The 122,500-nt window shown below is 47.3% G+C and overlaps 1 long non-coding RNA gene across 1 annotated transcript; it reads left to right on the top strand.

Moving 5' to 3' along the window:
- Positions 1–15,659: 15,659 nt before the first annotated feature.
- Positions 15,660–96,561, top strand: LOC142490558 (uncharacterized). Its single transcript, XR_012800104.1, has 5 exons — positions 15,660–15,804; positions 16,046–16,103; positions 92,823–92,949; positions 93,195–93,293; positions 95,455–96,561. It is a non-coding gene; the product is annotated as an uncharacterized LOC142490558 (long non-coding RNA).
- The last annotated feature ends 25,939 nt before the right edge of the window (positions 96,562–122,500 follow it).

Genomic DNA, 122,500 nt, shown 5'->3' with positions numbered 1-122,500 from the left:
TGACCCTGCCCTGCATCGCTACAGACCTAGTGACCCTGACCCTGCTCAGCACCTCTACATGACCCAGTGACCCTTCCAAGCGCCTCTACATGACCCAGTGACCCTGCTCAGCACTGTATTATTATGCCTGGTTTGAATAAAAAAATGCTTTTTTTTGATACCATAAAAATACGTCACTTTTTGGGGCGCTAATACCACATTTTTTGGTTACGCAGCTTCACTTATCCAGGCCTTTAGAGTGTGAGCTCTTTGGGGCAGGGTGTCCTTTAGTGTTACATTTTCATTTACCTGTTGCCCTAATTCCCATTGTTTGTCATTTATTAACTTCTGTGCCGGGGCCTTTCCCTGTCTAACAGGCTTCCAACATAAAGCCTGGCCTTAGCTGGGGAGTCCAGCAGGGAACTGGTTAATTTCAGCAGGAGTTAATTGACCAATTTCATCAAGAATGTTTCTAAGCCGACTGCACAGCCAGCAGGGGATCTCTAGCACAGGGAGGGTCTGTGCAGAGAGATCCCGGGGGAGAGAGGCTCTCTGTTCCAGGCAGCATCGGTCCCTGGGACCCGCCAGAGGGAGCACCCCATAGGCACCACCACAGACCCTGGACTGACGTGGAGAGCACCCTGCATACATGGACCCCTGTTTGGGCTTGTGTCAAAGGTTAGTAAGAGGCCTAGCCTTCCAGCCCTCAGCTAGGGACTGCTGAATGTCAGCCTGTCCCCTACACGGGGTTAGGCCTGCTGTTATTTTCTGCTCTAGCTTTGTTTGCTGATATGAAGCTGTTCTCTGGTTAATGCTGCTGGCTAATAAAGCCCCCAATGGGGGAAGCAGGACCCTTTGCCCAGTGGGCGCTTGAGGCAGAGACCCCAGGGAGGGGAGGAGGAGGAAGGGTGTCACGGGAGACCAGGGATTTACACCTTTATACCGGGATCATATCACTGAGCAAAACCAAGAAGTAATGCAAATTGCGATTTATTCATTAGAAACAGACGTACACGCACACACACACACACACACACACACACAGAGACACACACACACACACACACACACACACACACTGACACAGACACACACACACACACAGGATTAAAATATACAGAGTGTCACGTGGACCAGAACTTATCAATACTTTTTATATTTTTGGCATTCTCGATTGAACACAACAAGGAGGCAAAAAAAGATTGTCATTTATTTCCTTGCTAGACAAATACGCGACAGCTTCAGAATACACTAAAAACAACACTTACTGGGATGGGGAAACAAAATAAAATGTCCTTTGCGAGAAAGCTGATCGATCTAATCATTTTGCCAACTCAAAGTATTTCGTTGAAGTTTGTAGGAATTCGTCAGGGAGTCACCAGGGCTAACGAATTCCGGAGTTTGGGGTAAATTCTTGGTTGCGATGTTATTAACCCCTTGCGTCTTGGAACCGCTACCGCTGTACTTGAACGAAATCCTGCGGAAAGCGTTGTCACCTTATGAATCGTAACTGGATCACACTGGGGATAATCCGGCGGCACGGTTATAGGGTTCACCAGTCTATCCCTAACATGTACACCCAATCCCAGCCGTGGGAATATTTAACCCACCAATCTCCATTTTGCCCGCAGTTTGCAAAACCGGGCAAAAAGGCTTTCCGGTTTGCAAAGCACATGTGTCAGCTTGACACCCATGCAACTTAGCATACCTGGGATACACCCTCTTTCTGGCGCCCCTTAGTCTTGCCCCCAGGGTGTCAATGGCACGGTATCTGGCACTCATCATGATTCCAGCCATGTTTACACTTTGGTGCTCTGAGGTTTTTCATCCCTGTCACTTCGCTACACTGAGGGTCTCCGGCTTAGTAGGACCTCTTTGAAGTGCAGGAAAGAAAATACCCTCAGCTCATTCACCCTTAGCATATTTACATGCCAAAGGATTTTTTCCCGGGCTTAGAGAAAACAGTTCCTGCCTGTACATTTTAAATTCACAGTATTACATACTTTATTAAAACATCATGTTCTGGGCGACAACAACTGTATTTTTTATATGTATGCACGTGTTTTATTTATTTATATGTACACCAAAAATCAGGGTGCTGGGTGCCTCCGTTCGCGAGTTAGCCTGCTTCATTGAACAGGCTTTCTTGTGGGGAGTCAAGTTCACTCGGTTCCCACATCAATTGACCTACTTCTCATGGCCATTGGCTTTCTGCCTTTCAGGTTCTGCAGGCTAACAAGGTACGGATACATTGTAATCAGTAAAACATTTAAAATCTAACCGCAAGCCAATTATTCAATTGACTTATGGTTACGAGGTCGAATGGATAGCAATGGATACCCATACTTCAAACAGACCTCTAAACCGCAGACACGCTTCTTCAATCAGCGCTGGCTTTGGTGCTCACAACGCCATCTTCTGCCTAAAAAGATTATAGCACACATTGCATTTACTTCTATATCAGCAGGCAGGTAATGGCCTGCAAATTGGGGTTAAGAAGGCTGGGACAGGGCAAATACAGCAGTGCAGTGCAAATACTTTTAAACCCTTCATTCTCAATGCAAGTTGAGGTTAATCAGCCGGGTATAATACCTTTATTAAGGCCTGATTAACCCTCTCCTCGCCACACAGAGGAAACACTTACTGGGCTACAAAACTAACCTTTCCTAGTGAAATAGCACAGAAAACACAGTCTTTACAAAGTCCTTTAGATGACCGGACAAAGCCCGAAAAGTCCTGGAACTGATCTCGGCATGCAGTTCCTGATGCCACCACTCTTTCCCCTCTGGAGGTGTTGAAATCCCTTGACCGGGAGCAAGTACCAAACGTCCTAGTACACGTTTCGGCGTGTAGATCCAGTTCCTGCTTGTTGGCGCTTAGAATCTGACGACCTGATTGGCTGCTTGGTTTCTTATAGGATTTCTGTCCCATTCACAAAACGCTACAGCCAACCAGAGTGTGGTAATATTTCTACCAGCCTATCACAGATTTGCCGATACTCCGAAGCTGGGCGGGCACTGATTTCAATTCTGCTAAGTTGCATGCGCCAACCTGGCACCTCTGCCACTTAGCATATTGAACCCCCCATTGTGCCAGGCTCCTCAGAGTCTGGGGATGGGCAAATGGTTGCCGGATAGCCCTTATTCATGTCAGGATGTCGGTACTTGAGTGTAACCCCGGTACTCTTCCCACCCTAACACCTTGGCATCTCTGAGACTTTCAAGTCCGGGACCTGACCAGACGCAGTGGCACCAAGCCTGGTTTACATCTGGTCTCTCGGAACCAAGGTCTTGGAAATTCCCCGGTTCATATACAGGGCAGGCACATATATACCCTTATACACCATGGTAATAAAAATCTTACAAAGTCCCTTGTTCCCCTAGGATCTACTGAAAAGATGCACATTCATTTTCAGAGCGCCTAGAACTTCCTATAAGAAGTTTAATAAAAGTTGCTTCAAATAACGCTTAGGCCATGCATATAGTGCCCGCGACAGCAACGCAACGTTGCCCGAATACAAAAGCATTGCCGCGGTTGCGTGCTCTTATAGTGCGCACTGCGTGACAAAGAGACAGAGCGACGTCACCGTCGCGAAAACTGGTAGCAGCCAAAATTTGATTTTTCAAAGGCTGTCGCCTCATGTGGCGGCCTTTGAACCAATCAAATTGCCGGAATTACACAACGCCGACCACCCGGTGAAATAGAACTTTCACCGGTGGCGACGGTGACATCACCCATCATGTCGCCGTCGCCATCGACGGCACTATAGGCATGGCCTTAGGTTCATTTTCAGGGCGGCTTTAATTGTACCGAAGCTGGACTTAGAAATAATTTTACTCCCGCAGCCTTATACATGGTTGGAGACACCCTGAACTCCTATACCGGGTCTGGGGCTTTGGGCATATACCGTGGGGGGACTCCCCCTAAAAAGGGAACCCCTGACTATATCTGGGATACATACAGGACACCTACAAGCTCATTTTGAACCCCCAAAATAACCACAACATATATATACGCATATAAGTGTCACAGAGGAGTGCTACTGAGCATGGCAATAAATATTTAAAACCAGAGACAGAACATGAAACATACACGAAGAATGATTTCCTGGTAATGTACAGGTTAATAAGAGCTTCAATCAGACTTAGAATGATGCAACTAATTTTGACAGATTTATTATAAATCATTCTTCCTGGTTATATACAGGTTATTAAGAATTTATTGTAGAGGGAGAGGGGGGTTGGCCCGGTATTAAAGGGGTTGCACCCCATATGGCCACCCCCTGACCTCACCAGGGAGGCAAGGGGTTAAATGGACTGCGGTCCAGGAATGTGGCTTACACCTTGTCATGTCAGGAAAATGTATGTTCCCCTGTTCCCATGTTTCATTATAATCCTGTATTTTAATGTTTTAAAGTGCATTTCTGTATCTCCAGTTCCGGAGGTCGCAGAGAGTTGATATTTGGAAATGTGTGGAGTCACTGTAGGCATTAAGAACTGGCAAGTTTCGACCCACTGAGCCCACCAGAATGGAACTTATTAATATGTGTAGATATTAAAGTGTATATGTATGGTATTTTGGATCTGCTCTGAAAATGCAGACTCCATCTGCTATGCTAATAGGTCATGAAGGGCAGCCGGCTGATTGAGCCTAAGCACTGGGATCAAAAGTTAACTGCCCTGATTGTTTACACTAAGTACTAATCAACAGACTCTGCCACTCTAATTGTAACTTGAGGGCAGATAATCATCAAACTGGAGTGGTTTGTAAGTGTTATGTCTACACCTACAAACAATGCAGATCCTACCAGATACTTAATTTGGTAGACTGGTCGTCGCCCCTGATTTAATTATGGGGCTACAGAAATAAGACCCTCAAAGTCCCAGTACACATGGGCTAATTTGCTGTGGGGCATGGGTTAATCTGTGTCTCCACGTTAGGGATTGGATACAGATAATTGTTCACCAATAGTCTGTATTCAATGTTAAGAATAGGGTTACACAGGTATATAAACTGTGTCAACCCTACAGTTTTTAGTTGTTCTCCTGATTCCACCTGGAATGTCACCGGATTGCTGGAAAATTGCTAGCTGATACTTCTCCATTCCCCAGCCCTAAGTAAGTGTTACCTTCTTGCCTGTTAATTGTACTACAGAGGCGGCACATTTTATTTGAGTGCGGCTAGCTCCGCAAAGCCTGGGGATGCCCCGGCATGCTAGCCGCACTCCCTCGGCGTGCCGCGCGTCATTGACGCGCGGTCACGCGTCATCGGGTGCCTGCGCCCCCTGCACGCGCGTCCAGGGCTCCCCGAGGGAGCCCTGGTGTCCCGCGATGTGGGGGACGGCGGCAGGGGGTCCGGGGGACCCGGCGAACCCGGCAGCGGGAGGGAGAAAGCCCCAATCGGAGGGCGCTCCTCCGTGTCTTCGGCGTGCGCCCGGCACCCTCTGGCGCGCGCCAGGTTACTGCTGCGGTCGAGAACGGGCAAATGCTCGAATAAACTTGGCCGCAGCAGTATATTGCTGTGTTCACCTTTTTCAAGGAATAAATTATATTTTATTATATCTAAGCCTCGTTCAGTTCAACCCAGATATTTGGTGTTCATTATATCTTGTCATAAGCTACCGTGACATTTATATTAATGTTAGGTACCCTTGAGATGTGGTCTGCCATGTAGGGGGTCAAGGGCTTACACCACTTTGGCCAAACAGTTAAACTAAAAAGCCCATTTTATTCAAAAGATATCTATATCTATATATCTATATATATTTATATATATATATATAGATATATATATATATATCTATATATATATATATTTAGGCACTGTACCTTGAATAGGTGTCATTGGATGTGCACTGAGCTCTGTCTGTGTTTCATGTTCCGTGTAGGGGCTCAAGGGCTTCACCCCCCCACTCAACCTACAGCAGAATCGATTACTTTTTTATATCAAGCAGACTGATCCCGCAGATCTCCAATGCAGGGATCCATGATATTGCATGCTCAGATCACGCACCAATAGAGCTACAGTGCACCCAATTAAGCCTAGACCGACCTGGAGCACATTTGAAACTTAATGAATCTCTATTGAAAATCCCGTAGGTAGCTCAACTTATAAACAGCAAAATAGACCAATTTTTTAGGTTAAACAAAGGGACGGTAGACTCTCATTCGAAATGTTTGAGAAAGCGAATAGGCCAGATACCATGCTAGCAAATAAATTAAGGAACAAACTCTCAAATTATAATATTCAGGCCATTAGACTAAAATCAGGAGCCCTCCCAGTAAATCCAAAGTTGATAGGTTGGGGCACAAATGGCAAGGCTGGGGGAGACTAATTCCTCTAGCAGCCAGGGGAATAGTTCCTCCAGCACAGTGGGGACTCAGGATGCTCAGATACAAAGAAAGATTGTGGTGGTAGGGGACTCCATTATTAGGAAGGTAGATAGGGCATATGTTGCCAGGACCGCATGAACCGAACAGTTTGTTGTCTCCCGGGTGCTCGGGTTCGGCACATTGCGGATCGGGTAGACAGATTGTTGGGGGGGGGGGGGGGGGCTGTGATTGACCCGGCGGTCTTGGTACACGTTAGCACCAAAGACAAAGTTAGAGAAAGAGGGTCCTTAAAAATGATTACAGGGATTTAGGCCAAAAGCTTAAGGCAAGGACCTCCAAGGTAGTATTTTCTGAAATACTACCAGTGCCATGCGCTACCGCAGGGAGACAGTCAGAGATCAGGGAGGTTAATGCATGGCTAAGAAAGTGCTGCAGGAAGGAGGGGTTTGGGTTTTTAGAACACTGGGACTCCTTTTCTGAGAGGTGCCATCTATATTTTAGGGACGGATTGCACCTCAATGAAGAGGGATCTTCTGTGCTAGGGGGGAGAATGCTAAAAAGGTTGGAGGAGATTTTCAACTAGGATGGAGGGGGGAGGGGAATGAAACAGATAATAAACTAAATGGAATAGTGGAGGATAAAAGGTAGTATGGAGGTAGATTGGGGGCAAGTGCAAGTTTGACAAGCAGTGAGATACCCATCGTAAATACAGATAATACTAGAAAACTTCTAAAGACTAAACCAAGTGGGAGCAGAAAGGAAGGAGCAGATAAGATGATAGTACAGGCTGAAAAAAAAGTTAAACGCATTCTTGCTAATGCAAGAAGCCTGTCAGGTAAAATGGGGGAGCTTGAATTAATAGCTACAAGGGAGCAGTATGATATCATAGGCATTACTGAAACATGGTGGGATGAAACTCATGACTGGACAGTTAATTTAGAGGGTTATTCTCTTTTTCGTAAGGATCGAACAAATAGAAGTGGAGGTGGAGTATGTTTATATGTTAAACCGGATCTAAAACCTATTATAAGGGATGATGTCTATGAAGGCAATGATGAAAAAGTAGAGACATTGTGGATAGAAATTAGCAGTGGAGGTAAAAGTATAAAGAAAATGTTTGTGGGAATATGCTATAAACCCCCAAATATCTGTGAGATTGAGGAAGCTAAAATACTTTTGCAAATGGAGAAGGCATCAAAACTGGGCCATGTTTGATAATGGGGGATTTTAATTATCCAGACATAGACTGGTGCAATGAGATTAGCATTACAACAAAAGGAAACAGTTATAAAGACAATTATATGACCCAACTTATTGAGGAACCAACCAGGAGAGGGGCAGTTCTGGATTTGGTCATATCAAACAATGTAGAAGTAATAACAAATATTCAAGTCCTGGAACATTTGGGTAACAGTGATCATAACATGGTCTCATTTGAAATAAATTATCAAAAAACAGATTACTTGGGTTCAAAAAGACTTTAAACTTTAGAAAGGCAGTTTTTAATAAACTGAGGTCTAATCTAGTAGTAATACAATGGGTTGATGTTTTTGCAGGGAAAAATGTAGAAGATAAATGGGCAGTCATTAAAACATTGTTAGAAAAGCACACTTATCAGTGTATACCCTTGGGTAATAAGTATAAAAGAAATAAGTCAAAACCAATGTGGCTAAATAAACAGGTAGGAGAGGAAATGGACAAGAAGAGGAAGGCGTTTAGATTCTTTAAGTCAGAAGGGACAGAGACATCGTATCAGAATTATAAGGAATGTAACAAAAATTGCAAAAGGGCAATTAAATTAGCAAAAATGGATAATGAAAAAAGGATTGCAATAGAAAGTAAGGTCAACCCTAAAAAGTTCTTTAAGTACCTTAATAACAAAAAAATGAGAAAAGAAAATATAGGACCCTTTCAGTGTGAGATGGGCAGGCAGATTATTGGAGCTAAGGAAAAAGCTGAGGTATTAAACAAATTCTTTGCCTCTGTGTTTACCAGGGAAGAATCAAATTCAATAGTAGTGCCACAGGAGGAAGCCACAACCTCCATATTAATGAACAATTGGTTAACTGAGGAAGAAGTTCATAAGCGACTTGAAAATATTAAAGTAAATAAGGCACCTGGCCCCGATGGCATACATCCAAGAGTTCTCAAGGAGTTAAGCTCAGTAATAGCAAAACCATTATATTTAATATTCAAGGACTCAATTTCCACAGGCTCAGTACCACAAGATTGGCGTAAAGCAGATGTGGTGCCTATATTTAAAAAGGGAGCTAGATCACAACCGGGAAATTACAGACCTGTAAGTCTGACTTCAATAGTAGGGAAACTACTTGAAGGTTTAATACGGGATAATATTCAGGAATACCTAATGGAAAACAAAATTATTAGTAATAGTCAGCATGGATTTATGAAGGATAGATCTTGCCAAACTAACCTTACTGCACCGACACACTTTATTCGAGCAAATACCCAGTATGTACCTGGCAGATACCTGGAATGCGCCGCTCCTCACCTCTGACAAGCCCCGTTGCGTTTGCCTTCCCAGCCTGGGTTCATGCCTGGCTGATGGGCGGCTGATCTGGTAAATGATAATGATTAGGATTTAATAGGCTGCAATGCTTCGCGTGTCTACCAGATGGCATAAATTCATGAATTGTAATGCAGTATATATATATATACTGTGCAGTATTGCAGCCAGCGGGAATAAAATGCTTCAATCCCTGCCTGAAAAATAACCCCATGCACTCGGGCAGAAAACAGTCACAAACCTCAATACACCCGGGTATACCCGAATTCGTGGGACTAGCCGAGCTCGAATAAAGTGTGTCGCCAGTGTATTTGTTTCTTTGAGGAGGTAAGTAGGAATTTAGACCAGGGTAATGCAGTTGATGTGGTCTACTTAGATTTTGCAAAGGCTTTTGATACAGTTTCACACAAGAGGTTGGTGTACAAAATAAAGAAAATTGGACTCAGTAATAATATATGCACCTGGATTGAAAACTGGTTAAAGGGCAGACAACAGAGGGTTGTCATAAATGGAACTTTTTCAGGTTGGGCTAAAGTCGTGAGTGGAGTACCTCAGGGATCGGTACTGGGACGCCTTGTTTATTTATTTATTTTTTCAACTTTATATTTTATTGAATTTTCAAAAGATACAGACATTTTTGCACAAATTATAAAACACGCCATACGCTCTGTAACTTGTCCATATCTGTCTGAAATGACAAGACGCAAACACCATTCACACATCCAACATGCACAGGGGGGGAAAGACACACTGGGGAAGAGGGGTATGGGGGGGGGGGGGGGTCACTGTGGATCTTCAATCCAATGTCATGCTAGGCACATCTCTACACTTCTCCCTCTTTCTTTATGTTCTGATGCGGGAGAGCTCTGCAGCCTCTTATGCCTTTGCAGGCTTTGACGTATAGAAATTTTCCCTTAACTTCCTGACCCAATCGTCCTTTAGCTAGGCCCATCTCTATACACCCTCCCCCCCCCCGAGTGCCATCTGTCACAGGAGAACTCACTTATTCCTATCATAGCCAAATAGAAGCATTGCTCGCCCCTGGGATTTCTGTTTGTGCCAACCACGGCAACCAGACCTTTTGGAAATTTGAGCCAGTGTCGTTGACCAGACTCGTCAGCTTCTCCATCTGGCAGGCAAACCAAATTCTGTTCCGAATCTTTTCAATTGTTGGAATCGTGTTCTGTTTCCACAATGCTGCGGTCTCACACCTCATTGCCGTTGCAAAGTGAACGATCATTTTGTTTCCTGCCCTTGACAGACCCTCCAGTGGCTTATTTAGCAGAAACAGCCATGGATCCCGGGGAATTTCGAGGCCCAAGATCCTCTCTAGCCAATCCCGAATCTGTTCCCATATTGGGACCAAATGAGGGCAGGAACACAGCATGTGCAACAAGTCTCCTGGCTCTCCACATTGTCTAGGACACAAGGGGAGTAACCTGGTACAAATTTAGCTAATCTGACTGGGGTGAGATACCACCTCATCAATATCTTATATGAGTTCTCCTTTAACGTCGTGCAGATCGAACTCTTTGCTGCCGCCTCAAATATCTTTGTCCATTCCTCGTCCTCTAACGTCCTCCCTAAGTCTGTCTCCCACTGCGTCATGTAACCTAGTCTCAGTCCGTGGCTGTTACCAGGATCGATCACCTCTGTATATAGTCTAGATGTTAGTCCCCCTGTGTCGTGCCCTCGTGCACAGAGCGCCTCAAAATTTGTCACCTTAGGACGATTTATGTGTTTGGTATAAAATGCCCTGATCTGGAGGTATCTAAAAAATTCCGTGTTGGGAATGTCCTTATCTGACTGAAGTTGTGTAAATGTTTCGATTGTGTCCCTGCCCTCCAGATCCTTCAATCTCCTATACCCTCCCTGCCTCCATCATGTAAATCCCCCTTCTTCCATCCCTGGGGCAAAATCTGGGTTCCCCCACAATGGGGTCATCAGCGAGTTCCTCGTTGTCAGAGCACATCTAAATTTAGTGGCCTCCCAGATTGCAATCGAGTTGTTCATTGAGGCTAGCGGTTTCTTTATCTCTTTGAGCCTAGATTTTGGGTACCAAATTAAGTTAGTAATTTCTAGTGGGGCACATGATTCGCTCTCTATGCCCACCCATCTGCGCATATGCGGATCTAGATGCCATTAGATAATTTGACTTAATTGGGCCGCTCTATAATATGAGAACAAGCAAGGTACCGCCAGTCCGCCTGTGTTTTTGGGCCTCATCATTATTCTAGCCTTTATTCGTGCTTTTTTGTTTTTCCAAATAAAATTAAGAACCTTTGTCTGTATGTCCCTAATATCTGCATTATCTATGGGTATGGGAAGCGTCTGAAAGAGGTACAATAATCAGGGAAGAAGGTTCATTTTAACACTATAAATTCTTCCAATCCATGAGATGCCATACGATGCCCATTCTTTTAACTCTCTCCTCAAGGACTGCAAGAGTTTGGGATAATTTGCCTTATATAACAGGTTTACTTCCTTGGTCAAATTGACCCCTAGGTACTTAATTGCTTTGGGTTGCCAATTAAAATGAAAATTAATCTCTATTAGTTTTTCTGTATCTTTTGGGAGATTTTGACTCATGGCTTCAGATTTCGCCTGATTTATTTTGAATCCTGATATTCTGTTAAATTTTTCCAACAGGTCAAAAAGGTTGGGTAGAGAGACTAGGGGCCTGGACAGCGTCAGGATGACATCATCCGCATACAATGTTGTCTTGTGTTCCTGTGAATGAATTTGGATCCCTATAATATCCCTGTTACCTCTAATCCGGGCTGCTAGTGGCTCCATGCATAAGGCGAACAACAAGGGCGATAAGGGGCAGCCCTGTCTTGTGCCACTCTTGATTTTGAGATAACCTGATGGGAATCCCTGGTGAACTACCCATGCCATAGGATTCGTATATAATGCTTTAATTGCCCTCAAGACTCTGTCCCCCAATCCAAACGCCGCAAGCGTGGCATCCAGGTACAACCAGTCTATTCTATCGAATGCTTTCTCTGCGTCTAAGCTTAAAATAATTCCTGGGATCTTGTTGGTATTTATGTAATCTATAATATCAATACCCTTCTGGTATTATCGGCCGCTTGTCTACCCTTAATGAAACCAACTTGATCCGGGTGAATCAGCCTGGGTAGAATAGCACTTAATCTATTGGCCAGCAATTTTGAGTAGATTTTTACATCCGAATTAATCAGTGAGATCGGCCTGTAACTTGGGCAATTTGTGGGGTCTTTCCCCTTGCTTATGAATCACCGAGATGGACGCCTGCAGCATCTGGTCCGAGAACGACCCCCCATCCAGGACATTATTGTACATCTTTAGCAAATAAGGGGTCAGAATCCCAATATATTTTTTGTAATATAAATTGGAGAATCCATCTGGGCCCGGAGCTTTTGCGGGTTTCAGATTAGTAACTACCTCTAGCAGTTCTTCCGCTGTGAACTCCTTCTCCAGGAACTCCCGCTCCAACCCGTTAACCTGGGCAAATCCGAGTCTGCTAGGAAAGTCTCTAGTGCCTTACTCGTATTAGCGTTATGTTTCACCTTCTTCCCATCATACAACCCTTCATAATATGTTCTAAACTCCTCAACTATGTGTTTGGGATTTGAGGTTACCTTTCCTTCCCTAGTCTGAATTGCGTGAATTGTATAGTTGGATTGCCTGTTGCGGATTTTATTTGCCAGCATGGTATCTGGCTTGTTCGCCTTTTCAAAAAAATTCCTCTTTGTCCAACTCAATGTCTTTTCAGCCTGGGAGGTAAGGAGTAGATTAAGTTCTATTCTTACATCCTTCAACTCCTTCCGTGTCTCCTCTCTACCTGTCCTGTTATGTAGTATAGAGAGTTCATGGAGCTTTTCTCTCAGCTGATTAATTTTGGCTTCTCTCTTTTTTTTCCTCCCCGCCGCTATGTTTATCAAAATTCCTCTCAGAGGGGCCTTATGAGCCTCCCACAATGTTATGTGAGATTCCACACTTCCCTTGTTTGTCTTAAAGAATTGTGAGATCTCTTCTCGTATGGTTTGTGCGATCTCTGGGATCTTAATTAATGATTCATTGAGTTTCCAATTTGAGTTTCCAATTTGCGTTTCCAATTTGCCCCTGGGCTAGCCAGCCTAATTTGGGAGCACCGCAGCTCTATTGGTGCATGATCTGACCATGAAATATCATGGATTCCTGAATAGGAGATCTGCGGGAGCCGTCTATTCGACACAAAAAAGTAATTGATCCTGCTGTAACTGTCATGTGGGTGCGAGTAAAAAGTAAATCCTCTTTCTCCTGGGTGCTGTTCCCTCCAGATATCTACAAGTTGTCTGTCCCTAGTACCCTGACGTAGCGCCTCGACACCTCCCTTCTTGATTTTTCTTAGTTTGTTCCTGTCTAATATCGGGTCTAAATGTTTATTAAAATCTCCCGCCACTACTATGCTCCCCTCCGCCACCCTATCAAGCTGTGCAAAGAATGTCCTAAAAAATTGAGGATCATCTTCACATGGGGCGTATACCGATGCTAGTGTCAGACTGCTCCCATGCACCGTCCCTGTTAGGATAAGATATCTACCGTCTATGTCTCCTTTGATTTTCCCTACTTTAAACGGCAAATTATTGTGGAGCAGTATCGCCACCCCCTTCTTTTTCTCTGCCGCTGAGGCCAGATAGAACTGGCGGAAGTGCCCGTCTAAGAAACTCGGGTTATTTCTAGTGCTGAAATGAGTCTCTTGTAGAAATATCACATCAGCTTTTCAATTTCTATACTCCTTAAAGGCAATGCGGCGTTTCTGAGGGCTGTTAAAACCTCTAACATTATGTGACACACATGTTACTGCCATGTCAGTGCTTTAGTGGATCTGCTTACCCGCTGCAAACATACTTTCGGGTCCTGCCCAGAGATCCGCCACCTCCACTTCTCTTCTTCCCTTGCGACCTCTTCCAACGGTGACCAGCAACTTGGGGGACCGGGGGAGGGGAAACACACAGGGATAGGCAAGGAAAACAAAACAACACCCAACAACACCAACACAATAAACAACAACTGGAATGAGCTGTATTTGATCCTTCCGGACCTAAGCTCATCTGCCCAGGGGCACCAAGCCTCCCTCCTTCTTCCTCCTCCTGGGGGGCTAATGCTCCTACCCTCCTGAAGCCTCCCTTCCCTTGGGTCTTCACCTATGGGTTTAGCAGTCTCAGTCCCCATAGGTTGTCAGCGCAAGTCCACTGCCCGGATGGAGGAGCTTCTGCCCCCACCCCCCGGCGCATTCCTACATATTATCCCAATGTCTGGTATAACGTACTTTTTTCTTAATTGAGTTCCCTACCCACATGTCTTTCCATGGCTCCCTTTATAAGCTCTGCCAACTAGCTAAATCTCTTTTCAAGCTTCCCCTTTTCCCCTGGTGACTGCGGATCGCTCCTTCCGCTCTTAGCTGGACCAGTATCTATTCCACCTGCCCTCCCTACCTTTTCCTGTCTTCTGTCTCCTTTCTCCACCTTTTTAAATGTATTTTTTTTTTATTAATTCCCCCTCTCCCTTCTCCTATCTATCTTCCTGACACTGCCCCCCCCCTCTCCTTGTCTCTTCTGCTCTCCCAACTTGTCCTATGCAAGCCCCTAACCCTTTCTCCCTAGACCCTCTGTCCACATTTGCCCTTTTTCTCTAACCTCTTCCCCCTACCCTTCTCTCCCACTCCTCCCCTGTCCACACACCTCTCTCCCCGTCCTCTCCTGCTGTCTCTGCTGTGCCTACGCCCCCTTCCTCCTGTCATTCGCCCCCCTTCCTCTCCTGTCATTCGCCCCCTTTCCTCTTCTGTCATTCGCCCTCCTTCCTCCCCTGTCGTTCGCCCCCCTTCCTCCCTGTCGTTCGCCCCCCTTCCTCCCCTGCCGTTTGCCCCCTTTCCTCCCCTGCCGTTCGCCCCCTTTCCTCCCCTGCCGTTCGCCCCCTTTCCTCCCCTGCCGTTCGCCCCCGTTCCTCCCCTGTCGTTTGCCCCCCTTCCTCCCTGTCGTTCGCCCTCCTTCCTCCCCTGTCGTTTGCCCCCCTTCCTCCCCTGCCATTCGCCTCCCTTCCTCCCCTGCCGTTTGCCCCCTTTCCTCCCCTGCGAACGCGCCCCCTTTCCTCCCCTGCCGTTCGCCCCCTTTCCTCCCCTGCCGTTTGCCCCCCTTCCTCCCCTGCTGTTCGCCCCCCTTCCTCCCCTGCTGTTCGCCCCCCTTCCTCCCCTGCCGTTCGCCCCCTTTCCTCCCCTGCCGTTCGCCCCCGTTCCTCCCCTGTCGTTCGCCCCCCTTCCTCCCTGTCGTTCGCCCTCCTTCCTCCCCTGTCGTTTGCCCCCTTCCTCCCCTGCCATTCGCCTCCCTTCCTCCCCTGCCGTTCGCCCCCCTTCCTCCCCTGCCGTTCGCCCCCCTTCCTCCCCTGCTGTTCGCCCCCCTTCCTCCCCTGTCATTCGCCCCCCTTCCTCCCCTGTCGTTCGCCCCCCTTCCTCCCCTGTCGTTCGCCCCCCTTCCTTCCCTTGTCTTTCACCCCCCTTCCTTCCCTTATCTTTCGCCCCTCTTCCTTCCCTTGTCTTTCGCCCCCCTCCCCTCTCTTCTCTCCCTTCCTTCCGCCTGCGGAGCTCCCGGCAGCGGAGCTCGCGTGCCTCCGCCGAGAGCCCCTGCCAAGACTTACAGATGCTCCCCCTCCTTCCGGCTTCCTCTCCAGCCGACGTCATCTCCGCCCGCCACGTCGCCGTCCTATGACATCACTCGGCTCCGTCCTCTGATTGGTCCCGACTCTCTGCCTCGCCCCGCCTCTTCTATTGCAGCTCCGTCACTCTTCCCGCCCACCTCTGCTCCAGACGCCTCTGCAGAGCTTTCGCGCCTTTTCTCCCTCCTCCATCTTTGCGCGCACTTTTCTCCCGCTTCTTCATCATCCGCAGGTATCCGCTCCTGATATCTTCTATGGCCGCCATCTTTCCCCTTCACCTCCATCACCAGGGTAAGTCCAGCTGGGGCATTTTATAACGTTTTCCAGGTAAACGAACAACTTCTTAACCTTGCTATTTAAACATCTAAGTCCTTGCAAACTTTGTGAACTTAATTAACTTTATTTGAACACCAACTTTGCCAGTCTTGTACACCTCCGGCAGTGCCCCTTTAAGAGCCACATTCGTTTAGTAAAATGATGACCGACAGGTTCTTCTTCTTTCAGTCTTTGCCCTTCTCCTTTCTTCTTGCAGCCGTGCTGGACACTCTTTTCCAGACTGTCTCCATGGAGGGATGTTGCTCCCCAGCCTGGTAAGCCACCTTTTCCTTTATTCCGAATTTCAGCAGGAACTCCGTCCCTTCACTGATGTGCCTTAGTGTGTGGGCTCTTCCCTCCCTCACCACCAACAGTCCAAAAGGGAAGACCCACCTATATCTAATCCCTTTGTCCCTCAGTATCTTCGTTAATGGCTGGAGGGATCTCCGCTTATTTAATGTAGTGGGGGAAATGTCCTGATAAATGGACATTTGGATGCCCTCAAACTTGATGGTGGGGGATGTCCGTGTGATTTTACAGAGTGCCTCTTTCGTTTTGTAATGATGTAACCTCAGAATAACATCCCTCTGGGGATTATTACGCAGGGGCTTGGATCGCAGAGCCTGATGGCAGCGATCCATCAGGAGTTCTGCCTCTGTCTTATCCGGGAGCAGGGACCCCATCCATCTCCCCATCTCCCCAGCATCTCTTCCACGCCCAGTAAGTCCTCAGGGATTCCTCGGATTCTCAAATTGTTTCTCCTGTCCCGATTCTCCCCATCCTCCTGCTTATCCTCTAATTCAGTCAGCCATTTTTTTATCTGAGAGATTTCTTGCTGTGTGCTTGTGGCACTCCACTGCTGTATCCATACGTTTTTCCAGCTCATTAGTGCGCTCCCCAATGTGTTGTATGTCCTTTCTAAGCCCATCCATTTCTTTACGGAAGAAGTCTTTAAGATCTGAAAAGTATGTTGTGAGATCTTTCCGTATCACTGGCTGCATCTCTGCATCGTCCACCTCCCCTTGTCCGTGTGCCGAGTCTGCATCTGAGGTGCTGCCTGGGGACATTGCTGGATCCTCTCTCCCCCTCACCTGCTCCGAACTCCAAAAGTAAGATCTCAGGTCAATAGATCGCTTCTTTTTAGTTTGTACTCAGGTTGTTGTCATCTCTGAGTGTTCCCCTCTCCACAGCTGCGCTTTTTTCTCCAATTCTGTTTTTTTCAGCTAATTATTTGTACTTTTACGCCGGGTATGAGCAGAGCTGTATATTCAAGCCTCCATTCCTTAGCTCGTGTCTCCACCTCCTGGACGCCTTGTTTATTATTACATTTTAAATTTATTAAGCAACTTGAAAAAATTAAAGTAAATAAGGCACCGGGCCCCGATGGCATACATCCAAGAGTTCTCAAGGAGTTAAGCTCAGTAATAGCCAAACCATTATATTTCATATTCAAGGACTCCATTTCCACAGGCTCAGTACCACAAGATTGGCGTAAAGCAGATGTGGTGCCTATATTAAAAAAGGGAGCTAGATCACAACCGGGAAATTACAGACCTGTAAGCCTGACTTCAATAGTAGGGAAAACCTGTCACATGGTACGGTAGCCAATCAGAGTAGGGATAGAGTTCCCACGCTCTGATTGGCTCTAATACCATGTGTGCACGGCCATGTGTCTTTTAATGACGTCATCTTAAAGGCAATTGAAGCAAAGCCATTCTGATTGGCTGTGCTTTCATTGCCTTTAAGTGACGTCACCATTTTTTTTTTGCCAGCCAAAACACATGGTTTTCACGGCCCAATCAGGACCGTGGGAACCATGACGAAAAATATGACGTCATAGGCCTTTAAAAGCCTATGTCGTCTCATTTTGAAGCCAGACGCCGCGGAGGAAGGACCTCCAGAGAAGAAAGAAGACCAGGTCGTGGCCGCAGATGGGGAGAAGACCCCGCCCTTCCTGGAAGGAGATACAAGAAAGAAGAATACAGATGAAGATGGATTACAAATAGAAGACCCGTGGATTGATTTGGATTTTTATTTTAATGTTTATTTTTTTATGGTTTATTATTTTATGGGTTCCTGTGCCTGGTGGATTGTTTGGTGAGTAAGCTGCGCAACGGAATTGGTGGGGGCAAGTAATGGTAAGTGAACTAAAGAAATGTATTTAATGTAACTTGTTAATTTTTTCAAAAGGTTTTTTAACATGTGTATTTTTTTTTTTGTGGTACACTGGCGACACACTTTATTCGAGCTTGGCTAGTCCCACGAATTCGGGTATACCCGGGTGTATTGAGGTTTGTGACTGTTTTCTGCCCGAGTGCATTGAGTTATTTTCCAGGCAGGGATTGAAGCATTTTATTCCCGCTGGCTGCAATACTGCACAGTATATATATATATACTGCATTACAGTTCATGAATTTATGCCATCTGGTAGACACGCGAAGCATTGCAGCCTATTAAATCCTAATCATTATCATTTAACAGATCAGCCGCCCATCAGCCAGGCATGAACCCAGGCTGGGAAGGCAAATGCAACGGGGCTTGTCAGAGGTGAGGAGCGGCGCATTCCAGGTATCTGCCAGGTACATACCGGGTATTTGCTCGAATAAAGTGTGTCGGTGCAGTATATCATTTCTTGCCACTGTATGTATATATGTCTAGAGAGATATATACATACAGGGTAAGAAATGATGTTGTTTTAAAAGCTTGATTTGATGTGTTTTAAATTAATGTGTCTATGCTGCTATGCTTTATTGTGAGTTTAAAGTATTTTAAAATTAGATAGATGTATTCCTTGGTATTGTATTGTGTGTTTAACCAAGGTTACGGATAACCTTGGTTTTAAAGGTTGTATTTTGGTCGGTACTTATATTTTTTCACAGGCTAAATTGTTCTGCTCCAGGCGTGAATTAGTTAATTGTTTCATTGTTCGGGATGGAGTGTGAATTGTTTAGGGATGTATGGTTTTGATAACCCCTCTACATTTATTTGTATATTGGTTCATCATGTGTGTGTATATATATATATATATACAGTATATACACACACATGATGAACCAATATACAAATAAATGTAGAAGGGTTATCAAAACCATACTGTCCTACAACCAAACACTTCTCCATACAGACACACTACATTACAATGAATTTCCTTTAATAATCCTAACTGATCTTACAATCTAAATCATCACAAACCAATGAAAAGCCAATGAAACACCTCACATTCCAATATAAATGATGCATACAATCTATGCACCATATACAGTACATTATGCAAATGAATCAACCAATTAAACAAAAATCAATTAGCAATCATTATTTACATCCACAATCCAATTCACACTCCATCCCGAACAATGAAACAATTAACTAATTCATGCCTGGAGCAGAACAATCTCTCTCTCTCTCTCTCTCTCTCTCTCTCTCTCTCTCTCTCTCTCTCTCTCTCTCTCTCTCTCTCTCTCTCTCTCTCTCTCTCTCCTGTTATTATCTGATAAGGTGTTTAAGGGGTTAATTGATATCTGAATGTTATTGCAATGTATTGGTTTTGTATTTTCTATGTAAGTAGTGGGCAAGACAAGGATGTTGCTGGCGAAGGGGGCTTCTTATTGATGAGGTCAGTAGTACTTTATTTATTTGAATGTGCTAGTTAATGTTTTTAATAATGGGTAATTAATCTATTATCCATATCTGGCTAATAGTTATTTTGCACATTATTGTACTGTAGGTGTTGGGGTATCAGGCTGGTGGTTCCACGGGTGACACATGCGGGGATGAAGCGGTGGTCTCACATCTGTGGGGGCACCGCCGACCCGTAGTCTGCGGGGATGAAGATGCGTGGTCCCACTTCTGTTGGGGCACGGCCGACCCGTAGGTGCGGGGATGATGATGTGTGGTCCCACTTCTGTGGGGGCACCGCGGACCTGTCGTGAGCACTCGTGAGTTCCCCAGACACCCGTGGGAACCACCCGAGGCCCCGCAGACACCTGTTGGTCTGACCCGGGGCTCCCTGACATCCGCTGGGCCTACTGTGGGGACCCAATTGTTGCCCACGGTGACCCAAGGAGACCACCTGGGGGCCATGGTGCTGGCGGGACCCACCAGCAGGCCTCCAGAACCTGTGTAAAAAGGGCTGCTGGTAAACTGTAGGTCTGTCCAGGTGCCCCGCCAGCCCACCGGGGACTCGCGTGGGGCTGCGTTATGAACCCTGTATGTAAAAGTATAAATCTTGTATTTATGGGGGGGCACAGGGGGTGGGTAATGTATTTAATAAATAGAATGATGTTTATTGTGGGGCACTGTATTGTTTTTATTGTTGGTACTGGGGGTGGGGGGGGAGGGGTTTCCCCAAGGGTATGTGGGTAGGCCTCCCTTGTGGGTACTGGGTGGTTAGGCCTCACGGGGGGGGTTAGTGTGGGAGGGTATGTAGGCATCCTGAGTGGTGGGTGAGGGTGGGTTAACCCCTTAATGACTGTAGCGGTTAATAACCGCTATGGTGATTAAGGGGTTAGGGGACATTACTTTGTATGTTTTAATTTTTCTCTCTTTTTTGCAGCAGCGGAGGGGCCATGTGCAGGTGGGTAGTGGGTGTGGGTGTGGTTATTTACACGGGATCCCCCTCCCCACATTTACATACAGTACACTGCACTCACAGAAACACAGGCCAGGGAGATTTTACTGACACAATAGGGGGAGGGGGGCTTACACATATTAGTCAAAGCAGGGAAGTTTAGCAGACACAATAGGGGGAGGCGGTTTTACATAGATTTCAGTGAAGGCAGGGAAGCTTAACACACACAATAGGGGGAGGGTTTTTTACACAGATTACAGTGAAGGCAGGGAGGTTTAACACACACATTAAAAATATGTATGTAATGTATTTATTGTTTATTCTGCCTTAACCCTTCATTGCCTTAGCGGCTATACGTTATGGTAATGAAGCAGCATTTCTGTATTTTTAATAATATTGTGCAGGAGCAAGGGGTTCCCTGAGAATTAATTTCTGGCTCAGGGAACCCCCTGCTCACTGTACAATATTATTAAAAATACAGAAATGCTGCTTCATTACCATACCACATAGCCGCTAAGGTAAAGAACGATTCTTTATTGATGTGTGTGTTTTATTTATACTGTACATGTGCAGAGGGTCTCCGGAGCAGAACCGCTGTGGTTTTAGGTCCGGGGACCCCCTGCTACCCGAGATATAGCCCCCTTTAGGGGGTGCCGGTATCCCTCTGCTTGGTTTACAGGCCGCGGTCACGTGATCGGGACCTTGAAACGCAGAGGTATACCGGCACCTCATAAAGGGGGCTGTATCTCGGGGAGCAGGGGGTCCCCCGATCTGAAACCAACGCGGTTCAGCTCCGGAGACCCCCTGCACATCTACACTATAAATAAAAATGTATTTCAAATGTATTTATTTATATTGATTTATTTATTTATTTATTTAGATTTATTTATTTATTTTTTGGGCGGCTGCTGTGTGTGAGTTTTTTTTATTGTGGGTAGTGGTGGTGGGTGAAGGGGGTATTAGCCCCAACGGTGGTTGTTTAGGGCTTGCGGGGGCTAGCGGGAGGGCTTAACCCCTTCATGACCATAGTGGTATTAACTGCTACGGTCGTGAAGAGGTTAAGTGCACCCGCAACCCCCCCGCAAGTCCTAAACTCACACCAAGGGCCAAATACCCCCTTCACCCACCCCCGCTACCCACAATAAAGCGGGCACGGTGGGTTAACCCCTTCATTGACTTAGCGGCTATACGCTATGGTAATGAAGCAGCATTTCTGTATTTTTAATAATATTGTGCAGCATTAATTTCTGGCTCAGGGAACCCCCTGCTCACTGTACAATATTATTAAAATACAGAAATACTGCTTCGTTACCGTAGCACATAGCCGCTAAGGTAAGGAATGAGTGTTTATTTATATATGTTTTTTATTCATACTGTAGATGTGCAGAGGGTCTCCAGAGCAGAACCGCTGTGGTTTTAGGTCCAGGGACCCCCTGCTCCCCGAGACACAGGCCTCTTTTGGGGATGCCGGTATCCCTCTGCTTTGTTTACAGGTCGCGGTCTCGTGATCGGGACCTTTAAACGCAGAGGGATACCGGCACCTAATAAAGGGGGCTGTATCTCGGGAAGCACGGGGTCCCCCGACCTGAAACCAACGCGGTTCAGCTCCGGAGACCCCCTGCACATGTACACTATGAATAAAAATGTACAGTACTGTATGTTAGGGGTTATAGGGGACGGCTTCAAAGACAACAGCTCGCAAACGCCCCCATGTGTTTTTACACGGCATTGCAGTATTGCAGCCAGCGGGAATAAAATGCTTAAATCACAGCCGGGAAAATATTGCAATACACTACGGCCGAAAACGATACAAAACCGAACATCACCGGGATATACCCAAATTTGCGGAACTAGCCGAGTTAGAATAAAGTTGTTCACCTCTGTAGATCACAACTGGGAAATTACAGACCTGTAAGCCTGACTTCAATAGTAGGGAAACTACTTGAAGGTTTAATACGGGATAATATTCAGGAATACCTAATGGAAAACAAAATTATTAGTAATAGTCAGCATGGATTTATGAAGGATAGATCTTGCCAAACTAACCTTATTTGTTTCTTTGAGGAGGTAAGTAGGAATTTAGACCAGGGTAATGCAGTTGATGTGGTCTACTTAGATTTTGCAAAGGCTTTTGATACAGTTTCACACAAGAGGTTGGTGTACAAAATAAAGAAAATTGGACTCAGTAATAATATATGCACCTGGATTGAAAACTGGTTAAAGGACAGACAACAGAGGGTTGTCATAAATGGAACTTTTTCAGGTTGGGCTAAAGTCGTGAGTGGAGTATCTCAAGGATCGGTACTGGGACCCCTGCTTTTTAACTTGTTTATTAATGACCTTGAGGTTGGGATCGAGAGCAAAGTCTCCATCTTTGCTGATGATACTAAATTGTGTAAGGTAATAGAATCCGAGCAGGATGTAATTTCTCTTCAGAAGGACTTGGAGAGACTGGAAACGTGGGCAGGTAAATGGCAGATGAGGTTTAATACAGATAAATGTAAGGTTATGCATTTGGGATGCAAGAATAAAAAGGCGACTTACAAATTAAATGGAGATATATTGGGGGAATCCTTGATGGAGAAGGATTTAGGAGTGCTTGTAGACAGCAGGCTTAGCAATAGTGCCCAATATCATGTAGTAGCTGCAAAGGCAAACAAGATCTTATCTTGCATCAAACGGGCAATGGATGGAAGGGAAGTAAACATAATTATGCCCCTTTACAAAGCATGAGTAAGACCACACCTTGAATATGGATTACAAATTTGGGCACCAATCCTAAGAAAAGACATTATGGAACTAGAGAGAGTGCAGAGAAGAGCCACCAATTTAATAAAGGGGATGGACATTCTAATTTATGAGGAGAGGCTATCTAAATTAGATTTATTTACATTAGAAAAGAGGCAGTGAAAACAAAGAAAAACCTGGCGCCAAAAGTTCATTGGATAATCCTGTACTCCTCAGGGGATCAGCACACTTGCTTGACAGGCCATGTAGGGGAAAAAACACAAACAGACACAGATCATAGTGCAACACTGTAGGGTTAAAACAGGTCTACACTAATACACACACTGCACATATAACATAGAGACTCCTAGTGACTATAAAAAGTATTTATTAAATAAAAAGAACTATGCCATAAAATGGTTTGGACAAATGAGAACACCGCTGGTCATCCAGATGGGAAAAATCAGAGCCCTACTTACAAGCAGCAAGGCAAATACAGGCAATGCAACAAAGAGTCCTCCGGCTGCTGCTGATGTCTTTGCAGAGATGTAGTTCCTGCTGCACCGTGACTCTCGTGCTGACTCTCCCGAGAGTCACGGTGCAGCAGGAACTACATCTCTGCAAAGACATCAGCAGCAGCCGGAGGACTCTTTGTTGCATTGCCTGTATTTGCCTTGCTTCTTGTAAGTAGGGCTCTGATTTTTCCCATCTGGATGACCAGCGGTGTTCTCAATTGTCCAAACCATTTTATGGCATAGTTCTTTTTATTTAATAAATACTTTTTATAGTCACTAGGAGTCTCTATGTTATATGTGCAGTGTGTGTATTAGTGTAGACCTGTTTTAACCCTACAGTGTTGCACTATGATCTGTGTCTGTTTGTGTTTTTTCCCCTACATGGCCTGTCAAGCAAGTGTGCTGATCCCCTGAGGAGTACAGGATTATCCAATGAACTTTTGGCGCCAGGTTTTTCTTTGTTTTCACTTTCACTTTCTCTGTCAGTACTGACAGTATTACTAGGCAGCCTTTATATATATATATATATATATATATATATATATATATATATATATATTGCAATTGTCACACTGGTGTTTTAGTCTTTAGCGCTTGTTCACATTTTTTCTTTTTCACATTAGAAAAGAGGCGTCTAAGAGGGGATATGATAACTATATACAAATATATTCAGGGACAATACAAGGAGCTTTCAAAATAACTATTCATCCCACGGGCTGTACAAAGGACTCGGGCCATCCCTTAATGTTGGAGGAAAGGGAATTTAACCAGCAACAAAGGAAAGGGTTCTTTACAGTAAGAGGGGTTAAGGCTGCACTCCACAAAAAAGAAAAATGCATACAATTTACCGGTGCTGCTGGTTCAAGGAAGTACCTGCCATAAACTCCAAAGTACACTGAGGAAAAGAAGGGATCCAGCGCTCCACGGATTTCTGAATAAGAAATATTTATTGTGCCACACAACGTTTCGACCTTATGGTCTTTATCAAGTGACTAGGCATACATAAGTCACTAAAAGTTACCACCCCTGGGGTGCGTGTCTATGACGTCATCCAGGACAGTCGGGTAGAGGAAGAGCTCCTGAGACCCTCCTGAATAAACTTACTTTTTAAGGAGTTTCAACCCGACCAAAAACCTATAAAAAGCCCCTAAAAGGTTCCTAAACCCGGCAGGATGGCTAATAAAGGGAAAAATCCCCCGACTCATGGAGTTTCCAACTTCTTTACCCCTGCAAAGCGGCCTACAGAAGCGAGTGGAAAGAGGCAAGATGGCCCCCAGACTCCAGGCCCACGAGGCACACAAGGCCCCACGGAACCAGCACACCCTGCCGAGTCCCCCCCACCCGCAGAGGGGGAATCACGAAGGCATACTTGGAGGAACTACATGCCAAACTACAGTGCTAAATACAATAAAGTTGGAGCGCAGAGAGAAAAGGGTGGTGTTAGACAAAATCACTTTAATGGGTAAAATAACATTTAAAACTTACAATTAGTAAAGCTGCATCGCCCATGGGGTTCCCAAGCCTGTCCTCACAGTGAGGACAGGCTTGGGAACCCCATGGGCGATGCAGCTTTACTAATTGTAAGTTTTAAATGTTATTTACCCATTAAAGTGATTTTGTCTAACACCACCCTTTTCTCTCTGCGCTCCAACTTTATTGTATTTCTGACTGTTGTCCCGGGTGATCGCCGGAGGATTTGGGAGCTGCGGGGGAGAGGTGGATAAACAGAGATATCCAGGAGAGAACAGACGAGCGCAGTCTCCTTTTCTGCTGCAAACTACAGTGCTCACTCCAAACCAACATCAAGGAGGTGGTGGCCGAAATCCGGCAGGACATCAATGGCCTCCAGGAGCGCACCACCACGCTAGAAGCCAGACTCGACGAGGCCTTACATCATCAGTCAGAGGCTGACGACGAAATCATCCGCTTGGGCCACGAAATCAACACCCTACGGATGGCCTGGAAGACCAGGAAAACAGGGATCGACGCCAGAACCTGCGCATCCGCCGACATCCCTGAGGCGAATCCTGCCTGCGCACCTGAGGGCCCTACCTGGTGGATTTTTTTCCTTCTCCTTTGCCCGGACCTTGAGCCAAGAGACCTGGAGATTGACAGAGCGCATAGAGCTCTGGGCCCACGCTCCGAGGACCCTAATCGCCACGCGGGACGCGATCGTGCGACTGCACAGCTATTCAACCAAAGACAAGCTGATCGGCGCTAGCAGGGAGAGAAACACGATCGCGGTTCCGAGGCGAACAGCTACAGGTCTACAATGACCTTTCTAAACTTACCATAGATCGACGCAAGGCTCTTCGCCCCCCTCACATTGCTCCTGAGAGAAAAAGGGATAACATACAAATGGGGATTCCCCTTCAAATTGGTGGTCCCCCCACAAGGGCAAATACCTAACAATTAGGGCACCCCGAGGACACTGGCACCTTTTGCTAAAGCCCTGGGCCCTCCAGATGACCCCTTCCAACCTGCCCACTCAGCCGGTGACCCGGCCCCGGGAGAAGGACGACATACCTGTGAGGACCTCTGAGAGAATCGCGGGACAGAGGCAAATCCGGGAAAAATGAGGGACCTCACAGAACTGTCCCACAAATTCCAGCTGGCAGAATATACCACCGTCCATCCCACAAAACATAAAAAAACAGCCCTCAAAATGGCGCCCGGGCACATCCTTACCTTCCCTCGTGGCCTTCCCCTCGACCCAGGGCTCACCGGAGATCTTACCCCGCGTACAACCCTTGCAGCCAGCCCCTGAGACCTCAATGAGGACAATCCAGCCACAGGACGATGAGTAGCTGAATCCGGAGCCCCGCTGAGGATCACGATCCCCGCCTGCCTAAACACCGACATCAGCTCCGCAGTTCTCCCAAGATGGCGGCCGGAGCGCCCATACCCCTCCTCGTGGTACTTCTCCGATCCGCGGTTGCTCTGCTGCTTCGGTCACCAAAATGGTGCCCGAGGAGGCCTCACGCCAGCGAGTCGAGCCCCGCTGAGGTCAGAAGAGCGCCGACTGACGTCATCGCGCTGCACGATGGGCTCCCCGCGGCGACGGCTGCACTGCCTGAGCATGGCGGTGGGCTGTGCCGTCGGGGCGTGATGACACCATCCGACGCAGACCGCTTGACTTCCCCGGCGTCATCCTCCGGAAGATCCCCTTTTTCACCCCCCTTCTCCTTCTCCCGGCCGTGGTTTCCTCAACGCTCCCCCTCCTCGACCGGGGGGGTTGGGCCAAGGTGTATACCCCTGCTCAGGACGCCCGATCCCCCTTTCCCCCCCCCCACCGCGAGAACCCAAGCACCGCGATCCAGAAACCCAACGGACATACGCCGACAGACAGGGTTTATACCAGTGCTCCACACATGCCCCCCGTCCACCTCCCCCCATATGTCTCAAGGTCAGCAATGTCCCCCCCTCCCGTCCTCATTACCGCGCCTCCCCACAACAGCATGCCCAGCAAGAGGTTCCCCCCAAACCCCTGCTCTCCCCCACCCCGAACCCCTGAGACAAACCCTCCCAGTTGCCCCCTGAACCCCCCCCCCACCACCCCCACCCACTCCCCAAGAGAGGGGTCACGTATCCCAGACACAACCCAACCAGCTACATTTGCAGGTGAATAAGGACATGAAAATAACATTTTTCTGATATGACACAAAAGACTGCACTAACTTTGTATTACCGTAGTATCTGGTGCCTGCATCTTTGAATGTTCCATCTGCACAATGCTTTGGGCTCAACGATCAAGATGGTTCCCCTCGCCCCCCCACCTCCTCTCTCCACCCTCACCTCCGGGACCCCCCCCCTCCCCACCTACTCCCAACCCCTCCCACCCTCCCTTCCACCTCCACCAACCCCCCCAACACCCCCCCCGGTCTCTCGCCCACCCTCCCTCCCCCTGCTCCCCGACCCAGGAACAGCTACGTCCATCCCCCCCTCTCCCCCCCTTCCCTCATTATAAAACCCCCCTCCTCCCCTTTTCCCACCCCCTCCCCCCAACATCCTCTCCTCACCCACATTTGTCCCACTTCCCCCCCGGCCCTCCCCTCCCCCCCCCCCTTCTTCCCCCTCCAGCTGATCCCGTATGCCTCTGCCTTAACGCTGCTATATTTCTGCAGGAATATAGGTTTTGACTACAGGCTTCCCCGAAGTTTATCACGGGAGGACGTGCTGTCTCTATATTATCGTAAATATTGGTCATTCACCTAACTGTAAGAAAAATGTTCTCACTATTTATGACTCAGTGCCCAGTGTTACCCTCTCCCCCCACCCGCCCCCCCTCCCCTTCCCCCCACATCACCCCCTCCCTACCCCTGCCCCCCCCCCGTAACCCACCCCCCCGACCCCTTCGGACTGAACCACTCACCCCCCGCGTCTGTTCGGCCGGACACGCTCACGCAGATTGGCCTGACAGACGCGGTACCCAGTTTACCACACGAGGTCGCACAGCATCTGTGCTATGGCAAATGTCTGTTGTCTCAACTGCTAAATGTAAATTACGTACAATATTCAATGTTTAAATGTATAAGCCTGTACCCCCCCCTCCCTACCACCGTATCCCTTCCCCCCCCTAATTACCCCCCATCTGTCCGACGCTTTACCCAGGTTTACCACAAGAGGTCACACAACACCTGTATCAACGGCAAATGTTTGATGTCTATATTGTTAAATGTAAACTGTGTACCACTGCGCAAGGTTCAATGTTTAAGCCTGCACCCCCCCCTCCCCTTTCTCTCTCAACCCTCTTCCCCCCCCCCCCGGCCTTCCTCTCCCTTTTAACCACCCTCCTACACTTATCCCCCCCTTACCCCCTCCTTATACCCTTTCCTCCCACCCCCTTCTCAGCCCTCCCTCTCTCCACCCCCCCCCTCTGCCCATCCCCCCCTCTGCCCATCCCCCCCCTCTCTCTCTCCTCCCCACCCCTCCCTACCCCCCCCCCCCCTTTTTCTCTCTTGTTCCCTAAATCTCCCCCCCCTACCCCACAGTTGCTACTATCGGCCCCAACCCCTCACCCCCCGTTCCAGCTCCCCCCCCCTAGCCCAACCCCGTCCACATACTGAAAGATAGAGCAAAGGCCCAGCGGACCTGTCATCCATCTCACCCACTTGGCCACCCCGGTGTTGGAAACGTCGGGTGAAACCAAAGAACCTTCTGGGTCTCCTCCCGGCCCGCCTTCACTGGAGAGCGTTCTCGGACCCGCCCCCAAGGGTCTTACACCCCACTAACCGGTTCTTTACCTAAGACCGGTCAAACACCTTTAGACCCCACTAGGGTCAATTTTCCTCTCTTTTCCAGCCGCTGTTACTGTCCCAGTGGCCCCCCTCCCGACCCCCCCTCCTCTGCCCATTTTGGCTGTACCCCCCTAGCACTATCCTAGTGACAACACACGCGGTCTCAGCTGAGCGGTAACAATGTCTCTTCAAAAAGCACTAATAATTGTCTCCTTAAACGTGAAGGGTCTCCACAATAATAGAAAGTGTCGCCTGGCTCTCCAGGAGATAAAGAAAACAGGAGGAGATGTTGTTTTCCTCCAGGAGATGCACTTCACATCGCAAGAAATAAATAAAATATTTTAGCATGCGTTCCCAATGAGCTATTTCGCATCATTTAGCAGCAAGCGTAGAGGGGTTGCCATTCTGCTCTGTCAGGGCACTCCTTTTAATTTATCAAAAATCCAGGCAGATCCAGAGGGGAGATTTATTGTAGTCTATGGCTCGCTATCCAGCACGTCAATCGCCCTTATTAACCTATACGCCCCAAATGAGAACCAGACAGAATTTCTTAAAAAGGTTCTGGAAGAAATTGACCCAAAATACCTATCCTCAATACTCATTGCAGGGGATCTAAATATGGCTCTCAACCCAAAAGAAGACAAATCGAGCCAACCAGGACGGCAACACTCTACTCAGTCACAAAGACTGGGGAAAAAATTCAAGGACATTATCGGGGACTTTCCTCTGGTAGACATTTGGAGAACACAACATCAGGGGCAAAGGGATTACACTTTTTACTCGGCGCCTCACCAGTCTTACTCCCGTATTGACTACTTTCTTGCTTCCAAGAACGTCCTAGAGGCCACCACTGACACCGATATCGGCCCAATTACGTGGTCAGATCACGCTCCCATCACCATGACCCTATCCATCCCCTTCGGGAAAACTATCTCATACTGCTGGAAACTAAACGACTCCTTACTGAACCACTCCGGGACAGTGATGGACCTCAAAAAATCCCTTAAGGAATATTTCAGAATAAACAAAGGCTCAGTAGCCTCTCCAGCAAGCCTGTGGGAAGCCCATAAGGTGACAATCCGAGGAAATCTTATCTCGATTGCCTCCCACCGGAAGAAAACTAAACTCAAATTAACTAAAGAGCTCACAGCCAAAATAATCGACTTAGAGCAACAGCATAAAAATAACCCCTCCCGGAGAATTTATAAACAATTGATAACTGCTCGAAAAGATTTAAAAATCATCCAATTAGAGGATGTAGAAAAAGCTCTTAAATGGACGGGTCACAGGTATTATGATAAAGGGAACAAGGCCGATAGACTTCTTGCCAGCAAGTTACGAGGCATACAAAAAAGATCGCAAATCACGGCGATCAGGAATAATTCTGGTGAACTCCAATACAACGGAAAAAAAATAGCAGAGGAATTCACCAAATTTTACACTAAACTATATAACCTGAGAGCCCACTCTGCTAACTCTAGAGAGACGGATACGGCTTTAGCCGCCGGTTACCTAGCCGAATGCGACCTTCCTTCATTAACAGAGGAAGAAAACACTTATCTAAATGCGAAAATCACGCTAGACGAATTAGAAATGGCCGTTAGAGCCTCAAAAAATTCTAAGGCGCCGGGCCCCGATGGCTTCACGAATGCATACTACAAAAAATTCTTCCCCATTCTGTCCAAACATCTATTAAGTTTGTTCAACTCATTTCTAGAAGGGAGCCCTATCCCGTCCACAATGTCGTCCGCAAATTTGGCAATAATACTTAAAGACGGGAAGGACCCCACCCAATGTGGCAGTTATAGACCAATTTCACTGTTGAACAACGACCTTAAACTATATAGTAAAATTTTGTCGAACAGACTTAATCCTATCCTCCCGAGATTAATACACAAGGACCAGGTTGGGTTTGTCCTGGGCCGTCAGGCCTCAGACAATACACGTAAAATAATTAATTTAGTTGACCATGTCCACCGTTCAGGCTCGAAGGCAATGTTATTAAGCCTAGACGCAGAGAAGGCGTTTGACAGGATTGATTGGCTATTTCTAAACCAGACACTGATTAAATTTGGCTTTAGAGATTCATTCTTGAAGGGCGTTCAAGCACTTTATCAGAATCCCTCAGCCTCGGTACGCCTCTCGGGCGGAGGCTCTGAACGATTCAAAATCCAGAATGGCACCAGACAAGGATGCCCCTATCTCCCCTTCTCTTCGCCCTCACGATTGAACCACTGGCGTATAAAATAAGACGGAACCCGAACATTCAGGGAATCCCGATCGCTAAAGCACAATACAAAATTTCCCTATTCGCTGATGACATCATCCTTACTCTGACTAAACCTCTAACTTCCCTCCCCAACCTCCAGAGGGAACTGTCGGAGTTTGGTAGAGTATCAGGATACAAGATAAACAGCGACAAATCAGAGGCTCTAAATCTTAGTCTCCCAGATCCCGAAGTCAATCTTCTCAAGACCAATTTTAGCTACAGATGGTGCCCTTCACACATTAAATATCTGGGAGTTAATGTGTCAAGGCACTATCGGGATTTATACCGGGATAACTACCCGCGGTTATGGCACAGGATCAAAAAGGATCTAGATCAGTGGGAAGGTTACCAGATATCGTGGTTCGGTCGCATGATCTCCACTAAGATGAATATACTCCCAAGAATGTTATACCTTTTTCAAACACTCCCGACCCACGTTCCGGGCGCTGATCTCAAAAATATGCAAAACAGAATATTTCATTTTATTTGGCAGGGCAAAAGACCCCGAGTCGCCAGATCGATCTTGATGGCAGCAGGATCTAGGGGAGGCCTGGGGGTACCAGATCTACACAGATATTATCTAGCTGCACAGCTCAAGCAGGTGGTAATGTGGAATTCTGACCCGACCCGTTGTAGTTGGGTGGAGATAGAGACTCAATGTGCCAAAATGCCTTCTCTGCAAGCCTGCCTCTGCAGCCTGGACAGAGGAGAGGGTCATACACACAATCTGCAACTACAGGCCTCCCGTTTCACATGGGACGTTTGGTCACGTTGTAAATACAAATATGGCCTTACTACCAAAAGCTCCCAATTGACCCCCATCTTTAACAATCCGAAATTCCCCCCGGGATGTGGATCTAAACTGTTCAATCAATACACCACAAGGGGTATAGAGGCGATTGCGGACCTTCTGAGCCTGGGGAGGCTTCTGAGTTTCCAAGAGATAAGGACCAAATATAAAATCAGTGAATTGGACACATTCAAATATCTCCAAATTAGAAACTTTATTAGGACAACATGCCCTCTCCCAGAATACCCCACTCTCACACCGTTTGAACTTCTTTGCGAGACAAAGACCCATCAGAAAGGTCTAATCTCAGATATATACGGGGCTCTAGAGCGCTCCTCGGCCCCAAAAGAGCATGACTATATGCTCAAATGGGCAGCTGACCTGAACATGGATATAGACAGAGAGACTTGGGAAGAAATCTGGGAGACAGCCTCGGAGACCTCCCTATGTACTACAATAAAGGAAAACATTTATAAAATTATGTTTGGCTGGTATCTTACCCCAGCACGATTAAACCAAATCTACCCTCTGGCATCAGATCTATGTTGGAGAGGCTGTGGTCATAGAGGGGATATGGTCCACATCTGGTGGACCTGTCCAGAAATTGGGAAGTACTGGACCAAGGTCCAAATTTTGATAAAAGAGGTCACCGACCTGGAAGTGCCTATGGAACCACTGACCTACCTACTGGCCGCACCACTGAAGGACATTGTCCGGCCAGTTAGGAAATTGATCTCCTTCATTCTCACTGCGGCTAGATGCTGTATTGCGGCCTCCTGGAGGAAAACAACCACGCCGGCACTGGGAACGATCAGAAAAAGAATTGACGAGGTGATGGTCATGGAACGACTCACCGCCATCGTTAGACAAAAAATTCCGGCATACGAGGAAATCTGGGATCCATGGATCTCCAGCAATAGGTCCAGACAGCCAACTACAGCGCACCAGAGACCGATCACCCCTCCATAAGCGCGCCAACACTGCCCTACAGCTCACACCCCCAAACAGTCAGATGGGTCCCCCACCCCTTCCCCCTACCCCCTTCCTCCCCACCCTACCCCCCCCCTTGTACCTTCCCTGCCCCCCCCCCCCTCTGCCTTCCCTCTCTGAAGGCACCCCCCCTTTCTCTACGGACAACTGCGGTTGTCTTTCTGTTTCCCCCCCAAAAAAGTTGCGGAGTTGAAAATGTTAGGCTTTATCGCACAGTATCACTGTATGTATACCTGAATGCCTAATAAAATTGTTTGGAAAAAAAAAAAGTTACCACCCCTGATCACATACAATGATTTTTTCCATAAAAATAAGTACAGACATTTAACTGATACTCATGGAAATATGGACATTCGCAAGAAGACGCGAAGTTGTATTTTTGTATGACTTCTTTTCTCTTTATTATCCTGTATACAGTATGTGTCCTCATATTTATAATCTGTGTATGGCTAAATAGTCTCAGACTATACAGTATGAACTCGTAATACAGTGTGAACTCGTATCGTTAATCTCTGCTTCAAATATAAATCTTCACATTACAATTACTGTACCGTACACGCACACGCACACACGCACACACGCACACAGACACACACGCACACACACACACGCACACAAACTTGCAGAACTGTACGGCTGTACTGTGTAGTTTGAATTGCTATTAGACTTTTAAGACAACAGCTCGCGATCGACCACTTGAGTTTCTAGACGGTATTGCAGACAACGCTAAAATGCAATTTTCTGCACCCGATAGAAACCTGAGTCAATGGCGGTACGGTTGGAAGACATCACGTGCCATAACAGGGGTATTCCGAGCGGTACACTGGGAGAAGTTTTAGAATAACGGCCGCTGCAGCTGTATATTATTCTCAGTGTCTGATGTTTCCCATTCAGTGAATAATTCACTATGGTTTTCTGAAGTTATTTTTGTTGCATGGAAATGGTGCTTATAAATCTCGCCTTCCTTGTAATCTCTTATGTCTCGCTGAAACTTTTTAATATTACCTGTCTTGTGATCTGTTACACATCTATATATATAAAACTGAAAAATTCTTTGTCTGTGGGTTTGTGCGTTTGCTGATTGGTTGGCGATTGCTAATGCTCTGATTGGCCTGTGGGGTGGAGTGACGTCAGAAACATGGCTACACACGCCCTCACCCTCACAGCCTTCTCACACCGCGTGCCACTATGACTGAGAGCCACACGCAGTGCACCCACACGTCACACCCGCCGCCCGCACCACCGCCTCACAACCTCTACATGCCCCGCCGACTGACACCCTCCATTCTCCGCGCCTCACCTCCAGAGGCCCAAAAACCTCACACCCTCCACCCGCCCGCTGCCTCACACCCTGCACCCGCCACGCCTCACACCCTCCACTTGCCGCCTCACACCCTCCTCCCGCCACGCCTCATACCCTAAACCCGCCACGCCTCAACCCCTCCATCCGCTGCCTCACACCCTCCACCCGCCACGCCTCACACCCTCCACCAGCCACGCCTCACCTCCAGCGGCCCCACACCCTCCACCCACCCCACACCCTCCACCCGCCACATAGCCTCACACCCTCCACCCGCCGTGCATCACCTCCAGCCACCCCACCGCCTCACACCCTCCACCCGCCCTGCCGCTTCACACCCTCCACCCGCCGTGCCTCACACCCTCCATCCGCCGCGCATCACCTCCAGCCACCCCACCGCCTCATACCTTCCACCTGCCACGCCGCCTCACAACCTCTAGCCGCCCGCCACCTCACAACCTCCAGCCGCCCCGCCGCATCACACCCTCCACCCGCCGCACCTCACACCCTCCAGCCGCAGCATAGCCTCACACCGTCCACCCGCCCCCTCACACCCTCCACCCGCCGCCTCACACTATCCAGCCACAGCATAGCATCACACCCTTCACCCGCCCGCCGCCTCACACTATCCACCCGCAATGCCACCTCACGAAACACCTTAGCCGGAGACCCGCCGCCTCACACCCTCTACCTTGGTTGCCGCCTCACACCCTCCAACCGCCGCATAGCCTCAAATCCTCCACCCCCCAGCCGCCTCACACCCACCAACCACCGCCTCACGCGCAGGGGGTGGAGAGTGATGTGATGTGCAGAGGGGGGGGGGCAGTGATGCTAGCGGCAGGGGAGAGTGATGTGAGTGAGGTGCAGGGGGGGAGAGTGATGTTAGGTGCAGGTGGGGGGGAAGCGTGAGGTGCAGGGGGGGAAAGTGATATAAGGTGCGGGGGAGACTGATGTGAGGTGCATGGGGGAGACTGATGTGAGGTGCAGGGTGGGACAGTGATGTGAGGTGCAGGGGGGAGGGTGATGTGAGGTGCATGGGGGAGACTGATGTGAGGTGCAGGGTGGGACAGTGATGTGAGGTGCAGGGGGGAGGGTGATGTGAGGTGCAGAGGGGGAGAGTGATGTGAGGTGCAGGGGGAGGGTGATGTGAGGTGCAGAGGGGGAGAGTGATGTGAGGTGCAGGGGGGAGAGTGATGTGAGGTGCAGGGGGAGAGTGATGTGAGAGGCAAGGGTGAATGGGGGAGAAAGAGATAGGGGGCAGAGAGGGGAAGGGGGAGAGAGAGGTGAATGGGGAGAAAGAGAGGGGGAGTGGAGAGGGTGAGGGGTGCGTAGACAGTGGGGAAAATATTAAATTAAAATTAAATTATATCAGCTAGTGTGTCAATATTTTCTGGAGACTTAACTCATATGTTTCAAATAGTGATGCATCTTTCCATTTGGACGCCTCTGTTCTTAGACTTTCTAATTCAATATTTACCTGTTTTAATTGTTTTAATTAATTTTCCACTAGTAATTCCATCAGATCTAATGAATACTTTGAAATAAGTGCGTCCCATGACATTAGAAAAGAAGCTTCTGGTATATAATAGGAGGGGGATGCATTGACTCTCAGTCCTCTCTGTATTAAATTGGACTTATTGTATTTCTGGGGGCTACAAACCTCCCCCACAGCCCTGATTGTAACTTGTATTGTTTATCTAATCTTTGAAGGAATGTTTTTTTTTCAATTTCAAGTTTTCTTTATTGGGGTAACATATTCATACATTGTATCTCATCCCATTGTGTTACTTCCACCCAATAATATTTTTAAACATACATAAGGCAGCGTTAACTGCAACAGTACAAAACAAGGACAGACAAGACAAACCGGACGTCGGACAGGGGTGGGGAGGGGGGGAGGGATGGAGGAGGGAGGAAGACGGGGGGGCAACAGGGGGGGGGGCAACAAGGGGGGGGGGCGTTCTTCTCCGGGTATTCCTGATGACGTGTTTTCTCTTATAAGCTTGAAGGAATGTTTTAATATAATCTGTGACCGTAGGTTCCTGGGTGTTTGTCCCCAAAATTAGGTCAAACCTTGGGAGCAGTGAAAGTGTAATACTGCACCGACACACTTTATTCGAGCAAATACCCAGTAGGTACCTGGCAGATACCTGGAATGCGCCGCTCCTCACCTCTGACAAGCCCCGTTGCGTTTGCCTTCCCAGCCTGGGTTCATGCCTGGCTGACGGGCGGCTGATCTGTTAAATGATAATGATTAGGATTTAATAGGCTGCAATGCTTCGCGTGTCTACCAGATGGCATAAATTCATGAATTGTAATGCAGTATATATATATATACTGTGCAGTATTGCAGCCAGCGGGAACAAAATGCTTCAATCCCTGCCTGGAAAATACCTCAATGCACTCGGGCAGAAAACAGTCACAAACCTCAATACACCCGGGTATACCCGAATTCGTGGGACTAGCCGAGCTCGAATAAAGTGTGTCGCCAGTGTACAATGATAATGATGGGGGGCTGAGGCAGAGTATAGGTGGAAGAACCTACAGATATATATAGTGATATAATGTATAGAGGCCTCGCTCTAACCTACCTGCAGAGAATACTATGTGCTGCCGGGGAGAACATGCCGTGTAAGAGGTAAGTGCCGCCAGGCCGGGAGAGAACGCTCCCTCTGCGGCCCCAAAGAGAGCGCCGCCATGTGCAATGTCATTCATTCACACGTTATCTTTAATCAGAAACATCTCAGAAAAGGAGTGGCAACGAGAATACAACAAAACAATAAAATGTATGAAATAAATGCCAGATTTAGGTGTGGATACTGACGCTGTCATGCGCTTCTGTGTGTGAAGGCAGATGCACCCTCAGGGTGTCTCCAGGCAATGTAGCTATGTGGGAGGGAGCTATGCGTGGCCACTGAATTGACCTGTGCAGGGGGATGTCTTCTTACCTCTCCTGCACCGTTGGTCTGGGACCTGCTCTCCTCCCCAGCTACTGCGTGCCGCCGTCGGTGAAAGTCAGGAACGAAGAGGTGAAACGGCGCTACTGCGCATGCCTGAAGAAATGAAGCTCCCGGATGTTCTTCTGAAAAACTTTATTGACCACAACACAAGGGCTACACCGCAATCTCCCCCTCTACGCGTTTCACCCTTACAGATAGGGCTTCGTCTCGGAGTGGGGAGAAGCGGTGACTGCCAGATTATATACACTCAAAAAGCCCGCGAAAATCAATTAAAAATTTAACCTGTTCATTACCATTGCCCGTGTAGTTAATGCTTTCCTATGTCATGCTGATATATTAAACCTATGAATGTTGTATGTATCTTACATATGTGTGTGTGTATCATGCACTTATGTATGCACTTAGGATATAGCATCAGGCAATGTATTGACAGTAAATCAATATTATTAAAAAGCTCGTCTCATCACTGCAAAAATGTGATTGGTTCCTTATGTCTATGCCTAATAACACAGTTTCAATGCATAATGATATTTAAACTCTTATGCAGATACAATATCATATATTGAACAAACCTAATTGCTATTGAATGATACTGTGTGACAGTAGGACCACATCCTAGGAAGGGGGAAGAAGAAAGAAAGGGAGGGGGGGCGGGGGAGGGAAGGAGGAAGGGAGAGGGGGGGGGGGGGGGTGGAGGGGGGGACGGGAAAGGGGAGGGGGGGGAAAGGGGGGGGGGAAGAGGATGGAAAAGGTAGGAATAGAACAGAGCAAAGGTTATAACTTGATATAGTTATTAAAATAAAATACCTAAAACTTTATTTGGAGAACACAGTGCTATTGCAACTCAAAATCAACACATACCTTATATCTACAGAAAACATCGCAGATCCCATTCAATATTAAGTCCATTGGGCTGTAAAGTATTCAGTGTATGGATCCAATGGGCCTCTCGCTGGTGTAAGATCTTAACTCTATCCCCTCCCCGTGGGGGAAGAGCAACGTGTTCAATGGCACAGCATTTAAGATTCTTTATAGAGCCCAATGGACAAGTATTGAAATGTATTGGAACTGGATGTGTCATGTCATTATTTTTTATCAGTCTCAAGTGTTCCAAAATGCGGATTTTTAGGGCTCTACTGGTTAGCCCTACGTATTGTTTTTTACATCCGCATTGTAGTGTATATACAACGAAACTTGTCTGACATGACATAAACGTTCTAATACTAAATCTGCGTGTTTCTTCACGGTTTGAAAATTCCGCGGTTTTGATCATATTCGGGCAGATCTTGCAATGTCCACATTTGAACGAACCAATTAATTTTGGAAAAAAGGACCGTCTATTATTATTCTGATTGGTTGATTTTAACATGCTAGGAGATAAAAGATTACCAAGTGTAGCCGCTTTACGAAATACTACCTTAGGGCCTACACAGACCATTTTGCTCAGCAAGGGGTCTAAAGATAGTGTGGCCCAGTGTTTGTGTATAATTGCTTTTATACTATTAGCTTGTTCACTAAAATTAGTGACAAAGAATGGCGCTTCCGTGCCCTCGACTTGTTTGTCTTGCCGCATACGGTTATCTGTCATGCTGATAAGTCCTTGTCTATCAGTATGTAGTGCATTTTGGTATGCCAGATCCAAATTTAAACTGTCATATCCCCTCGACAGGAATCTTTCTCTCATCTCGCTCGCCCTCTGGACGAAGCACTCCAAGGTGGAGCAGCTCCTGCGCAAACGCAGGAACTGCCCCCTTGGAATGCCCCTGACCAGAGGACGAGCGTGACAACTTTTAGCATGAAGCAGTGAATTCCTGGCATTTTCTTTCCAGTAGATATCGGATTGAATATTATTTTCAATATCCACATACAAATTCAAATCTAGAAACTGTATTTGATTTTTGTTGTATGTATGGGTAAATCTCAGGTTTAGTGAGTTTACTGCCAGGTATTCAAAGAACTTCAAAAGCTCCTCCTCCCCCCCACTCCAGATCAAAATCAGATCATCAATGTAGCGCTTATAAAACGCCACATGATGTCTGAATGGATTGGAATCTCCAAACACGTGGGACATCTCCCACCAACCCATGAACAGGTTGGCGTAGGAGGGGGCAAACGAGGTCCCCATTGCTGTCCCACGTGTTTGGAGATAAAACTGGTGATCAAACAGAAAATAGTTGTGTGTGAGTGAAAATCTAATACTATCCAAAATAAATGCTATATGTGCAGGGGCAAGAATGGAGTGATTGTGCAAAAAGAATTCCGTGGCAGCTAGGCCGTGCTCGTGTTCAATAATATTGTATAAAGGAGCTACATCCAGGGTGACCCAGATGTAGCTTGTGTGCCAGGTGAAAGGTGTTAAAAGTGCTAATACATGCTTGGTGTCGATGATATGTGAAGGTAGAGAGTGAACAAGTGGTTGTAAAAAGTGATCTATATATTGAGAAAGGTGTTCACCCAGGGAACCAATACTGGAAATAATGGGTCTACCTGGGGGTGCAATGAGTGTTTTGTGTATTTTTGGCAAGTGATGGAAAATGGGTGTGATGGGATCTGGAGTGGTGAGGAAGTCTCGCTCATTGGGCGAGAGCACCTGTAGAATCTCACCTTCGTCCATGAGGTCCAAGAACCAAGGGGGAGGAGGAGCTTTTGAAGTTCTTTGAATACCTGGCAGTAAACTCACTAAACCTGAGATTTACCCATACATACAACAAAAATCAAATACAGTTTCTAGATTTGAATTTGTATGTGGATATTGAAAATAATATTCAATCCGATATCTACTGGAAAGAAAATGCCAGGAATTCACTGCTTCATGCTAAAAGTTGTCACGCTCGTCCTCTGGTCAGGGGCATTCCAAGGGGGCAGTTCCTGCGTTTGCGCCGGAGCTGCTCCACCTTGGAGTGCTTCGTCCAGAGGGCGAGCGAGATGAGAGAAAGATTCCTGTCGAGGGGATATGACAGTTTAAATTTGGATCTGGCATACCAAAATGCACTACATACTGATAGACAAGGACTTATCAGCATGACAGATAACCGTATGCGGCAAGACAAACAAGTCGAGGGCACGGAAGCGCCATTCTTTGTCACTAATTTTAGTGAACAAGCTAATAGTATAAAAGCAATTATACACAAACACTGGGCCACACTATCTTTAGACCCCTTGCTGAGCAAAATGGTCTGTGTAGGCCCTAAGGTAGTATTTCGTAAAGCGGCTACACTTGGTAATCTTTTATCTCCTAGCATGTTAAAATCAACCAATCAGAATAATAATAGACGGTCCTTTTTTCCAAAATTAATTGGTTCGTTCAAATGTGGACATTGCAAGATCTGCCCGAATATGATCAAAACCGCGGAATTTTCAAACCGTGAAGAAACACGCAGATTTAGTATTAGAACGTTTATGTCATGTCAGACAAGTTTCGTTGTATATACACTACAATGCGGATGTAAAAAACAATACGTAGGGCTAACCAGTAGAGCCCTAAAAATCCGCATTTTGGAACACTTGAGACTGATAAAAAATAATGACATGACACATCCAGTTCCAATACATTTCAATACTTGTCCATTGGGCTCTATAAAGAATCTTAAATGCTGTGCCATTGAACACGTTGCTCTTCCCCCACGGGGAGGGGATAGAGTTAAGATCTTACACCAGCGAGAGGCCCATTGGATCCATACACTGAATACTTTACAGCCCAATGGACTTAATATTGAATGGGATCTGCGATGTTTTCTGTAGATATAAGGTATGTGTTGATTTTGAGTTGCAATAGCACTGTGTTCTCCAAATAAAGTTTTAGGTATTTTATTTTAATAACTATATCAAGTTATAACCTTTGCTCTGTTCTATTCCTACCTTTTCCATCCTCTTCCCCCCCCCTTTCCCCCCCCCCTCCCCTTTCCCCTCCCCCCTCCACCCCCCCCCCCCTCTCCCTTCCTCCTTCCCTCCCCCGCCCCCCTCCCTTTCTTTCTTCTTCCCCCTTCCTAGGATGTGGTCCTACTGTCACACAGTATCATTCAATAGCAATTAGGTTTGTTCAATATATGATATTGTATCTGCATAAGAGTTTAAATATCATTATGCATTGAAACTGTGTTATTAGGCATAGACATAAGGAACCAATCACATTTTTGCAGTGATGAGACGAGCTTTTTAATAATATTGATTTACTGTCAATACATTGCCTGATGCTATATCCTAAGTGCATACATAAGTGCATGATACACACACACATATGTAAGATACATACAACATTCATAGGTTTAATATATCAGCATGACATAGGAAAGCATTAACTACACGGGCAATGGTAATGAACAGGTTAAATTTTTAATTGATTTTCGCGGGCTTTTGAGTGTATATAATCTGGCAGTCACCGCTTCTCCCCACTCCGAGACGAAGCCCTATCTGTAAGGGTGAAACGCGTAGAGGGGGAGATTGCGGTGTAGCCCTTGTGTTGTGGTCAATAAAGTTTTTCAGAAGAACATCCGGGAGCTTCATTTCTTCAGGCATGCGCAGTAGCGCCGTTTCACCTCTTCGTTCCAGATTTAGGTGTGGACTGTAGGTATTAGGTGGGGACTGTAGGTATTAGGTGGGGACTGTAGGTATTAGGTGGGGACTGTAGGTATTAGGTGGGGACTGTAGGTATTAGGTGGGGACTGTAGGTATTAGGTTCTTGTCGTTAACAGAGAGCAAACAACACACAGAACCCCAACAAGCTCATTTTAGAAACCCCTGAGCCCCCACAAAATATATATGTATATAAGTGTCAGACTCCCTTGGACCCTTATACACGGATCAGGGGTAACCAAAACGGGCTTGACGTTTATTCGACAGCCTGGTTACCCCCTCTCGTCACACCTGTGTCATAAATTTCCCTGCTACACACACACACACCTGTGTCATACGTCTCCATGCTGCAAACACACACCTTTGTCATACGTCTCCCTGCTGCACACACACCTGTGTCATATGTCTCCCTGCTGCACACACACCTGTGTCATACGTCTCCCTGCTGCACACACACCTGTGTCATATGTCTCCCTGCTGCACACACACCTGTGTCATACGTCTCCCTGCTGCACACACACCTGTGTCATACGTCTCCCTGTTGCACATACACACACACACACACACACCTCTGTGTCATATGTCTCCCTGCTGCACACACAAATGTGTCATATGTCTCCCTGCTGCACTCACACACCTGTGTCATACGTCTCTCTGCTGCACTCACACACCTGTGTCATATGTCTCCCGGCTGCACGTACACACCTGTGTCATATGTCTCCCTGCTGCACACACGTGTCATACGTCTCCCTGCTGCACACACACAACTGTGTCATACGTCTCTCTGCTGCCCATACACACCTGTGTCATATGTCTCCCGGCTGCACGTACTCACCTGTGTCATATGTCTCCCTGCTGCACACACATGTGTCATACGTCTACCTGCTGCACATACGCACCTGTGTCATACGTCTCCTAGCTGCACACACACCTGTGTCATACATCTCTTGGCTGCACACACACCTGTGTCATACGTCTCCTTGCTGCACATACATACCTGTGTCATACGTCTCCCTGCTGCACATACACACCTGTGTCATACGTCTCCCTGCTGCACACACACACACACACACCTGTGCCATTCGTCACCCTGCTGCACATACACACCTGTGTCAAATGTCTACCTGCTGCACATACATACCTGTGCCATACGTCTCCGTGCTGCACACACCTGTGTCATACATCTCCCTGCTGCACACACACACACCTGTGTCATACGTCTCTCTGCTGCACACACACACCTGTGTCATATGTCTCCAGGCTGCACGTACACACCTATGTCATATGTCTCCCTGCTGCACACACATGTGTCATACGTCTACCTGCTGCACATACACATCTGTGTCATATGTCTCCTAGCTACACACACACACCTGTGTCATACATCTCTTGGCTGCACACACACCTGTGTCATACGTCTCCTTGCTGCACATACACACCTGTGTCATACGTCTCCCTGCTGCACATACACACCTGTGTCATACGTCTCCCTGCTGCACACACACACACCTGTGTCATACGTCTCCCTGCTGCACACACACACACATGTGTCATATGTCTCACTGCTGCACACACACACCTGTGTCATACGTCTCCTTGCTGCACATACATACCTGTGTCATACGTCTCCCTGCTGCACCTACACACCTGTGTCATACGTCTCCCTGCTGCACACACACACACACACACACACCTGTGCCATTCGTCACCCTGCTGCACATACACACCTGTGTCAAATGTCTACCTGCTGCACATACATACCTGTGCAATACGTCTCCGTGCTGCACACACACCTGTGTCATACATCTCCCTGCTGCACACACACACACCTGTGTCATACGTCTCTCTGCTGCACACACACACCTGTGTCATATGTCTCCAGGCTGCACGTACACACCTGTGTCATATGTCTCCCTGCTGCACACACATGTGTCATACGTCTACCTGCTGCACATACACATCTGTGTCATATGTCTCCTAGCTACACACACACACCTGTGTCATACATCTCTTGGCTGCACACACACCTGTGTCATACGTCTCCTTGCTGCACATACACACCTGTGTCATACGTCTCCCTGCTGCACATACACACCTGTGTCATACGTCTCCCTGCTGCACACACACACACCTGTGTCATACGTCTCCCTGCTGCACAGACACATCTGTGCCATTCGTCACCCTGCTGCACATACACACCTGTATCAAACGTCTACCTGCTGCACATACATACCTGTGCCATACGTCTCCATGCTGCACATACACACCTGTGTCATACGTCTACCTGCTGCACATATATACCTGTGCCATACGTCTCCCTGCTGCACAGACACCTGTGTCATACGTCTCCCTGCTGCACACACACACCTGTGTCATTTGTCTCCATGCTGCACATACACACCTGTGTCATACCTCTCCCAGCTGCACACACACCTGTGTCATACGTCTCCCTGCTGCACATACACACCTGTGTCATACGTCTCCCTGCTGCACACACATCTGTGTCATACGTCTCCCGGCTGAACACATACCTGTGTCATACGTCTCCTGGCTACACACACACACCTGTGTCATACGTGTCATACGTCTCCCTGCTGCACAGACACACCTGTGTCATACGAAACCCTACTGCCCACACACACACCTGTGTCATGTCTCCCTGCTGCACACACGTACCTGTGTCATACGTCTTCTTGCTGCAAACAGACCTGTGTCATACGTCTCCCTGCTGCATATACCAGTGTCATACATCTCCCTGCTGAACGCACACACCTGTGTCATATGTCTCCCTGCTGCACGCACACACCTGTGTCATATGTGTCATACGTGTCATACGTCTCCCTGCTGCACATTCGCAACTGTGTCATAAGTCTCTCTGCTGCACACACACACACACACACACACACACACACACACACACACACACACACACACACACACACACACACACACCTGTGTTATACGTCTCCCTGGTGCACACACACACCTGTGTCATACGTCTCCCTGCTACACACACAGACACCTGTGTCATACGTCTCCATGCTGCACACACACCTGTGTCATACATCTCCATGCTGCACACACACACCTGTGTCATACGTCTCCCGGCTGCACATACACACCCGTGTCATACGTCTCCCTGCTGCACACACCTGTGTCATACGTCTTCTTGCGGCACATACACACATGTGTCATACGTCTCCTAGCTACACACACACCTGTGTCATACATCTCTGTGACAGAGTGAAGTCAACTCCTATCAGTTACGCCTGGGAGACATATGTCTGTGTGCTTCATCCAGCACTCATAAGGGTTAACTCAGGTGGAAGTTAGGAAATCAGAACTCTTTAGCTGACACCTGAGAGCCAGCAAGGTAGATAAAGGATCATGTGACTGGCAGTAGCTGCCAGAGAGAGAGAAGCACACTGCTGCGTGAGTCCTTAGCCAGAGGGATTTCACCAAAGACTACTTCAACTAAAGTAAGGATTATTCATTTGTTTACTGACTGCTTAAAGTACCCTTATGGTTTGGTTCTGGTTTAGCCAGCCAGCCTGCTAGATAGGTCTGCTGTGTTATTAGTCAGTTTTTCTCCCAAAGTGGAGCAGGATTTATTTTGTTAAAGGGACAGTGTACCCGCATGTTATGTTACTGTGGAGAAATAAAGCCACTGAACGTTTTTATTTATCCTGAAACTATACGTGTGGACTGTTCCCTGACCTCGGAAACAGGCCGTCCTGCCACAGGTGGTGTCAGAAGTGGGACGTCGGACGGCCCCTTTATCTGAAGGGCCACACAAAAAAAAATGGAGAAATTTTTTTCTCAGTTCCTTGAGCAACAGCTCTAGCTAGCAGAGAAGCAAGCAGAGCGACAAGCCCAGCAAGATGAGCGACAAGCCCAGCAAGCTGAGCGACAAGCCCAGCAATATGAGCAACAGGCCCGGCGAGAGGAAAAGCTACTCCAACTGCTGGTCGAAGGCCCAACCCCAGGCAGACCAGGGATTCCAAATAACCCACTGGTGATGCTGCCTAAAATGAAGCCAAATGAAGCCAAATGAAGACCCAGAGGCATTTCTCCTCACTTTTGAAAGGGTAGCCACGGCCCACGGCTGGATAGTTGATCGCTGGGTAATGACTCTGGCTCCACTCCTCATAGGGGAAGCTCAGGCAGCCTACCAGGCTCTTCCAGCGGACGAGGCCATGGTCTTTCAGAAACTAAAGGCAGCTATTCTGGATCGCCTAGGCCTCACGCCAGAGACCTACCGACAGCGTTTCCGGACAGTCAAATATACAAACCGAGACAGACCCCGGGTTGTAGCCCACCGCTTAGTAGACTTATGTACCAGGTGGATACAACTGGGAAAACATGACAAGGCAGAGATCCTTGAACAGTTTGTGCTCGAGCAGTTCATACAGATACTGCCCCCCTCCTCCCACTCCTGGGTAAAAAGACACGCTGCATTTTCCCTGGATTCAGCGGTCCGCTTGGTGGACGGCGACGACACCCAACAGAATAGCTGGGAACGGCCGGTGCAAACACCAGTTGCTTCTGGTGATACTAGAGGCAGGAGAGCAGACAATCGAGGGGTCTACAACCCGCCAGCTCGGGAGATCCAGTCAACCCGATCGGAAGACCCTTTCCCATCTCGGAGGGTTCCTGGTACAAACTCCCGCAGAGAAGCCCATCCTGGGTCCGAGACCACTGGATCACTCAAGGGAGGCCACTACCCACAGTATTCCCCAAGAACCTGGACTCCTGTCACCCACCCGGTGGAGAGGATAACCCCACCAACCAGAAGGGAGGACCCCATCCAACAGCGGAGAGGTCCAAACACCGAGCCCCGTCGAGAGCTTCCGCGGACGACCGAGTTTGCGGACTCAGAAGATGAGGAGATGGACTGTTCATATGGCAGAACCACTGCCACAGCTTGTCTCCGAGGGGACCACAATCCGTGGTTAGTCCCAGCATCTCTGGAGGGGACAAAAGTAAACGCCATGCTGGACTCGGGCTCTGGAAAAACCCTGATCCTAGAGGGCCTAATTCCATGCAATAGACTATCTTATGACTCTCCTTGGAATATCGAGTGTATCCATGGGGATACAAAGAGATACCCGACGGCGAACGTTACACTGCGTATCCAGGATCAAGAGGCTAGCCTACTAGTGGGAGTTGCTCCCTGGCTACCTGCTCTTGTTCTACTTGGCCGAGACTGGCCCTACCTCGAAACATTGTTGGCCCCTACTCCTACGGAGCCTATTTCTCTGGTACCGGAGAAGCCCGGAGACCTGTTCCCTTTTTCCCCAGAGATTTTCCCCCGTAGACACCATGTCCCAAAGACACGTAAACAGTGACGTGCGGAAAAAGAGGACTGGTTAAGAAAGGCTGGGACTTTTGGTAACATTAGTCAGCCCAAAGGACTGCAGGTCATGGCCGGGGATGACCAGGGTGGGGAACAGATAGATACGGGAGTGTTGCCAGACCTGGATCTTCCTGACTTCCGTCAGAGGCAGAGGGAGGACCCAGCTCTGGCTAGACAATATGAGAAGGTGGTACAGGTCAACAACAAGATAATAGATGAACAAGGTGTAAAAGTGTTTCCACATTTTGAACTGTTGAATGACATACTATATCGTGTGAATAAGGTTACACAAACAGGGGAGGTCATTCGACAGATGCTAGTCCCTAAAGGGTTGATTAAAACAGTGTTTACCCTAGCCCATACTCTCCCATGGGGTGGTCATTTGGGCAGAGATAAGACCACGGACCGCATCTCGTCCCGGTTTTACTGGCCAGGCATACATGGTGACATCATGAAACTATGTCAGACATGTCCTGAATGCCAGTTAACTAGCCAAAAAGGACAGAAGCCGGCTCCTTTGGTTCCTCTGCCCTTGGTAGCCGTCCTATTCGAGAGAATTGGGGTAGATCTGGTCGGACCTTTAGAACCCTCTGCGAAGGGACATAAATTTATACTCGTTGTTGATTATGCCACCAGGTATCCTGAGGCCTTCCCTCTGAGATCAGCCACTGCTAAACAGGTTGCTCACAGGCTGTTAGAACTGTTTTCTAGGGTAGGACTTCCCCAAGTGATGTTAACTGACCAGGGAACAAATTTCATGGCAAAGTTAATGCAGGATGTCCTGAAGTTATTGGAGGTAAAATCCGTCCGGACCTCGGTCTACCATCCTCAGACTGATGGATTGGTAGAGAGGTTTAACCGTACTTTAAAAACTATGCTTAGAAAGTTTGTGGACACTGAAAAGCGAGCTTGGGATGAACTTCTCCCTTTCCTGTTGTTTGCGGTACGAGAAGTTCCCCAATCATCCACAGGCTTCTCCCCGTTTGAGCTCCTATATGGACGCCAACCTCGGGGTATTCTCGACCTACTGAAGGAATCCTGGGAGGAGGAGCTCTCCCCCTCCAAGAATACCCTTCAGTATGTCATGACCTTAGAAACCGCTTAGACATGATAGGTCGGTTTGCGAAGGAAAACCTCAAATCTGCTCAAGAACGTCAAGAGAGGCAGTACAACCAAAATGCTCGCTTGAGGGTCTTCCAACCTGGGGACCAAGTGATGTTACTACTACCGACATCAGAGAGTAAACTCCTTGCGAAGTGGCAGGGTCCTTTCCAAGTTCTCCGCCGCACCGGGGAGGTGAACTATGAGATCTCTCAACTAGGGTCCAGGAAGGTTTAAACAAATCTACCACGTGAACCTCCTGAAACCCTGGAAAACGATGAGATCGCTGTTCATTCACCCTCGGGAAGGAGAGACGGATTTGGGTCCAAAGCTTCCAAAGGGTAGTACGTACACTGACCATCAGGTTCCCATGGGAGAGCAGTTAACAACGGAACAAAGGTCAGACCTACTTGATGTATGTGACCAGTTCTCAGATGTTTTTTCTAAGCTGCCAGGGCAGACTGATTTAGTGTCCCATAGGATTGACACAGAACCTGGCGTAAAAGTACGGTCCCGTCCCTATTGATTGCCAGAGGGCCGAAAAGACCTGGTAGAGAGGGAGATAATAGACATGTTGGAATTGGGCGTGATCGAGGAGTCCCACAGCGAATGGCGTAGCCCTATCGTGTTGGTCCCTAAACCAGATGGGAAGGTGAGGTTTTGCGTGGATCTGCGAAAGGTAAATGCTGTATCCAGATTTGATGCATATCCAATGCCTATGGTGGATGAATTGCTTGATTCGCTTGGTAAAGCAGAGTATATCTCCACCCTAGATCTCACGAAAAGATATTGGCAGATACCTGTAGCGGAAGAATCCAAATGCAAACCTGCCTTCGCCACCCCTCTCGGTTTATACGAATTCGTCACTATGCCATTTGGGTTACATGGGGCTCCAGCCACGTTCCAAAGGTTAATGGACAAGGTACTATGACCCCATATGCCGCGGCCTACTTGGATGACATTGTCATCTATAGCAGACACTGGCAGTCTCATATAAAAAGGTTAAGGGCAGTCCTAACGTCCTTAAGAGAAGCAGGGTTCACTGCAAATACAAAAAATGTGCCCTGGGTAAATCCACTACAAAGTACTTGGGCTATGCCATTGGGGGAGGGATAGTAAGGCCACTAGCTAGCAAGGTGGTCGCCATAAAGGAAGTCCCCACCCCACAGACAAAGACACAGGTCCGCTCCCTTTTGGGGTTAGCAGGGTATTACCGGCGGTTTATCCCCAATTTTTCAGAAATATCTGCACCCCTAACAGATCTGACAAAAAAGAATGCCCCGACCCAAGTTAAATGGTCTTGGTAGTGCCAAGACGCCTTTGACATGCTAAAAAAGTGCCTGTCAGAGGGCCCCACTCTTCGGAGCCAAGATTTTAAAGAGCCCTTCATCATCCAGACGGATGCCTCAGAGGTAGGACTGGGAGCAATGTTGTCTCAGCAATTTGATGGTGTTGAACACCCCATACTGTTCATCAGCCGGAAGCTGTTCCCAAGGGAAGTGAGGTATTCCATTATTGAGAAGGAGTGCCTCGCTGTAAAATGGGCAATTGAGGCCTTGAGACATTATGTCGCCGGAGTACACTTCACCCTGGTCACTGACCATGCGCCCTTGAAGTGGTTAAACACCATGAAGGACAAAAATCCAAGGTTGACCAGGTGGTATATTTCCCTCCAACCCTTCCGTTTTGATATTCAGCATAGACCTGGAAAGGACCATGGAAATGCTGATTTTTTTGTCAAGGGAAGGAGTGGAGGGTCGGGCTTCAGCCGTGTGGGACACTAGCCACACACAAACAGGGGAGGTATGTGACAGAGTGAAGTCAACTCCTATCAGTTACGCCTGGGAGACATATGTCTGAGTGCTTCATCCAGCACTCATAAGGGTTAACTCAGGTGGAAGTTAGGAAATCAGAACTCTTTAGCTGACACCTGAGAGCCAGCAAGGTAGATAAAGGATCATGTGACTGGCAGTAGCTGCCAGAGAGAGAGAGAGAGAGAGAGAGAAGCACACTGCTGCGTGAGCCCTTAGCCAGAGGGATTTCACCAAAGACTACTTCAACTAAAGTAAGGATTATTCATTAATTTACTGACTGCTTAAAGTACCCTTATGGTTTGGTTCTGGTTTAGCCAGCCAGCCTGCTAGATAGGTCTGCTGTGTTATTAGTCAGTTTTTCTCCCAAAGTGGAGCAGGATTTATTTTGTTAAAGGGACAGTGTACCCGCATGTTATGTTACTGTGGAGAAATAAAGCCACTGAACATTTTATTTATCCTGAAACTATACGTGTGGACTGTTCCCTGACCTCGGCTATAGGCCGTCCTGCCACAATCTCCCTTCTGCACACACACCTGTGTCATACGTGTCCCTGCTGCACACACACCTATGTCATATGTCTCCCTTCTGCACATACACACCTGTGCCATACGTCTCCCTGCTGCACAGACACACCTGTGCCATACGTCTCCCTGCTGCACAGACACACCTGTGTCATACGTCTCCCTGCTGCTCACACACCTATGTGATACGTCTCCCTGCTGCACATACACACCTGTGTCATACGTCTCCCTTCTGCAACGACACACCTGTGCCATACGTCTCCCTGCTGCACATACACACCTACTGTATGTCATACGTCTCCCTGCTGCACATACACACCTATGTGATACGTGTCATACGTCTCCCTGTTGCACACACACACCTGTGTCATATGTCTCCCTGCTGCACACACACACTTGTGTCATACATTTCCCGGCTACACACACACACTTTTGTCATACATCTCCCTGCTGCTCACACACACACATGTGTCCTAAGTCTCCCTGCTGCCTACACACACCTGTCTCATACCTGTCATATGTCTCCCTGCTGCACAGACACACCTGTGTCATACGTCTCCCTGCTGCACAGACACACCTGTGTCATACGTCTCCCTGCTTCACACACACCTGTGTCATACGTCTCCCTGCTGCACGCATACACGTGTCATACGTCTACCTGCTGCACACACACCTGTGTCATACGTCTCCCTGCTGCACATACGCACCTGTGTCATAAGTCTCTATGCTGCACATACACACCTGTGTCATATGTTTCCTTGCTGCACACACACACCTGTGTCATACGTCTCTCTGCTGCACATACACACCTGTGTCATATGTCTCCTTGCTGCACACACACCTGTGTCATACGTCTCCCTGCTGCACATACACACCTCTGTCATACGTCTCCTAACTGCCCATACACACCTGTGTCATACGTCTCCCTGGGGCACAGACAACTGTGTTTCATACGTCTCCCTGCTGCACACACACACGTGCCATACGTCACCCTGCTGCCCACATACATCTGTGTTATACTTCTCCCTGCTGCACATACACACCTGTATCCTATGTCTCCCTGCTGCACACACACCTGTGTCATACGTCTCCCTGCTGCACACCCACATCTGTGTCATACGTCTCCCTGCTGCACAGACACACCTGTGTCATACGTCTCCCTGCTGCTCACACACCTATGTGATACGTCTCCCTGCTGCACATACACACCTGTGTCATACGTCTCCATTCTGCACAGACACACCTGTGCCATACGTCTCCCTGCTGCACATACACACCTACTGTATGTCATACGTCTCCCTGCTGCACATACACACCTATGTGATACGTGTCATACGTCTCCCTGTTGCACACACACACCTGTGTCATACGTCTCCCTGCTGCACACACACACTTGTGTCATACATTTCCCGGCTGCACACACACACTTTTGTCATACATCTCCCTGCTGCTCACACACACACCTGTGTCCTAAGTCTCCCTGCTGCCTACACACACCTGTCTCATACCTGTCATACGTCTCCCTGCTGCACAGACACACCTGTGTCATACGTCTCCCTGCTGCACACACACCTGTGTCATACGTCTCCCTGCTGCACGCACACACCTGTGTCATACGTCTACCTGCTGCACACACACCTGTGTCATACGTCTCCCTGCTGCACATACGCACCTGTGTCATAAGTCTCTCTGCTGCACATACACACCTGTGTCATATGTCTCCTTGCTGCACACACAAACCTGTGTCATACGTCTACCTGCTGCACACACACCTGTGTCATACGTCTCCCTGCTGCACATACACACCTGTGTCATATGTCTCCTTGCTGCACACACAAACCTGTGTCATACGTCTCTCTGCTGCACATACACACCTGTGTCATATGTCTCCTTGCTGCACACACACCTATGTCATACGTTTCCCTGCTGCACATACACACCTGTGTCATACGTCTCCTAACTGCCCATACACACCTGTGTCATACGTCTCCCTGGGGCACCGACAACTGTGTTTCATACGTCTCCCTGCTGCACACACACACGTGCCATACGTCACCCTGCTGCACACACACACCTGTGTCATACGTCTCCCTGCTGTACACACAGACACCTGAGTCATTCGTCTCCCTGCTGCACATACACACCTCTGTTATATGTCTCCCGGCTGCACATACACACCTGTGTCATACGTCTCCCTGCTGCACACACATGTGTCATACATCTACCTGCTGCACATACACACCTTTGTCATACATCTCCCTGCTGCACACACACCTGTGTCATACGTCTCCTTGCTGCACATACACACCTGTGTCATACGTCTCCCTGCTGCACACACACACCTTTGTCATACGTCTCCCTACTGCACACACATACCTGTGTCATATGTCTCCCGGCTGCACATACACTGCACATACACACCTGTGTCATACGTTTCCCTGCTGCACACACACACCTTTGTCATACGTCTCCCTACTGCACACACATACCTGTGTCATATGTCTTCCGGCTGCACATACACTGCACATACACACCGGTGTCATACGTTTCCCTGCTGCACACACACACCTGTGTCATACATCTCCCTGCTGCACACACATACCTGTGTCATACGTCTCTCTGCTGCACATACACACCTGTGTCATATGTCTCCTTGCTGCACACACACCTATGTCATACGTTTCCCTGCTGCACATACACACCTGTTTCATACGTCTCTTAACTGCCCATACACACCTGTGTCATACGTCTCCCTGGGGCACCGAAAACTGTGTTTCATACGTCTCCCTGCTGCACACACACACGTGCCATACGTCACCCTGCTGCCCACACACATCTGTGTCATACGTCTCCCTGCTGCACACACACACCTGTGTCATACGTCTCCCTGCTGTACACACAGACACCTGAGTCATTTGTCTCCCTGCTGCACATACACACCTGTGTTATATGTCTCCCGGCTGCACATACACACCTGTGTCATAAGTCTCCCTACTGCACACACATGTGTCATACATCTACCTGCTGCACATACACACCTTTGTCATACATCTCCCTGCTGCACACACACCTGTGTCATACGTCTCCTTGCTGCACATACACACCTGTGTCATACGTCTCCCTGCTGCACACACACCTTTGTCATACGTCTCCCTACTGCACACACATACCTGTGTCATATGTCTCCCGGCTGCACATACACTGCACATACACACCTGTGTCATACGTTTCCCTGCTGCACACACACACCTGTGTCATACATCTCCCTGCTGCACACACATACCTGTGTCATATGTCTCCCGGCTGCACATACACTGCACATACACACCTGTGTCATACGTCTCCTAGCTGCACACACACACCTGTGACATACATCTCCCTGCTGCACACACACCTGTGTCATACGTCTCCTTGCTGCACATACACATCTGTGTCTTACGTCTCCCTGCTGCACATACACACCTGTGTCATACATCTCCCTGGTGCACATTCACCTGTGTCACACACTTCCCTGCTGCACACACACCTGTGTCATACGTCTCCCTGCTGCACATTCGTAATTGTGTCATACGTCTCCCTGCTGCATGCACACACCTGTGTCATACGTCTACCTGCTGCACACACATCTGTGTCATACGTCTCCCTGCTGCACATACGCACCTGTGTCATAAGTCTCTCTGCTTCACATACACACCTGTGTCATATGTCTCCTTGCTGCACACACACACCTGTGTCATATGTCTCCCTGCTGCACACACACTTGTGTCATACGTCTCCCTGCTGCACATACACACCTGTGTCATATGTCTCCTAACTGCCCATACACACCTGTCTCATACGTCTCCGTGGGGCACAGACAACTGTGTTTCATACGTCTCTCTGCTGCACACACACACACACACGTGTCATACGTCTCCCTGCTGCTCACACACACACGTGTCATACAGAGAAAAACAGAAAAGACACAGCGCAAAACGCTCATAGTGTAAAAAAATATATATTAATATAACCAATAAAAGGTCAGTATTAAGCGTACATCAATAAAGTGAAAAACTATCAGTTTCGGGATATTGTTACCCAAACGCCACAGGAGACCGGAACAGATGTCCTCGCATGGATTTGGACAGTTGTGCCTCTGGTACACAGTCCTGTTAGGGTAAGTAGGAAGCCTTTGAAAGTTCTACTCCCACGACACAGATCACACGTGTGCTGCTGTCCCATGCAGTGCTTTGGGGCAAAGCGGAGCTCCACGCCAGCTAGATTCTCTCTCTCCCCTCCGTGCAGAACACTTCCGGGTTGGTGACGTCACCGCGGGAGAAAACGCCGATTTTGGCGCCGTTTTTGCTGGGGCTGCTCGCGTGATGGGGTAGTTGTTAAAGATTAGACTCTTGGCAGTTCTTCCAACGCGTTTCGAAACCCGTGGGTTTCTTCATCAGGGATAAAATGTGAGTGGTATTATAGGAACTTTAAATACCCCACGCTCGTGACTCATTGGCTAATCCTGCTACTCACACAATCAATCAGAAAGTGGTAGGGGAGGGGTAAAGTCCCGGTAGCGCGCGTCACTGGTTGTCACTAGTAACATAACAACAATACAATAAACTTTATTAACAATCAGATAAAATAACAATACAGACCCGATTGATGATGCTAAAAGCAAAGAAAAAAATGTTAAACACTAATCAAATACATAACACAGAGGTGTGTCAACACCTGACACACTAGGATGACCATTTTTAGCCCAATTTGGACAAATATTTCGAAGAAACACGAGAAGTTCTCAAAGACCAATCAATCTTAAGAACATTCATAGTATAGGTGCATATTATTATCTTATGAAAAAAAAGAGAACCTGGCAGCAATATAAAACTAAAAGGACATAGAGACAAAACCTAAAATTATAAATAGCTCAAATGAGTTTATAAAATAGATGAAATAAAATAAACAAAGGTCTTGGACATTAGATACACAGAGACATCAGTACAGAGACCAGATATCTATGTCTTCATTTAAACCCCCTGGATACAAGGTGTTCAATTTGTGTATCCAGAAGGTTTCCTGCCTAGAGAGTTCTTTCACTCTGTCCCCTCCTCTCCTGTTTTTTGGTATATATTTGATTCCTTTAAACAATAGAGAGGAGGGGTCACTGTTATGGCATTGTGCATAGTGTTTCGACAGACTGTGCTTCATAAACCCTATTTTTATGTTACGCAAGTGTTCTTGAATACGCACTTTTAAATGTCGTTTAGTACGTCCTACATAAAATAGGCCACACGGACACTCTAATAAATAAACTACATGGTCAGTGTTACAATAAATAAAATCCTTAATCTCATGGATTTCTCCATTTAAACAACTAAAAGTTTTTTTCTCCGGATGCAAATGCTTACACGCCGAGCACTTACCACACTTAAAGTTCCCAACTGGTTTGTTGCTCAACCACTTTCTATCCCCACTAGGGTCTTCAGATACTTTAATGTCACTTGGGGAGAGTGTGTTTTTTTTTAGGTTTTTGGCTTTTCTGTATATGAATTTTGGGAATTTTGAGAGGTGGTCGCTCAGCAGTGAGTCATTTGTGAGAATTGACCAATTTCTCTTTATAATTTTCTCAATTTGCCCCGTCATTGAGTTAAAATTTGTGATAAAGGATACATTGCATTTGCCCTCATTCTCCCTGATTTTCTTGCTCGTTTTATTTTTTGGTAATAGCATTGTTTTTCTCTCTATTTTTCTTATTTTCTCCAGATCTTTAGTGAGTTTCTCTATACGATAGCCTCTCTCTAAAAATCTTGAAGTCAACTTTTTGGCCTGTTCTTCAAAGTCTACTTCTGTGCTGCAGTTTTTCTTTAATCTGTAGTATTGGCCACTAGGAATATTTGTTATCCACGTTCTTTTGTGGTTGCTTGTGGCTACATGGAGGTTGTTTGCGTCAACCTCCTTGAAATGTGTCTTTGTCACCACATTACCCTCTACAGATACCGCAAGACTGAGATCCAAGTAGTGTATTTCTTTCTCGTGCTCTACAGATGTAAAGGTTAGGTTCCTGTCATTTTTATTTATATACTGTAAAAAATGGCCAATCGAGCACTGGTCACCGTCCCATATACACAGAATGTCATCTATAAACCGGCGCCACACAATAATATTTGCCTTAAAGGGGTTGTTATTATAAATGAAATAATCTTCCCATCTTCCCATATACAGGTATGCGAAACTGGGGGCAAATCTGGTGCCCATCGCAGTTCCGCAAACCTGCAGGAAAATTTATCTAGAAACATGAAATAATTATGCTTCAAGATGTAATTAATTGAATCTAGAACAAATTTTCTGTTTAGGGGGTGTAGTTTAGCATCCTCTTGTAAAAAAGAATTGACGGCATTTAGACCTTCCACATGTGGGATGTTGGTATATAGAGCCTGCACATCGCAGGTAAGCCACCTATATGAATCTTTCCACACAAAACCTTCCAACAAATTTAGCACTGATGTTGAATCTCTTAAATATGAAGGAAGTTTTGCCACAAAGGGTTGGAGGAAATGATCCACATATTGGGATAGATTAGATGTTAAGCTTTCTATTCCCGAAATAATCGGTCTACCTGGCGGGTTCAATAAGTTTTTGTGTGTTTTTGGGAGGTGATAAAAAATAGCAATCCTTGGGCTACTACAGTATAAAAAATCATATTCATTTTTTTCAATGACATCGCTAATCAGAGCTTCATCTAAAAGATCTTTTAATATAGCCAAAAATTCCCCAGTGGGGTCCTTTTTTAGTCTTTTATAGGAGGTGGTGTCGTTTAGGAGTCTGAGGGCTTCCCCCTCATAATCCTTCCTATCTTGTAACACAACACCACCTCCCTTATCAGCTTGCCTGATAATCAAGTTTTTATTTTGTTTAAGGAGTTTTAGAGCCAATGCTTCGTTCTTATTTAAATTGTGTCTAAAATCACTACTTTTAACGTTACTAGTTAAAACATTAAAATCTTTGTTGACCATGTTAAAAAATGTCTCTATGTGGTGGCCTTTTGAGTGTGCGGGATAAAATTTGGACTTCCCTCTAAAATGGGTATGTGTGCAAATTAAGTCTGTGTCGCTAGTCTCTGTCTGAATAGGTGGAACAAGACTGGCCTCAGTAACTGTTTCTCCATTATTGTGTTCTAAATCAGATTTAATAAAATGTCTCTTCAGAGTAAGATTCCGGACAAACTTCTGAAGATCTGAATACAGTTGAAATGCATTTGGGCCACATGAACGGGAGAAGGTGAGGCCTCTGTCTAAAACCTTTTTTTGGTCATCCGTCAAGATGACTGTAGACAGATTAAAGATCCCTTTCGGGGATGCAGTTTTCAAGGCTTCTCGCATTCTCTTTTCTTTAAATCTGGCCCCCCCTCTTGTTCCTCTCCTGATAGGACCCTTTTCCTTCTTTCTTTTATCTCCGGTTTTTGTGCTACACCCTGACCCTCTCCCACCCTTAAGGGATCTATGTGCCGGTTCTTTACTGAGTCTAAAAAACCCGACGGTGAGGGTTGGGCCGGTGATCTAGGTCTAGGACTTGGTTTATGAACTCTTTGGTTAAAATTTGTATCATACTTTACATATTCCCTATGTCCATATTTAAAATTAGGAATGTAATTTTTCCCTTTGTAATTGGGGTTTCTAAAGTGTCCCTCATGTCTATGATGAGGTGGGTACCTATTGTTTGGAGTGAAACACCTTTCACCCTCATACACGAGTATCCCTACCCCTCTCATTCCAATTTTCCCAGCCTCTTTGGTTAGGAAAAGGTATAAAATTTCCATGCTGCTCGTTACTTCTGTTCTGAGATTGGGAGGACCCTCTATTGCCCCCTCCTTCAGGTTTAGTACTTATGGACCTACTTCTATCAGAATCTTTGGCCCAGTTCCTCTGTCTATTGTTATCATAATCGGCTTTATCTCTAAAGAACTTCTCGTGTTTCTTCTTTAAAGTTTCTTCCTCCGCATGTTCAAGTTTCATGCGGAGGTCGTGCTCCAGCTCCGAGCAATCAAACTCGATTACTAGGGGCTCCAGCACTTTAATTACATCTGAAATCTCTTTGTCCATCATTTTTAATGTTTTGGTTCTCTCATAAATAATGAGCTTCATCAGTGATATAGAACAATCATCCAAAATCCTGTTCCACTCCTTTAAAAAATGTTCATTCTCCTTACCGAAGGTTGGTGATTTGCGAAAACGTAGGCCCCTAGGGACTCTATCACACGCCACATATTTTTGAATAGTTCTTTTTCAAGGTGGATTTTACCCTCGGTAAGGAGTAATTGCTCTAAAACTTTAAAATTCTTTTCAATAGACCCCTTAATGTTTCCCTTATCAGGAACTACAGTGTGTTCCTCAGAAAATAATGAATCAAAATTTTCATCACGTTTTTTCCGGCAATCTACCAGGCTCCAAACCATGGTCCGGATTAAAAATAAAACCACACAGTGAGTGATATAAGTGTTATAAATAACAATAGGTCTAAGTATATATAACAAGTGATAGTGCAGCACCAAACAGAGCAAGACAGTGAGTGAAAAAGAAAAAAAGTGCGCAACTAAAGTTATATTAAGTGACGTGATGAATAATATTAAATGACGTGACCTTGAACAGAGCGTATGCAGCTGCGATGAAGGGGGGGCTCAGGGACCCCCTGGAACTAACAGAGAAAAACAGAAAAGACACAGCGCAAAACGCTCATAGTGTAAAAAAATATATATTAATATAACCAATAAAAGGTGAGTATTAAGCGTACATCAATAAAGTGAAAAACAATCAGTTTCGGGATATTGTTACCCAAACGCCACAGGAGACCGGAACAGATGTCCTCGCATGGATTTGGACACTGGTGCCTCTGGTACACAGTCCTGTTAGGGTAAGTAGGAAGCCTTTGAAAGTTCTACTCCCACGACACAGATCACACGTGTGCTGCTGTCCCATGCAGTGCTTTGGGGCAAAGCGGAGCTCCACTCCAGCTAGATTCTCTCTCTCCCCTCCGTGCAGAACATTTCCGGGTTGGTGACGTCACCGCGGGAGAAAACGCCGATTTTGGCGCCATTTTTGCTGGGGCTGCTCGCGTGATGGGGTAGTTGTTAAAGATTAGACTCTTGGCAGTTCTTCCAATGCGTTTCGAAACCCGTGGGTTTCTTCATCAGGGAATAAATGTGAGTGGTATTAGAGGAACTTTAAATACCCCACGCTCGTGACTCATTGGCTAATCCTGCTACTCACACAACCAATCAGAAAGTGGTAGGGGAGGGGTAAAGTCCCGGTAGCGCGCGTCACTGGTTGTCACTAGTAACATAACAACAATACAATAAACTTTATTAACAATCAGATAAAATAACAATACAGACGCGATTGATGATGATGGGAACTTTAAGTGTGGTAAGTGCTCGGCGTGTAAGCATTTGCATCCGAAGAAAAAAACTTTTAGTTGTTTAAATGGAGAAATCCATGAGATTAAGGATTTTATTTATTGTAACACTGACCATGTAGTTTATTTATTAGAGTGTCCGTGTGGGCTATTTTATGTAGGACGTACTAAACGACATTTAAAAGTGCGTATTCAAGAACACTTGCGTAACATAAAAATAGGGTTTATGAAGCACAGTCTGTCGAAACACTATGCACAATGCACAATGCCATAACAGTGACCCCCATAATTATTTCATGTTTCTAGATGAATTTTTCCTGCAGGTTTGCGGAACTGCGATGGGCACCAGATTTGCCCCCAGTTTCGCAAACCTGTATATGGGAAGATGGGAAGATTATTTCATTTATAACAACAACCCCTTTAAGGCAAATATTATTGTGTGGCGCCGGTTTATAGATGACATTCTGTGTATATGGGACGGTGACCAGTGCTCAATTGGCCATTTTTTACAGTATATAAATAAAAATGACAGGAACCTAACCTTTACATCTGTAGAGCACGAGAAAGAAATACACTACTTGGATCTCAGTCTTGCGGTATCTGTAGAGGGTAATGTGGTGACAAAGACACATTTCAAGGAGGTTGACGCAAACAACCTCCTTGTAGCCACAAGCAACCACAAAAGAACGTGGATAACAAATATTCCTAGTGGCCAATACTACAGATTAAAGAAAAACTGCAGCACAGAAGTAGACTTTGAAGAACAGGCCAAAAAGTTGACTTCAAGATTTTTAGAGAGAGGCTATCGTATAGAGAAACTCACTAAAGATCTGGAGAAAATAAGAAAAATAGAGAGAAAAACAATGCTATTACCAAAAAATAAAACGAGCAAGAAAATCAGGGAGAATGAGGGCAAATGCAATGTATCCTTTATCACAAATTTTAACTCATTGACGGGGCAAATTGCGAAAATTATAAAGAGAAATTGGTCAATTCTCACAAATGACTCACTGCTGAGCGACCACCTCTCAAAATTCCCAAAACTCATATACAGAAAAGCCAAAAACCTAAAAAACACACTCTCCCCAAGTGACATTAAAGTATCTGAAGACTCTAGTGGGGATAGAAAGTGGTTGAGCAACAAACCAGTTGGGAACTTTAAGTGTGGTAAGTGCTCGGCGTGTAAGCATTTGCATCCGGAGAAAAAAACTTTTAGTTGTTTAAATGGAGAAATCCATGAGATTAAGGATTTTATTTATTGTAACACTGACCATGTAGTTTATTTAAAGTGCGTATTCAAGAACACCTGCGTAACATAAAAATAGGGTTTATGAAGCACAGTCTGTCGAAACACTATGCACAATGCCATAACAGTGACCCCTCCTCTCTATTGTTTAAAGGAATCAAATATATACCAAAAAACAGGAGAGGAGGGGACAGAGTGAAAGAACTCTCTAGGCAGGAAACCTTCTGGATACACAAATTGAACACCTTGTATCCAGGGGGTTTAAATGAAGACATAGATATCTGGTCTCTGTACTGATGTCTCTGTGTATCTAATGTCCAAGACCTTTGTTTATTTTATTTCATCTATTTTATAAACTCATTTGAGCTATTTATAATTTTAGGTTTTGTCTCTATGTCCTTTTAGTTTTATATTGCTGCCAGGTTCTCTTTTTTTTCATAAGATAATAATATGCACCTATACTATGAATGTTCTTAAGATTGATTGGTCTTTGAGAACTTCTCGTGTTTCTTCGAAATATTTGTCCAAATTGGGCTAAAAATGGTCATCCTAGTGTGTCAGGTGTTGACACACCTCCGTGTTATGTATTTGATTAGTGTTTAACATTTTTTTCTTTGCTTTTAGCATCATCAATCGGGTCTGTATTGTTATTGTATCTGATTGTTAATAAAGTTTATTGTATTGTTTTTATGTTACTAGTGACAACCAGTGACGCGCGCTACCGGGACTTTACCCCTCCCCTACCACTTTCTGATTGGTTGTGTGAGTAGCAGGATTAGCCAATGAGTCACGAGCGTGGGGTATTTAAAGTTCCTCTAATACCACTCACATTTATTCCCTGATGAAGAAACCCACGGGTTTCGAAACGCGTTGGAAGAACTGCCAAGAGTCTAATCTTTAACAACTACCCCATCACGCGAGCAGCCCCAGCAAAAACGGCGCCAAAATCGGCGTTTTCTCCCGCGGTGACGTCACCAACCCGGAAGTGTTCTGCACGGAGGGGAGAGAGAGAATCTAGCTGGCGTGGAGCTCCGCTTTGCCCCAAAGCACTGCATGGGACAGCAGCACACGTGTGATCTGTGTCGTGGGAGTAGAACTTTCAAAGGCTTCCTACTTACCCTAACAGGACTGTGTACCAGAGGCACCAGTGTCCAAATCCATGCGAGGACATCTGTTCCGGTCTCCTGTGGCGTTTGGGTAACAATATCCCGAAACTGATTGTTTTTCACTTTATTGATGTACGCTTAATACTCACCTTTTATTGGTTATACTAATATATAATTTTTTTACACTATGAGCGTTTTGCGCTGTGTCTTTTCTGTTTTTCTCTGTTAGTTCCAGGGGGTCCCTGAGCCCCCCCTTCATCGCAGCTGCATACGCTCTGTTCAAGGTCACGTCATTTAATATTATTCATCACGTCACTTAATATAACTTTAGTTGCGCACTTTTTTTCTTTTTTTTACGTGTCATATGTCTCACTGCTGCACACACACACCTGTGTCATATGTCTCCCTGCTGCACACACACTTGTGTCATACGTCTCCCTGCTGCACACACACACACATGTGTCATATGTCTCACTGCTGCACACACACACCTGTGTCATATGTCTCCCTGCTGCACACACACTTGTGTCATACGTCTCCCTGCTGCACATACACACCTGTGTCATACGTCTCCTAACTGCCCATACACACCTGTCTCATACGTCTCCCTGGGGCACAGACAACTGTGTTTCATACGTCTCCCTGCTGCACACACACACACGTGTCATACGTCTCCCTGCTGCACACACACACACATGTGTCATATGTCTCACTGCTGCACACACACACCTGTGTCATATGTCTCCCGGCTGCAAATAACCTCAGCTGATATGACATGGATCTAATTGTATTCTCTTCACAGGTATGTTCCTGATGTGCAAGTCCTGTTTAAAAGATTTACTCTGCGGCCTTAAGCATTGATATAAGTTAGTATGTTTGAATATTTTTTTTTTTCCCTCTTAACTCTGTGCTGTTAATTGATCAACTGAAAAAAGCTGATTTATTGGGGAGGGGGAGGGTCATGTGACTGCTTTAGATGTATAAAACCAACAACTCTCCTGCATTTGGCATTAGATAGTGAGGCATTTATAGTGAGCTTTTTAAGTGAGAAATATAGTGAGCTTTTTTTTTTTTTTTTGCTGCACACACACACAAATTTCATAAGTGTCATATGTGTCATGTGTCTCCCTGCTGCACATACGCATCTGTGCCATACGTCTCCATGCTGCACATACCTACTAGTGTCATACGTCTCCTTGCTGCACACACACACACACACACACCTGTGTCATACGTCTCCCTGCTGCAAACACAACTGTGTCATACGTCTCCCTGCTGCACACACACACCTGTGTCATACGTCTCCCTGCTGCAAACACAACTGTGTCATACGTCTCCCTGCTGCACACACACCTGTGTCATATGTCTCCTTGGTGCACACACACCTGTGTCATACATCTCTTTTCTGCACATAAACACCTATGTCATAAGTCTCCCTGCTGCACATACACACCTGTGTCATACGTCTCCCTGCTGCACACACACACACACGTGTCATACGTACCCTGCTGCACACACACACCTGTGTCATACGTCTCCCTGCGGCACATACACACCTGTGTCATACGTCTATCTTTCTGCACACACACCTGTGTCATACGTGTCCCTGCTGCACACACACACCTTTGTCATACATCTCCCTGCTGCACACACACCTGTGTCATACGTCTCCCTGCTGCACACACACACCTGTGTGATACGTCTCCCTGCTTCACATACACCTGTGTCATACGTCTCCCTGCTGCACACACCTGTGTCATACGTCTCCCTGCTGCACATACATACTTGTGTCATACGTCTCCCTGCTGAACATACATAATTGTGTCATACGTCTCCCTGCTGCACAGACACCTGTGTCAAACGTCTCCCTGCTGCACAGACACCTGTGTCATACGTCTCACTGCTGCACACACACACACCTGTGCCATACATCACCCTGCTGCACACACACCCACCTGTGTCATACGTCTCCCTGCTGCACACACACCTGTGTCATATGTGTCATACGTCTCCCTGCTGCACATACGCATCTGTGCCATACGTCTCCATGCTGCACATACATACTAGTGTCATACGTCTCCCTGCTGCACACACAACTGTGTCATACATCTCCCTGCTGCACACACACGCACACCTGTGTCATACGTCTCCCTGCTGCACACATACCTGTGTCATATGTCTCCCTGCTGCACACACACCTGTGTCATACGTGTCATACATCTCCCTGCTGCACACACACACACCTGTGTCATACATCTCCCTGCTGCACATACACACCTGTGTCATACGTGTCAAACATCTCCCTGCTGCACACACACACACCTGTGTCATACGTCTCCCTGCTGCACATACACAACTGTGTCATACGTCTCCCTGCTGCTCACAAACCTGTGTCATACGTGTCATACGTCTCCCTGCTGCACAGAAACCTGTGTCATACATCTCCCTGCTGCACATACGCATCTGTGCCATATGTCTCCTTGCTGCACACACACATCTGTATCATACGTCTCCCTGCTGCACACACAGTTGTGTGATACGTCTCCTAGCTGCACACTCACACCTGTGTCATATGTCTCCCTGCTGCACATACATACTTGTGTCATACGTCTCCCTGCTGCACATACACACCTGTGTCATATGTCTCCCTGCTGCACAGACACCTGTGTCATACGTCTCCCTGCTGCACACACTGTGTCATACATCTCCCTGCTGCACAAACACACACCTGTGTCATATGTCTCCTTGCTGCACACACCTGTGTCATAAGTGTCATACGTCTCCCTTCTGCACACACACCTGTGTCATACGTGTCATACTTCTACCTTGCTGCACACACACACACCTGTGTCAAACATCTCCCTGCTGCACAAACACACACCGGTGTCATATGTGTCATACATCTCCCTGCTGAACACACACACCTGTGTCATACATCTCCCTGCTGCACATACACACCTGTGTCATACGTGTCATACATCTCCCTGCTGCACACACACACACACCTGTGTCATACGTCTCCCTGCTGCACATACACAACTGTGTCATACGTCTCCCTGCTGCACACAAACCTGTGTCATACGTGTCATACGTCTATTTTGCTGCACACACACCTGTCAAATGTGTCATACGTGTCATACGTCTCCCTGCTGCACAGACACCTGTGTCATACGTCTCCCAGCTGCACACACACACCTGTGTCATATGTCTCCCTGCTATACAGAAACCGGTGTCATACGTCTCCCTGCTTCACACACACACACACACACACACCTGTGTCATACGTCTCCCTGCTGCACACACACACCTATGTCATACGTCTCCCTGCTGCACACACACCTCTGTCATACATGTCATACCTATCCCTGCTGAACTCACACACTTGTGTCAAACGTCTCGCTTGCTGCTCATACATACCTGTGTCATACGTCTCCCTGCTGCACACCCACCTCTGTCATACGTCTCCCTGCTGCACAGACACCTTTATCATTCGTCTCCCTGCTGCACACACACACCTGTGCCATACGTCACTCTGCTGCAAACACACCTGTGTCATACGTTTCTCTTCTTCACATACACACCTGTGTCATATGTCTCCCTGCTGCACACATACACAACTGTGTCATTCGTCTCCCTGCTACACATACACACCTGTGTCATACGTCTCCCTGCTATTCAGACACCGGTGTCATACGTCTCCCTGCTGCACACATACACACACCTGTGTCATACGTCTCCCTGCTGCACACACACCTCTGTCATACGTGTCAATCCTATCCCTGCTGCACTCTCACACCTGTGTCATACGTCTCGCTTGCTGCTCATACATACCTGTGTCATACGTCTCCCTGCTGCACACACACCTGTGTCATACGTCTCCCTGCTGCACAGACACCTGTGTCATACGTCTCCCTGTTGCACACACACACACACCTGTGTCATTCGTCTCCCTGCTGCACACACACACCTGTGCCATACGTGTCCCTGCTGCACATAAACACCTGTGTCATACGTCTCCCTGCTACACACACACCTGTGTCATATTTCTCCCTGCTGCACACACACCTGTGTCATACGTCTCCTGCTGCACACACACCTGTGTCATACGTCTCCCTGCTGCACACACACACCTTTGTCATACGTCTCCCTGCTGCACACACACCTGCGTCTCCCTGCTGCACACACACACCTGTTTCATACGTCTCTGTGTTGCACATGGACACACACACCTGTGTCCTACGTCTATCTGCTTCACATACACACCTGTGTCATATGTCTCCCTCCTGCACAGACACACCTGTCATACGTCTCCCTGCTACACATACACACCTGTGTCATACGTCTCCCTGCTGCACATACACACACCTGTTTCATACGTCTCCTTACTGCACATACACACCTGTGTCATACGTCTCCCTGCTGCACACACCTGTGTCATAGTGTCATACCTTTCCCTGCTTCACATACACACCTGTGTCATACGTCTTCCTGCTATACAGACACCGGTGTCATACGTCTCCCTGCTGCACACACACACCTGTGTCATACGTCTCCCTGCTGCACACAACTATGTCATACGTCTCCCTGCTGCACACACACCTCTGTCATAAGTGTCATACCTATCCCTGCTGCACAGACACACCTGCATCATACGTCTCCCTGCTGCACATACACACCTGTGTCATTCGTCTTCCTGCTGCACATACACACCTGTGTCATATGTCTCCCTGCTGCACATACACCTGTGTCATACGTGTCCCTGCTGCACATACACACCTGTGTCATACATCTCCCTTCTGCGCACACACACACACACACACACACACACACACACACACACACACACACACACACACACACCTGTGTCATACATCTCCCTGCTGCACACACACACACACACCTGTGTTATACGTCTCCCAGCTGCACATACACACCTGTGTCATACGTCTTCCCTCCATACACTCACCTGTGTCATATGTGTCATACGTCTCCCTCCTGCACATACGTATCTGTGCCATACTTCTCCTTGCTGCACACACACCTGTGCCATACATCTCCCTGCTGCACATACATACCAGTATCATATGTCTCCCTGCTGCACACACACACCTGTGTCATACGACTCCCTGCTGCATATATATACCTGTGTTATACGTCTACCTGCTGCACACACACATGTGTCATACGTCTCCCTGCTGCACACACACACACACCTGTGTCCTAGGTCTCCCTGCTGCACACAGACCTGTGTCATACGTCTCCCTGCTGCACAGACACACCTGCGTCATACGTCTCCCTGCTGCACATACATGCCTGTGTCATTCGTCTCCCTGCTGCACATACACACCTGTGTCATACGTCTCCCTGCTGCACATACACACCTGTGTTATACGTCTCCCTGCTGCACATACACACCTGTGTCATACGTCTCCCTGATGCGCACACACACACACACACACCTGTGTCATGCGTCTCCCTGCTGCATACACACCTGTGTCATATTTCACCCTTCTGCACAGACACACCTGTGTCATACGTCTCCCTGCTGCACACACACACACACACACACCTGTGTCATACGTGTCATACGTCTCACTGCTGCACAGACACACACCTGTGTCATGCGTCTCCCTGCTGCATACACACCTGTGTCATATGTCTCCCTCCTGCACAGACACACCTGTGTCATACGTGACATAAGTCTCTCTGCTGCACATACACACCTGTGTCATACGTCTCCCTGCTGCGCACACACACACACACACCTGTGTCATACATGTCATACGTCTCACTGCTGCACAGACACACACCTGTGTCATGCGTCTCCCTGCTGCATACACACCTGTGTCATATGTCTCCCTCCTGCACAGACACACCTGTGTCATACGTCTCCCTGCTGCACAGACACACCTGCGTCATACGTCTCCCTGCTGCACAGACACACCTGTGTCATACGTCTCCCTGCTGCACAGACACACCTGTGTCATACGTCTCCCTGCTACATATACACACCTGTGTCATACATCTCCCTGCTGCACAGACACCTGTGTTACACGTCTCCTTAGGGCACACACACACACATTTGTCATACGTCTCCCTGCTGCACATACACACCTGTGTTATACGTCTCCCTGCTGCACACACACACCTATGTCATACGTCTGTCTCCCTGCTGCACACACACCTGTGTCATACCTGTCATACCTATCCCTGCTACACACACACACCTGTGTCATACGTCTCCCTTGCTGCACATACATACCTGTGTCATATGTCTCCCTGCTGCACATACACACCAGTGTCATACGTCTCCTATCTGCACACACACACACACACACACCTGTGTCACACACACACTCACACCTCTGTCATACGTCACTCTGCTGCAAACACACCTGTGTCATACGTTTCTCTTCTGCACATACACACCTGTGTCATATGTCTCCCTGCTGCACACACACACAACTGTGTCATACGACTCCCTGCAGCACACACACCTGTGTCATACGTCCCCCTGCAGCACACACACCTGTGTCACGTCTCCTGCTGCACACACACCTTTGTCATACATCCCCCTGCTGAACACACCTGTGTTATACGTCTCCCTGCTGAACAGACACCTGTGTCATACGTCTCCCTGCTGCATACACACCTGTTTCATACTGTACGTCTCCCTGCTGCACACACACCTGTGTCATATGTCTCCTTGGTGCACACACACCTGTGTCATACATCTCTTTGCTGCACATAAACACCTATGTCATACGTCTCCCTGCTGCACATACACACCTGTGTCATACGTCTCCCTGCTGCACACACACACACCTGTGTCATACGTATCCCTGCTGCACACACACACCTTTGTCATACGTCTCCCTGCTGCACATACATACTTGTGTCATATATCTCCCTGCTGCACAGACACCTGTGTCATACGTCTCCCTACTGCACACACACACACCTGTGTCATACATATCCCTGCTGCACACACACACCTGTGTCATACGTCTCCCTGCTGCACATACACACCTGTGTCATACGTCTCCCTGCTGCACACACCTGTGTCATACGTTTCTCTTCTGCACATACACACCTGTGTCATATGTCTCCCTGCTGCACACACACACAACTGTGTCATACGACTCCCTGCAGCACACACACCTGTGTCATACGTCTCCCTGCAGCACACCCACCTTGGTCATACGTCTCCTGCTGCACACACACCTTTGTCATACGTCCCCCTGCTGCACACACACCTGTGTCATACATCTCCCTGCTGCACACACACACCTGTGTCATACGTCTCCTATCTGCACACACACACACACACCTGTGTCACACACACACTCACACCTCTGTCATACGTCACTCTGCTGCAAACACACCTGTGTCATACGTTTCTCTTCTGCACATACACAACTGTGTCATACGACTCCCTGCAGCACACACACCTGTGTCATACATCCCCCTGCAGCACACACACCTGTGTCACGTCTCCTGCTGCACACACACCTTTGTCATACATCCCCCTGCTGAACACACCTGTGTTATACGTCTCCCTGCTGAACAGACACCTGTGTCATACGTCTCCCTGCTGCATACACACCTGTGTCATACTGTACGTCTCCCTGCTGCACACACACCTGTGTCATATGTCTCCTTGGTGCACACACACCTGTGTCATACATCTCTTTGCTGCACATAAACACCTATGTCATAAGTCTCCCTGCTGCACATACACACCTGTGTCATACGTCTCCCTGCTGCACACACACACACCTGTGTCATACGTATCCCTGCTGCACACACACACCTTTGTCATACGTCTCCCTGCTGCACATACATACTTGTGTCATATATCTCCCTGCTGCACAGACACCTGTGTCATACGTCTCCCTACTGCACACACACACACCTGTGTCATACATCTCCCTGCTGCACACACACACCTGTGTCATACGTCTCCCTGCTGCACACACCTGTGTCATACGTTTCTCTTCTGCACATACACACCTGTGTCATATGTCTCCCTGCTGCACACACACACAACTGTGTCATACGACTCCCTGCAGCACACACACCTGTGTCATACGTCTCCCTGCAGCACACACACCTGTGTCATACGTTTCTCTTCTGCACATACACACCTGTGTCATATGTCTCCCTGCTGCACACACACACAACTGTGTCATACGACTCCCTGCAGCACACACACCTGTGTCATACGTCTCCCTGCAGCACACCCACCTGTGTCATACGTCTCCTGCTGCACACACACCTTTGTCATACGTCCCCCTGCTGCACACACACCTGTGTCATACATCTCCCTGCTGCACACACACACACCTGTGTCATACGTCTCCCTGCTGCACATACACACCTGTGTCATACGTCTCCCTGCTGCACACACCTGTGTCAAACGTGTCATACGTCTATCTTTCTGCACACACACCTGTGTCATACGTTTCCCTGCTGCACACACACACCTTTGTCATACACTACCGACACGTTTAATCCGAGCAGGGCTAGTTCCGCAAGCCGGGGGATGCCCCGGCTTGCTAGCCCCACTCCCTCGGCGTGCCGCGCGTCACCGATGCGCGGTCACGCGTCATCGGGTGTCAGCGCCCCCTGCACGCGCGTCCAGGGCTCCCCGAGGGAGCCCTGGTGTCCCGCGATGTGGGGGACGGCGGCAGGGGGTTCCGGGCGACCGAGCGGACCAGGCAGCGGGAGGGAGAGCGCCCCGATCGGAGGGCGCTCTTCCGCTGCTTTGGCGCGCGCCCGGCACCCTCCGGCGCGCGCCAGGTTACTGCTGCGGCCGAGAACGGGCAAATGCTCGAATAAACTTCTCCCTCCTGCACAGACACCTGTGTCATACGTCTCCCTGCTGCACACACACACACATCTGTGTCATACATCTCCCTGCTGCACACACACACCTGTGTCATACGTCTCCCTGCTGCACACACACCTGTGTCATATGTGTCATACGTCTCCCTGCTACACATACGCATCTGAGCCATATGTCTCCATGCTGCACATACATACTAGTGTCATACGTCTCCCTGCTGCAAACACACACACACCTGTGTCATACATCTCCCTGCTGCACACACACACACACACCTGTGTCATACGTCTCCCTGCTGCACATACACAACTGTGTCATACGTCTCCCTGCTGCACACAAATCTGTGTCATACGTGTCATACGTCTCCCTGCTGCACAGACACACCTGTGTCATACGTCTCACTGCTACACATACACACCTGTGTCATACGTCTCCTAGCTGCACACACACACCTATGTCATACGTCTCCCTGCTGCACATACACACCTGTGTCATATGTCTCCCTGCTGCACAGACACCTGTGTCATACGTCTCCCTGCTGCACACACACACCTGTGTCATGCGTCTCCCTGCTGCACACACCTGTGTCATATGTCTCCCTGCTTCACACACACACAACTGTGTCATACGACTCCCTGCAGCACACACACCTGTGTCATTTGTCTCCCTGCAGCACACACCTGTGTCATACGTCTCCTACTGCACACACACTTGTGTCATACTGTACGTCTCCCTGCTGCACACACACCTGTGTCATATGTCTCCTTGGTGCACACACACCTGTGTCATACATCTCTTTGCTGCACATAAACACCTATGTCATAAGTCTCCCTGCTGCACATACACACCTGTGTCATACGTCTCCTTGCTGCACACACCTGTGTCAAAAGTGTCATACGTCTATCTTTCTGCACACACACCTGTGTCATACGTCTCCCTGCTGCACACACACACACACACACACACACACACACACACACCTGTGTCATACGTCTCCCTGCTGCACATACACACCTGTGTCATACGTCTCCTTGCTGCACACACCTGTGTCAAAAGTGTCATACGTCTATCTTTCTGCACACACACCTGTGTCATACGTCTCCCTGCTGCACACACACACACACACACACCTGTGTCATACGTCTCCCTGCTGCACATACACACCTGTGTCATACGTCTCCTTGCTGCACACACCTGTGTCAAAAGTGTCATACGTCTATCTTTCTGCACACACACACCTGTCATACGTCTCCCTGCTGCACATACATACTTGTGTCATACGTCTCGCTGCTGCACATACATACTTGTGTCATACGTCTCCCTGCTGCACAGACACCTGTGTCAAACGTCTCCCTGCTGCACAGACACCTGTGTCATACGTCTCCCTGCTGCACACACACACACCTGTGTCATACGTCTCCCTGCTGCACACAGTCTCCACACTGCCATACGTCTCCATGCTGCACATACATACTAGTGTCATACGTCTCCCTGCTGCAAACACACACACACACACACACCTGTGTCATACGTCTCCCTGCTGCACATATATACCTGTGTCATACGTCTCCCTGCTGCACACACAACTGTGTCATACGTCTCCCTGCTGCACAGACACACCTGTGTCATACGTCTCCCTGCTGAACAGACACCTGTGTCATACGTGTCATACATCTCCCTGCTGCACACACACACACACACCTGTGTCATACGTCTCCCTGCTGCACATATATACCTGTGTCATACGTCTCCCTGCTGCACACACAACTGTGTCATACGTCTCCCTGCTGCACAGACACACCTGTGTCATACGTCTCCCTGCTGAACAGACACCTGTGTCATACGTGTCATACATCTCCCTGCTGCACATACACACCTGTGTCATACGTCTCCCTGCTGCACATACACAACTGTGTCATAAGTCTCCCTGCTGCACACACACCTGTGTCATACGTGTCATACGTCTCCCTGCTGCACAGACACCTGTGTCATACGTCTCCCTCCTGCACATACGTATCTGTGCCATACTTCTCCTTGCTGCACACACACCTGTGCCATACATCTCCCTGCTGCACATACATACCAGTATCATATGTCTCCCTGCTGCACACACACACCTGTGTCATACTGCACCGACACACTTTATTCGAGCAAATACCCGGTATGTACCTGGCAGATACCTGGAATGCGCCACTCCTAACCTCTGACAAGCCCCGTTGCATTTGCCTTCCCAGCCTGGGTTCATGCCTGGCTGATGGGCGGCTGATCTGTTAAATGATAATGATTAGGATTTAATAGGCTGCAATGCTTCGCGTGTCTACCAGATGGCATAAATTCATGAATTGTAATGCAGTTTATATATATATACTGTGCAGTATTGCAGCCAGCGGGAATAAAATGCTTCAATCCCTGCTTGGAAAATAACTCAATGCACTCGGGCAGAAAACAGTCACAAACCTCAATACACCCGGGTATACCCGATTTCGTGGGACTAGCCAAGCTCGAATAAAGTGTGTCGCCAGTGTACGACTCCCTGCTGCATATATATACCTGTGTTATACGTCTACCTGCTGCACACACACATGTGTCATACGTCTCCCTGCTGCACACACACACACACCTGTGTCCTAGGTCTCCCTGCTGCACACAGACCTGTGTCATACGTCTCCCTGCTGCACAGACACACCTGCGTCATACGTCTCCCTGCTGCACATACATGCCTGTGTCATTCGTCTCCCTGCTGCACATACACACCTGTGTCATACGTCTCCCTGCTGCACATACACACCTGTGTTATACGTCTCCCTGCTGCACATACACACCTGTGTCATACGTCTCCCTGATGCGCACACACACACACACACACCTGTGTCATGCGTCTCCCTGCTGCATACACACCTGTGTCATATTTCACCCTTCTGCACAGACACACCTGTGTCATACGTCTCCCTGCTGCACACACACACACACACACACCTGTGTCATACGTGTCATACGTCTCACTGCTGCACAGACACACACCTGTGTCATGCGTCTCCCTGCTGCATACACACCTGTGTCATATGTCTCCCTCCTGCACAGACACACCTGTGTCATACGTGACATAAGTCTCTCTGCTGCACATACACACCTGTGTCATACGTCTCCCTGCTGCGCACACACACACACACACCTGTGTCATACGTGTCATACGTCTCACTGCTGCACAGACACACACCTGTGTCATGCGTCTCCCTGCTGCATACACACCTGTGTCATATGTCTCCCTCCTGCACAGACACACCTGTGTCATACGTCTCCCTGCTGCACAGACACACCTGCGTCATACGTCTCCCTGCTGCACAGACACACCTGTGTCATACGTCTCCCTGCTGCACAGACACACCTGTGTCATACGTCTCCCTGCTACATATACACACCTGTGTCATACATCTCCCTGCTGCACAGACACCTGTGTTACACGTCTCCTTAGGGCACACACACACACATTTGTCATACGTCTCCCTGCTGCACATACACACCTGTGTTATACGTCTCCCTGCTGCACACACACACCTATGTCATACGTCTGTCTCCCTGCTGCACACACACCTGTGTCATACCTGTCATACCTATCCCTGCTACACACACACACCTGTGTCATACGTCTCCCTTGCTGCACATACATACCTGTGTCATATGTCTCCCTGCTGCACATACACACCAGTGTCATACGTCTCCTATCTGCACACACACACACACACACACCTGTGTCACACACACACTCACACCTCTGTCATACGTCACTCTGCTGCAAACACACCTGTGTCATACGTTTCTCTTCTGCACATACACACCTGTGTCATATGTCTCCCTGCTGCACACACACACAACTGTGTCATACGACTCCCTGCAGCACACACACCTGTGTCATACGTCCCCCTGCAGCACACACACCTGTGTCACGTCTCCTGCTGCACACACACCTTTGTCATACATCCCCCTGCTGAACACACCTGTGTTATACGTCTCCCTGCTGAACAGACACCTGTGTCATACGTCTCCCTGCTGCATACACACCTGTTTCATACTGTACGTCTCCCTGCTGCACACACACCTGTGTCATATGTCTCCTTGGTGCACACACACACCTTTGTCATACGTCTCCCTGCTGAACAGACACCTGTGTCATACGTGTCATACATCTCCCTGCTGCACACACACACACACACCTGTGTCATACGTCTCCCTGCTGCACATATATACCTGTGTCATACGTCTCCCTGCTGCACACACAACTGTGTCATACGTCTCCCTGCTGCACAGACACACCTGTGTCATACGTCTCCCTGCTGAACAGACACCTGTGTCATACGTGTCATACATCTCCCTGCTGCACACACACACACACACCTGTGTCATACGTCTCCCTGCTGCACATATATACCTGTGTCATACGTCTCCCTGCTGCACACACAACTGTGTCATACGTCTCCCTGCTGCACAGACACACCTGTGTCATACGTCTCCCTGCTGAACAGACACCTGTGTCATACGTGTCATACATCTCCCTGCTGCACATACACACCTGTGTCATACGTCTCCCTGCTGCACATACACAACTGTGTCATAAGTCTCCCTGCTGCACACACACCTGTGTCATACGTGTCATACGTCTCCCTGCTGCACAGACACCTGTGTCATACGTCTCCCTCCTGCACATACGTATCTGTGCCATACTTCTCCTTGCTGCACACACACCTGTGCCATACATCTCCCTGCTGCACATACATACCAGTATCATATGTCTCCCTGCTGCACACACACACCTGTGTCATACGACTCCCTGCTGCATATATATACCTGTGTTATACGTCTACCTGCTGCACACACACATGTGTCATACGTCTCCCTGCTGCACACACACACACACCTGTGTCCTAGGTCTCCCTGCTGCACACAGACCTGTGTCATACGTCTCCCTGCTGCACAGACACACCTGCGTCATACGTCTCCCTGCTGCACATACATGCCTGTGTCATTCGTCTCCCTGCTGCACATACACACCTGTGTCATACGTCTCCCTGCTGCACATACACACCTGTGTTATACGTCTCCCTGCTGCACATACACACCTGTGTCATACGTCTCCCTGATGCGCACACACACACACACACACCTGTGTCATGCGTCTCCCTGCTGCATACACACCTGTGTCATATTTCACCCTTCTGCACAGACACACCGTGTCATACGTCTCCCTGCTGCACACACACACACACACACACACCTGTGTCATACGTGTCATACGTCTCACTGCTGCACAGACACACACCTGTGTCATGCGTCTCCCTGCTGCATACACACCTGTGTCATATGTCTCCCTCCTGCACAGACACACCTGTGTCATACGTGACATAAGTCTCTCTGCTGCACATACACACCTGTGTCATACGTCTCCCTGCTGCGCACACACACACACACACCTGTGTCATACGTGTCATACGTCTCACTGCTGCACAGACACACACCTGTGTCATGCGTCTCCCTGCTGCATACACACCTGTGTCATATGTCTCCCTCCTGCACAGACACACCTGTGTCATACGTCTCCCTGCTGCACAGACACACCTGCGTCATACGTCTCCCTGCTGCACAGACACACCTGTGTCATACGTCTCCCTGCTGCACAGACACACCTGTGTCATACGTCTCCCTGCTACATATACACACCTGTGTCATACATCTCCCTGCTGCACAGACACCTGTGTTACACGTCTCCTTAGGGCACACACACACACATTTGTCATACGTCTCCCTGCTGCACATACACACCTGTGTTATACGTCTCCCTGCTGCACACACACACCTATGTCATACGTCTGTCTCCCTGCTGCACACACACCTGTGTCATACCTGTCATACCTATCCCTGCTACACACACACACCTGTGTCATACGTCTCCCTTGCTGCACATACATACCTGTGTCATATGTCTCCCTGCTGCACATACACACCAGTGTCATACGTCTCCTATCTGCACACACACACACACACACACCTGTGTCACACACACACTCACACCTCTGTCATACGTCACTCTGCTGCAAACACACCTGTGTCATACGTTTCTCTTCTGCACATACACACCTGTGTCATATGTCTCCCTGCTGCACACACACACAACTGTGTCATACGACTCCCTGCAGCACACACACCTGTGTCATACGTCCCCCTGCAGCACACACACCTGTGTCACGTCTCCTGCTGCACACACACCTTTGTCATACATCCCCCTGCTGAACACACCTGTGTTATACGTCTCCCTGCTGAACAGACACCTGTGTCATACGTCTCCCTGCTGCATACACACCTGTTTCATACTGTACGTCTCCCTGCTGCACACACACCTGTGTCATATGTCTCCTTGGTGCACACACACCTGTGTCATACATCTCTTTGCTGCACATAAACACCTATGTCATACGTCTCCCTGCTGCACATACACACCTGTGTCATACGTCTCCCTGCTGCACACACACACACCTGTGTCATACGTATCCCTGCTGCACACACACACCTTTGTCATACGTCTCCCTGCTGCACATACATACTTGTGTCATATATCTCCCTGCTGCACAGACACCTGTGTCATACGTCTCCCTACTGCACACACACACACCTGTGTCATACATCTCCCTGCTGCACACACACACCTGTGTCATACGTCTCCCTGCTGCACATACACACCTGTGTCATACGTCTCCCTGCTGCACACACCTGTGTCATACGTTTCTCTTCTGCACATACACACCTGTGTCATATGTCTCCCTGCTGCACACACACACAACTGTGTCATACGACTCCCTGCAGCACACACACCTGTGTCATACATCTCCCTGCAGCACACCCACCTTGGTCATACGTCTCCTGCTGCACACACACCTTTGTCATACGTCCCCCTGCTGCACACACACCTGTGTCATACATCTCCCTGCTGCACACACACACCTGTGTCATACGTCTCCTATCTGCACACACACACACACACCTGTGTCACACACACACTCACACCTCTGTCATACGTCACTCTGCTGCAAACACACCTGTGTCATACGTTTCTCTTCTGCACATACACAACTGTGTCATACGACTCCCTGCAGCACACACACCTGTGTCATACATCCCCCTGCAGCACACACACCTGTGTCACGTCTCCTGCTGCACACACACCTTTGTCATACATCCCCCTGCTGAACACACCTGTGTTATACGTCTCCCTGCTGAACAGACACCTGTGTCATACGTCTCCCTGCTGCATACACACCTGTGTCATACTGTACGTCTCCCTGCTGCACACACACCTGTGTCATATGTCTCCTTGGTGCACACACACCTGTGTCATACATCTCTTTGCTGCACATAAACACCTATGTCATAAGTCTCCCTGCTGCACATACACACCTGTGTCATACGTCTCCCTGCTGCACACACACACACCTGTGTCATACGTATCCCTGCTGCACACACACACCTTTGTCATACGTCTCCCTGCTGCACATACATACTTGTGTCATATATCTCCCTGCTGCACAGACACCTGTGTCATACGTCTCCCTACTGCACACACACACACCTGTGTCATACATCTCCCTGCTGCACACACACACCTGTGTCATACGTCTCCCTGCTGCACACACCTGTGTCATACGTTTCTCTTCTGCACATACACACCTGTGTCATATGTCTCCCTGCTGCACACACACACAACTGTGTCATACGACTCCCTGCAGCACACACACCTGTGTCATACGTCTCCCTGCAGCACACACACCTGTGTCATACGTTTCTCTTCTGCACATACACACCTGTGTCATATGTCTCCCTGCTGCACACACACACAACTGTGTCATACGACTCCCTGCAGCACACACACCTGTGTCATACGTCTCCCTGCAGCACACCCACCTGTGTCATACGTCTCCTGCTGCACACACACCTTTGTCATACGTCCCCCTGCTGCACACACACCTGTGTCATACATCTCCCTGCTGCACACACACACACCTGTGTCATACGTCTCCCTGCTGCACATACACACCTGTGTCATACGTCTCCCTGCTGCACACACCTGTGTCAAACGTGTCATACGTCTATCTTTCTGCACACACACCTGTGTCATACGTTTCCCTGCTGCACACACACACCTTTGTCATACACTACCGACACGTTTAATCCGAGCAGGGCTAGTTCCGCAAGCCGGGGGATGCCCCGGCTTGCTAGCCCCACTCCCTCGGCGTGCCGCGCGTCACCGATGCGCGGTCACGCGTCATCGGGTGTCAGCGCCCCCTGCACGCGCGTCCAGGGCTCCCCGAGGGAGCCCTGGTGTCCCGCGATGTGGGGGACGGCGGCAGGGGGTTCCGGGCGACCGAGCGGACCAGGCAGCGGGAGGGAGAGCGCCCCGATCGGAGGGCGCTCTTCCGCTGCTTTGGCGCGCGCCCGGCACCCTCCGGCGCGCGCCAGGTTACTGCTGCGGCCGAGAACGGGCAAATGCTCGAATAAACTTCTCCCTCCTGCACAGACACCTGTGTCATACGTCTCCCTGCTGCACACACACACACATCTGTGTCATACATCTCCCTGCTGCACACACACCTGTGTCATACGTCTCCCTGCTGCACACACACCTGTGTCATATGTGTCATACGTCTCCCTGCTACACATACGCATCTGAGCCATATGTCTCCATGCTGCACATACATACTAGTGTCATACGTCTCCCTGCTGCAAACACACACACACCTGTGTCATACATCTCCCTGCTGCACACACACACACACACCTGTGTCATACGTCTCCCTGCTGCACATACACAACTGTGTCATACGTCTCCCTGCTGCACACAAATCTGTGTCATACGTGTCATACGTCTCCCTGCTGCACAGACACACCTGTGTCATACGTCTCACTGCTACACATACACACCTGTGTCATACGTCTCCTAGCTGCACACACACACCTATGTCATACGTCTCCCTGCTGCACATACACACCTGTGTCATATGTCTCCCTGCTGCACAGACACCTGTGTCATACGTCTCCCTGCTGCACACACACACCTGTGTCATGCGTCTCCCTGCTGCACACACCTGTGTCATATGTCTCCCTGCTTCACACACACACAACTGTGTCATACGACTCCCTGCAGCACACACACCTGTGTCATTTGTCTCCCTGCAGCACACACCTGTGTCATACGTCTCCTACTGCACACACACCTGTGTCATACTGTACGTCTCCCTGCTGCACACACACCTGTGTCATATGTCTCCTTGGTGCACACACACCTGTGTCATACATCTCTTTGCTGCACATAAACACCTATGTCATAAGTCTCCCTGCTGCACATACACACCTGTGTCATACGTCTCCTTGCTGCACACACCTGTGTCAAAAGTGTCATACGTCTATCTTTCTGCACACACACCTGTGTCATACGTCTCCCTGCTGCACACACACACACACACACACACACACACACCTGTGTCATACGTCTCCCTGCTGCACATACACACCTGTGTCATACGTCTCCTTGCTGCACACACCTGTGTCAAAAGTGTCATACGTCTATCTTTCTGCACACACACCTGTGTCATACGTCTCCCTGCTGCACACACACACACACACACACACACCTGTGTCATACGTCTCCCTGCTGCACATACACACCTGTGTCATACGTCTCTTTGCTGCACACACCTGTGTCAAAAGTGTCATACGTCTATCTTTCTGCACACACACACCTGTCATACGTCTCCCTGCTGCACATACATACTTGTGTCATACGTCTCGCTGCTGCACATACATACTTGTGTCATACGTCTCCCTGCTGCACAGACACCTGTGTCAAACGTCTCCCTGCTGCACAGACACCTGTGTCATACGTCTCCCTGCTGCACACACACACACCTGTGTCATACGTCTCCCTGCTGCACACAGTCTCCACACTGCCATACGTCTCCATGCTGCACATACATACTAGTGTCATACGTCTCCCTGCTGCAAACACACACACACACACACACCTGTGTCATACGTCTCCCTGCTGCACATATATACCTGTGTCATACGTCTCCCTGCTGCACACACAACTGTGTCATACGTCTCCCTGCTGCACAGACACACCTGTGTCATACGTCTCCCTGCTGAACAGACACCTGTGTCATACGTGTCATACATCTCCCTGCTGCACACACACACACACACCTGTGTCATACGTCTCCCTGCTGCACATATATACCTGTGTCATACGTCTCCCTGCTGCACACACAACTGTGTCATACGTCTCCCTGCTGCACAGACACACCTGTGTCATACGTCTCCCTGCTGAACAGACACCTGTGTCATACGTGTCATACATCTCCCTGCTGCACATACACACCTGTGTCATACGTCTCCCTGCTGCACATACACAACTGTGTCATAAGTCTCCCTGCTGCACACACACCTGTGTCATACGTGTCATACGTCTCCCTGCTGCACAGACACCTGTGTCATACGTCTCACTGCTACACATACACACCTGTGTCATACGTCTCCTAGTTGCACACACACACACACACCTGTGTCATACGTCTCCCTGCTGCACATACATACTTGTGTCATACGTCTCCCTGCTGCACATACACACCTGTGTCATATGTCTCCCTCCTGCACAGACACCTGTGTCATGCGTCTCCCTGCATGCACACACCTGTGTCATACATCTCCCTGCTGCACAAACACACACCTGTGTCATACGTCTCCCTGCTGCACACACCTGTGTCATAAGTGTCATACGTCTCCCTGCTGCACACACACCTGTGTCATACGTGACATACTTCTACCTTGCTGCACACACACACACACCTGTCATAAGTGTCATACGTGTCATACGTCTCCCTGCTGCACAGCTATCTGTGTCATACATCTCCCTGCTGCACACACACACCAATGTCATACGTCTCCCTGCTGCACACACACCTCTGTCATACGTGTCATACCTTTCCCTGCTGCACACATACACCTGTGTCATACATTTCGCTTGCTGCTCATACATACCTGTGTCATACGTCTCCCTGCTGCACACACACACACACCTGTGTCATTCGTCTCCCTGCTGCACACACACACCTGTGCCATATGTGTCCCTGCTGCACATACACACCTGTGTCATATGTCTCCCTGCTGCACACATACTTGTGTCATATTTCTCCCTGCTGCACACACACCTGTGTCATACGTCTCCTGCTGCACACACACCTGTGTCATACGTCTCCCTGCTGCACACACACCTGTGTCATACGTCTCCCTGCTGCATACACACCTGTGTCATACGTCTCCCTGCTGCACACACACACCTGTGTCATTCGTCTCTGTGTTGCACATGGACACACACACCTGTGTCCTACGTCTATCTGCTTCACATACACACTTGCGTCATACGTCTCCCTGCTGCACAGACACACCTGTCATACGTCTCCGTGCTACACATACACACCTGTGTCATACATCTCCCTGCTGCACATACACACACCTGTTTCATACGTCTCCTTACTGCACATACACACCTGTGTCATACGTCTCCCTTGCTGCACATACATACCTGTGTCATACGTCTCCCTGCTGCTCACACACACCTGTGTCATACGTCTCCCTGCTTCTCACACACCTGTGTCATACGTCTCCCTGCTGCACAGACACACCTGTGTTATACGTCTCCCTGCTGCACACGCACACCTGTGTCATATGTCTCCTTGCTGCACACACCTGTATCATACGTCTCCCTGCTGCACACACACCTGTGTCATACATCTCCCTGCTGCACAGAAACACCTGTGTCATACGTCTCCCTGCTGAACACACACCTGTGTCATTCGTCTCCCTTGCTGCACACACACCTGTCTCATACGTCTCCCTGCTGCACCCACACCTGTGTCATACGTCTCCATGCTGCACACACACACACACCTGTGTCATACGTCTCCCTGCTGCCCATACACACCTGTGTCTTACGTCTTCCCTCCATACACACACCTGTGTCATACGTGTCATACGTCTCCCTGCTGCACATACGTATCTGTGCTATACGTCTCCTTGCTGCACTTACACACCTGTGCCATACATCTCCCTGCTGCACAACCATACCAGTGTCATATGTCTCCCTTGTTCACACACACACCTGTGTCATACGTCTCCCTGCTGCACATATATACCTGTGTTATACGTCTCCCTGCTGCACACACACCTGTGTCATACATCTCCCTGCTGCACATACACACCTGTGTCATACGTCTCACTGCTGCACAGACACACACCTGTGTCATGCATCTCCCTGCTGCATTCACACCTGTGCCATATGTCTCCCTCCTGCACAGACACACCTGCGTCATACCTCTCCCTGCTGCACAGACACACCTGTGTCATACGTCTCCCTGCTGCACAGACACCTGTGTTATTCGTCTCCTTGGGGCACACTCACACACACGTGTCATACGTCTCCCTGCTGTACACACACACACACACGTGTCATACGTCTCCCTGCTGTACACACACACACACCTGTTTCATACGTTTCCCTGCTGCACACACACACATATGTCATACGTCTGTCTCACTGCTGCACACACACCTGTGTCATACGTCTCCCTGCTGCTCACACACCTGTGTCATACATCTCCCTGCTGCACACACACCTGTGTCATTCGGCTCCCTGCTGCTCACACACCTGTGTCATACGTCTCCCTGCTGCACAGACACCTGTGTCATACGTATCCCTGCTGCACAGACACACCTGCCTCATACGTCTCCCTGCTGCACATACACACCTGTGTCATACGTCTCCCTGCTGCATATACAAACCTGTGTCATACGTCTCCCTGCTGCACACACACACCTGTTTCATACGTCTCCTTGCTGCACATACACACCTGTGTCATACGTCTCCCTGCTGCACACACACACACCTATGTCATACGTCTGTCTCCCTGCTGCACACAAACCTGTGTCATACGTGTCATACCTATCCCAGCTGCACACACCTGTGTCATACGTCTCCCTTGCTGCACATACATACCTGTGTCCTACGTCTCCCTGCTGCACACACACACCTGCGTCATACGTATCCCTGCTGCACAGACACACCTGTGTCATACGTCTCCCTGCTACACATACACACCTGTGTCATACGTCTCCCTGCTGCACAGACACCTGTGTTATACGTCTCCTTGGGGCACACACACACGTGTCATACGTCTCCCTGCTGCACACACACACACCTGTTTCATATGTCTCCTTGCTGCACAAACACACCTGTGTCATACGTCTCCCTGCTGCACACACACACCTATGTCATACGTCTTTCTCCCTGCTGCACACACCTGTGTCATACGTGTCATACCTATCCCTGCTGCACACACACACACCTGTGTCATACGTCTCCCTTGCTGCACATACATACCTGTTTCATACGTCTCCCTGCTGCACACACACACTTATGTCATACGTCTACCTGCTGCACACACACCTTTGTCATTCGTGTCATACCTTTCCCTGCTGCACAGACATGTGTCATACGTCTCCCTGCTGCACATACACACCTGTGTCATTCGTCTCCCTGCTGCACATACACACCTGTGTCATACGTCTCCCTGCTGCACATACACACCTGTGTAATACGTGTCCCTGCTCCGCACACACACAAACCTGTGTCATACGTGTCATACGTCTCACTGCTGCACAGACACACACCTGTGTCATGCATCTCCCTGCTGCATTCACACCTGTGCCATATGTCTCCCTCCTGCACAGACACACCTGCGTCATACCTCTCCCTTCTGCACAGACACACCTGTGTCATACGTCTCCCTGCTGCACAGACACCTGTGTTATTCGTCTCCTTGGGGCACACACACACACACACGTGTCATACGTCTCCCTGCTGTACACACACACACACCTGTTTCATACGTTTCCCTGCTGCACACACACACATATGTCATACGTCTGTCTCACTGCTGCACACACACCTGTGTCATACGTCTCCCTGCTGCTCACACACCTGTGTCATACATCTCCCTGCTGCACACACACCTGTGTCATTCGTCTCCCTGCTGCTCACACACCTGTGTCATACGTCTCCCTGCTGCACAGACACCTGTGTCATATGTCTCCTTGCTGCACAAACACCTGTGTCATACATCTCTTTGCTGCACATACACACCTGTGTCATACGTCTCCCTGCTGCATATACAAACCTGTGTCATACGTCTCCCTGCTGCACACACACACCTGTTTAATACGTCTCCTTGCTGCACATACACACCTGTGTCATACGTCTCCATGCTGCACACACACACACCTGTGTCATACGTCTCCCTGCTGCCCATACACACCTGTGTCTAACGTCTTCCCTCCATACACACACCTGTGTCATACGTGTCATACGTCTCCCTGCTGCACATACGTATCTGTGCCATACGTCTCCTTGCTGCACTTACACACCTGTGCCATACATCTCCCTGCTGCACAACCATACCAGTGTCATATGTCTCCCTTGTTCACACACACACACCTGTGTCATACGTCTCCCTGCTGCACATATATACCTGTGTTATACGTCTCCCTGCTGCACACACACCTGTGTCATACATCTCCCTGCTGCACATACACACCTGTGTCATACGTCTCACTGCTGCACAGACACACACCTGTGTCATGCATCTCCCTGCTGCATTCACACCTGTGCCATATGTCTCCCTCCTGCACAGACACACCTGCGTCATACCTCTCCCTGCTGCACAGACACACCTGTGTCATACGTCTCCCTGCTGCACAGACACCTGTGTTATTCGTCTCCTTGGGGCACACACACACACACGTGTCATACGTCTCCCTGCTGTACACACACACACACCTGTTTCATACGTTTCCCTGCTGCACACACACACATATGTCATACGTCTGTCTCACTGCTGCACACACACCTGTGTCATACGTCTCCCTGCTGCTCACACACCTGTGTCATACATCTCCCTGCTGCACACACACCTGTGTCATTCGGCTCCCTGCTGCTCACACACCTGTGTCATACGTCTCCCTGCTGCACAGACACCTGTGTCATACGTATCCCTGCTGCACAGACACACCTGCCTCATACGTCTCCCTGCTGCACATACACACCTGTGTCATACGTCTCCCTGCTGCATATACAAACCTGTGTCATACGTCTCCCTGCTGCACACACACACCTGTTTCATACGTCTCCTTGCTGCACATACACACCTGTGTCATACGTCTCCCTGCTGCACACACACACACCTATGTCATACGTCTGTCTCCCTGCTGCACACAAACCTGTGTCATACTTGTCATACCTATCCCAGCTGCACACACCTGTGTCATACGTCTCCCTTGCTGCACATACATACCTGTGTCATACGTCTCCCTGCTGCACACACACACCTGCGTCATACGTATCCCTGCTGCACAGACACACCTGTGTCATACGTCTCCCTGCTACACATACACACCTGTGTCATACGTCTCCCTGCTGCACAGACACCTGTGTTATACGTCTCCTTGGGGCACACACACACGTGTCATACGTCTCCCTGCTGCACACACACACACCTGTTTCATATGTCTCCTTGCTGCACAAACACACCTGTGTCATACGTCTCCCTGCTGCACACACACACCTATGTCATACGTCTTTCTCCCTGCTGCACACACCTGTGTCATACGTGTCATACCTATCCCTGCTGCACACACACACACCTGTGTCATACGTCTCCCTTGCTGCACATACATACCTGTTTCATACGTCTCCCTGCTGCACACACACACTTATGTCATACGTCTACCTGCTGCACACATACCTTTGTCATTCGTGTCATACCTTTCCCTGCTGCACAGACATGTGTCATACGTCTCCCTGCTGCACAGACACACCTGTGTCATTCGTCTCCCTGCTGCACATAAACACCTGTGTCATACGTCTCCCTGCTGCACATACACACCTGTGTCATACGTCTCCCTGCTGCACATACACACCTGTGTAATACGTGTCCCTGCTCCGCACACACACAAACCTGTGTCATACGTGTCATACGTCTCACTGCTGCACAGACACACACCTGCGTCATACCTCTCCCTGCTGCACAGACACACCTGTGTCATACGTCTCCCTGCTGCACAGACACCTGTGTTATTCGTCTCCTTGGGGCACACACACACACACACGTGTCATACGTCTCCCTGCTGTACACACACACACACCTGTTTCATACGTTTCCCTGCTGCACACACACACATATGTCATACGTCTGTCTCACTGCTGCACACACACCTGTGTCATACGTCTCCCTGCTGCTCACACACTTGTGTCATACATCTCCCTGCTGCACACACACCTGTGTCATTCGTCTCCCTGCTGCTCACACACCTGTGTCATACGTCTCCCTGCTGCACAGACACCTGTGTCATATGTCTCCTTGCTGCACAAACACCTGTGTCATACATCTCTTTGCTGCACATACACACCTGTGTCATACATCTCCCTGCTGCACATACACACATTTGTCATACGTCTCCCAGCTGGACACACACACCTGTGTCATACGTCTCCCTGCTACACACACACCTGTGTCATTCGTTTCCCTGCTGCACACACACCTGTGCCATACGTCTCCCTGCTGCACAGACACACCTGTCATACGTCTCCCTGCTACACATACACACCTGTGTCATACATCTCCCTGCTGCACACACACACCTATGTCATAAGGCTACCTGCTGCACACACCTGTGTCATACGTGTCATACCTGTCCCTGCTTCACATACACACACATGTGTCATACGACTCCCTGCTGCTCACACATACCTGTGTCATACGTCTCCCTGCTGCTCACACAACTGTGTCATACGTCTCCCTGCTGCACACACATCTGTGTCATACGTCTCCCTGCTGCACATACACACCTGTGTCATACGTCTCCCTGCTGCACACACACACCTGTGTCATACGTCTCCCTGCTGCACAGACAAACCTGTGTCATACGTCTCCCTGCTGCACACACACCTGTGTCATACGTCTCCCTGCTGCACATACACACCTGTGTCATACGTCTCCCTGCTGCACATACACACATGTGTCATACGTCTCCTTACTGCACAAACACACATGTGTCATACGTCTCCTTACTGCACAAACACACCTATGTCATACGTCTACCTGCTGCACACACACCTGTGTCATACCTTTCCCTGCTTCACACACACACCTTTGTCATACGTCTCCCTTGCTGCTCACACACACTTGTGTCATACGTCTCCCTGCTGCTCACACACACCTGTGTCATATGTCACCCTGCTGCACAGACACCTGTGTCAAACGTCTCCCTGCTGCACAGACACACCTGCGTCATACGTCTCCCTGCTACACATACACCTGTGTCATACGTCTCCTGCTGCACACTCACACCTGTCATACATCTCCTGCTGCATACACACACCTTTGTCATACGTCTCCCCGCTGCCCACACACCTGTGTCATACGTCTCCACGCTGCACACACACGTGTCATACGTCTCCCTGCTGCACATACACCTGTGTCATACATCTCACTGCTGCACACACCTGTGTCATTCGTCTCCCTGCTGCACACACCCACCTGTGTCATACGTATCCCTGCTGCACATACACACCTGTGTCATACGTCTCCCTGCTGCACAGACACACCTGTGTCATATGTCTCCCTGCTGCACACACACCTGTGTCATACGTCTCCTTGCTGCACACACACCAGTGTCATACGTCTCCTTGCTGCACACACAGAAATGTCATATGTCTACATGCTGCACACACACACACATACTTGGGTCAAACGTCTCCCTGCTGCACACACACACCTGTGTAATACGTCTCAATGCTGCACACACACACCTGTGTCATACGTTTCTTTGCTACACATACACACCTGTGTCATACGTATCCCTGCTGCACACACACACACCTGTGTCATAAGTCTCCCTGCTGCACACACACCTGTGTCATACGTCTCCTGCTGCACACTCACACCTGTCATACGTCTCCTGCTACACACACACCTTTGTCATACGTCTCCCCGCTGCACACACACATGTGTCATACGTCTCCACGCTGCACACACACCTGTCATACGTCTCCTGCTACACACACACCTTTGTCATACGTCTCCCCGCTGCACAGACAAACCTGTGTCATACGTCTCCCTGCTGCACACACACCTGTGTCATACGTCTCCCTGCTGCACATACACACCTGTGTCATACGTCTCCCTGCTGCACATACATACCTGTGTCATACATCTCCCTGCTGCACATAAACACCTTTGTCATACGTCTCTCTGCTGCACACACACATGTGTCATACGTCTCCTTACTGCACAAACACACCTATGTCATACGTCTACCTGCTGCACACACACCTGTGTCATACCTTTCCCTGCTTCACACACACACACACACCTTTTTCATACGTCTCCCTTGCTGCTCACACACACCTGTGTCATACGTCTCCCTGCTGCTCACACACACCTGTGTCATATGTCTCCCTGCTGCACAGACACCTGTGTCATACGTCTCCCAGCTGCACACACCCGTGTCAAACGTCTCCCTGCTGCACAGACACACCTGCATCATACGTCTCCATGCTACACATACACCTGTGTCATACGTCTCCTGCTGCACACTCACACCTGTCATACATCTCCTGCTGCATACACACACCTTTGTCATACGTCTCCCCGCTGCCCACACACCTGTGTCATACGTCTCCACGCTGCACACACACGTGTCATACGTCTCCCTGCTGCACATACACACACCTGTGTCATACATCTCACTGCTGCACACACCTGTGTCATTCGTCTCCCTGCTGCACACACCCACCTGTGTCATACGTATCCCTGCTGCACATACACACCTGTGTCATACGTCTCCCTGCTGCACAGACACACCTGTGTCATATGTCTCCCTGCTGCACACACACCTGTGTCATACGTCTCCTTGCTGCACACACACCAGTGTCATACGTCTCCTTGCTGCACACACAGAAATGTCATACGTCTACATGCTGCACACACACACACATACTTGGGTCAAACGTCTCCCTGCTGCACACACACACCTGTGTAATACGTCTCAATGCTGCACACACACACCTGTGTCATACGTTTCTTTGCTACACATACACACCTGTGTCATACGTATCCCTGCTGCACACACACCTGTGTCATACGTCTCCTGCTGCACACTCACACCTGTCATACGTCTCCTGCTACACACACACCTTTGTCATACGTCTCCCCGCTGCACACACACATGTGTCATACGTCTCCACGCTGCACACACACGTGTCATACGTCTCCCTGCTGCACATAAACACTTGTGTCATACGTCTCCATGCTGCACACACCTGTGTCATACGTCTCCCTGCTGCACATACACACACCTGTGTCATACATCTCACTGCTGCACACACACACCTGTGTCATACGTCTCCCGGCTGCACATACACACACCTGTGTCATACATCTCACTGCTGCACACACACACCTGTGTCATACGTCTCCTGCTGCACACACACACACACATCTGTGTCATACGTCTCCCTGCTGCACATACACACGTGTCATAAATCTCCCTGCTGCACACACACACCTTTGTCATACGTCTCCCTGCTGCACACACACCTGTGTCATACGTCTCCCTGCTGCACATAAACACCTGTGTCATACGTCTCCCTGCTGCACATAAACACCTGTGTCATATGTCTCACAGCTGCACACACACCTGAGTTATACACTACCGACACACTTTATTGCAGCACGGCTAGCACCGCAAGCCGGGGGATGCCCCGGCGTGCTAGCCGCACTCCCTCAGCGTGCCGCGCATCACCGATGCGCGGTCACGAGTCATCGGGTGCCTGCGCCCCCTGCACGCGCGTCCAGGGCTCCCCGAGGGAGCCCTGGTGTCCCGCGATGTGGGGGACAGCGGCAGGGGGTTCCGGGGGACCCGGCGGACCCGGCAGCGGGAGGGAGAGCGCCCCGATCGGAGGGCGCTCTTCCGCTGCTTCGGCGCACGCCCGGCACCCTCCGGTCATATGTCCCCGGCTGCACATACACACCTGTGTCATACGTCTCCCTGCTGCACACACACACACCTGTGTCATACGTCTCCCTGCTGCACATACACACCTGTGTCATACGTCTCCCTGCTGCACATACACACCTGTGTCATACGTCTACCTGCTGCACAAAAACACCTGTGTCATACGTCTCCCTGCTGCACACACACCTGTGTCATACGTCTCCCTGCTGCACACACACACACCTGTGTCATACGTCTACCTGCTGCACATACACACCTGTGTCATACGTCTACCTGCTGCACATACACACCTGTGTCATACGTCTACCTGCTGCACATACACACCTGTGTCATACGTCTACCTGCTGCACATACACACCTGTGTCATACGTCTCCCTGCTGCACACACACCTGTGTCATACGTCTCCCTGCTGCACACACACACACCTGTGTCATACGTCTCCCTGCTGCACATACACACCGGTGTCATACGTCTCCTTGCTGCACACACACCTGTGCCATACATCTCCCTGCTGCACACACATACATCTGTGTCATACATCTCCCTGCTGCACACACACACCTGTGTCATACGTCTCCCTGCTGCACATACACACCTGTGTCATACGTCTACCTGCTGCACATACACACCTGTGTCATACGTCTACCTGCTGCACATACACACCTGTGTCATACGTCTCCCTGCTGCACACACACCTGTGTCATACGTCTCCCTGCTGCACACACACACACCTGTGTCATACGTCTCCCTGCTGCACATACACACCGGTGTCATACGTCTCCTTGCTGCACACACACCTGTGCCATACATCTCCCTGCTGCACACACATACATCTGTGTCATACATCTCCCTGCTGCACACACACACCTGTGTCATACGTCTCCCTGCTGCACACACACCTGTGTCATATGTGTCATACGTCTCCCTGCTACACATACGCATCTGAGCCATACGTCTCCCTGCTGCACATACACACCTGTGTCATACGTCTCCCTGCTGCACACACACACACCTGTGTCATACGTCTCCCTGCTGCACATACACACCGGTGTCATACGTCTCCTTGCTGCACACACACCTGTGCCATACATCTCCCTGCTGCACACACATACATCTGTGTCATACATCTCCCTGCTGCACACACACACCTGTGTCATACGTCTCCCTGCTGCACACACACCTGTGTCATATGTGTCATACGTCTCCCTGCTACACATACGCATCTGAGCCATACGTCTCCCTGCTGCACACACACCTGTGTCATACTTCTCCCTGCTGCACACACACCTGTGTCATACGTCTCCCTGCTGCACACACACCTGGGTGTTATTTTGGCTGTACAAGAGTTAACACACAATTTGCAGTAAACAGAAGTTAGATTTTCCACCTTCTTCACCACAGGAGGCAGTCAGTAAACTCAGATATTTGTTTGTTTCCAACAATGTGACATGAAATTTTCTGCCCGAGAGAGGAAATATTTACCCATAAAATAATGTGACTTCTTTCTCACACAGAGTCTGCTGATTCTATAGTGACACATTCCCATCAGGCTCTGTATATAACACTCACCTCACCCTCCATAGTAACACAGACCCGGTGATATTCACAGGTTACTCATCTCAGCCCCATCTCTACCCAGCTGTAAGTACAATTATTTCTAATGTTTTATATTAACTGTAATTTTTACTACGTTGATCTTTTTATATGTAATGTCTATAAATATTCTCTGCAATACAAACCCCACTAATACTCCTCACGTGTAATAACTAGATACTATACTGTAAGTAACACTGTATCCCCGGGGTACAGCCCCCCCAGATATGTCTGATCTGTCCCGTGCTGAGCGTATTATTACACCTGTGATAACCTGTAACATTCTCTAACAGATCTGTAAAGATGCTTCTCTCCCAGAGACCTCTGCTGCTCGCGCTTCTCCTGGGGATAATCTCCATCGTCACATTGGTGGAATCGGCCAAATATGAGACGTAAGAAATGGAGTTTGTGGGACACAGAAAGGAATAGAGATTTATTGGTGCTGTGTGTAGGATTGTAGCTGGGGATCCTTCATGTGATGCGTATCTGATATTAACCTTATAACTGATATTAACCCTCCAGTGCTTGTTCCATATGCAGCCTGTCTAACGTGTTATTATATCTCTCTGCATGTTATTATATCTCTCTGCGTGTTATTATATCTCTCTGTGTGTTATTATATCTCTGTGTTATTATATCTCTCTCTGTGTTATTATATCTCTCTGCGTGTTATTATATCTCTCTGCGTGTGTTATTATATCTCTCTCTGTGTTATTATATCTCTCTGCATGTTATTATATCTCTCTGCGTGTTATTATATCTCTCTGCATGTTATTATATCTCTGTGTTATTATATCTCTCTCTGTGTTATTATATCTCTCTGCGTGTTATTATATCTCTCTGCGTGTGTTATTATATCTCTCTGTGTTATTACATCTCTGTGTGTGTTATTATATATCTGTGTGTTATTATATCTCTCTGCGTGTTATTATATCTCTCTGTATGTTATTATATGTCCCTGTGTGTTATTATATCTCTCTGCGTGTTATTATATCTTTCTGCGTGTTATTATATCTGTCTGTGTTTTATTATATATCTCTGCATGTTATTATATCTCTCTGGGTGTTATTATATCTCTCTGTGTGTTATTATATCTCTCTGCGTGTTATTATATCTCTCTGCGTGTTATTATATCTCTCTGCGTGTTATTATATCTCTCTGCGTGTTATTATATTTCTCTGTGTTATTACATCTCTCTGTGTGTGTTTTTATATCTCTCTGCGTGTTATTATATCTCTCTGCATGTTATTATATCTCTCTGCGTGTTATTATATCTCTCTGCGTGTTATTATATCTCTCTGTGTGTTATTATATCTCTCTGCGTGTTACTGTATTATATGTCTCTGCGTGTTACTGTACTATAAATCTCTGCGTGTAACTGTATTATATCTCTCTCTGCATGTTACTGTATTATATGTCTCTCTGCGTGTTACTGTATTATATGTCTCTCTGTGTGTTACTGTATTATATGTCTCTCTGCGTGTTACTGTATTATATGTCTCTGCGTGTTACTGTACTATAAATCTCTCTGCGTGTAACTGTATTATATCTCTCTCTGCGTGTAATTACATCTCTCTGGGTATTATATCTCTGCATGTTATTATTTCTCTCTGCGTGTTATTGTATCTCTGCGTGTTAATATATCTCTCTGTGTGTTATTATATCTCTCTGCGTGTTATTATATCTCTCTGCGTGTTATTATATCTCTCTGCATGTTATTATATCTCTCTGCATGTTATTATATCTCTCTGCGTGTTGTTATACATCTCTCTGCGTGTTATTATATCTCTATGCATGTCCTTATATCTCTCTGCGTGTTATTATATCTCTCTGCGTGTTATTATATCTCTCTGTGTGTTATAATATGTCCCTGCTTATTATTATATGTCTCTGCGTGTTACTGTATTATATGTCTCTCAGCGTGTTACTGTATTATATGTCTCTCTGCGTGTTACTGTATTATGTCTCTCTGCATGTTACTGTATTATATGTCTCTCTACGTGTTACTCTATTATATGTCTCTCTGCGTGTTATTGTATTATATATGTCTCTGCGTGTTACTTTATTATATGTCTCTCTGCGTGTTACTGTATTATATGTCTCTGCGTGTTACTGTATTATATGTCTCTCTGCATGTTACAGTATTATATGTCTCTGCGTGTTACTGTATTATATCTCTCTGCATGTTATTATATCTCTCTGCGTGTTATTATATCTCTGCGTGTTATTACATCTCTCTGCGTGTTATTACATCTCTCTGCGTGTTATTACATCTCTCTGCATGGTATTATATCTCTATGCATGTCATTATATCTCTCTGCGTGTTATTATATCTCTCTGCGTGTTATTATATCTCTCTGCGTGTTACTGTATTATATGTCTCTCTTCATATTATGCCTCTTGTATTATTCTGTCTCTAAACATGTGGTTACAATGTTCTGCAGTTCTTTACTTGCCCCTGTGGTGGTGAATGGGTTAAATCTGTGGGAAATATTTGCCCCCTGACTCCCCGGGGGACATTTCCTGACATCAGTTTGTTGTCTTCTTCTCTAGTGAAGAAGATCAGATGTTAGAGACCAAGAGAGAGGAGAATGAGCAGGGAAATCGCATGGAGAGACTGGCAGGTCTCCTGGAAGAAGTGCGCTCTCTTCTCACACGGGAGACGCGGGCGGATAATATAGAGAGAATAGGAAGAGATTATACTAAAGAACAAATGGCTGCGATGAGGAAAGCTGGAATTATAAAGGGAAAACGTGATAGTGATAAGGATAATATAAGGAGCAGAAGAATTCCTATTTCGTTAATTACATTAAAAAAAGGAAAAAGAAATTAAATCAACTTAATTGAAAAGATTAAAGTACTAAAGAACAATTGGCGCAGTTGTGGAAACTATCACAAAACCTTGACAATGTCCTGTAACACTGCGCTCTCTGTATAAGGACACTGCCCTGTAACACTGCGCTCTCTGTATAAGGACACTGCCCTGTAACACTGCGCTCTCTGTATAAGGACAATGTCCTGTAACACTGCGCTCTCTGTATAAGGACAATGTCCTGTAACACTGCGCTCTCTGTATAAGGACAATGTCCTGTAACACTGCGCTCTCTGTATAAGGACAATGTCCTGTAACACTGCGCTCTCTGTATAAGTACAATGTCCTGTAACACTGCGCTCTCTGTATAAGGACAATGCCCTGTAACACTGCGCTCTCTGTATAAGGACAGTATACATGTCACGCTGCTTTTATGGGGTTTCCTAAATCTCCTGATTTCCTGCTTTCTCCATGAAATAATAATGATAGAAATGAGAGATCACTGTTACAATGAGACAGACTGTAACATGAAGATAAAAGGGTCTCCCTCACTAATCCACGCCAGAGATTTAGCACACGCTAGTGTCACTGACGTGACTAGTACTAACATGCACTAATGTGAGTGTGTGCTTTAGTGAGTGAGACTCAGCATGTGTCACACACACACATGAGAAGAACATGCTACTAATAACCGTGCGTGTGCTGACAGTATACCTAATATCTGTGTCTGTGTCACACTGTCAGTGCTGAGAAGGGTTTCTTCCTCTGTCTGTAACCGTATAATCACAAAGATCATTTGTACGCTGCTTTTCCCTTTTACTTTGCAATAAAACAGCATTTCAGCATCAGTTTGTGTATTCTCCTACTTCAGTAACAGTACGCACACACACACACACACACACACAACACACACACACACACACACACACACACACACACACACACACACACACACACACACACACACACACACACTATAATGTGCACACACACACACACACACACATACACACATACACACACACACACACACACACACACACATTCACACACAAGAAGGGTACACTTGACAGGAGCTCCCACATTGCCGCACACACTATCTCACTGGAATCATACACATACATATTAGTATAATTATATTTCTATAGCACCAGCAATGTCCCCCGCGCGTTTCAGCGCTGCATGGCCATGTACCCCATTCCTGGCCGCTCTGCGTTCCGCTGCACCCCAATATACTCAGACACCTTAAGTTTGATCAAATGGACACAGCCTTTAATTTAACCATAAACCCCAAGCCTTCCTGGGAATGGTCAGCAAGTCGCCCCAAACCTGTGACCCAGTGACCCTGCTCAGCGCCGCTACATGACCCAGTGACCCTGTTCAGTGCCGCTACATGACCCAGTGACCCTGCTCAGCGCCGCTACATGACCCAGTGACCCTGCTCAGCGCCGCTACATGACCCAGTGATCCTGCTCAGCACCGCTACATGACCCAGTGACCCTGCTCAGCGCCGCTACATGACCTAGTAACCCTGTTAAGCACCGCTACATGACCCAGTGACCTTGCTCAGCACCGGTATATGACCCAGTGACCCTGCTCAGCACTGCTACATGACCTAGTGACCCTGACCCTGCTCAGCACCGCTACATGACACAGTGACCTTGCTCAGCACCGGTACATGACCCAGTGACCCTGCTCAGCGACGCTACATGACCCAGTGACCCTGCTCAGCACCGCTACATGACTCAGTGACCCTGCTCAGCGCCGCTACATGACCCAGTGACCCTGCTCAGTGCCGCTACATGACCCAGTGACCCTGCTCAGCGCCGCTACATGACCCAGTGACCCTGACCCTGCTCAGCACCGCTACATGACCTAGTGACCCAGCTCAGCACCATAACATGACCCATTGACCCTGCTCAGCGCCGCAACATGACCCAGTGACCTTGCTCAGCACCGCTACATGATCCAGTGACCTTGCTCAGCACCGCTACATGATCCAGTGACCCTGATCCTGCTCAGCACCTCTACATGACCCAGTGACCCTGACCAGTTCCTCTACATGACCCAGTGAAACTGACCCTGCTCAGCACCGCTACATGACATAGTGACCCTGACCTTGCTCAACACCGCTACATAACCCAGTGACCCTGCTCAGCACCTCTACATTACCCTGTGACCCTGCTCAGCGCAACTACATGACCCAGTCACCCTGACCCTGCGCAGCACCGCTACATGACTCATGACCCTGCTCAGCGCCGCTACATGATCCAGTGACCCTTACCCTGCTCAGCACCTCTACATGACCCAGTGACCCTGACCAGCGCCGCTACATGACCCAGTGACCCTGCTCACTGCTGCTACATGACCCAGTGACCCTGTTCAGCACCGCTACATGACCTAGTGACCCAGCTCAGCACCACTACATGACCCAGTGACCCTGACCCTGCTCAGCACCGCTACATGACCCATTGACTAAGCTCAGCACCGCTACATGACCCATTGACCCTGCTCAGCACTGCTACATGACCCATTTACCCTGCTCAGCGCAGCTACATGAACCCAGCTCAGTGCTGCTACATGACCGATTGACCCTGCTCAGCGCTGCTACATGACCCAGTGACCCTGCCCAGCACCTCTACATGACCAAGTGACCCTGCTCAGCACCGCTACATAACCCAGTGACCCTGCCCAGTAGCCTCTACATGACCCAATGACCCTGCTCAGCACTGCTACATGACCCAATGACCCTGCCCAGTAGCCTCTACATGACCCAATGACCCTGCCCAGTAGCCTCTACATGACCCAGTGACCATGACCCTGCTCAGCACCTCTACATGACCCAGTGACCCTGACCAGCGCAGCTACATGGCCCAGTGACCCTGACTCTGCTCAGCACCTCTACATGACCCAGTGACCCTGCCCAGCGCCGCTACATGACCCAGTGACCCTGCTCTGCGCCGCTACATGACCCAGTGACCCTGCCCAGTTCAGCACTTCTACATGACCCAGTGACCCTGACCCTGCTCAGCACCGCTACATGACCCAGTGACCCTGCTCAGCGCCTGCACATGACCCAGTGACCCTGCTCAGCACCTCTACATGACCCAGTGACCCTGCCCAGCGCCGCTACATGACCCAGTGACCCTGCTCAGCGCCGCTACATGACCCAGTGACCCTGCCCAGTTCAGCACTTCTACATGACCCAGTGACCCTGACCAGCCCTGGTCAGCACCGCTACATGACCCAGTGACCCTGCTCAGCACCGCTACATGACCCAGTGACCCTGCTCAGCACCGCTACATGACCCAGTGACTCTGCTCAGCACCGCTACATGACCCAGTGACCCTGCTCAGCACCGCTACATGACCCAGTGACCCTGCTCAGCACTGTATTATTATGCCTGGTTTGAATAAAAAATGCTTTTTTTTGATACCATAAAAATACGGCACTTTTTGGGGCGCTAATACCACATTTTTTGGTTACGCAGCTTCATCTATCCAGGCCTTAGAGTGTGAGCTCTTTGGGGCAGGGTGTCCTTTAGTGTTACATTTTCATTTACCTGTTGCCCTAATTCCCATTGTTTGTCATTTATTAACTTCTGTGCCGGGGCCTTTCCCTGTCTAACAGGCTTCCAACATAAAGCCTGGCCTTAGCTGGGGAGTCCAGCAGGGAACTGGTTAATTTCAGCAGGAGTTAATTGACCAATTTCATCAAGCATGTTTCTAAACCGACTGCACTGCCAGCAGGAGATCTCTAGCACAGGGAGGGTCTGTGCAGAGAGATCCCGGGGGAGAGAGGCTCTCTGTTCCAGGCAGCATCGGTCCCTGGGACCCGCCAGAGGGAGCACCCCATAGGCACCACCACAGACCCTGGACTGACATGGAGAGCACCCTGCATACATGGACCCCTGTTTGGGCTTGTGTCAAAGGTTAGTTAGAGGCCTAGCCTTCCAGCCCTCAGCTAGGGACTGCTGAATGTCAGCCTGTCCCCTACACGGGGTTAGGCCTGCTGTTATTTTCTGCTCTGGCTTTGTTTGCTGATATGAAGCTGTTCTCTGGTTAATGCTGCTGGCTAATAAAGCCCCCAATGGGGGAAGCAGGACCCTTTGCCCAGTGGGCGCTTGAGGCAGAGACCCCAGGGATCATATCACTGAGCAAAACCAAGAAGTAATGCAAATTGCGATTTATTCATTAGAAACAGACGTACACGCACACACACACACAGAGACACACACACACACACACACACACACACACACGGGATTAAAATAGTCAGAGTGTCACGTGGACCAGAACTTATCAATACTTTTTATATTTTTGGCATTCTCGATTAAACACAACTTGAGGCAAAATAAATTGTCATTTATTTCCTTGCTAGACAAATACACGACAGCTTCAGAATACACTAAAAACAACACTTACTGGGATGGGGAAACAAAATAAAATGTCCTTTGCGAGAAAGCTGATCGATCTAATCATTTTGCCAACTCAAAGTATTTTGTTGAAGTTTGTAGGAATTCGTCAGGGAGTCTCCAGGGCTAACGAATTCCGGAGCTTGGGGTGAATTCTTGGTTGCGATGTTATTAACCCCTTGCGTCTTGGAACCGCTACCGCTGTACTTGAACGAAATCCTGCGGAAAGCGTTGTCACCTTATGAATCGTAACTGGATCACACTGGGGATAATCCGGTGGCACGGTTATAGGGTTCACCAGTCTATCCCTAACATGTGCACCCAATCCCAGCCGTGGGAATATTTAACCCACCAATCTCCGCTTTGCCCGCAGTTTGCAAAACCGGGCAAAAAGGCTTTCCGGTTTGCAAAGCACATGTGTCAGCTTGACACCCATGCAACTTAGCATACCTGGGATACACCCTCTTTCTGGCGCCCCTTAGTCTTGCCCCCTGGGTGTCAATGTCACGGTATCTGGCACTCATCATGATTCCAGCCATGTTTACACTTTGGTGCTCTGAGGTTTTTCATCCCTGTCATTTCGCTAGACTGAGGGTCTCCGGCTTAGCAGGACCTCTTTGAAGTGCAGGAAAGAAAATACCCTCAGCTCATTCACCCCCGGCATATTTACATGCCAAAGGATTTTTTCCCGGGCTTACAGAAAACAGTTCCTGCCTGTACATTTTAAATTCACAGTATTACACACTTTATTAAAACATCATGTTCTGGGTGTACCACAACTGTATTTTTTATATGTATGCACGTGTTTTATTTATTTATACGTACACCAAATATCAGGGTGATGGATGCCTCCGTTCGCGAGTTAGCCTGCTTCATTGAACAGGCTTTCTTGTGGGGAGTCAAGTTCACTCGGTCCCCACATCAATTGACCTACTTCTCACGGCCATTGGCTTTCTGCCTTTCAGGTTCTGCAGGCTAACAAGGTACGGATACATTGTATCGGTAAAACACTTCAAATCTAACCGCAAGACAATCATTCAATTGACTTTTGTTTACGAGGTCGAATGGATAGCAATGGATACCCATACTTCAAACAGACCTCTAAACCGCAGCCACACTTCTTCAATTAGCGCTGGCTTTGGCGCTCACAACGCCATCTTGTGCCTAAAAAGATTATTGCACACATTGCATTTACTTCTATATCAGTAGGCAGGTAATGGCCTGCAACTCACCGCCAGGGTTCCCTGCTTCAGCACAAACATGAAAGGTAAAAAGGGCATTGGGGATTAAGGTATCCCCAGAACGGTCCTAGGGTCCCTAGCATAAAGTGGGATGCCCAATTTATGCCCAAGTCACCCTGAAGCTGGGTTCAGTGGGAGCTCCAGCTATGTGATAAAGCTGTGAGGATATTAATGTGTGGGTAAAGTTACAGTCAGGGTTGTGCCGTGTGCCAGGGACTAGGCTGGTGAGAGCCGGGAACACATATTCTTATTCTATCCCTGACACCGGACCAGGAGACTTAGACATGTTCAAACACCAGACACAGAGTCCAAGTATGTTTTATTAAAGGTTTATTTAATAACTGTAGACTGTAGATGCTTGAAACATTATATATGTGACTGTGGGATTTGCACATCCGTGGTTCCGAGAGACCCGATTGCTACCAAGCCTGGCGCAACTGAGTCTGCTCGGGAGTTGAAAGCCTCAGGGATGCCACGGTGTTAGCACAGGAGGAGTACTGTAGTTATACCTGAGTACCTCCGTCCTGGGCAAACAAAGGGCCATCTGGCAACCATTTCCCTGCCCCAGACTATGCGGAGCCGGGACCGTGGCTGGGCTCGATATGCTGAGAGGCAGAGGTGCCAGGTCCCTTAGCAGAATACAAACCGGCTTCAGCATACCGGCAAATCGGTGATAGGCTGGCAGGAGAATTCCCGCGCGCTGATTGGCTGTAGTGGTTTCTGAGTGGTACTCCAAAACCTATAAGAAACCTTGCAGCCAATCATGACCTCAGATTCCAAGCGCCAAACCATCAGCGGCAAATTCAAGTTACGGAAAAGACGCGAGCCGGCTTCAGAGATTTTTAAAAACAGAAATAACTGCCCGGCACTTCCTAGTGCAATACCACAGCACCACCTAGTGGTGGGTAAATAGTAAAGCAAATGCTGGAAAAGAAAATATAAAGAAAACAGAAATTAACAATATAAAATAAATAAATAACTGAGTCAAAAGACCACCCAACCTCATGAGGGGAAGCCACAATCCTCCAGAGAACCAGATACACGAAGGGTGAGGGAGTGTGTCCTAGACTAACCAATGGCGCGGTTTGACTGGAGTCGGCGTCTGACGTCACTCATGACGAAGCAAGTTAACCCTATCTTGCGAAATGCGTTGAGTGGAAGAGGAGAGGAGGAAATCTGTTCCCGGTTGATCGTGATGTCAGACGCCGACTCCAGTCAAACCGCACGAGAACCCCAGCGGCCGCTTGTGGGGATTCACTTAGCCCCAAATGTAGAAACTGGCTCTTTCGCAATCCTGGGGGAGCATGTAGGGAGAAAAAACAACAATGCAAATATCTAAGTGCAGATGTATTTCTTATGTGAATCTCAAATCACAAGTAGTATTCAGGGCAACATCAGAGAACTAAGGTGTTTACTTCTGTGGGGAGCCACAGTATTGGGTGATCTCTCTGGCTTTCATTATCAGTATTATATGCTGTTTTTAAAGTGCTTTATTGTACTGTAAGTGCGCATTTTTTGGAACGTTTATAAACATTGATTTTACCATATTGATCTGCGCTATGGGTATGTTCCTCTTTCCCTGCATCTCCTTTCCCTGCGGAGCTGCGGAGTGAAGTACGGCCTTCCCTGACCACAGAAGTATCCCGCTTAGTTCACTGATGTTGCCCTGAATACTACTTTATTCTTGTGAGTAGGACACACAGAAGAGCCAAGATTTGAGTGAATTTATTCACATAAGAAATAGTCTGCACTGAGATATTTGCATTGTTGTTTTTTCTCCTTACTTGATTAATAAATAATACATATTGAAATGTGATGACACGCATATGCGTTTCAACAAGGTTCCAATTAGACATACTGTACACGCATGAGCGGAAAAAATATTTTACATTCGGAAGAAATTGCGAAGTTGTATTTTTGTATTACTTATTTTCTCTTTATTATCCTGTACACAGTATGTGTCCTCATATTTATAATCTGTGAATGGCTAAAAAGCCTCAGACTATACAGTACACTGGCGACACACTTTATTCGAGCACGGCTAGTCCCGCGAATTCGGGTATACTCGGGTGTATTCAGGTTTCTGATATTTTTCAGCCAGAGTGCATTGCGTTATTTTCCGGCAGGAATTTAAGCTTTTTATTCCGGCTGGTTACAATACTGCAATGCCGTCAAAATACACATGGTGGCGCTTGCGAGCTATTCTCTGTGAAGCCGTCCCCTATAATGAATTGTAATGCAGTATACAGTATATATATATATACAGTACTGTATAACAACAACCCCTGTAAGCCCTAACATACAGTACTGTACAGTACTGTACTGTATATGCACATACATAAATGATACTACTGTATGGGCGGCGGGGGCGAGATGTGTTTGCAGCAGAGAGAGATCCGCTGCTCTCTCTCTGCGCAAACATCCACACATTAAAAATTATTTGAAATACATTTTTATTGATAGTGTAGATGTGCAGGGGGTCTCCGGAGCTGAACCGCGTTGGTTTTAGGTCTGGGGACCCCGTGCCCCCCGAGATACAGGCCCCTTTAGGGGGTGCCGGTATCCAGCTCTGCGTTAAAAGCCCCGATCACGTGACCGCGGCCTGTAAACCAAGCAGAGCAGAGGGATACCGGCACCCCCTAAAGGGGCCTGTATCTCGGGGGGCACGGGGTCCCCAGACCTGAAACCTGTGCGCTTCTGCTCTGGAGACCCTCTGCACATGTACAGTATCAATAAAACACATACAATATACAGTATAAATAAACACTCGTTCTTTACCTTAGCGTCTATGCGCTATGGTAAAGAAGCATTATTTTAATAATATTGTAAAGTGAGCAGGGGGTTCCCTGAGCCAGAAATTAATGATTAATGCTCAGGGAACCCCCCCCCCCCCCCCTGCTCCTGATCAATATTATTAAAAATACGGAAAATGCTGCGTCATTACCATAGCGGATAGCCGCTAAGGCAATGAAGGGGTTAACCCACCGTGCCCGCTTTATTGTGTGTAGTGGGGATGGGTGAGGGGGGTATTTGGCCCTTGGTGTGAGTTTACGACTTGCGGGAGGGGGGGGGGGTTGCGGGTGCACTTAACCCCTTCACGATCGTAGCAGTTAATACCGCTACGGTCATGAAGGGGTTAAGCCCTCCCGCTACCCCAACCCCCCCCCCCCCGCAAGCCCTCCCCAACCATCGTTGGGGCGAATACCCCATTCACCCACCCTCCCGCTACCCACAATAAAAAAATACACACACACAGCAGCCGCCAAAAAATAAATAAATAAATGACAATAAATACATTTGAAATACATTTTTATTGATAGTGTAGATGTGCAGGGGGTCTCCGGAGCTGAACCGTGTTGGTTTTAGGTCTGGGGACCCCGTGCCCCCCGAGATACAGGCCCCTTTAGGGGGTGCCGGTAGCCCTCTGCTTGGTTTAAAGGTCCGATCACGTGATCGCGGCCTGTAAACCAAGCAGAGCAGAGGGATACCGGCACCCCCTAAAGGGGCCTGTATCTCGGGGGGCACGGGGTCCCCAGACCTGAAACCTGTGCGCTTCTGCTCTGGAGACCCTCTGCACATGTACACTATCAATAAAAATGTATTTCAAATGTATTTATTGTCATTTATTTATTTATTTATTTATTTATATTTATTCATTGTGCTGCTGCTGCAAGTCGTAAACTCACACCAAGGGCCAAACACCCCCCTCACCCCCAATAAAAAAAATTCACGCACAGCAGCCCCACAATTAATAAATAAATCTAAATAAATAAATAAAATCTATGTAAAACCCCCTCCCCTATTCTCGCTTTTAAAACGCCCTGCCTTCTCTCTAATCTATGTAAAAAACCCTCCCCCTATCCCCCTATTGTGTGTGCGTTAAACTTCCCTGCAAGCTATGTAAAAAAACCTCCCCCTATTGTGTGTGTGTTTAAATCTGTCTGGCCTGTGTTTCTGAGTGCTGAGTGCTCTGCGTTTAAAGGTCCCGATCACGTGATCGCGGCCTGTAAACCAAGCAGAGCAGAGGGATACCGGCACCCCCTAAAGGGGCCTGTATCTCGGGGGGCACGGGGTCCCCAGACCTGAAACCTGTGCGCTTCAGCTCCGGAGACCCCCTGCACATGTACACTATCAATAAAAATGTATTTCAAATGTATTTATTGTCATTTATTTATTTATTTATTTATATTTATTTATTCATTGTGCTGCTGCTGCAAGTCGTAAACTCACACCAAGGGCCAAACACCCCCCTCACCCCCAATAAAAAAAATTCACGCACAGCAGCCCCACAATTAATAAATAAATCTAAATAAATAAATAAAATCTATGTAAAACCCCCTCCCCTATTCTCGCTTTTAAAACGCCCTGCCTTCTCTCTAATCTATGTAAAAAACCCTCCCCCTATCCCCCTATTGTGTGTGCGTTAAACTTCCCTGCAAGCTATGTAAAAAACCTCCCCCTATTGTGTGTGTGTTTAAATCTGTCTGGCCTGTGTTTCTGAGTGCTGAGTGCTCTGCGTTTAAAGGTCCCGATCACGTGATCGCGGCCTGTAAACCAAGCAGAGCAGAGGGATACCGGCACCCCCTAAAGGGGCCTGTATCTCGGGGGGCACGGGGTCCCCAGACCTGAAACCTGTGCGCTTCAGCTCCGGAGACCCCCTGCACATGTACACTATCAATAAAAATGTATTTCAAATGTATTTATTGTCATTTATTTATTTATTTATTTATATTTATTTATTCATTGTGCTGCTGCTGCAAGTCGTAAACTCACACCAAGGGCCAAACACCCCCCTCACCCCCAATAAAAAAAATTCACGCACAGCAGCCCCACAATTAATAAATAAATCTAAATAAATAAATAAAATCTATGTAAAACCCCCTCCCCTATTCTCGCTTTTAAAACGCCCTGCCTTCTCTCTAATCTATGTAAAAAACCCTCCCCCTATCCCCCTATTGTGTGTGCGTTAAACTTCCCTGCAAGCTATGTAAAAAAACCTCCCCCTATTGTGTGTGTGTTTAAATCTGTCTGGCCTGTGTTTCTGAGTGCTGAGGGCCAAACACCCCCCTCACCCCCAATAAAAAAAATTCACGCACAGCAGCCCCACAATTAATAAATAAATCTAAATAAATAAATAAATAAAGACATGAAGAGAAATAAATATATACTGTACAGTATATACTTTGTATATATATATACACTGTATATATATATATATATATATATATATATATATATATATATATATATATATATATATACAGTATACATATATACACTGTGTATATATATATATATATATATATATATGTATATATATATATATATATATCATACAGCTATATTTATATATATATATATATATATATATATATATATATATATATATATATATATATATATATATACTGTATATATATATATATATATATATATATACATACTGTATGTGAGTGAAAAGAGAAAAAAGTAACCCGTATGGGAGCACTCAGGTATGCAATTGATATATTTGTTTATTTATTTGACACAGTGCAAAAAGGGATGAATAAACAGTACATGATTTAAAAACACTTAAAAAAGAGGCATGGACCCTTAAACACTAATGAACAGCACTAGGGAACGACACACACTGTCAACCCTAAACATGAAAAGGATAGTGACTCAAAAAACACTAGGGAGAATCAAAGTGAATCACAATACAGTAGGTTACTGGGTTTAAAGGCACCTACTGTATACAACGCTAAGGATAATGCACAATACACACCAAAAGGTAGACTTGTCAAAGTATAAATGACAGTCTCAAAGCATCACACATCTGCATTAGCATACAGTAATATACAGTAACCAATGCCTACAGCACAAATCATGTGTAGGAAAGGTGGTAAGGTGGAATGAAATCCCTAGATGTGTAGAGCAATGAAGTTAATGAATAGCATACTGTACAGTATAAAACATAACATTACAATCCACACAGTACATTGCATTTACAGTACATTGTATACTGTAAATGATGCATAGCATTAAATCTATGCACCATATACAGTACTGTACATTCTGCAAATGAATGTTAACAATATAATTGCAAGCTACTCTACCAGTAAATACTGTACAAACACTTCCAAACAAGTCAACTTAACTACAGTATTTTAACCAAGCAAGTAAACCAAAATCAATATATACTGTAAGTAACAACCAGAAAAGACAATTTAAAAACAAACTAACCCTTACAATACCAAGGATTACATCAATCTAATTGTAAAAAACCTTATACATTATACACAGCATTGTTTAAAAACCCCTTCCCCCCTAATGTTTGTGTTAAGCAGATTACACTGAAGGGAGAGAGATATAAAGGCCTAAAGCCCCTTCCCCCCCTAATGTTTCTGTTAAGCAGATTACACTGAAGGGAGAGAGATATAAAGGCCTAAAGCCTTACCTGCATTGGTAAACCCTCCCTGCATTGATGTCGTGTAGTGTACAGTATGTAAATGTGGGGAGGAGGGGGGCCCAATGTGCATAATGTACTGTGAGGTCTAACCACCCTCACCCCCTACCCACATACTGTACCGTTACCCCCCCCCCCCCATCCTGGCCATGGCCCCTCACGCACAGCAGCTCCACAATTAATAAATAAATATAAATAAATACATGAAGAGAAATAAATATATACTTTATATATAAATGTGAGTTTATAAATAAAATAAAGAATATTATTTCTAGGGGCCCTAGAACAGAAGTTCCCACGCCAATTTCGCGCTCATTGCTCTTTTTTTGCTCTTTTTTTACAATGTTGCTGGTCTTGCGGCTTTGCAGTATGCAAGCAAAAAGCGCAGTGTATGAAGTCTGGGTGAGCGCTTTCCACATTTGATGCCTACGGCACCTTCCCATTTCTACACACTTCAATACCTGCACAGTTGGTAGCGCTTTCCATCCCAGCTACCATTCTGGATATTCACCTCTCACAGGCCATTCTTGCCCGAGTCTGTCCTATCAGACAGGGGCATTAACCTGTATCCACACCACCTGGACAATTTCTCTCTGTCAGAGACTTGTGCTATTTATTTTATATATTTTTGTGTAATTATTCATGCAAATTTATGCTCATTTCATATGTGGTTTTCAACATAAAGTGGCTGCTGGGCCTGATCCTAACTCATACAGTATACAGTAGCGCTTCCCTGTTTGTTTGTTTATTGCAAGCAAAAAGCAGTTTGTAGTACTGAGTGTGAGATAAATTACTGTATTTATCAGTGTTGATCAAAGAGAGTTGATCAGAAGGATTCCCCTTATATACAGTACGTAGAATTAATAAAATTGTATTATTTTCCGATATCCGCAGTGATTCTGGTCAACCTGACAGATTTTTAGTAATACAGTATACTGTACTGCAAGACCATGTGTTGTCTACCTTTTACTACAGTATACTGTACTGTATGAATGACAATAGAGTGCTGTATACTTTATAAGGGGAATCCTTCTGATCAATTCTCTTTGATCAATACTGATAAATACAGTATCATATTTATACCCCTTTAGCACCTGTCGTTCCATCCTATGCACCCATTTACTGTACAATGGTGATTGCGGTCGTATTCACGTACTTTATGTGAGATAAATTAACCAGTTCTTTTATTGCTGAAGTCGCCACAAAATACTTTTATTTACAAATACAGTACAATACAATGGTGAAACTTTTCAAGTTAACAGCAATTCAAAACATCAACACACAATAATACATACTTTACAGTACTGTACAGTATACTGTACTAGTATATTTGGGCCTTGTCTTTGGGGGTTTATTCATGCAATTATTAGGGTGACCTGGCGTTGGAAATACTGACACAGTACAATCCTACAGCTACACCACCCACCCCCTCCCTTAGAGTTTTTAATCCCTCCCTGGCCAAGCATCAATCGTCTGGCTAATCCAATCCAAGCCATTGTTTTGTTAATCTGGCCCTGGGCTGTTCAGAACAGCCACTGCTTCTAAATTACTGAAAATATACAGGATAAATATACAGTGATGTGAAATAATCCTTTCTGTGTGTCTGAGAGTGTTGAAAGTCACCAGGTCCTCATCTAGTAGAGTACATTCTCGAATACCTTTAGAATAAAAATACAGTATATATAAATATACAGTATAAATATTGCACAGTATACTGTAATGTTAAATAACCCATCCTGTTCTTTTTCCCTTCATACTGTAACAGTATCCTCATTGTGTCTGCGGTACAGTAGTTCATTGAGAGAGGAGAGGTTTTGTGTACATCATTACTGCTGTTTATATACTGTACATTTGACTGCACAAGCAGATTTGACGAACACAAGGCCCCCCCTCCCCTCTGGTGCACCCTTTTTCCTGGAACGACAAGAAAACAAAAACTTTGTTCAGTTACTGTACTGTACTGTATGTGCGTACTGTATTATGGTAGACCTACTGTACAGTAGGTGGCTGGTGCAGCTTTCTCTGGAAAGAAAAAATGGAGCAGTTAGTAGGCAGTTACTGTAGTATGTCAAACTAGTCTACTGTACTGTATACTGGAACTACTGTAAACTCTGACTATTGGGAAAGCTAAAATCTGTGCCATACTTACCTGTATCATAGTGTACCTACTGTACAATACTACAGCACTGTACTACTTTCCTGATGCTTGTCCATTGCGCGCGATGACAATGGGCAACACAGTGGCAATATGGTCTATATATTTATTGCAGCGTTCCACGGTGAGTACATCGTTCCAAAAACTCATTATGGCTGTATACAACTCGTCCTTCTTGGAGGGTTTCGCCACTTTACGGATGTGGTCCTTCAGCTGATGCCAGACCATTTCGATCGGATTGAAGTCTGGTGATCTGTGATTGGAAAGAAAGGACAATTAGTTTAAGAGATACAGTACACAGTAAAAACAGTGGGGAACATAAATGGGACACGGTCTACTACACTTACTCCGCTGGCGTCTTCACCCAGTTGATGCCGCGCTCAAGGATATGCGCCATCGACGCGGTGTGCTTGGGATCATTGTCCTGGTAAAAGCGATGACCATTGGGAAAGTCTTGTGTGATGTATCGCACTATCACGGGCACAATGTTGTCTTGGAAGAAATCTTTATTCATGATTCCTATAGCAAGAAAAGAAAAGTGCTCAATAGTACAGTACAGTGCATACGGTAAGGCAACACTAGTCAAGTACAGTGCATTAGGCGGCATTATATTTGAGAAATTGTACCTTCAAAGACGACAATGCATCCCGGTCCACGCCTAGAGATGGCACCCCACACATGCAGCTTCACAGGGTGTTTTGGCCGTGGCTTCAAAGTTATGCGGCCTTTTTTGTGGAACGCAAATCTTGCAAATCTCTCCAGCGACACAGTAGACTCATCAGTGAAGATGCAATCCTGGAAAGTCTCACCGCTGTCGATCCATGCCTGGGCCTGGAGCACTCTTTTGATTTTGTTTGCGTCCCGTATCATGGGGTACGCTCTGTAATGACAATGAATAAAAAATGTTAGCGTCACAGCGCAGTACAGTTTGCAAAACAACATTTTTACTTTACAGTACAGTACCTCCTGTACTGTCCACTACTAACCTCACACGTCCATATTTCCATCCAATTCTGCGTCTCATCTTCTTTATGCTGCTCTCGGATACAGTCAGATTGTGGTTTTCCTGAAGAGTGTTTTTAACCCTTAATGCGCTCCTCTCATCATTCTCCTCACTTATTCTGTCCACCAGAAGAGTAGTCTCCCTACAATGCAAAGAAATTATATTGTGTTATTAATATGCAGCAATATAAAATGTATATTGTATACTGTACATGTAATGTTGTAATATACAGTAAATATAAATATACAAAAAATGTATACTGCTGTACTATAAATATAAATAGACAAAATATACAGTATACAGTACTGTTGTAATATAATAAATATACTATATAAATACGGTATACTGTTGTTATATCATAATAAATACACATCATATACTGTATATTTCGTTGTAAGATGAATTGCAATATACCAAAAGTGTATACTGCTGCACAAAAAATATAAATTGACCACACATACAGTACAGTACACTACAGTATATACTGTTGTAATATAATAAATATACTATATAAATACGGTATACTGTTGTTATATCTAATCTCAGGGGACCCCCTGCTCCTGCACAATATTATTAAAAGTTCAGAAACGAGGCTTCATTAGCATAGCGTATAGCCGCTAAGGTAATGAAGGGGTTAACGCATAATAACCAATAAATACATTCAATACACTACCCACTACCCATGGCAACCTCCGCTGCTGTACAGTAAAACAGAGAAAAAAAATAACACTTTCAAAGTAATGTCCCCTAACCCCTTAATCACCATAGCGGTTATTAACCGCTACAGTCATGAAGGGGTTAACCCGCCCTCACCCACCACTTGGGACGCCTACTGTACATACCCTCCCACTCTAACCCCCCACCCCGTGAGGCCTAACCACCCTCAACCCTCACCCACTAACTACCCACAAGGGAGGCCTACCCACATACCGTTGGGGAAACACCCCACCCCCACCCCAGTACCCACAATAAAAACAGTACAATCACCCACAATAAACAGCATTCTATTTATTAAATACATTACCCACCCCCTGTGCCCCCCCCCCCATAAATACAAGATTTATTCTTTTACATTCAGGGTCCATAACGTAGCCCCACGCTAGTCCCCGGTGGGCTGGCAGGGCACCTGGACAGACCTACAGTTTACCAGCAGCATTCCACAGGTTCTGGAGGCCTGCTGGTGGATCCTGCCAGCACCATGGCGCTCAGGTGGTCTCCTTGGGTCACCGTGAGCCACAATTGGGTCCACACGGTAGGCCCAAGGATGTCTGGGAGCCCCGGGTCAAACCCACAGGTGTCTGCGGGGCCTCGGGTGGTTCCCATGGGGGTCTGGGGAACTCACGGGTGCTCACTACGGGTCCGCGGTGCCCCCACAGAAGTGGGACCACACATCATCATCCCCGCACCTACGGCTCGGAGGTGCCCCCACAGAAGTGGGACCACACATCGTCATGCCCGCAGACTACGGGTCCGCGGTGCCCCCACAGAAGTGGGACCACACATCATCATCCCCGCATGTGTCACCCGTGGAACCACCAGCCTGCTACCCTTTAGGATACCCGAGGATTCCCCGCGGGTGGTCTCCAGAGGTCCCACGCAAAACCACGGAAGTAACCCTGAATGTAAAAAAAATAAACCTGGCCTATACATTCAATACATACACCCTCCCCCCCAACACCTACAGTACAATAATGTGCAAAATAACTATTATCCAGATATGAATAATAGATTAATTGCCCATTATTAAAAACATTAACTAGCATATACAAATAAATAAAGTACTACTGACCTCATCAATACGAAGTGTCCGACGCCAGCGCCTTCCTTCTCTTGCCCACACAAAACATAGCCAAAACCAAGCCAATACACTGCAATTACATTCAGATATCAATTAACCCCTTAAACACCTTATCGGATAATAACCGCAAAGGTAATTAAGGGGTTAAGCCACACAGGCACGATACCCACCCTTCACCCATGAATTTGTACTGTGGCTTCATCATGCAACTATATATATATATACTGTATATATATACATACAGAGAGACAGAGAGAAAGAGAGAGAGAGAGATATATACAGTATATATATATACACACGTTATATACACACCCATGATAAACCAAATATACAGTACAAATAAATGTAGAAGGGTTATCAAAACCATACTGTTCTACAACCAAACACTTCTCCATACAGACACTACATTAAAAATCAATTTCCTTTAAAAATCCTAACTGATCTCACAATCTACTGTACTGTATATGATCACAAACCAATGAAAAAAGTCACATTCCAAAATGCATAAAATCTATGCACCATACTGTATACATTCTGCAAATTAATCAACGTAAACAAAAATCAATTAGCAATCATTATTTAGATCTCTAAACATTTCACACTCAATCATGAACAATGAAACCATTAACAGATTCACGCCTAGAGCAGAACAATTAAGCCTTTGAAAAAATATAAGTACCGACAAAAATACAACCTTTCCAAACCAAGCCTACAGTACCTACAGTATCCCTGACCTTCCTCAAACACACAATACAATACCAAGGAATAATACATCTATCTAATTTTAAAATACTTTAAACTCACAAAATAATTAAAAACACATCTAATCCAGCTTTTAAAACATCATCATTTCTTACCCTGAATGTATACTGTACAGTATATCTCTCTAGACATATATATTGTACATACATACATACAGTGGCAAGAAATGATATACCACAAAAAAATAAAAATACACAGGTTAAAAAACCTTTTGAAAAAATTAACAAGTTAAATAAAATACATTTCTTTACTGTAGTTCACTTACCATTACTTGCCCCCACCGACTCCCGTTGCCCAGCTTACTCACGAACCAATCCACGATCAGGAACCCATAAAATAATAAACCATTGAAAATAATAAACATTAAACTAAAAATCCAAACCAATCCACGGGTCTTCTACTTGTAATACACCTTCATCTGTATTCTTCTTTCTTCTATCTCCTTCCGGGCGGGGCAGGGCGTGGTCTTCTTTCCATCATCGGCCACGCCCTTGTCTTTTTCCTTCTCCGGAGGTCCTTCCTCCGCGGCGTCTGGCTGCAAAATGAGACGACATAGGCTTTTAAAGGCCTATGACGTCACATTTTGCGTCATGGTTCCCACGGTCCTGATTGGACCGTGAAAACCATGTGTGTTGGCCGATAATAAAAAAATGATGACGTCACTTAAAGGGAATGAAAGCACAGCCAATCAGAATGGCTTTGCTTCAATTGCCTTTAAGATGACGTCATGAAAAGGCACATGGCCGTGCACACATGGTACTAGAGCCAATCAGAGCGTGGGAACTTTATCCCTACTCTGATTGGCTCTGGTATACCATGTGTCAGGGGCTTGGGGGAGAAAGGATGTGACCTCTGGAGACCACCCGCGGGGAATCCTCGGGTATCCTAAAGGGTAGCAGGCTGGTGGTTCCACGGGTGACACATGCGGGGATGATGATGTGTGGTCCCACTTCTGTGGGGGCACCGCGGACCCGTAGTCTGCGGGCATGACGATGTGTGGTCCCACTTCTGTGGGGGCACCTCCGAGCCGTAGGTGCGGGGATGATGATGTGTGGTCCCACTTCTGTGGGGGCACCGCGGACCCGTAGTGAGCACCCGTGAGTTCCCCAGACCCCCATGGGAACCACCCGAGGCCCCGCAGACACCTGTGGGTTTGACCCGGGGCTCCCAGACATCCTTGGGCCTACCGTGTGGACCCAATTGTGGCTCACGGTGACCCAAGGAGACCACCTGAGCGCCATGGTGCTGGCAGGATCCACCAGCAGGCCTCCAGAACCTGTGGAATGCTGCTGGTAAACTGTAGGTCTGTCCAGGTGCCCTGCCAGCCCACCGGGGACTAGCGTGGGGCTACGTTATGGACCCTGAATGTAAAAGAATAAATCTTGTATTTATGGGGGGGGGGGGCACAGGGGGTGGGTAATGTATTTAATAAATAGAATGCTGTTTATTGTGGGTGATTGTACTGTTTTTATTGTGGGTACTGGGGTGGGGGTGGGGTGTTTCCCCAACGGTATGTGGGTAGGCCTCCCTTGTGGGTACTGACTGGGTGGTTAGGCCTCACGGGTGGGGGGGGGGGGGGGTTAGTGTGGGAGGGTATGTAGGCATCCCGAGTGGTGGGTGGGTGAGGGTGGGTTAACCCCTTCATGACTGTAGCGGTTAATAACCGCTATGGTGATTAAGGGGTTAGGGGACATTACTTTGTATGTTTTAATTTTTGTGTCTGTTTTGCAGAAGCGGAGGGGCCATGGCCAGGATGGGGGGGGGGTTAACGGTATGTGGGTAGGGGGTGAGGGTGGTTAGCAATGCAGGGAGGGAGATTTACTGGTAACAGAAACATCTATCTCCCTTCAATGTAATCTGTTTAAAGCCCCCTCCCCCCTAATGTGTGTTTCTGTAAAATCTCTCTCCCTTCAATGTACTGTAATCTGTTTAACAGAAACATTAGGGGGGGAAGGGGCTTTAGGCCTTTATATCTCTCTCCCTTCAGTGTAATCTGTTTAACAGAAACATTAGGGGGGGAAGGGGCTTTAGGCCTTTATATCTCTCTCCCTTCAGTGTAATCTGCTTAACACAAACATTAGGGGGGAAGGGGTTTTTAAACAATGCTGTGTATAATGTATAAGGTTTTTTACAATTAGATTGATGTAATCCTTGGTATTGTAAGGGTTAGTTTGTTTTTAAATTGTCTTTTCTGGTTGTTACTTACAGTATATATTGATTTTGGTTTACTTGCTTGGTTAAAATACTGTAGTTAAGTTGACTTGTTTGGAAGTGTTTGTACAGTATTTACTGGTAGAGTAGCTTGCAATTATATTGTTAACATTCATTTGCAGAATGTACAGTACTGTATATGGTGCATAGATTTAATGCTATGCATCATTTACAGTATACAATGTACTGTAAATGCAATGTACTGTGTGGATTGTAATGTTATGTTTTATACTGTACAGTATGCTATTCATTAACTTCATTGCTCTACACATCTAGGGATTTCATTCCACCTTACCACCTTTCCTACACATGATTTGTGCTGTAGGCATTGGTTACTGTATATTACTGTATGCTAATGCAGATGTGTGATGCTTTGAGACTGTCATTTATACTTTGACAAGTCTACCTTTTGGTGTGTAGTGTGCATTATCCTTAGCGTTGTATACAGTAGGTGCCTTTAAACCCAGTAACCTACTGTATTGTGATTCACTTTGATTCTCCCTAGTGTTTTTTGAGTCACTATCCTTTTCATGTTTAGGGTTGACAGTGTGTGTCGTTCCCTAGTGCTGTTCATTAGTGTTTAAGGGTCCATGCCTCTTTTTTAAGTGTTTTTAAATCATGTACTGTTTATTCATCCCTTTTTGCACTGTGTCAAATAAATAAACAAATATATCAATTGCATACCTGAGTGCTCCCATACGGGTTACTTTTTTCTCTTTTCACTCACATACAGTATGTATATATATATATATATATATATATATACAGTATATATATATATATATATATATATATATATATATATATATATATATATATATATATATATATAAATATAGCTGTATGATATATATATATATATATATATATATATATATATATATATATATACACAGTGTATATATGTATACTGTATATATATATATATATATATATATATATATATATATATATATATATATATATATACAGTGTATATATATATACAAAGTATATACTGTACAGTATATATTTATTTCTCTTCATGTCTTTATTTATTTATTTATTTAGATTTATTTATTAATTGTGGGGCTGCTGTGCGTGAATTTTTTTTATTGGGGGTGAGAGGGGTGTTTGGCCCTCAGCACTCAGAAACACAGGCCAGACAGATTTAAACACACACACAATAGGGGGAGGTTTTTTTACATAGCTTGCAGGGAAGTTTAACGCACACACAATAGGGGGATAGGGGGAGGGTTTTTTACATAGATTAGAGAGAAGGCAGGGCGTTTTAAAAGCGAGAATAGGGGAGGGGGTTTTACATAGATTTTATTTATTTATTTAGATTTATTTATTAATTGTGGGGCTGCTGTGCGTGAATTTTTTTTATTGGGGGTGAGGGGGGTGTTTGGCCCTTGGTGTGAGTTTACGACTTGCAGCAGCAGCACAATGAATAAATAAATATAAATAAATAAATAAATAAATGACAATAAATACATTTGAAATACATTTTTATTGATAGTGTACATGTGCAGGGGGTCTCCGGAGCTGAAGCGCACAGGTTTCAGGTCTGGGGACCCCGTGCCCCCCGAGATACAGGCCCCTTTAGGGGGTGCCGGTATCCCTCTGCTCTGCTTGGTTTACAGGCCGCGATCACGTGATCGGGACCTTTAAACGCAGAGCACTCAGCACTCAGAAACACAGGCCAGACAGATTTAAACACACACACAATAGGGGGAGGTTTTTTTACATAGCTTGCAGGGAAGTTTAACGCACACACAATAGGGGGATAGGGGGAGGGTTTTTTACATAGATTAGAGAGAAGGCAGGGCGTTTTAAAAGCGAGAATAGGGGAGGGGGTTTTACATAGATTTTATTTATTTATTTAGATTTATTTATTAATTGTGTGGCTGCTGTGCGTGAATTTGTTTTATTGGGGGTGAGGGGGGTGTTTGGCCCTTGGTGTGAGTTTACGACTTGCAGCAGCAGCACAATGAATAAATATAAATAAATAAATAAATAAATAAATGACAATAAATACATTTGAAATACATTTTTATTGATAGTGTACATGTGCAGAGGGTCTCCAGAGCAGAAGCGCACAGGTTTCAGGTCTGGGGACCCCGTGCCCCCCGAGATACAGGCCCCTTTAGGGGGTGCCGGTATCCCTCTGCTCTGCTTGGTTTACAGGCCGCGATCACGTGATCGGAACTTTAAACCAAGCAGAGGGCTACCGGCACCCCCTAAAGGGGCCTGTATCTCGGGGGGCACGGGGTCCCCAGACCTAAAACCAACGCGGTTCAGCTCCGGAGACCCCCTGCACATCTACACTATCAATAAAAATGTATTTCAAATGTATTTATTGTCATTTATTTATTTATTTTTTGGCGGCTGCTGTGTGTGTGTATTTTTTTATTGTGGGTAGCGGGAGGGTGGGTGAATGGGGTATTCGCCCCAACGATGGTTGGGGAGGGCTTGCGGGGGGGGGGGGGGGTTGGGGTAGCGGGAGGGCTTAACCCCTTCATGACCGTAGCGGTATTAACTGCTACGATCGTGAAGGGGTTAAGTGCACCCGCAACCCCCCCCCCCCTCCCGCAAGTCGTAAACTCACACCAAGGGCCAAATACCCCCCTCACCCATCCCCACTACACACAATAAAGCGGGCACGGTGGGTTAACCCCTTCATTGCCTTAGCGGCTATCCGCTATGGTAATGACGCAGAATTTTCCGTATTTTTAATAATATTGATCAGGAGCAGGGGGGGGGGGTTCCCTGAGCATTAATCATTAATTTCTGGCTCAGGGAACCCCCTGCTCACTGTACAATATTATTAAATCTCTCTCTGCTGCAAACACATCTCGCCCCCAGTATGTGCAGTAATTTACTGAACATGTACTGTAGAATAAATGCATAGTTTTATTTATTCGGGTTTATTACACAGTATACTGTATGGCCGGAAAACATCAGCATACAGTACAATATAATCCATCGAAATCCCCCCATTAGCCGTTTTCTTTTCTGAGGAAAAACAAAATGAAAAGTTTTAATGTACAGTAATGGTCAGCCCCCTAAAGAAGTTCCCAGCCAGCCCCACCAAAATAATACGGCAAAAATACAGTACTCACCATACTGTACAGTATTGTACTAAATTTCCCATTCAGCTTGCGCTGGCGCCGGCCCACTTCCAGTCCAGCTTTCATCATTTTGCAGAGGGACTAGCCCACCTGTAGTCAGCGGGAAATCGCTTAGGTACATGCAAGCTTCATCAAAACTGGCTGCGAAATCCATCTCAGAGTTGTCACCGACGGCGGGACCATGATGATAAGCTGGTGCTGCTGGTTCTGGTTCTGGTTCTGGTTCTGGCGCATTGCTTGGCAGGGACTGTCGCTTCTTATTTCGTTTTAACACGACCCTTCGCCTTTTGCCGCCTCCATTATCATAGATACGGGAAAAACCCTGTGACACACACCAATACCCTCCAACAAATTGGGGCTCAATACGGTGAAAACAGGGGTCACTACATAACCTTTTCCTTATTGCATGCTTCCACAAATGAGGAGTTGGCGAAAATCTGTAAAAGTCATAATTTTCGATAAAATACTGATAAATTTGAACAACTGTTGCCATCTTATCCTCTGTTGCATTTATAGCGGCCCATATCAAATAAGCATAACTTCTGTCAGGTTTTTGGAACACGGGCTCCACTTGAACACTCATGTCTCTGTAGAATAGTGTAAGTGAAAATGATCTTTGTCTTTATTTAATACATTACTGTATGTAAAGCCTAAATTGATACATTTTTTGCAACTATTCCTTCAGTCTCAAGGACAAGTTACACAATAGCATACTGTACTGGGATAAAGTAACTTTTTTTTGGAAACGAAACAACTTGCAAAGGCCACACATACTTAAGTCATGAGTTTATGCCATCTGGTGGACAATCGAAACATCGCAGCCTAGTAAATCATTCTCATTATCATTTAACAGATCAGGCCCCCGTCAGCCAGGCATGAACCGTGGCTGGGAAGGCAAACGCAACGAAGCATGCAAGAGGTGAGCAGCGGCGGATTCCAGGTTTCTGCCAGGTACAAACCAGGCATTTGCTCGAATAAAGTGTGTCGGTGCAGTATGAACTCGTAATGTTAATCTCTGCTTCAAATATAAATCTTCAAATTACAACTACTGTACCGTACACACACAAACACACGCACGCACGCACGCACACACACACACACGCGCACACAGACACACACAGACACACACAGACACACACACACACACAGACACACACACACACACGCACGCACGCACGCACACACACACACAGACTCACACAGACACACACACACAGACACAGACACACACACACACAGACACACACACACGCACGCACACACACACACACACGCACACACACAGGCACAGACACAGACACACACACAGACACACGCACGCACGCACGCACACACACACACACACACTTGCAGAACTGTACGGCTGTACTGTGTAGGTTGAATTGATATTAGACTTTTAAGACAACAGCTCGCGATCGCCCACTTGAGTTTCTAGACGGTATTGCAGACAACACTAAAAAGCAATTTTCTGCACCCGGCCGCTGCAGCTGTATATTATTCTCAGTGTCTGATGTTTCCCATTCAGTGGATAATTCACTATGGTTTTCTGATTTTATTTTTGTTGCATGGAAATGGTGCTTATAAATCTCGCCTTCCTTGTAATCTCTTATGTCTCGCTGAAACTTTTTTAAATTACCTGTCTTGTGATCTGTTACACATCTATATATATAAAACTGAAAAATTGTTTGTCTGTGGGTTTGTGCATTTGCTGATTGGTTGGCGATGGCTAACGCTCTGATTGGCCTGTGGGGTGGAGTGACGTCAGAAACATGGCTACACACGCCCTCACCCTCACAGCCTTCTCACACCGCATGCCCCTCTGACTGAGAGCCACACGCAGTGCACCCACATGTCACACCCTCCACCCGCCGCCCGCTCCGCCGCTTCACAACCTCCACATGCCCCGCCGACTGACACCCTCCATCCTCCGCGCCTCACACCTTCCACCCACCACGCCTCACCTCCAGTGCCTCACACCCTCCACCAGCCCCACACCCTCCACCCACCCAAAAGCCTCACACCCTCCACCCGCCCCGCCGCCTCACACCCTCCACCTGCCGCCTCACACCTTCCACCCACCACACCTCACCTCCAGCGGCCTCACACCCTCCACCCACCCCACACCCTCCACCTGCCCAAAAGCCTCACACCCTCCACCCCCCTGCCGCCTCACACCCTCCACCCACTGCCTCACACCCTCCACCCGCCCCGCCGTGTCACACCTTCCACCCACCACACCTCACCTCCAGCGGCCTCACACCCTACACCCGCCCCACACCCTCCACCTGCCACATAGCCTCACACCCTCCACCCACCGCGCATCACCTCCAGCCACCCCACACCCTCCTCCCGCTCCACCACCTCATACCCTCCAACCGTCCCGCCGCCTCACACCCTCCACCCACCCCGCCTCCTCACACCCTCCATCAAGGCACATACCTTTATCACCTAGAGCAGTGTGCCCCAAAGACACGGCACCCAGAAAGGATCCCAGATAGTGGCGCATTGCAGAACTATCTTATATGTATTAGGTCAGAAGCATCTGAGATAGCAGTTTAAAATATTTTATTCTTTTTATATCAATGATCATAAGGTTAAAAATAGGTATGAATCCAGAGAATAGACTCGTGCCTATAAATAGGTACCTCGGATTGTATTTATATAATGTTAAATATAAATGAAGAGAGAATAAAATCTCTATAGTATGTATGCTTAAGATGATAGCCAAATGATAAATGTCACATTGGTTAAGAAGTAGTTGCTATGCTATGGTATTAGTATACAGCTGAATGCTGTATAACTTAACAGGGATGATGAACAGGTTAAACCAGGATAGTGAGACCAGTGTAGTGGATGTATTTGGACGTACTGTCGCTAACTGCGCATGCGTCTCAAATCACGTGATCGGCATGCTAAATGATGATTGCCGTTATTTGAAGTGAAGGTAAGATAAAGCAAACTTAACTTAATAATGGTGACGTGACTGTGTAGAAAGCAGTGTAGTAAATCTATCAAGACGTGCTGTCGCTACCCGCGCATGCGTCTAACCCGAGTGATCGGCAAACAGTGTATTGGTTACCATAGTAATCATAAATGAAAGTGCGATAGAACAGATATAACAATCATTTACTGTAACTGTGTATAATTTTACCGTGATACTGGTAATAAAAAAATAATACTAGTGTTAAGATAAACACAAATATAACAAGTGAATGGGAACTAAAGCAAAATAAATGACGCAAATGATATATAAATCTGTGAAGACACTACCAAGTGATGTAGTATTGGCCTACAGAGACATCCTTTAATAGGATCCGAAGCAACAACTTTGGGTGTCTGGATAGCATAGTAGGAGTAACCACAGGGGAAAAGGATCTAGAGTGCTGTAGTTAGAATCAAGTGTGCTTATAGCATGTTCCTATGATGTATATAGAGAACCACGGTTCAAAATAGTAGCATAATCTTGGCATCACATTGTATTACTCCTATGGCGCCGCATATACTGTGTAATCTGCGGCATGGTGAATATATATATATATATATATATATATATATATATATATATGTTGCGCATTGACATTAATACTAATAGATACAACCAACGAGGTAATCTGTTAACTAAGTGTTACAGTTGTGTCGGCTATG

This window comes from Ascaphus truei, chromosome 3, assembly GCF_040206685.1.
Source record: "Ascaphus truei isolate aAscTru1 chromosome 3, aAscTru1.hap1, whole genome shotgun sequence".
NCBI classification, from domain to species: domain Eukaryota; kingdom Metazoa; phylum Chordata; class Amphibia; order Anura; family Ascaphidae; genus Ascaphus; species Ascaphus truei.
Note: the sequence above shows the minus strand (reverse complement) of the source record. Positions and strands in the feature narration are given on the sequence as shown.